General features: G+C 41.5%; 2 protein-coding genes across 2 annotated transcripts; both read right to left on the bottom strand.

Annotated features, from left to right (window-relative positions):
* Positions 1-37,422: 37,422 nt before the first annotated feature.
* Positions 37,423-53,554, bottom strand: LOC139367371 (scavenger receptor cysteine-rich type 1 protein M130). Its single transcript, XM_071105568.1, has 18 exons — positions 53,497-53,554; positions 50,021-50,332; positions 49,483-49,602; positions 48,694-48,900; positions 47,141-47,356; positions 46,546-46,860; positions 45,791-46,096; positions 45,301-45,594; positions 44,524-44,850; positions 44,090-44,404; positions 43,351-43,650; positions 42,442-42,717; positions 42,030-42,332; positions 41,602-41,736; positions 40,864-40,977; positions 39,023-39,187; positions 38,549-38,772; positions 37,423-38,304 (listed from the first exon to the last, which is right to left on the bottom strand). Exons 1-17 carry the CDS (start codon positions 53,552-53,554, stop codon positions 38,597-38,599), a joined length of 3,939 nt encoding a protein of 1,312 aa, XP_070961669.1. The 3' UTR covers positions 37,423-38,304; positions 38,549-38,596.
* A 9,024-nt stretch (positions 53,555-62,578) lies between these two features.
* Positions 62,579-133,212, bottom strand: LOC139367747 (A-type voltage-gated potassium channel KCND1-like). Its single transcript, XM_071106067.1, has 7 exons — positions 133,029-133,212; positions 127,886-129,796; positions 74,395-74,557; positions 74,029-74,112; positions 64,520-64,615; positions 64,054-64,301; positions 62,579-63,426 (listed from the first exon to the last, which is right to left on the bottom strand). Exons 2-7 carry the CDS (start codon positions 128,998-129,000, stop codon positions 63,225-63,227), a joined length of 1,908 nt encoding a protein of 635 aa, XP_070962168.1. The 5' UTR covers positions 129,001-129,796; positions 133,029-133,212; the 3' UTR covers positions 62,579-63,224.
* Between the last annotated feature and the right edge of the window lie 10,967 nt (positions 133,213-144,179).

Below are 144,179 nucleotides of genomic sequence, written 5' to 3'. Positions count from 1 at the left end.
TCCTTGGGGTCTCCTGTTGGGTCCATGTTGGAACAGGTAGGCCTGGAGGGATGAGAGCTGATCTCTGTCCCCTTGGGATCTCCTGTTGGGTCCATGTTGGAACAGGTAGGCCTGGAGGGACGAGAGCTGATCTCTGTCCCCTTGGGGTCTCCTGTTGGGTCCATGTTGGAACAGGTAGGCCTGGAGGGATGAGAGCTGATCTCTGTCCCCTTGGGGTCTCCTGTGGGGTCCATGTTGGAACAGGTAGGCCTGGAGGGATGAGAGCTGATCTCTGTCCCCTTGGGGTCTCCTGTTGGGTCCATGTTGGAACAGATTTGGAAAGGCACACACCTGTCTATATAAGGTCCCACAGTTGACAGTGTATGTCAGAGCAAAAACCAAGCCATGAAGTCAAAGGAATTGCCCGTAGAGCTCAGAGACAGGATTGTGTCGAGGCAGAGATCTGGGGAAGGGTACGAAAACATTTCTGCAGCATTGAAGGTCCCCAAGAACACAGCGGCCTCCATCATTCTTAAATGGAAGGAGTTTGGAACCACCAAGACTCTTCCTAGAGCTGGCCGCCCGGCAATAGGGGGAGAAGGGCCTTGGTTAGGGAGGTGACCAAGAACCCGATGGTCACTCTTGTAGAGCTCTAAAGTTCCTCTGTTGAGATGGGAGAACCTTCCAGAAGGACAACCATCTCTGCAGCGCTCCACCAATCAGGCCTTTATGGTAGAGTGGCCAGACAGAAGCCACTCTTCAGTAAAAGGCACATGACAGCCTACCTGGAGCTCGCAAAAAGGACATTGAAGACTTTCAGACCATGAGAAACAATATTCTCTGGTCTGATGAAACCAATATTGAACTCTTTGGCCTGAATGCCAAGTGTCACATCTGGAGGACACTTGGGACTGGGAGACTAGTCAGGAACGAGGGAAAGATCATTGATGGAACCTGCTCCAGAGCGCTCAGGACCTCAGATTGGGGAGAAGGTTCGCTTTCCAACAGAACAATGACCCTAAGCACACAGCGAAGACAATGCAAGAGTGGCTTCGGGACAAGTCTCTGAAAGTCCTTGAGTGGCTCAGCCAGAGGCCGGACTTGAACCCGATCGAACATCTCTGGAGAGACCTGAAAATAGCTGTGCAGCAACGCTCCTCATTCGACCTGACAGAGCTTGAGAGGATTTGCAGAGAAGAATGGGAGAAACTCCCCAAATAAATCAAATAAAATGTATTTATATAGCCCTTCTTACATCAGCTGATATCTCAAAGTGCTGTACAGAAACCTAGCCTAAAACCCCAAACAGCAAGCAATGCAGGTGTAGAAGCACTGTGGCTAGGAAAAACTCCCTAGAAAGGCCAAAACCTAGGAAGAAACCTAGAGAGGAACCAGGCTATGAGGGGTGGCCAGTCCTCTTCTGGTTGTGCTGTGTGGAGATTATAACTGAACATGGCCAAGATGATCAAATGTTCATAAATGACCAGCATGGTTAAATAATAATAATCACAGTAGTTGTCGAGGGTGCAACAAGTCAGCACCTCAGGAGTAAATGTCAGTTGGCTTTTCATAGCCGATCATTAAGAGTATCTCTACCACTCCTGCTGTCTCTAGAGAGTTGAAAAGAGTAGGTCTGGGACAGGTAGCACGTCCGGTGAACAGGTCAGGGTTCCAAAACCTCAGGCAGAACAATTTAAACTGGAGCAGCAGCACGGCCAGGTGGACTGGGAACAGGAAGGAGTCATCATGCCAGGTAGTCCCGAGGAATGGTCCTAGGGCTCAGGTCCTCCGAGTGAGAAAGAAAGAAAGAAAGAAAGAAAGAAAGAAAGAAAGAAAGAAAGAAAGAAAGAGAGAAAGAGGGAGCATACTTAAATTCACACAGGACACAGGATAAGACAGGATAAGTACTCCAGATATAACAGACTGGCCCCCCGACACATAAACTACTGCAGCATAAATACTGGAGGCTGAGACAGGAGGGGTCAGGAGAAACTGTGACCCCATCCAATGATACCCCCGGAAGGGCCAAACAGGCAGGATATAACCCCACCCACTTTGCCAAAGCACAGCCCCCACACCACTAGAGGGATATCTTCAACCACCGACTTACCATCCTGAGACAAGGCCGAGTATAGCCCACAAAGATCTCCGCCATGGCACAACCCAATCACGTCAGTGACTCAACCCACTCAAGTGACGCACCCCTCCTAGGGACGGCATGGAAGAGCACCAGTAAGCCAGTGACTCAGCCCCTGTAATAGGGTTAGAGGCAGAGAATCCTAGTGGAGAGAGGGGAACCGGCCAGGCGGAGACAGCAAGTGTGGTTCGTTGCTCCAGAGCCTTTCCGTTCACCTTCACACTCCGGGGCCAGACTACACTCAATCATATGACCTACTGAAGAGATGAGCCTTCAGTAAGACTTAAAGGTTGAGACCGAGTCTGCGTCTCTCACATGGGTAGGCAGACCATTCCATAAAAATGGAGCTCTATAGGAGAAAGCCCTGCCTCCAGCTGTTTGCTTAGAAATTCTAGGGACAATTAGGAGGCCTGCGTCTTGTGACCGTAGCGTACGTGTAGGTATGTTCGACAGGACCAACTCGGAAAGATAGGTAGGAGCAAGCCCATGTAATGCTTTGTAGGTTAGCAATACAACCTTGAAATCAGCCCTTGCCTTAACAGGAAGCCAGTGTAGGGAAGCTAGCACAGGAGTAATATGATCAAATATTTTGGTTCTAGTCAGGATTCTAGCAGCGGTATTTAGCACTAACTGAAGTTTATATAGTGCTTCATCCGGGTAGCTGGAAAGTATAGCATTGCAGTAGTCTAACCTAGAATAACAAAAGCATGGATTCATTTTTCTACATCATTTTTGGACAGAAAGTTTCTGATTTTTGCAATGTTACGTAGATGGAAAAAAACTGTCCTTGAAACAGTCTTGATATGTTTATCAAAAGAGAGATCAGGATCCAGAGTAACGCCAAGGCCCTTCACAGTTTTATTTGAGACGACTGTACCACCATTAAGATTAATTGTCAGATTCAACAGAAGATCTCTTTGTTTCTTGGGACCTAGAACAAGCATCTCTGTTTTGTCCGAAAAGTAGAACATTTGCAGCCATCCACTTCCTTATGTCTGAAACACAGGCTTCTATCGAGGGCAATTTTGGGGCTTCACCATGTTTCATTGAAATGTACAGCTGTGTGTCATCCGCATAGCAGTGAAAGTTAACATTATGTTTTCGAATGACATCCCCAAGAGGTAAAATATATAGTGAAAACAATAGTGGTCCCAAAACGGAACCTTGAGGAACACCGAAATTTACAGTTGATTTGTCAGAGGACAAACCATTCACAGAGACAAACTAAAATCTTTCCGACAGATAAGAGCTAAACCAGGCCAGAACTTGTCCGTGTAGACCAATTTGGGTTTCCAATCTCTCCAAAAGAATGTGGTGATCGATGGTATCAAAAGCAGCACTAAGGTCTAGGAGCACGAGGACAGATGCAGAGCCTCGGTCTGATGCCATTAAAAGGCTATTTACCACCTTCACAAGTGCAGTCTCAGTGCTACGATGGGGTCTAAAACCAGACTGAAGCATTTCGTATACATTGTTTGTCTTCAGGAAGGCAGTGAGTTGCTGCGCAACAGCTTTTTCTAAGATTATCGAGAGGAATGGAAGATTTTATATAGGCCGATAGTTTTTGGTGTGATTCCAATTTTCTGGAAGCTGGCTTCAGAGCTCGGGTATTTTCTGTATACCAGGGAGCGAGTTTCTTATGACAAATGTTTTTAGTTTTTAGGGGTGCAACTGCATCTAGGGTATTGCACAAGGTTAAATTGAGTTCCTCAGTTAGGTGGTTAACTGATTTTTGTCCTCTGATGTCCTTGGGTAGGCAGAGGGAGTCTGGAAGGGCATCAAGAAATCTTTGGCGTGTCTGAAAATTTATAGCACGACTTTTGATGTTCCTTGTTTGGGGTCTGAGCAGCAGGTGGTCCGATAGTCCAGGATTATGAGTAAAAACATTCAGATCCACAACATTTATTCCATGGGACAAAACTAGGTCCAGAGTATGACAGTGACCGTGAGTAGGTCCAGAGACATGTTGGACAAAACTCACTGAGTCAATGATGGCTTCGAAAGCCTTTTGGAGTGGGTCTGTGGACTTTTCCATGTGACTATTAAAATCACCAAAAATTTGAATATTATCTGCTATGACTACAAGGTCCGATAGGAATTCAGGTAACTCATTGAGGAATGCTGTGTATGGCCCAGGAGGTCTGTAAACAGTAGCTATAAAAAGTGATTGAGTAGGCTGCATAGATTTCATGACTAGAAGCTCAAAAGATGAAAACGTTGTTTTTTTTTTTGTAAATTGAAATTTGCTATCGTAAATGTTAGCAACACCTCTGCTCCGCCTTTGCGGGATGCATGGGGGATATGGTCACTAGTGTAACCAGGAGGTGAGGCCTCATTTAACACAGTAAATTCATCAGGCTTAAGCCATGTTTCAGTCAGGCCAATCACATTAAGATTATGATCAGTGATTAGTTCATTGACTATAACTGCCTTTGAAGTGAGGGATCTAACATTAAGTAGCCCTATTTTGAGATGTGAGGTATCACGATCTCTTTCAATAATGGCAGGAATGGAGGAGGTCTTTATTCTAGTGAGATTGCTAAGGCGAAAACTGCCATGTTTAGTTTTGCCCAACCTAGGTCGAGGCACAGACACGGTCTCAATGGGGATATCTGAGCTGACTACACTGACTGTGCTAGTGGCAGACGTCACTAAGCTGGCAGGCTGGCTAACAGCCTGCTGCCTGGCCTGCACCCTATTTCATTGTGGAGCTAGAGGAGTTAGAGCCCTGTCTATGTTCGTAGAAAAGATGAGAGCACCCCTCCAGCTAGGATGGAGTCCGTCACTCCTCAACAGGCCAGGCTTGGTCCTGTTTGTGGATGAGTCCCAGAAAGAGGGCCAATTATCTACAAATTCTATCTTTTGGGATGGGCAGAAAACAGTTTTGAACCAGCGATTGAGTTGGGAGACTGCTGTAGAGCTCATCACTCCCCCTAACTGGGAGGGGGCCAGAGACAATTACTCGATGCCGACATATTTTTCTAGCTGATTTACAGGCTGAAGCTATGTTGCGCTTGGTGACCTCTGACTGTTTCATTCTAACATCTTTGGTGCCGACGTGGATAACAATATCTCTATTCTCTCTACACTCGCCAGTTTTAGCTTTAGCCAGCACCATCTTCAGATTAGCCTTAACGTCGGTATCCCTGTCCCCTGGTAAACAGTGTATGATCGCTGGATGATTCGTTTTAAGTCTAATACTGAGGGTAATGGAGTCGCCAATGACTAGGGTTTTCAATTTGTCAGAGCTAAATGTGGGAAGCTTCGGCTTCTCAGACCCCGTAATGGGAGGAGTAGAGACCAGAGAAGGCTCGGCCTCAGACTCAGAGCGACACCATTGATGTCCGGCTGCGGGGACCGTGTGAGGGGATTTGTACTAACGTTACTATCTGTACTTACTGGTGGCACAGACGCTGTTTCATCCTTTCCTACACTGAAATTACCCTTGCCTAACGATTGCGTCTGAAGCTGGGCTTGTAGCACAGCTATCCTCACCGTAAGGCGATCGTTCTCCTGTATATTATGAGTACAGTGACTGCAATTAGAAGGCATCATGTTAATGTTACTACTTAGCTTCGGCTATTGGAGGTCCTGACGAACCATGTCCAGATAAAGCGTCCGGAGTGAAAAAGTTGAATGAAAAAAAGTTAAGTGAGGGAAAAACTAAGAATATAAACGGTAATTAAAAACTAAACGAAACACATAGCAACACGTAAACAAGTCTGCAAGGGCCAATTATCTACATATTCTATCTTTTGGGAGGGGCAGAAAACAGTTTTCAACCAGCGATTGAGTTGTGAGATTCTGCTGTAGAGCTCATCACTCCCCCTAACTGGTATGCTAAGCTTGTAGCATCATATCCAAGAAGACTCAAGGCTGTGCTTCAACAGAGTATCTTGTAAAGAGTCTGAATCCTTATGTTAATAAGGCAGTTCTGTTTAAAAAAATTATGAATTTGCAAAAACGTAACAAAATGTGGAAAAAGTCAAGCGGTCTGAATACTTTCTGAATGCACTGTACATAAATGCTATTGGTCAATCTGTTAAAAATGGTCAATTTCATCTATATGCAGATGATACTATTATGTACATAATTACCCAGACTGCTGCTGACCTGGCTGTGACAAGGCTACATGTACGTATCTACCCAGACTGAATTACCCAGACTGCTGCTGACCTGGCTGTGACAAGGCTACATGTACGTAATTACCCAGACTGCTGCTGACCTGGCTGTGACAAGGCTACATGTACGTATCTACCCAGACTGAATTACCCAGACTGCTGCTGACCTGGCTGTGACAAGGCTACATGTACGTAATTACCCAGACTGCTGCTGACCTGGCTGTGACAAGGCTACATGTACGTAATTACCCAGACTGAATTACCCAGACTGCTGCTGACCTGGCTGTGACAAGGCTACATGTATGTAATTACCCAGACTGCTTCTGACCTGGCTGAGACAAGGCTACATGTATGTAATTACCCAGACTGAATTACCCAGACTGCTGCTGACCTGGCTGTGACAAGGCTACATGTACGTAATTACCCAGACCGCTGCTGACCTGGCTGTGGCAAGGCTACATGTACGTATCAACCCAGACTGCTGCTGACCTGGCTGTGACAAGGCTACATGTTCTTTAATTACCCAGACCGCTGCTGGCCTGGCTGTGACAAGGCTACATGTATGTATCAACCCAGACTGCTGCTGACCTGGCTGTGACAAGGCTACATGTACATATCAACCCAGACTGCTGCTGACCTGGCTGTGACAAGGCTACATGTTCCTTAATTACCCAGACCGCTGCTGGCCTGGCTGTGACAAGGCTACATGTATGTATCAACCCAGACTGCTGCTGACCTGGCTGTGACAAGGCTACATGTACGTATCAACCCAGACTGCTGCTGACCTGGCTGTGACAAGGCTACATGTTCCTTAATTACCCAGACTGCTGCTGACCTGGCTGAGACAAGGCTACATGTATGTAATTACCCAGACTGCTGCTGACCTGGCTGTGACAAGGCTACATGTTCCTTAATTACCCAGACCGCTGCTGACCTGGCTGTGACAAGGCTACATGTACGTATCAACCCAGACTGCTGCTGACCTGGCTGTGACAAGGCTACATGTTTCTTAATTACCCAGACTGCTGCTGACCTGGCTGTGACAAGGCTACATGTTCCTTAATTACCCAGACTGCTGCTGACCTGGCTGTGACAAGGCTACATGTACGTAATTACCCAGACTGCTGCTGACCTGGCTGTGACAAGGCTATAGTCTCGGTTGTGCAGGAAACCCTTACTGAGGGTTTCAACAGATTATATTAAGAACATAACCTACCCAACCCTGCACATCCTACAGCCTTTCTCATATTGTCCTCATATGTCCCTAAAAAAATGCTTTACATGTCTTCAAGCACCACCTTCACATGTTTAGTGTTAAATGAGCGTACGCACAGACAGTGAGTCTCATCTGACACATGGTACAGGACAGGCCTCTTCAAGGACCTCTTTGTTTGGCTTCCCCCACCTCCACAGCCCCCAGGGTGACCAGCAAACATAGACATGTAATGGTTCTATGTAGATGAGGCACGAGACAACGTGCATTTTTCAATAAAACGAGTGTAATAAAACATCTACAGATCATTATCTCTGTACCATTTACCCATCCCTAACATTCTTAATAATAACAGATCATTATCTCTGTACCATTTACCCATCCCTAACATTCCTAATAATAACAGATCATTATCTCTGTACCATTTACCCATCCCTAACATTCCTAATAATAACAGATTATTATCTCTGTACCATTTACCCATCCCTAACATTCCTAATAATAACAGATTTTTATCTCTGTACCATTTACCCATCCCTAACATTCCTAATAATAACAGATCATTATCTCTGTACCATTTACCCATCCCTAACATTCCTAATAATAACAGATCTTTATCTCTGTACCATTTACCCATCCCTAACATTCTTAATAATAACAGATCATTATCTCTGTACCATTTACCCATCCCTAACATTCCTAATAATAACAGATCTTTATCTCTGTACCATTTACCCATCCCTAACATTCCTAATAATAACAGATTATTATCTCTGTACCATTTACCCATCCCTAACATTCCTAATAATAACAGATCTTTATCTCTGTACCATTTACCCATCCCTAACATTCCTAATAATAACAGATTATTATCTCTGTACCATTTACCCATCCCTAACATTCCTAATAATAACAGATTATTATCTCTGTACCATTTACCCATCCCTAACATTCCTAATAATAACAGATTATTATCTCTGTACCATTTACCCATCCCTAACATTCCTAATAATAACAGATCTTTATCTCTGTACCATTTACCCATCCCTAACATGAATAATAATAACAATGACAACAGATATATAGGTATGGATAGGCTAGTCTTCTCCACAGTGAATTTAATTCAAAAGGACTTGAAAACTCCTCCCTCTCCTTGCCCTTATCCCTCCATTACCCCATCCCCCTCCCACTGGAGTGAACCCCCTGCACCCTGTTCATTACCCCTCCCCCCCCCTCCCCCTCCCCCCCACCCCCAGCCTCATTACCGCATGAGGATTACAACTGCAGGACCACAAGATGGAGGAAGACTGAAGATTGGAGACTGGAAGCCTTTCACAGGCTAACGCAATTATAATTTGCAGCAGTGTGCCACTCAGACAAACACATACAACGTGTGTATATGCTTTACACACGGTAGCACACACATTATTTCATAAGACATAGACTTATTCATTCATACCAAATTTCTTAATTAGCTATTAAATGAAGAAACAAATGAGGCAGCTACAAACGCTGATAAGAAACATCTTATACTTTATCACAGGAGATAAGCAAATGGGATATACTGTATTGCTCTGTGGGAAGAATTCATGTGTTACTTATTCTGATAAATGTCTGATATTATTCCTAACATACCGGGTATACATTTTTTGTGTACTGTAAAATCATGAAAATGATGTATAATTTCATAACTTATATATTGTAAATTACAGTATGTAAGCATGATTCCTTATGGGATAAACATAACCTACCCTGGTCTGTAATTTCACAATATCTCTTTTTCACAACATACATGTACAAGAAGGGTAATTACTACTAAACAGAACCCAGTATCTTACTGACAGGCATAACTCATGTTGAATAACGTCTACAGACAGGGCACCTCAGGAGAAACCCACCTCCCTTCTCTCTCATCTTCACATCAACCTTTGAGGTTGTCGCTTTCACCGTCATTGAGAGCAGCCCATTGTCCGGGAGACCAGTCCCTGACAAACGTCCACTATAGGGTGATTAATGTCACAGAGAATGGTGCCACAGGGGGCTGTCCGTGGGTTAAACACTTCACATACACATTGTTACTACTTCATGTGACTAGTTAAGTGATCTGTGATCCCATCCTCATTCTCTACAATCTGTGACCATGTGTGTGTGTGTGTGTGTGTGTGTGGGGGGGGGGGGGGGTTCAAAGGGTTCATCCTCTGCTTGAAGCAGTGAGTTTTCTAGGCATCAGATAATCATTTAGAATGTAGGCAGTTGATGTGTAGTCATGGTGGTCTGAGGATCCAATCCCACTAGCTGCTTGATCAGACTCTTTTCAAGAAACCAATTGAAATCATCACCACGTTAAATATTTAAATTGACTACGTACAGTGACAGTTCTACAGTGAACCAGTTCATTTGAATTTCCATCCAAAAGCTCATCTTCACCATCTCCAGAGCAACCAGACATCCAATAAAGTCTCATTAGGTCAGCAATGTTGTTTCAACAACCAGTTAGCATTGTCGTAAAAATGTTCATTTGCACCGAACTCCGTTTTCTATTAGAGTTTCCCAGACTTTCACACAGCGAGCACCTGACCCACTTTGAGAGAATGAAGCCCCCCCCCCCTACAGCTCAGCTCTCTGTGAACACATCCGACCCAGAATCTACAATCCAAAATAAACCCATTCACTGTGCAACAGTCCCCCCACAACCCCCCTTCAGAGCCAGCCATTGAGACCCACTGGCCGTGAAACAAGATTGGGGAGTGAAGTGGCGGGAATCCTGTAGGAAGAGAGAGAGAGCTATGAGAACCATCCACCCTCCCGCCACGAGGCCCCTCCCCCAGCTCTCCCAGTCCCTGGGGAGTGGGGACTGGGGAGTGCTGAGAGGCAGGCGCGCCGTGCCACGGCCCACTCAACCTCCCAGGGGCAGCGTGGAGGAAAGGTCATCCCTGTTGGTTCTGTTATCCTCATTGCACTCTCTGGGTTGCCGGTGTCTCAGCATGCCCTCAGCCTTTCCTCAACACAACAAAGATCAGGTTTATCAGCTCCACTGTACCCAGAGGGCTCCTCTCTCTCTCTCTCTCTCTCTTCTTCTTCTCTCTTCTTCCCCAAGGTCACAGCCCCAACCCAGCCCCATGAGGGCAGACTGTTAGAACCTCTCATGTGATTGATTAGGACATTAATGGAGAACAGAGGAATGCGGGAGGAAATGCTTCCCCATCTCAGCACCATTCATTAGCAACAAGTGAACACACATTAAACACTCTAAAAGCAATATCAGGGTTTATGTAAGGCTCTTGTTGCTTGAGTTGTGTACAACAAAGTGTGAGAGAGAAAGGCTCCCCCATTTCCAGTCTAACGGAGGAGATTCAATAAGAGAATAAGAGAATAAGAGAATAAGAGAGACGATAATTCAAACTCTCTCTTACTATTTCCAGAGGGTCTCTTGTTGGATGAAAAATAAATGGAGCCTTAGTCAATGTGATGTGTATTTATTTTTTTTCAGGACTGAAACTGTAGTTAAAGGGAAATGTATTTATTTATTTTTCATGTAACTGTATAGCTCAGTGAGTTGGAAAACATGGTGAATAGATCCATATCCACTGAACTGTAGGAGGGTTGGATTACACATGAACTCATGTGCATCAGCCTCTTACCTGAGATGAACAATTATAACATACTGGAACAGTACTACTGCACATTCTTTCGAGACATCTTTGTTGCGTTTAAAATGTCTAAAAGAATGTCTGGAATGATTTCTAAAGTAGAGGTGTGGAACAAAAGCCATTTCTGCATCTTTTGAATTCCCTGCTGCATGTGTGAATCGCGGTGGTAATCCAAAAGCTGGAATTGCCTTTGAAAAAAACCTGTCCAGCCCACTTTTCCCTCCCTTTTTCCAAGGTCTTTGTGTCTCTGTGAACTTGCTGGCCTTGGATCTAATACAAAGCCTGCTGAGAAGAATGGTCCAAGATATCTTCTGCAGCCACTGCTGCCACACACCACTCCTTTCAGAGAGTTAGAACCACCAATCTTCAATCTCAGCAGGCCTTCCTTTGTAACATAGCCTACACTCCATTAATAAATATCCAGATTTTAATTTATTGGTCGTGAAATTAACATCATAGTTGTTTTGTTACTAAAGTACTGTTTATTGTTACTGACATAAGCTCTGTGTCACTATTATATATATATATATATATATATATATATATATATATATATAAAATGTATATATATTTTTTATTGTATCAACATTTAATTCTCATGATAGCAGTAATAATTTGGATTTATAGAAGAGTGAATTATTTTGGTGGTAGTATAGCTAAAGATCCAATATTCAAAGATAACAAACATATAAGGGCCCTGTGTATTTTCTGTTAATGAGCTTTCAAATGACTGTCACAGACTTTGTTTGCCGAAATGAATGCACAGTTGCAGACGAGGGCCACTTTGAGTGGTTTAAAGAGGTCGTAAATAGAAGCTTCTTGTGAAAACTTCCCAGTTCACTTCCTTGGCTGTGACCCTGTTGAATCCCACCCACAATGCCTTGTTGGAATGCCTGATGGGTGGGCGGAACTATGCTGCCGGCAGCATTCCATGGTTGAGATTCCGGCAGACAGGCAGGCAGCTCTGAGAGATGAAAGGTGGAGGGGGAGTTGCTTCTGGGCTGGGTTACACACATCTTCCCATGGTCTCTCTGGACACGGGACCACACCAGGCCCCACACGCACACACATTTGGGAGAATACGGTCACTACCCATTACTGGTGATGTGGGGTTCCCATAAAACTAGACAAGAGGATGAAATTGGGGTCATAGTGAATTTAGAAGCATGTGGTGAAGGCTATGAGGTTATGGAGTATCTTGTAGTGCACAGGACTACTGGGGATCTTTGTCCGTCTGTCTATTGGAATGGCACTTTGAATCAAACAAAACCTTGCACTGTAGCATACTAATCCGCTTGACAACATTAAGTTTGGGAAGAAGCTTTTTGAGAAGGAGCTTTTAGAAAAAGGCTCTTGTACATAGCTTTCATGAAGCTCAGCAGATTCCATTTTTTTTTTTACATTTACATTTTTTTTTCATTTAGCTGACGCTCTTATTCAGAGCGACTTACAGTTCGATTAAGTTCAGTTGGTGTCCTAAAATACAAAATGACATCAGAATCTGAAAGCTGTTATTTTTTTAAACCCTCAGAGAACAAGCAGAGGAGAAACATGTTGGGTTTGTGGGGGAGGGGGCTCCTGCACGTGGGGCGACCATGTGGCTCCTCCCCTCTACAGAGCATGGCTGCAGACACGAGGAGACTTTCAGAAGCTCAGGGACAAAGACAACCTCTTGTCTCTTGCCTCTCAGGCCTCACAAAAGGGTCATTTTTACATTCAGACAGAATAGAAAATCATCCTTAACATTACACATTTTTAGGATTGTTGTTTTTATAATCATGATAGATTAGTAGAAGGGTGTCTTGTGATTTGCTGTGTACTGGCTAACTTGGAGACAGTCTCATAAACTACAGTGTGTGGACCATTCATCCTCAGTGGACTTTCCCTGCTATTGTCTTCACTCACAAGGTGAAAAAAGTTTTGTGAAACTGAATATGATACCAGCTGAAGTTGATATACATTCATGGCCATCGATGCCTTAATTTACACCTCCTAATTGATGTTTATAGTCAAAACCCTGTACTATTCCATGTAAATAAACATTTGTTCTTAACTGACTTGCCTAGTTAAATAAAGGTAAAAAATATATATAAAAAGTATTTAGTCAGCCACCAATTGTGCAAGTTCTCCCACTTAAAAAGATGAGAGAGGCCTGTCATTTTCATCATTAGGTACACAACTATGACAGACAGAATGAGAAATAAAAATCCAGAAAATCACATTGTAGGATTTTTTATGAATTTATTTGCAAATTATGGTGGAAAATAAGTATTTGGTCCCCTACAAACAAGCAAGATTTCTGGCTCTCACAGACCTGTAACTTCTTCTTTAAGGGGCTCCTCTGTCCTCCACTCGTTACCTGTATTAACAGCACCTGTTTGAACTTGTTATCAGTATAAAAGACACCTGTCCACAACCTCAAACAGTCACACTCCAAACTCCACTATGGCCAAGACCAAAGAGCTGTCAAAGGACACCAGAAACAAAATTGTAGACCTGCACCAGGCTGGGAAGACTGAATCTGCAATAGGTAAGCAGCTTGGTTTGAAGAAATCAACTGTGGGAGCAATTATTAGGAAATGGAAGACATACAAGATCACTGATAATCTCCCTCGATCTGGGGCTCCACGCAAGATCTCACCCCGTGGGGTCAAAATTATCACAAGAACGGTGAGCAAAAATCCCAGAACCACACGGGGGGACCTAGTGAATGACCTGCAGAGAGCTGGGACCAAAGTAATAAAGCCTACCATCAGTAGCACACTACGCCGCCAGGGACTCAAATCCTGCAGTGCCAGACGTGTTCCCCTGCTTAAGCCAGTACATGTCCAGGCCCGTCTGAAGTTTGCTAGAGAGCATTTGGATGATCTAGAAGAAGATTGGGAGAATATCATATGGTCAGATGAAACCAAAATATAACTTTTTGGTAAAAACTCAACTCGTCGTGTTTGGAGGACAAAGAATACTGAGTTGCATCCAAAGAACACCATACCTACTGTGAAGCAGGGGGGTGGAAACATCATGCTTTGGGGCTGTTTTTCTGCAAAGGGACCAGGACGACTGATCCGTGTAAAGGAAAGAATGAATGGGGCCATGTATTGTGAGATTTTGAGTGAAAACCTCCTTCCATCAGCAAGGGCATTGAAGATGAAACGTGGCTGGGTCTTTCAGCATGACAATGATCCCAAACACACCGCCCGGGCAACAAAGGAGTGGCTTCGTAAGAAGCATTTCAAGGTCCTGGAGTGGCCTAGCCAGTCTCCAGATCTCAACCCCATAGAAAATCTTTGTAGGGAGTTGAAAGTCCGTGTTGCCCAGCAACAGCCCCAAAACATCACTGCTCTAGAGGAGATCTGCATGGAGGAATGGGCCAAAATACCAGCAACAGTGTGTGAAGACTTACAGAAAACGTTTGCCCTCTGTCATTGCCAACAAAGGGTATATAACAAAGTATTGAGATAAACTTTAGTTATTGACCAAATACTTATTTTCCACCATAATTTGCAGCACTGGGTTAACCTGGTGCCAACGTAGAATTATTATACAATCAAAAATGTTAAAAAGGTATCTTCTCTTCATTGTGAATGTTTAGTTAATTGAACACCCTTGTGCATTTCTGTTATGGGTTCTGTACGTATGCACAAGGGTGTTCAATTAACTAAACAATCACAATGAAGAGAAGATACATTCTTAACATTTTTGATTGTATAATAATTCTACGTTGGCACCAGGTTAACCCAGTACTGTAGGCTACATTTAAAAAAAACAACGTTTGGGATGTCCATATTCCAGATGAAATGAATGATGCTAGTCTGACGTCAGACACAGGAACCCACACTACCCCATGGCATGCTGACTCCAGCTCTGACATCACAAAGCACGCACGCACGCACACACTCCCACCCAACCCCACCTTCATTGTCACATGTATTATGATGACTTACTATACAGACCAGAGATTTCACCACTATCATTGTGTGTCCACTACATTATTTTATATCATTATATAAGGTCTAATGTCGGGGGCACACAAGATGAGAAGAATGCTCAACGTAATGTGTGTGTATGTGTGTGTGGGTGTGTGTCTGTGTGTGTGTGTATGAATGCGTGCATGTGTGTGTGTGTGTATGTATTACGTTGAAGTAGAGTGTGTGTGTGGATATATTTAGGATGGTTCCTATGCAGTGGCACTCTGCACTGCAGGGTCTGGCTTCAAGCCCAAACTCCTCTGTTACCTTGGAAACGTGCTGCAGCCTGGCATCAGAGGGGAGCAACCTAATTTAAGCATTTTTGGCCTCGCCCTTGTGACTGAGTCTGGCTCTCCAAAACACGTCACAGAAAACTGCCTTTTCAAGCACGTTACTACACAGCAAATCCTACTGGTACTGCTCTGGTTTGCTTACAACTCAAAATATATTGCATTATTTCATTGTAGTGGATCAATTCAACAAACCAATTATTTGATCATTTCCTTCTATTTCAATCATTTTCCACCCCCTAACCCCTTGTACCTAAAATGGAATTTGTTATTTTATCATTACATTTTAGTCATTTAGCCCATGGGGGTACATTGGAAAAGAGTTGCCAGAGTATTGCATGGTGGAACAGACTTCTATCTAAAGAGACCACTGACTTAGAGAAGACCACATTTAACATTGTATTTTATAGCGGAGAAGGAACTTCTGTCTCCACCAAAACACCCCAGTTCTCAGTGCAGAACAAGATGGAAGCCTAGTGGTTAAGAGCAGTTAAGAGTGTTGGGCCAGTAACTGAAAGGTTGCTGGTTTGAATCCCTGTGCCAGCAAGGTGGAAAGATCTGCTGTTCTGTCCTTCAGCAAGGCAGTTAGCCCACAACAACAGCTCCAAGGAGCTGTGGATGTGGATTAAGGCAACCCCCCGCACCTCTCTGATTCAGAGGAGTTGGGTTGAATGCAGAGACACATTTCAGTTGAACGGATTCAGTTGTACAACTGACTAGGTATCCCCTTCCATTATCAGTGTTAAAGATACTGAGTTTACAAACGTTCATAGTTCATAGTTCAATTAAGCCCCATGGCAAAATGTATAGTCAGCATGAGTTCCTAGAAAGGAATGTGATCTGTTCTATTGCTAGATAGGAAGCACATTGCTGACCTTTAAAACAACAGTCACTGCTGTAGCCACTGAATGAGTGATAAGAAGCGTTTCATAAGGCCCCTGGTGTTTTCCCAATAGCCACTTCCCCTCTCCACACCAAGACAAAGAAAGAGTGGATCGAATCATATCATATTCTCAATAAGTCTGCTATTAAAATGTTTTTTTAAATTAAAATTAGAACAATTATGTTACGTTAATGGGTTGTATTTTGTAAAGGGGTGGCGACAAATTAGACCTGACTACAGGCTCTACTCTGGTGTCTCTAGGTTGTTGGATGATCTGTTAGTTCCCCCTACTGGCTACATTATACATTCCACAGAACCACACACTTTCACAAACCATTTGTGCAAATACTTTTTTTCTTGTTCTCACAAATGTTTGACAGAGGAAACACTACTGAAATGTATGCTGGTCTTTGGTTTGATGAATAGACTATGAATAACAAAATAGCCACACAAAATAAGAGACTATGAGAAAACAGGCGGACCCTTTAGTAACTGACTCCAGGACTTCCTCTTGTTAAGACAACCCCTCATATTTCACTTTCAAATGAGCATCCCCCTTCCTGTTTTTTCAATGTCTCTCTCTCACACACAGGCACGCACACACACACACACACATGCACTCACGCACGCACACACACACAGACACACACACACACACACACACACACACACACACACACACACACACACAAAGGAATGTCAGTACAGGTCCCGTCCACTATAAGAAATGAGTGTTGCGAGGGGAAATTGTCCAGATCTGAGCCTCCCATAAAGCTGTCACTTCACAATCCTTGTGTCAGCTAACTGAATGACTATCTTTGTCAGGGAGGTGGGACACAGAGCTTCAGTCTGTACCTTTTATCCTCATGTCAGAGGACACATTTAGGGACTCAGTCTTTACCTTTTAATCAATCTAAAAGGTTCTTTGTAGGTCATTTTGAAGAACCACACACTAACAATTAGGGAATCAACAAGGGTTCTTCTAAGATCCTCACAGTTCTTTGAAGAACCTTAGGGTTCTTGATGATGAAAATGGCACCCAAAAAGGTTCTTCCAAGAACCCCATAGGAGGTGGGGTTCATCGAGGAACCTCCTTAGTTGGTGAGGGTTCTTGCAGGAACCTAACTGCCCATCTGAAACATTTGGATTTGAAAGGACAGCAGGTGCAGGCACTTAACTGAAAAATGTAAAGATCTCAACTTAAGGTTTGTCCCTATTATGATCTAAATGGATTTCTGATGACACCATCTATCTATTCATATTTGTGTAAATCTTTCTAAAACAGAAAATGGACACAGCTCAATGGAAATCATTCAACAAAGAGGTAAGACTATGTACTGGAGGCTATAATAATATGTTAAAGGCTAGCTGAACTGCACACTTTTTTGTCTGTCTGCAGGTATACAGACAAGGAGGTATACAAAGTTATGTCAATTGGTATTGGTATGTTATGGAGATCACATGAACCATCCTCCTCCCTTACCTCTTCAATGAAAATCCAACAGGCCTTTACACTTTGGACAAGGTATGTCCATAATACAGTTTTTTTCATTCATATTTACCACAAAAACCAAGGTATGAATATTGTCTATCTAAGGCGTGAACGGGGAAGGGCACAGCCACGGGAACAATGGGGATCCCTAAACTATGGGCTAATGCTCTATCAATAAAATTCTGTTGCCTCGATCCCCAGAGGAACCAACCCGGCACCGACTGGCAGTGACCTCTGCGGCCACAGATTGTGCACGAGCTGGAACCCCCTCCGGTCTCCCTGAGCACTGCCCCTCCCAGCTCCATGGGTATTGGAGAGGGGGTGCGGGAGGGAACAACCAGACCCCGATCTCTCACTCACAGTTACACAAGAAGAGCTGTGAGCAAACCACGGCCCAAAACACTCAACTACATTTTAATTATCACCAAAAGAGCAGAGAAATTTTTTTTTCCTGAAATGTAAAGAACCATTGACGAGCTCAAAGGGTTCTTTGAGTCATTATGGATCCACATAGAACCATCACCCTTCCCAAAGAACCCTTCAGGATCCCTCATTTTTTTGAGTATGCCTATAACAAAAAATAATAAACACATAAGCCTACTGCAGGGGTGTAAAGTATTGAAATATCCTACTCGAGTAGAAGGACATTCACTTTAATGACATTTAAAATGACTACTATTAAAACTACTGACATTGATAATTAGCTAATTTCCCTAAGGTTACCAGAACGTTGTTAAACATGATCTTTTCCATGCATTACATTTTTTTAAAGAAGAGAGAAATGAATGTACAGTACGAACTAAGTTCACTTATATAATGTTGCAACAAGGCACGTCTGTATGTAAACAAATATATATTTTGTTGTAAAAAAATATACTGTTAACATTTGAAAATAAATTGAACATTCAAAGCAATTAAAACATATTGATTCATTAAAAAGCAATACAAAATAAAGTGCATAAACAATAAAGCTGCCAGAATTCAATATACTATACTTCTGACTCCAGAAATAAACATCTTTCTTAGCCTTCATTTATCCCTCTTTTACTTGTCCATAGGACTGGTTAGTGGTTAGAGCGTTGGGCCTGGAACTGAAAGGTTGCTGGATCAAATCCCAGGGTAAAAAAATATGTCGTTCTGCCCTTGAGAAAGGCAGTTAACCCATGATTCCCCGGGCACTGAAGACGTAGATGTGGATTAAGGCAACCCCCCTCCCCGCACCTCTCTAATTCAGAGGGGTTGGATTAAATGCAGAAGACACATTTCAGTTGAAGGCATTCAGTTGTATAACTGACTAGGTAACTCTGTTTCTTATTCACACTCTTTCCCTTACTTTGACACTCATTCCCTCACAAACTCCATCACCAGGAACGGAAAAAGTACTGAAATATCCAACTCAAGTAGAAGTGAAAATGACTAACTGAAAAAAAAAAAAATGCTTATGGCTAAATCGATTCAGGGCATGGAATCTTGACATAAGCAGGTAAGCAAATAGTTGACAGATAGTGGAAAGGATGCTCAATGCCTAATCATCTAATTTGATCAAAGGTAAGTAGTCTAGCTGTTTTATCCAACGCATGTCAATTGATTCATTAACCAAAACTGAGAAGGTTTGAACCACTCTATGATGAATTTGAACTTGGACAATGATCCCTATGATACGCTAGTAGGCTTATCCAACTGTGTTGATGGGTCAGAGAATGGATCTACAACCATAAAGAAAATGAGAACTAGACAAGTCAAAAGCTGCATACAGGAGCTTGTAAAACGTCACTTTATTCTCAAGAGAAGCAACCCCCATCCCAGTCAGTTCACGTGACAGATAGGAATTTATATTGTTGGCACAGGTCAGACATAGGTCATCAGCTCCAATTTCCACTCAAAATGCAAATAATCAGAAAGTCCTGTATTGATAAATCAACTTGAATTCAGAGGTTGATGTAAAATACGCTAGTAAATGTACATTTGTGTACCTCCATTTAACATGATATGTTATGTTCTCCAATTCAAATGATATGTTACGAATTGGAACGGCCAGGTTGGGTAAATAGCCTGCCCACACACCTGTCATGTGAAATGGGTTTGTTAAGTGGAAAAATGTACCTGTGAACAATCTTATGATCAAGTTATGTTTACCCTTTTTCACAGGGCCAGGTGATAATCCCTTTAAAAGTGTCCATACCATCACAGATCTTATGCGTGGTTCTGCGTGGACTTATTAAAGGCCTACAGCAGATGAAGCATCTTGTTTGCTGTATCAAATTTCTATTGTTATTCGGGGCGGCAGGGTAGCCTAGTAGTTAGAGCATTGGACTAGTAACCGGAAGGTTGCAAGTTCAAACCCCCGACCTGACAAGGTACAAATCTGTCGTTCTGCCCCTGAACAGGCAGTTAACCCAGGCAGTTCCTAGGCTGTCATTGAAAATGAGAATTTGTTCTTAACTGACTTGCCTGGTTAAATAAAGGTTAAATAAAATGCAGTATTCAACACATTAGTCAATGTAAGAAAAGCACGCCAACGGCTCCCATGGGAATCATATCACTGCATACTTCAAGTCAGGAACAGGTTCAAATCAAGGGCCTTGAAAAGAAGTTTAACATGGTTATCCAACTATTGAATTATATTCATCAAGTCCTTCATTGAGAACATTTAACATTCTGGATATGATCCCATAGTTAGCATAAGTTTACAACTGTCAGAGGCTTTTCCATTCATATGTTTTGCTTCAAAATACAGTAATATGTCTTCAGTTGCTGCTGTGGAGATTAACAATTCAGAGAAAGGTTAGTTTCACTAGATGGCAGCATTTTACCTCCAATCTGACGCCGCCTGTCTGACATTCCAGTGAAGGGAAGTCTTAACACTACAGCATGCAATGACATTCTAGACGTTTCTGTGTTTCCAACTTTGTGGTAACAGTTTGGGGAAGGCCATTTCCTGTTTCAGAATGACAATGCCCGTGTGCACAAAGCGAGGTCCATACAGAAATGGTTTGTCGAGATCAGTGTGGAAGAACTTGACTGGCCTGCACAGAGCCCTGATCTCAACCCCATCAAACATCTTTGGGACAAATTGGAAGTCCGACTGCGAGCCAGGCCTGATCACCCAAAGTCAACGCCTGACCTCACTAATATACTTGTGGCTAAATGGAAGCAAGGCCCCGCAGAAATGTTCCAACATCTAGTGGAAAGCCTTCCCAGACGAGTGGAGGCTATTACAGCAGCAAAGGGGGGACCAACTCCCTATTAACACTACAGCATGCCCATTGTTGGGGCCTTGGTAGTGGTGAGGGTTGGGGCCTTGGGGGGGGTTGGGGCCTTAATACATATTTTCTCCCATCAGCAGGTGTCCTGGAAAGGGTGTGAGTGTGTGGTTTGAGATGAATTATTTCATTCTCTGAATAGAGAGACACCCAATTACCCTAAGACCTGTTACCCAGTACATTAGTCTATATTCTCCTCTGAAGAATCATGTTCTGTATAGGTAAACTCAATAGGAATGTTAAACTATATCTTTCTATAAGACTAATGTCCAGAACAGCTGGGAGATATAAACCTTTAGTGAAATGCCTGATTCCAGCAGCGTTGACCTAAATGTCTTTCTATATCACTCCATAATTCCATTTCTTACAGACTTTTGGGACGGTCCCTTGAGGGACACCGGCGGCCAGGAACTCTGTCCTACCATTTTAAAGATCGAAAACATGACAGCCTTGGTTCACCTTGACACCCAAATGTGATAAGCTGTTAGACACTCCACAATGTACCTAAATCACATAGGTTTCAAACCACTTTGTCATGGCCTACAAGGCGCTATTATGGATACTGCTGATAAAATAACAATACAGTTCAATTCTATTTAAATTACTGTATATAACAATTGTGAAGACAAATAAAATTCAGTACTTGATTAGGTAAATACACTGAGAAGAAAACCTACAATCAGGAAGTCACACTGAAATACACATACCGTTAAACACAGCTCAACACAACTCAACCCAAAACAACTCAATCTAACCCATCACAACTCAACACAACCCAACACAGCTCAACACAACTCAACACAACTCAATCTAACCCATCACAACTCAACACGACCCAACACAGCTCAACACAACTCAACCCAAAACAACTCAATCTAACCCATCACAACTCAACACAACCCAACACAGCTCAACACAACTCAACACAGCTCAACACAACTCAACACAACCCAACACAACCCAAAACAACTCAATCTAACCCAAAACAACTCAATCTAACCCATCACAACTCAACACAACCCAACACAACCCAACACAACTGAACATCCCAACACATCTCAGCCCAACACAGGTTGACCCATTGCAAACCGTTCTAAAAAACAGTTTTTGTTTAGTCATTATGACAATATTATGACATATTGTGTGTAGATTGATGAGGAAACATTTTTTTTAAAGTTAATTTTAGAATTAGGATATAACGTAACAAAATGTGGAAAAAAGGGGAAGGGGTCTGAATACTTTACGAATACACTGTACATACTGCTTGAGTACATTCATGGCTGGCACTTTGGGCTCTGCAGATAAGCCCCGTATTACACTGGACCTGGACCCATCTCAGCCAGGACAACCAGCGGTGACCCCAGCTGGCCAAAAGCCAACAGAAAGCTGGTTGCAACAGACTGGATCTGTCACCAGTAGATATATGGTTTAACACATTAGAGGTTTTGGATCTGCTTTATATCCTGCAATAAGATAAAGGATTCCGTGCTGAGTTATTATCAGTTTCCTTCATGTCAGCAGTGACAGCTAAACCACACTGCGGGTGGTAAGGTAATCTAGTCAGAACATCAGTTCAAGCACATGTGGTCTGTTCAATGAGTACATTCTCAGAGTGCTTACGTCGGCTTGCTTACAGAGCAATGAGAACCTAAATACATGTGGTTGAAAGTGTGTGTGTGTGTGGGGGGGGGGGTTGCGGCGTCAACTGTAAAATGGAAAAGGGGCCCACCCTACACACCTGTTTTGCTCTCAAATCATTTATACAAATAAATATTTTCTTATTGAAAGAAATATCAGGCAACAACTTTTTATCCTATAACATTTGTGACTGGCGAGTGCTGATACAGGGCTAATACAGTATAGTCTCTTCACTGTGTGACTGAGACTGATACAGGGATAATACAGTATACTCTCTTCACTGTGTGTGACTGAGACACACACAGTGTGAGGGCTACAGCTACTACAGATCCACAGCCCCGCTGCAGTAGGGTGAGGGAAGAACGGAGGGGCACTCAGCCAGCCACACGGCTCTCTGATCCACAGCCCCGCTGCAGTAGGGTGAGGGAAGAACGGAGGGGCACTCAGCCAGCCACGCGGCTCTCTGATCCACAGCACCGCTGCAGTAGGGTGAGGGAAGAACGGAGGGGCACTCAGCCAGCCACGCGGCTGGCTCTCTGATCCACAGCCCCGCTGCAGTAGGGTGAGGGAAGAACGGAGGGGCACTCAGCCAGCCACGCGGCTCTCTGATCCACAGCACCGCTGCAGTAGGGTGAGGGAAGAACGGAGGGGCACTCAGCCAGCCACACGGCTCTCTGATCCACAGCACCGCTGCAGTAGGGTGAGGGAAGAACGAAGGGACACTCAGCCAGCCACGCGGCTCTCTGATTAACAGCACCGCTGCAGTAGGGTGAGGGAAGAACGGAGGGACACTCAGCCAGCCACGCGGCTGGCTCTCTGATCCACAGCACCGCTGCAGTAAGGTGAGGGAAGAACGGAGGGGCAGTGACTCAACCTGAGCTACGCTACTACACTAATTTGTACATGCATGTCACATGCCGGTTGTGTGTATGGGTGTTTGTGTCTGTGTGTTTGTGTGTCTGTGTGTTTGTGTGTCTGTGTGTTTGTGTCTGTATGTTTGATGCAACGTGTGTGCATGTTGGTTGTTCAAGGCCAATGGGATCCTCTACTAAAAAGGTAAGACAGGTAACCATGAATCCTCAATGAATCCGTTTTCTAAACAGTATTTTGGTTGATGTCATTTTTAATGCTTGAGTATGTAGTGCAAAATGCAATGAAAAAATAGCAGATTTGTGAAACCATAGTTTTTGTTCTGCATATCATATAGGATTGAGATTTTATATGTACTTAGACACCAATTATATATCTACGCCTACAAAATGTGCATTAATACGTCTTGCAGGCATGGCTTGGGTATTGCAAAACAAGATCATTTTTTATGATAATGCATGATATGATGACAGAAACACTAAAAGTAGTCTACATTTATAAGTAGAACTTTTCAATATTGAATGTGAAAAACGATCAATTGTGATTGTGAAACACACATTGCTTCCTTTTGTTAAATACTTTAAAGATTGGAAATAAATATAAAAAATAGTGTTCCTACAAAATCAGATCTAATGTTATTTATTTTTTGTTCAAACATTAAATTAAATCTATGACATAACCTGAATGAATAACATTGGAACTGATTTTGTAGGAGCACCATTTTTTAAATTATTTTTTATTGACAATTGTGAAATAAACTCTACATACAGTATGCATCCGTTTCAGAACATTTTATTATACAATAATTCAAAATGGGGTAACTTTTGTGGTAACTAATTTTAAGTCCAACAGAATTGGATATTTGTACTGTAATAGTTTACATGATTTACATAGGCAATTATAATAAATTGTTGTTGAATTAATTGAATGTATCTTTATTGTCTACATTTTAATTAGAGATTTACAGTATACTGCTACAATTACAGCGACGTATTCTTTCACCACACAGTTCCGTATGATGGGGATAATAATTTCCTGATTAGGTTTGTTATGAACCACTGTTGCTGAGTTTTCAGCAGTCAGTGTGATTATTTGCTCATTTATTTTACCTCAGCCTTCACAAAACATACAAATCTTTGAGAAGTATTTAGGCTGTCACGTATAAGATAACCAGGCCATACAGAAATACATGTTCGGAGTAATCCAAGTAATCCACCCTGTCATTAAAAATACTCCACTGATAATTCTGAACACCTGCAACAAGTCTACATAAAATTTCATCTAGAGGTCGACCGATTAATCGGACTGGCCAATTAATTAGGGCCTTTTCATAACAATTGGAAATCGGTATTTTTGGGCGCTGATTTGCAGATTTTTTTGGTGTGTTTTTTTTACACCTTTATTTAATCTTTATTTAACTAGGCAAGTCAGTTAAGAACACATTCTTATTTTCAATGACGGCCTAGGAACAGTGGGTTAACTGCCTTGTTCAGGGGCAGAACGACAGATTTTCAACTTGTCAGCTCGGGGATCCAATCTTGCAACCTTAACTAGTCCAACGCAATAACGACCTGCCTCTCTCTCGTTGCACTCCACAAGGAGACTGACTGCCTGTTATGCGAATGCAGTAAGCCAAGGTAAATTGCTAGCTAGCATTAAACTTATCTTATAAAAAACAATCAGTCATAATTGTGTGACTGATGAATACCTGGTTCAATAAAGGTAAAATAAAAAAATTAAAAATAATCACTAGTTAACTACACATGGTTGATGATTATTACTAGATATTATCTAGCGTGTCCTGCGTTGCATACAATCTGACTGAGCATACAAGTATCTGACAGCGGTGGTAAGCAGAAGCAAGCAGCTTTCTTACATGGCACATATTTTACATGGAACATATTGCACTTTTACTTTCTTCTCCAACACTTTGTTTTTGCATTATTTAAACCAAATTGAACATGTTTCATTATTTACTTGAGGCTAAATTGATTTTATTGATGTATTATATTACGTTAAAATAAGTGATCATTCAGTATGGTTGTAATTGTCATTATTACAAATAAATAAAAATCGGCCGATTAATCGGTATCGGCTTTTATGGTCCTCCAATAATCGGTATCGGTATCAGCGTTGAAAAATCATAATCGGTTGACCTCTAATTTCATCTAATCCCATAATTGTTCTTCACACCATGTGATACTGTAAAATGGTAGGTTTTGTATTAGTGTGCATGAGTGCGCGTTGTACAGAGACTGGGTGGTCGGTTCCGGTCAGCTGAAAGGTGTCACAGAGGTAGAGGGACATACAGTTACAGTAGTAAGACTGACTGTGGATTCCTCACTTTTCTAGAGATTGTCATTGTGGTTCACCCCCTATTGACTGTCAATCAATTATTAGGATTGGCTTGATAAATACATTTGTAAAAAAAATTTTAATTACCTCAAAATTGAGCTCTGTTGTCTTGGTATAAACTGGGAATATCTACAGATGTAGAATCTTATCACCCTGATGCAGGAGAACTTTCCTACAATGCAGGAAATGTCAAATTTGAAGTGTATTTGAGGTTTAAAAAGGCTTATAAAGTTTGTAATTTCCAATTAGAAATTTCAGACATGATTTTCCCTTACGAAAAAAGGTATCAACCCCTACAAAAACATTGATTAATTATAATACAATAATTTACATTTCCTGTTACTGCAGTATTATTTTCCTGCTGAAGCAAACCAGCTCAAATTAGAATCCTACATCTGTAGTGTGTTTACATCAATAGTAGTTTGTTGTGAATTGTACAGAGGCATTGATTGGACCATAGCAATCATTAACCCATGGCTCTCTGATTGTCAGATTTGAGAGACAGAAAGAGAGAGTTGATTGAGCTGGGCCTTGATGAGCTGATGGAGCTGACGGCGCAGAGCCTGAGCCACCTAGAGATTAAAGAGCACATCAACATCATCAAGGAAATCGGCTGGGGGGAGTATGACAAGGTGCTGCTGGTCACCCATCACTGCAGGGGTAAGTAGCCTACTCATAGTTTAATAGGTTGAAATACTATTAGCTTTTCTTTGGTTCAATGACACAATGAAAGATTAATTTATTTCAAGTAACTTGAAAGTGGTTAAAAGTTTTCATATCAAAGTATCCTTAGAATTGGCTTCCTAGTGTAGACTACTGCCAATTCTGGCAAAAAAATCTGCTAATATAATTTATACCGTCTGCTATATCTACAGTGGTTTCTACAGTTGTCTACAGTGGTCAAAACATTGCCTATGGTCATAACATTTTGCCAAGTTGATACAAAAAATACAAACTGTCCTGATAAACCTTTATAGACACGAAATCAATGTATTCTGTCTTCTAACAGTGTTTTCTGGTTAAAAACCTCATATGGTCAGTGGTCACATTTGGAAAGTTGTTATGAAAATGTAAATAGAAACTGTGGATGATTTGCAGGAACACCGATGGCCTCCACCAAGCTCCGGGGATTCCTATGGGAGTATTGCATCTTCTTGCACCTGTCCTGCCACTCCTGCATTGTGGGTCTCTTCGGAATCGCCTTCCAATGCAATGAGCGCTACGGCTTTGCCCAGGAGCTTGTTATTGGGAGGGAAAGTAAAAGAGTAAAGTTAACTCATTGTTTCATTTTGATGTAGTAAATCTGTGACCTATAAAGTGTTTAAGAAAACAATTAAAATGTGCATATTATCAACGTTATTCCTTTAAGTATCCATAAAGCTCAATGTGTTGTCAAAAAAAATCCATATGGACTGTACAGTCTTCTAATTCACATGTTAGACAGGTACAATGACCCCAGAACAAATGGTGTAGCCATGTTGCAAGGCACACTATCCATAATCACTGCGTGGGTGCGCATTGCATTATGGGTAGTGTAGGCTTTATGTTATTAACACAAACAACACACCACTCCTCTGCTCCCAGGTAGGTATCCCAGAGTGTGCTGTGAAGCGCTGTGTCCTTCAGATCACCAGTGCCCTGGAGTTCATCCACGAGCACCTTCTGGTCCACCGCGACATCAAGCCTGGGAACATCCTGCTGCTGGGTCAGTGCATTTGGAAAGTATACAGACCCCTTCTCCTTTCCCACATTTTGTAACAGCCTTATTCTGAAAAATATATATATATATTTTTAAAGGTTTTTAGATATGTTTGCAAATGTAAAACTGAAATATCCCAATTACATAAGTATTCAGACCCTTTGCTCAGTACTTTGTTGAAATAAATTCCAGGTGACTACCTCATGAAGCTGGTTGAGAGAATGCCAAGAGTATGCATGGCTGTCATCAAGGCGAAAGGTGACTACTTTGAAGAATCTCAAATATACAATATGTTTTGATTTGTTTAACACTTTTTTTGGACTACAAATCATATCAAAGTTTATTTGTCACGTGCGCCGAATACAACAGGTCACCCACCACCTTACAGTGAAATGCTTACTTACAGGCTCTAACGAATAGTGCTATTTCATGTGTTATTTCATAGTTTTGATGTCTTCACTATTATTCTACAATGTCAAACATTTTAAAAATAAAGAGAAACTCTGGAATGAGTAGGTGTGTCCAAACTTTTGACTGTGGTTCTATGATGATACTAGCCTGGCACACCTGTATTTGGGGAGTTTCTCCCATTCTTCTCTGCAGATCCTCTCAAGCTCTGTCAGGTTGCATGGGGAGCGTTGCTGCACAGCTATTTTCAGGTCTCTCCAGAGATGTTCGATCGGGTTCAAGTCCGGGCTTTGGCTGGGCCACTCAAGGACATTCAGAGACTTGACCTGAAGCCACTCCTGCATTGTCTTGGCTGTGTGCTTAGGGTCGTTGTCCTGTTGGAAGGGGAACCTTCGCCCCAGTCTGAGGTCCTGAGAGCTCCCGAGCAGGTTTTCATCAAGGATCTCTCTGTACTTTGCTCCGTTCATTTTTGCCTCGATGCTGACTCGTTTCCCAGTCCCTGCCACTGAAAAACATCCCCCCAGCATGATGCTGCCCCCACCATGCTTCATCTTAGGGATGGTGCCAGGTTTCCTCCATAAGTGACACTTGGCATTCAGGCTAAAGAGTTCAAACTTGGTTTCATCAGACCAGAGAATCTTGTTTCTTATGGTCTGAGAGGCTGTAGGTCCCTTTTGGAAAACTCTGTGTGGGCTGTCATGTGCCTTTTACTGAGGAGTGGCTTCCGTCTGGCCTCTCTACCATAAAGGCCTGATTGGTGGAGTGTTGCAAAGATGGTTGCACTTCTGAAAGGTTCTCCCATCTCCACAGAGGAAATCTAGAGCTCTGTCAGAGTGACCATCACCTCCCTGACTAAGGCCCTTCTCCCCCGATTGCTCAGTTTTGGCTGCCAGCCAGCTCTAGGAAGAGTCTTGGTGGTTCCAAACTTCTTCCATTTAAGAATGATGGAGGCCACTGTGTTCTTGGTGACCTTCAATTCTGCAGAAATGTTTTCGTATCCTTCCCCAGATCTGTGCCACAACAAAATCCTGTCTCAGAGTTCTACGGACAATTCCTTCCACCTCATGGCTTGGTTTTTGCTCTGACATTCACTGTTAACTGTGGGACCTTATATAGACAGGTGTGTGACTTTTCAAATCATGTCCAGTCAATTGAATTTACCCCAGATGGACTCCATTGAAGTTGTCGAAACATCTCAAGGAGGATCAATGGAAACAGGATGCACCTGAGCTCAATTTCAAGTATCATAGCAAACGGGCTGAATAGTTATGTAAATAAGGTATTCTGTTCTTTTATTTGTAATAAATTAGCTAAAATGTCTAAAAACCTGTTTTTTCGCTTTGTCATTATGGAGCATTGTGTGTAGATTGCTGAGGATTTTTATATATTTTTATCCATTTTATAATTATGCTGTAACGTAACAAAATGGGGGAAAAGTCAAGGGGTCTGAATACTTTCCAAAGGCACCGTAATATATACACACACACACATGCACATAGTTTCAAATGTATGTGGACACCCCTTAAAATGTGTGGTTTTGGATATTTCAGCCACACCCATTGCTGACAGGTGTATAAAACCGAGCACAGAGCCACACAATCTCCATAGACAAACATTGGCAGTAGAATGGCCTTACTGGAGAGCTCATTAACTTTCAACGTGGCACTGTCATAGCATGCCATGCTAGAGCTGCCCCGGTCAACTGTAAGTGCTGTTATTTGAAGTGGAAACGTCTAGGAGCCACAGCGGCTCAGCCGCAAAATGGCAGGTCACACAAGCTCACGTAATGGGACCGCCGAGTGTTGAAGTAGCGTGTAAAAATCCTCTATCCTCGGTTGCAACACTCACTACTGAGTTCCAAACTGTCTCTAGAAGTAACGTCAGCACAAGAACTGTTCGTCATGAAATGGGTTTCCATGGCCGAGCAGCCGCCGCATGCAAACCTAAGATCCCCATGCGCAATGCCAAGCGTCGGCTGGAGTGGTGTAAAGATTGCAGCTGTTGGACTGGAGCGGTGGAAACGCGTTCTCGGGAGTGATGAATTATCATTGATGGTCAATATGTCAACTACAGTATATATATAAGTGGATTCTAATGTTAGAATGTTTTGCAAAAATGGAACGCCTGTTAAACCAGTATTTTCCTAGTATTTTCCATTAGTCATCCTAACACGACATAACAGTGCACACGATTTGGTCATCTAATACTTTGGCAGATTCCTAAATTACAACATTTACCACATTCCTGTACAGCATGCCATTGATGCGGTGGACTGTTTGCACATCATTGATTTCACCAAGCAGAAGCACAACCAATTAATGCATCTCTTCTGTTATGGAAAATCAACCAAACTGGGCCTTTGTCACATCCCAGCCTGGTCTCATAGACTAGACATTGCATGGATAAAAGTCAATCAGAGACAGTGAAATTAGTATGATATGCTACGTTTGGTATGGTTACATAAGAATGATGGTTACTTAACCTTTTCACATGTGAGTTCCAAATATCATTAATGGCCGCCCCAGCGCGAGTTTTTTTTTTATGTGTGTGATGTCAGAATGTTCTCTGACTTCCAGATCCAGATGCCTTACTCCACGGAGTTCGGGGCTCCGGGTCCGGCGCAAGAAAGCCAGCTGGACGCTCTCTCCGCATGCATGGGGAAGAGGAGAGCATCAGGGCCGAAGAAGGAGCGGAGAATGACGGAGAGCATCAACACCGCGTTCACCGAACTGAGAGAATGTATACCAAATGTACCGGTAGATACGAAACTGTCCAAAACTGTCCAAAATTAAAACGTTACGAATAGCAACAAGTTACATTTCCCACCTAATGGACGTGCCAAGAATTGTTACGCAACATGGACAGTTATTAACCCGCGCTACCCTCAAACCAAGGCACGCTGCCTGCTAATTATCTAAAGGCTATGTTTCAATCTCTAATTATTTTCTAACATCAGTTTGAATTGAGATATGTTCCGCCTCCTCATTAATTCGCATAAGAAGTTGCCCATTTCACTGTTGCGAACAATTTATGTTTGAGGCTTTACTCAACTGGACAAACACGAGATCCCAAGCACTTCCCCAGATCAAGTATGCAGACATTTTTGCATCTCTAGTCAGAACCCTTTTAACTAACCATTCCCATAACACAAACTTTTTCCTCCTGACAAAGTTTCTGTCTGGCACCTGTGGCGGAAGAATCAGAATTAGCTGTGTAACATAGATCATTAAGATGTCTTATCTGCATAGTATACTTATGTGATATTCTTGTTATTAGAATGTATCCCTTCGGACTCTGGTATTGGCAGTTGCACTTCTTCCCTCAACTGGGGCTCAGTCACCTGGGGCTCAGTCACCTGGGGCCCAGAGAGGGGAGAGGTCAGGCTTGTCTTTCACATGTCCCTGGTGCTATGCAGAATATCAGAAAGGGAAGAGGACAGGAGGGAACATTGTCTTCATACAGTGAGGGAAAAAAGTATTTGACCCCTCTGCAAAACATGACTTAGTACTTGGTGGCAAAACCCTTGTTGGCAATCACAGCGGTCAGACGTTCCTTGTTGTTGGCCACCAGGTTTGCACACATCTCAGGAGGGATTTTGTCACACTCCTCTTTGCAGATCTTCTCCAAGTCATTAAGGTTTTGAGGTTGATGTTTGGCAACTCGAACCTTCAGCTCCCTCCACAGATTTTCTAGTTGAGTTGAGTTGATGCCAAAGAGCTCCATTTTGGTCTCATCTGTCCACAACACTTTCACCCAGTTGTCCTCTGAATCATTCAGATGTTCATTGGCAAACTTCAGACGGGCATTTATATGTGCTTTCTTGAGCAGGGAGACCTTGCGGGCGCTGCAGGATTTCAGTCCTTCACGACATAGTGTTTTACCAATTGTTTTCTTGGTGACTATGGTCCCAGCTGCCTTGAGATTATTGAGAAGATCCTCCTGTGTAGTTCTGGGCTGATTCCTCACCGTTCGCATGATCATTGCAACTCCACAAGGTGAGATCTTGCATGGAGCCCCAGGCCGAGGGAGATTGACAGTTCTTTTGTGTTTCTTCCATTTGCGAATAATCACACCAACTGTTGTCACCTTCTCACCAAGCTGCTTGGCGATGGTCTTGTAGCCCATTCCAGCCTTGTGTAGGTCTACAATCTTGTCCCTGACATCCTTGGAGAGCTCTTTGGTCTTGGCCATGGTGGAGAGTTTGGAATCTGATTGATTGATTGCTTCTGTGGACAGGTGTCTTTTATACAGGTAATAAACTGAGATTAAGAGCACTCCCTTTAAGAGTGTGCTCCTAATCTCAGCTCGTTACCTGTATAAAAGACACATGGGAGCCAGAAATCTTTCTGATTGAGAGGGGGTCAAATACTTATTTCCCTCATTAAAATGCAAATCAATTTATAACATTTTTTGACATGCGTTTTTCTGGATTTTTCTGTTGTTATTCTGTCTCTCACTGTTCAAATAAACCTACCATTAAAATTATAGACGGATAATTTCTTTGTCAGTGGGCAAACGTACAAAATCAGCAGGGGATCAAATGCTTTTTTCCCTCACTGTATGTGAATGTGTCTTTACCTATTCTTTAACCATGTGAAGGGATGGCATGATTATTAATGGGGAACCAATTACTTGTCTCCACAATGTCTATGCGCCAGTCACTTCCTCCTTTGGCATTGGGGGATGTGTGTGGTAGTGTCTGGAACCATTGTATGTAATCTCTGATGTTGCACTTAACCTGGAATAGTGTATGACCTAGAGACTCACTCCCCTCAGTGAACTTGTCCAGGAGTGTGGTCAATAAGGGGTTTTACTTGAGATGGGAGTATCTGGAGTTGACAATTGATTTATGTCATTGGTCAAGTTGGTGTTTTTGTGCTATGAAGTACCAGGAAAAAGATCAGAACCTCGTCTTAGGGGCCAAACTGAACGTTAATATATAGCGAATGCTATCTGGCTACGGGATATTCCTTTCTCATTTAAAAAGTCTCACCTTGGGACCCGTTCCAAACATCTGTGGTTTGTTATGTAGACTATGGGGTGGATCTTTGCTATAAAAGATCTCAGTAGCCTTTGTGTTGGCGCTCTCAACGGATCATCAGAGAAGGTGATTCGTTGACCAGCCATCGCTATTGCAAAGCTCTCACTATTAAAGATTTAGTTTAAGTATAACTCTGACTTGTGTGATAAGTTTGTCTCTCCTCATTTGATGGTAAAGAAATGAACCACCACACACCCACATTACCTTCATTGTTGTTTTCCTTACAAATAATAACCTTGGACATGTGTGCGTAAATCATGTTGTCATTTCTACTGTAGCGCACTGAATGTATGAATGTATGACGCATCATGCATTTTCTGCTTTATTCACGTTTTTCAAGTACTGGTGGCACGTCATGAATTCAAATTCTTGCGTAGTGTAACGGTTGTCTTCCTCCTCCGAGGAGTAGTAGGAAGGATCGGAGGACCAATGCGCAGCGTGGTAAGTGTCCATAATATTTCATAAGAATCATGACCACTGAACAAAACAATAAACTACACGTGAAATAACTAACCAAAACAGTTCCGTGTGGAACACACAGACACAGAAAATAAACACCCACGAAACACAAGTGGGAAAAGGCTACTTAAGTATGATTCTCAATCAGAGACAACTAACGACACCTGCCTCTGATTGAGAACCATACCAGGCCAAACGCAAACACAACATTGAAAACGGAACATAGACAAACCCACCCAACCCACGCCCTGACCATACTAAAACAAAGACATAATAAAAGAACTAAGGTCAGAACGTGACACGTAGATTGTAATGGACACATATGATGTGTGTAAAATACTTTTTTAACGTTTATGGTGCTTTGAAGGCAGCTGGGAACTCGGAAAAACACATGGTCAAATCATGATGTCAGTGATCTTCAGGTCGGATAGTCGGAGCTCTAGAAAGAGGCCCGAGTTCCCAAGTTGGAATTCCCGAGTTGGATGACAGTTCAAAAATATGTTTTTTCAGAGTTCCCAGTTGTCTTGAATGCACTAAAGTCAGAAGTCTGAGATTTCCAAGATCCCAGCTAACCAGTTCTGAGTGGTTTTGAACACACTAAAGTCAGAAGTCTGAGACTTCCGAGTTCCCAGCTCCGAGTTTACAGTTGTTTAAAACACGGCATCAGATTGTAACTATGGTATGTCAGGGTTACTAGCTCAGACCCCCCCCCCCCCCCCCCCCCCCCCCGTCCTGGGGTTTTATTTGAATATATTTGTTATTTTATTTAGCTTATAAACTTCTCCTTTGCTTGCCTCCCATATATTGATAAATCCCCCACCATAGTAATATTTGCCCCCCACTAATTAAATTAACCCTGCCACCAACCTCCCTAAAGTGGTTTCATCCATATCTGACAATCCTGTTTAGCTTCCACACTACAGTTAGGCTAGGCAGTAGGCTTGCATTTGGGGTGATGATCTGTGAGGTGATAACATTTTATTTGCTTTGTGATTTGGCAAAAACTGTAAACAACTTGTCAAGTCATTTGCTTTGGTTCTTGTATTCACTGTAACAAGTACATCGAAGATTTGTAATATGCTGAAAAGTGGCCAAACTAAGTTAATATTTTTCATGCAATGGGAGCTGCCATCTTTAACTTTGACTTTGTTTATTTGCATCTTATAGTGAATGGCGTTCTGGGATTAGGAAGTTCTCGCTTGTCAAACATAAACAAACATGGCTGCCACCATAAAAAGATGTAGCTGCTGTTAGCTTAGCTGACACGCATCTCTTTTCTAAACAATATTACATTTCTTCCTTGTGCTCACCAGAGATGTGGTACATATTAAACAAGTCTAGCTGTCAGGTCGCTAACTTATGTTTTATGTCAGCGGAACCTATTATTTAGACTGATTTATGGAATGAGTTTGGCTGTGGATGTTTGGATTTTTATTTATTTTACCTTTATTTAACTAGGCAAGTCAGTTAAGAACAAATTCTTATTTTCAATGACGGCCTAGTGGGTTGCCTGTTCAGGGGCAGAACGACAGATTTGTACCCAGTCAGCTCGGGGGTTTGAGCTTGCAACCTTCTGGTTCCTAGTCTTCTGGTTCCAACACTCAACACTAGGCTACCCGGCTACCCTGCTCTAACCACTAGGCTACCCTGGTTAGAGCAGATGATGAAGTTCACATTTATCTGTTACAATAAAAAATGAAATTGAGGAATAAAGTTGTGAAGACCTTTATTTCCCATCAGTACCAAACATTATTTAGATTATTTTCAGACAACAATGCTGAATAGACGCATTTGTTGCATCATATTTTCTGTTGCTACTGTTCCAATCACATATTTGCGATGGTACGCCCTTTTAGCTAACCCTAACCTAAACCCTTTAACCTAACTCCTAAACTTAACCACTAACCCCTAGCCTAGCTAATATTAGCCACCTAGCTAGATGCATGATTCTCGTAACATATTGTACGTTTTTTAAATTTGTAACATATAATACGAATTGTAATTCGTAACATATCATACAAAATGGGTGCTGGACATCCGCAAATGAATACATACCATACGAAAAGTAACATATACTAAATGGAGTGTCTCGATTTGCGTATAGAATAATACGAAATGCTCTGACACCAGGTTGCACAGCCACTGGCCTCCCCATTACACCAATCAAAAGGCACCTGTGATGAGATAAAGAAACATTTCACAGCAGTTTGCTCCACCTACTTTGTCCAAGGCCAACAAAGCTGTCTATGAAAATTACAGCAACTGGCCACGGCAGGCTAGTGATGTCAGAGCTGTTGTTTTGAATATCTAGTGGAAGAGGTTAGCTGGTTGACATTTCAGCAGTTAGTTCCACAAACTGCAGGGTCTTAGTTAATTGCATTTTAATTTATATATTAATTGGAGTGTTATTAAATGCAATAAAATGAATAGTTTTAACATTGTTTTATCCATAAGTTTAAATATTCAATTAACTTCAGTAACTCGTATTATTTAATTTCAGATTCTAAATTGTAAGACACACTGTTGCTGTTCAAGCCCTCAGAAGATCTATTTACTATGAACGAGGTAGTGATAAAACATGAACCATTTTGTCATGACTGCAGCCTCAGTGCTGTTAGACAAACCACATAACGTAACGCCATACACTGTCAATATCTTTAAGAGCATGTTTTATGCAATCAAAAAAGCTAAGTCAAATTGAAATCCGTGCCAAAATACAGAGGCTGCAGAGATTGCTGTAAAATTAATTCCAAGTGTGCACTATGGATGCTCTGAAGTGACAAAAAGCAAGCCCAGAATGAAAATGTTATCCCCTCGTTTAGATATTGGTATGTACTCTGTTCTATTTCTGTTTATATGCAACCTCCCCCCCCCCCTTTTCGTGATATCCAAATTATAGTTACAGTCTTGTTCCATCGCTACAATTCCCATACGGACTCGGGAGAGGCGAAGGTAGAGAGCAGTTCGTCCTCGGAAACACAACCTCGCCAAGCTGCACTGCTTCTTGATTTTACTTGGAAGCCAGCCGCATCAATGTGTCGAATGAAACACTACACACCCGACGACCGTGTCAGCGTGCATGCACCCGGCCCACCACAGGAGCCGCTAGAGCGCGATGACACAAGGACATCACGGCTGGCCTAACCCGGACGACACTGGGCCAATTGTACGCCGCCTCGTGGGTCTTCCGGTCGCTGCCGGCTGGGGCACAGCCTGGGATCGAACCAGGATCTATTTATTTTAATTTAATCATGCATCCCTACCTTTACAAGAGCCCCCTGCTAGAGTGGGAGGCTGTGTGTGATGTTTACATATAACACTAGAATCACCACTTAAAAATGAATCCCGCTGGGTATATCCTCAGTCCTGGGACCTCAATGGGTACGGAACAACTCCTGAACGGGTTACGGGATGCTGTTGTGCATGTCTCTGCCGTAAAGGGACAACATATATTAGTATTTTCATAAGAAACACCATAGCTGGTCATGGGAATCTTTTTTTGTAGGTGTAACAGGCTGTGTGTCACAGAAACATTTTTGTTTGCCTGAGAGAATGTGATGTGATGGTAAATGGCTTTTTATGCTGTGTATCAAACTATAGCTGTTCAAAAACATACAATTTAGTACACAACACCAAAGCAATCTCCTATGTCTTGAACACCTGATCCTGTTTCCAGTCAGTCCGTGTTTACGGTAGATAATATTACAGTCTAACTAAGATTCATTTATTGTCCTTTTTCACAGTATTGTCAACTCTTACCTACAGTATGTGCATGTCCCTTCACTGTTTTCACTTCTCTAAACTGTAATAGTTTTTGGAGCATTGTAAACCTTGAAAATATGTAGGAAAAACCATATACTATATAATTACCATCAATTGAATAATTTCATGTGAAATGTTGTATAAACACGACAGGATCAATAAAGCCAATAATTGGATCTCATTACAAAACAATACTGACATCACAGTATATGTTATTATAGCAGTGCATTTTCATCAAAAGTGAATTACATAATAAAAACAATCAGACACTTTAATCACATAATCAGGGCCAGTATTCTTAATTATATATTTTATCTCATCATCATCATCTCAAATGTCTTCATTTTTAAAGTTTAAGTCGACTGATTTGAACTTTACACTGGATATTCATTTTTTTCCACCTATTGATGCTATTCTTAAATTCCAGTCACCAAATCCAAAACATGATTTCATAGATAAAACAAACACTAAACAGACATGTTTTAAACAAAAGACAGACAAGCTCTTAGCTACTACAATCATACATTATAATCCTTAACATTAAACAACTTCCAAAGGAAGAAAAATATTATTATTGATGTAAGATCATAAAAATTAAGTTGAAGATCAGAATACAAACATATTTTTTTTTGCACAATGCTACTACAATTACAAATACAAAATGTTTAAAATGTTACATTTATAAATGGTAAAAGTAGTAATTTTTAAAAAGTACAATAAAAAAGATTGAAAAACAGCTGTTGGCTATGAGCTTTGATGCATTCACTAAAAGCAGTTAATTTGGCAGGTCTTCATGGAAGGAAACATTTCAAGATCCTGTTTCATGAATGCATGTGTTGTGGTGAGACAGACACTATTGATTCCGTGTCAATCAGTTCTGTTTTACAGGCCATGGCACAACAAACTAATCAAAACAGATTTTTTTTTTGAAGCAATATCAAATGTTAGACAAAAAAAAAACTCAAGAAATTTGAATAATTGTATCTTTAAATATAAAAAAGAAATACCAATATTATATGAAGGAATGTGAGTTTTTTTTTTAACGCAGGCAGCTTTAACCCTCCAACTTTGGGATCCTGTAGACAAATGAGACAATCCAAATGAGAGACACACTGGGTTATTTAATACCCTCCAGATGACATTTGATGTGGTAATGTGTGTTTTTTCTATTTTGTCAAATTCAATCAACCAAACAGTAATAATTTTACATGACATGATTAAAATGAATACATAAAGTAGAAACAATTATATATATATATATATATCTCATTCAATGATGCAGTGTCAATATAAACCATATCATCAAAACACCATAATCACCTCTCATGGTTCTGTTAGACAACAGATCACGTCAAGCCTCCACGTTGCTCACTTCTGACCATCAGGCTCCAGGTAATCCTCGTCATCACGGATCGCCAGGCATTTGGGCTTGGGTCTCTCGTGGACCTCTGCAATCTCCTCTCTGGTCTCAGCTGGCGTGATCATTGACACCACATCATCGTAGCTCTCCTGTTGATCTTCCTCCACCTCGTAGGTTGCATGTTCTGTAAAAAAATGTGGTACAGAGCAACACATAAAGAATAGTATAATTTAAGCTATTTAGCAGCCACTTTGTATCCAAAGCGACTTGTAGTCATGCATGCATAAATTTTTCATATGTGTGACCTCAGTGGGAAACAATCCCAAGACCCTCAGTGTTGTAAGCACCATTCTCTACCGACGGAGCCACACAGGACCAAAGACACAACACATTCATGTATGCATGTATGTAACTGAGCTGGACCTTTATATTACCGTGGGTAGCAGAAGGTCCAGCACCTGGGCCTGGGCTACTGGTTCCATCTTCTCCACTGGATGCTGGTTGAGCTGGGACATTCTCCTCCTCAGCAATGTCATCATAAGACAGGGAAGACGCAGTACTTCGCCGGCCATTCTCTTTGTCTCCGCCACTCTCTGATTCTGTAGGAACGGAGATACAGAGAGGGATGTGATGGTACAGCAACGCAGCACTTCATTTGACTTGGACAGCTACAGTGATCCATTCTCCACCCCTTATCATTACAGTAGTTATCCCTTCTGTCATATACAGTGCATTCGGAAAGTATTCAGACCCCTTGACTTTTTCCACATTTTTGTTAGATTACAGCCTTATTTTTAAAATAATTTAATTGTTTTTTCCTCATCAATCTACACACAATACCCCACAATGACAAGGCAAAAACAGGTTTTAATTTTTTTTGCAAATGTATTACAAATAAAAAACTGAAATATCACATTGACATAAGTATTCAGACCCTTTACTCAGTACTTTGTTGAAGTACCTTTGGCAGTGATTGAGTCATTGAGTCTTCTTGGGTATGACGCTACAAGCTTGGCACACCTGTATTTGGGGAGTTTCTCCCATTCTTCTCTGCAGATCCTCTCAAGTTATTTCAGGGTGGATGGGGAGAGTCGCTGCACAGCTATATTCAGGTCTCTACAGAGATGTTCAATCGGGTTAAAGTCCAGGCTCTGGCTGGCTACTCAAGGACCTTCAGAGACTTGTCCCGAATCCACTCCTACGTTGTCTTGGATGTGTGCTTAGGGTCGTTGTCCTGTTGGAAGGTGAACCTTCGCCCCAGTCTGAGGTCCTGAGTGCTCTGTAGCAGGTTTTCATCAAGGATCTCTCTGTACTTTGGTGCCAGGTTTCTTTGGCAGACGAGATAATGTTGTTTCTCATGGTCTGAGAGTCTTTAGGTGCCTTTTGGCAAACTCCAAGCGGGCTGTCATGTGACTTTTATTGAGGAGTGGCTTCACTCTGGCCACTCTACCAAAGAGGCCTGATTGGTGGAGTGCTGCAGAGATGGTTGTCCTTCTGGAAGGTTCTCTCATCTCCACAGATAAACTATAGAGCTCTGTCAGAGTCACCATCAGGTTCTTGTTCAATTCCCTGACCAAGGCCCTTCTCCCCGATTGCTCAGTTTGGCCGGGCGGCCAGCTCTAGGAAGAGTCTTGGTGGTTCTAAACGTATTCCATTTAAGAATAATGAAGGCCACAGTGTTCTTGGGGACCTTCAATGCTGCAGAAATGTTTTGGTACCCTTCCCCAGATCTGTGCCTCAACACAATCCTGTCTCAGAGCTCTACAGACAATTCCATCGACCTCATGGTTTGGTTTTTGCTCTGACATGCACTGTCAACTGTGGCCCTTATATATACATACGGGTGTGTCTTTCCAAATCATGTCCAATCAATTGGATTTACCACAGGTTGTAGAAACACCTCAAGGATGATCAGTGGAAACAGGATGCACCTGAGCTCAATTTTGTGTCTCATAGCAAAGTGTCTGAATACTTATGTAAATAAAGGTATTTCTGTTTTTTAAGTTTTACATTTTGCAAACATTTCTAAAAACCTGTTTTCGCTTTGTCATTATGTGTTATTGTGTGTAGATGAGGATTTGAGGATTTTTTTAGAATAAGGCTGTAACGTAACAAAATGTGAAGAAGTCAAGAAGTCTGAATACTTTCCGAAGGCTCTGTATATCTGTCAATCGACAAGGTTCTCTCTCTGCTACACTAAGCACGGAATTTATATACTATATAATGTTTTGTTGATATTATATATATATATATATATATATATATATGGACTCACCGTTGCTTTTCAAATCTCTCATTTCCATTGGTCCAAATAGTTCACTTCCGTTGGTTTCCACGTCCTCATAGTCTCCACTCTCAAAAGCAGACACTTTTCTGGTTGAGAATCTCGCTGGATCCAGAATATTACACTAATTAAAACATTTTCAGTCTCTCCAAAGCATACATATTAAGAACATATATTTAAATGCATTCAAGCTGTTGTTTTCACATATTCCATAACATTTGATTCAATGTGTTGTTGTTTCTAGTTTAGACCATGTTGTCAAAGTGCTCACTGAATGCCCTCTAGTGGTGCCTCAATTGTACAAATGCATTTGAAATGTGTTTAGGACATAGAGATAGATAGAGGACTCATCAAGAATATAACCTATTTTAGCATGGACATTGCCGTTGAGGGCTTCCACCATTTTAAAGTAGTCAACTGGGTGGGGATTCCTATAAATTGGGAGCAATCAGCCAATGAAGAAGAAGACAATTGAATACTTTAAAATTGAGATAGCCTCAATGGCGCTGCCCATGCCGCCACAGACGCTATAATGGCAAAGATACAACGATGAGTCTTATATCTATGGTTAGGATCTATACCACTTTGGGATAATTTCCTAATTGTGACAGAACTACACAGATACACAAATTATTACAAAGGTGTCCTTCAATTTGGCTATTTTACTGTAAGTGGCTTTAGTTGGTAAATCGCTACAGTATTATTATCAGCCGTTGAAATTGCACTTACACTTGAACCTGGTTACAAATCGTCTTCGCATGAAGAGACAGAGGGCAACGACCATGACCAGAGACAACAGTCCGAGGGAAAGACCAACATACCAGTTGATGGGGATCGGGGGAATGGGCACTTTGATTGGATAACCTGAAATCATATTACGTGATTGGGGAGAAATATTATAATTTAAGACATAGACTGTACACATTTTGTCCATCGAAGATTTTAGAGAAAGAGTGTTTTGAGTTTTACTAAGATGGCAAAAGCAATTCTGAAAAATGAGAGAAATATTTTGCCATTCTATAGCTAGATAGAGCCCCACAGTCAGCAATATATCTGAAAACAAGGTTACCTCCTACATCGCGCTATAGCTACTTACAACCTGAAACATTGGAAATTAGCACTTTGAACAACTAATGGTGGTGTGGTCATTGCAGTACCTTCACAGTAGATTACACCAGGTGTTTTACATTCATTCTTCTTGATGACGCAGTGCTGTAAATTGCGATTCTCATTGGAACATTTGAGAGATGTCTCTGGTATTATTTTTCCTTCTTTTCCCTCTTCTGACTGTTCAATCTGATCCGGTCGGAGACGTTGAGGAATGCCACATCCTAGCTCTTTGCAAAGTAATCGACCTTCTTGTGAGAACATATTCGGTAGACATACCGACTCCCAGGTGCCTCGATAAAATACCTTAATGTTCCCTCCACATTTCTGAGTTGAATTGAATTTCACACCACCTGAAAAATACATGATAAAGCTACACAATTTACTGCACTGCTAACCTCCTGACACCATTAGTTATCGCTTGTCATCTACACGTCTTCAAAGTTAATATTGAACTCTTACCTGCACAGGACACAGAAACCAATCCTCTACCACACCTTCCTCTTGTTGTTTTGCACTGTCCGAGATAGGACTCCGAGCCAATGCAGCTGACGAAATGTGCATCACTTCGACTTCCTTTGTCGATTTCTTCGAATGAGATGCTGTTGCTACACTGCTGCTCTTGACACACTATTTTTGAGTGACTCTCACTCCAGTTATCATAACACACTGGCAAGTTATTTAACATCACCTTCCCAGAGCAGTTACCTGTTTCTCCCAGGCTTGCTGTGAGACCATCTATGGGGAAACATAGGTGTAAGAACATATAGGCGCCTCAGTCCTTCAGCAGTAACTGAATGCTGATTGGCTGACAGCCGTGGTATATCAGACCATACTATGACAAAATATGTATTTTTGCTGCTCTAATTAAGTTGGTAACCAGTTTATAATAGCAATAAGGCCCCTCAGGAGTTTGTGTTATATGGCCAGTATACCACGGCTAAGGGTTTTGTACAGGCACTCCTCGATGCGTCGTGCCTAAGAACAGCCCTTAGCTGTGGTATATTGGCCATATACCGCACCCCCTTCGGGCCTTATTGCTTAAATATACAGTACATTCAGGAATATATTAGGTACGTCCCAATAATATCTCCCTACTTCATGTTGGAAGTTTCATTATTTTCCTTTCAAATCAGTGAAGGGGAGTGAACAAGTGCACACTTTGGAATGAAGGGGAGATATTTGGGACATCGCCCCTGTGTTCATAGACATAGGATGTCACGTGGGGCCTAAGGCTCATTGTGTATATGTTTCTACAGTGACTAATGTTGTCATTTTGGAATAAAGATATGCAGAGGCAAAAATCACACCATTATCAGTGAGAGTATTTAGAATTATTTGTCTTGTACAATTATTTGATCAGTATCTTACCTTTGCACTGTAAGTAGATCGACTGGTTTAGAGAGGGCCTGTCGTTTAGTTCACAGTCCCAGATGCTGTTTGTCTCCCCTTTACAGCTGTACTTCTTCCCCCACAAGAGATCATGATCATCTGCCTTTTCCTTAGCAGTATGTTTTATGTAGGCTCCACAGCCCAAGTCTTTGCACAAAACCTTGCTCTCTGTCTCAGTCCAACCATCGCTGCTGACAGCCCGACTCTCTGCTTCACTGTACACAAACACGTACCCTTCACAAGTCCCGCTCCCTAGCTTCAACATCATTCTCCTCCATTCTGTGAAATAACACAAGGCACAGTGAAGGTTGGGCCAAGTTAAACACAGCAAAGCATGTGCAGCAGGTAGCCTAGCAGTTAAGAGCATTGGACCAGTAACCGAAAGGTTGCTGGTTCAAATCCTAGAGCTGACTAGTTGAAAAATCTGTGGATTTGCCCTTGAGCAAGATACTTGATCCAAATTGCTCTGCATAAGTGTATCTGCTAAATGACTAAACCGCAAAGATAAGTGAGGAAACCCTCAGGCAAATACAGTTTTAAGAATGCAAGGGCCCCAAACTATACTTTTTACAAAAGACAAACTAGTTATTGTGTACATAATTACTTTCATATGGAGATTGTGAATAGTAAAAAAAAGTATAGCTATTATTGTAAACTTTCTACAATATATTCTCTTATTTTGACTCCGGTGTTGAAAACATAGAAACAAACAAAATACCAGAGCATTGGAGACCACCGAGGGCACATTGTTGGTTGTTGGTCTTAGTAACTGTAACTGTGCACTCTGCCGAAGAATTGCTGTTTGCACTACAGGTGAGGCCTGACACAACAGCTCCACTGTTTGCAGATGAAGGGCCAAAGAATGAGAGAGGTTTGACACCATGTCCACAACCCTGCTCTCGGCAGATAGTGTTTTGGACATCTTTGTTGTTTAGGGCAGTCTTACAGACAGGGCTCCAATTTCCTTGGTAGAACACCTGTACGTTACCCGAGCATCTCTCTGTATGCTCCATTAGCCTGGCCTTGACACTTCCTGCATTGGAATAATGACATCACATTTTTAAAAACAATCTTGCATTAGCAAAATACTGTGAGAATAAAATGACAAAAATATGGATTTAATGGAAAACAGGGACTGTTACATGATATTACCTGAGCAAACAACATAGGCTGGCTTGTCCTTACAGTAAGACTGGTCAACGTTTTTGACCATGTTGCACTGACTGATGTTAGTTGTCTGCTGGGTTCTGTGCACACTGCTGATGGTGATTTTGTCTAAAGCTGATTGTGATTTTCTCAGGAAGGACAGAGGATAGATGGCTGATCCACAATCCAAGTCTTTACACAACATGTCGGACTTCTTATCCGTCCAGGCATCCTCACAAACACCTCCACACGCTCCGTCGAGGCACACCTCCACCTTTCCCCAGCATTCTCCCTTGTCTTTAGTGTCAACTTTCAGGCGTACTGTTTTACTACCTTTCAGGGCAAAGCCCGAGATAAGGAGGAACACCATGAAGACCTACTATTAGTATTATTATCAAATTATTACCATCACCTTTTATCATCATATGCAGTTATTCTCCTTCGAAAAATAAAAGAATCAACCATTATAAATAAAGAGAGAGAGAGAGAGAGAGAGGAATGGGATGGAATGGGATGGGATGGAATGGAATGGGATGGAATGGAATGGAATGGAATGGGATGGGATGGGATGGAATGGGATGGGATGGAATGGAATGGGATGGAATGGGATGGGATGGGATGGAATGGGATGGAATGGGATGGGATGGGATGGGATGGGATGGGATGGGATGGAATGGGATGGAATGGGATGGAATGGGATGGGATGGAATGGAATGGAATGGAATGGGATGGAATGGGATGGAATGGGATGTCAAATGTTTTTGTCAATAGAATGCTGTGTACCTGAGCAGACGACAGAGACTATACTGTGGTTTGACAGATGCTCACTCCGCTCGCAGTCAAAAAGGGATTTTTTCCTTTCCAGGCAGCTGTAAGAGTATTTCCACAAATCAGTGGTTCCACTAGTGGATTCAAAGGTAAATGAGGTAGCATCCCCACAGTCCATCTGTTGACACACCACCATGGCAGTTTGACGATCAAAAGTGGCGTTAGACCCAGACAGCCAGTAAGTCTTCCCAGCTTGCTCTATGCCCACCTTGCCAGAGCAGTCCCCCGTCAGAAACACCACCGCATGCTCTAAACAATCAGAAGAGAGGCAGGGGAAAAGTTCCACCAATCAGTAAAACACATGTAATCCTAAACAAACCATATTCAACTGCAGCATCAAAGCAGAAAATAGTTATATTTGGGTAAAAGTGTACTTATGATTAAAACAAACTTGCCATAATAAACTGTAAAGTTTAATATGCACAAAAAGGAAAAAAACAGATACCTTGGCAGATTAACATCTTGTTTGTATCCTGTTGTTGTGGCTGTTTCTTGGTTGACTTGATACAGTTAGAGATAGATTTAGAGTTACTAGTACAGATCACCTCATTGTTCAATACTTGACTTGTTCCTTGAATGAAGGAATCAGTATTAGCCAAAGCATCACCACAAATCATTTGATTGCAAATCACTTTGGAGTTTTCCTCCTTCCAGTTGCTTTCACGGACGCTCTTCCACACCCCTTCATGCTGAATCTCTACTCTTCCAGCACACCTCCCAGGGCCATCTGACAAACGCACTTTCACACTACCTGGAGAACAATGTCAGGGGAAAAGAGTATGAAAAACGGTTGATATTATTCCAAGTATTAATAAACCTACAATTTAGCACATTACAAAATGCGAAAAGAAGATAAAGGCGGCACACTGCTCTTGCTAGTATCACTGCTCCTAGAGGGCCTTGAGGCCGATACGTTAAGCTGAATAAAGAGCAGTGATACTAGCAAGAGCAGTGTGCGTCCTTCTTCTTTCCTCATCTTATTCGGCTGTTACCATGCACCTGCTACTAAGATAGCTCAGATGTGCAATTGCCTTTTGAAGATCAGAAACCAAAATTCTACTTCTTTAGATATAGCATTTGAAATTAACAAAATAGTGGTAATAGTTTTCCACATATTTTTCATGTTGTTGTAATTCTATAAACAATGCTGAAAACAATCCTACTGCTCTCACGTTTTCTGTGTTGTGTAATGCATAGTACCTGAGCAGATGACACTGGCTTTCCTGCATGAGGTTGGGTTCTTATAGTGCATGGCCAGACAGTGCCACAGTGAAGCCTCAGAGTCTTTGCAATCTACTAGGTCATGCTTTCCATCTTTCTGGAGTTTACTCCCAGAGCCAACTAACACAACCTCTCCACAACCCAACTCTCGGCACACGACTCGTCCATCCTTCTCATCCCAGTTAGTAGAACACACAGCCTCCAGGGTGCCAGAGTGGTTGAAGTGTACTGACCCAAAACAATGATTGACATTCTGGCTTTGGTCATCTTTCAACAGGGATATGTTGACTTTGTCTGAAACACATCGAACAATAATTCTCAAAAACTTCTAGAAAGATATTACTTTCTTTTCCCCCCCATGCACAACAAACAGAAACATGCAGCATTTGGACATCAAATAAATGAAATACATACACTAAATAAGTTTTATTCTGATAGCTTTTTCCCTTTTTAAGATGGCCTTTTTAAAGCTTTGCTCGGGATTCCAAACTCTAGAACATTTGTGATTTTTGCCTCCAGAACACTGTAGCGCTGTCTCAAAGAATGAACATTTGACCCCTTTAGAGAGCTTTACCTGTACAATCCAGGGAGATGTTTTTGGAACTGTCACAGACCATGTTTTCCTGACGGTGACTTTTGCCACACCGCATGTGTGAGCACAGATCATCACTTGATTTGTTCAGCTTGTATTGGCTTTGGCATACAGGTTTCCAAACACCGTCATCCTCTTCCACTTCCAACTGTCCAGAACAGACATTGCTTCCACCTTGTAAACGAAAGTTGTGATGATCTGTTGGACATAAATCATACATTTTTTTTGTTGTAATTACACTTACAAAGGTAACAGTAAACGTTCCACTTTTATAAAATTAGTTGACATAGACAGTATATGTTGTTAAATTTGTCTTATCAGAAGGTGATCATAGTGCACAGGCAGATATCAGAACTTTGATATATTGACATTTGACTCATAGCAGATGCTCTTATCCAGAGTGACTTACAATCAGTTAGTGCATTCATCTTCAGATATCTAGGTGGGACAACCACATATCACTGTCACAGTATAATAATATTTTGAAGATAATTGCGCAATGCGGCGGACGAGAGGACTGGGATTAACGATCAATAGGAGTTGGTTTTCAGTTCAACATCTGTTTAGAATCTGTGTGCTGTCAGTCCTGAGAGCCACGTGTGCTACATTCTGTACATTGAGTCTGTACATTGAGTCTGGGGCAGGATACTTGGTATTTGGCCATTGGCCAATTGTCCTGCAAGGACATCTCATTGGTCAACCCCAGACTAGGGTGGAGGGTTATAAATGGCATCCTGTTCCTTTGTTGGGTGGAGAAAATCTGAGGACAGGGGAGACTGAACATCTACCTCCCAGCATAACATCTTGATTTGTCCTTCTCAAATAAACCTATTTTTCTGCCCCTCATTTGTTTTGGAGTTTGTGTTATTGAAGAATAAATTGCCAACAACAGTAAGTACACTTTTCCTCAATAAAGTAGTTATCAGAGTCAAAGCTAGAAATTAGGGGGGTGGAGGGGAATCAAGTGCAAGTGTTGGTTCAGGACACCAGAGGTGGCAAAACGAAGTGCTAGGGTTGGGGTGTAAGATTGGAGCATAGCCTAAAGGTAGGGGGCAGTTCCCCTTGCTGCTTTGTAGGCAAGCACCATGGTCTTGTAGTTGATGTGAGCTTCGACTGGACGTTAGCCACCTGGCTACAATTCGTAACATATCATGCGTTTGAAAAATGCGTACCATATAATACAAATTGTAATTCGTAACATATCATACGAACATACCGTACGAAACGTAAAATATCAGACTAAACGGAGTGTCACGGATTTTACGTACAGAATAATACGAAATGCTGTGAGACCAGGTTGTTCCACTAAGACCTCCACTAACTTTAACTACTCAGTGGGCATAGAACTGCAAAAACTTATGAATGTAACCCCAAAAGTGAATGGTGAAATCTGCAAACAGTTAGACACTAAAGAACCTTGATGCATCACACATACAGTGTAAGAATTATATGAAACAATTGAGATTAGAAGATAGTGGTTGTAAGATCAATGACTGTTAGCAGTGAATGTGGTGAGGTGAATATGAAATACTTGCCTGAGCAAATCACGGAGACAGGTTCTGTACATACCACTTTAGGATTGGTTATACATTGCCAGATATGTTTCTGATGCTCTGTGTTGCTGCAATGTGTAGGTTTGAGGACCACATGATTCTCAATTTGTGAAAACATTTCGGCTGATGGGAGACCTTTAGATTGGCCACATTTGAGATGTTCACACACAACATCAGCCTGCTTTTTATCTGAACCAGAGGTAAAGAACAGACATGTGTTACGACCCAAGGGTGAAATTGTGCTGTAGATATTGGGGAAGATGAACAGTAGATGAGGGTCCTGGGTATCTCCCCGGAATTGGTTTTGACAATTTAAAACACATTTTCTGCAATTATGCAAATGCACCTAACTCCCCAAAAATAAAATACAATTTTGCCTATTGTTTTCACTGCTCACACAGTCTAGCCATACTTCTTGAAATACATTTTTATAAATGAAACATCCTGGATAATTGACACATTTGTAGTTTTGCTATTCACTACCTAAAACAAAATGTGGATAGTGATTGCTTGCACAACCTAATTAAGCACATAAAGTAAGTTCTAATGAAAGTTAATTGTTATCAAATGATATAAAGTATAATTAGATTGTATATTAACAAAAAATTGTCATGGGTCCCAAATTTTAAAGTAATTTATAATAACACAAAATCAAATCAGCCTAAAAACGATGAATGAATATTTCACCCATGCGAATGGTAAAACTAAAACTAAAAAGTATAGTATGTATTGCTACCATCAGAAATGAAGTTAACAAGACGTAGTTCTTACCCCATTTCGGATTACAAAAGTAGCCCGTTTCTTTGACCTTCCCCATTAACATTTTTTTGTACCTGAGAGTTCCAGCACATCTAAACCCAGGCAAATTCTCAAGCTCAAGCTGAATCTTATCTGGTGATAAAAAAATGACTTGTGAGGCTCAAAATGTAATTCAAATGCATAATTTTGTGTTTAACTTATGGAATTAAATAATGCAAATACAACACAAAATAAAATCTATATTTTCAATATTCGAGTTGACAATCAGATGATGTAAAAAGTCATTTTGCTAAATATCAAAGTTAGTAGCACAACTTTTTTAATATCTGTATTTGGTATACCATATAGGCATCGGCCTTGTGACACAGAAAATATTGAGGTGTCAGTATTAGCCAACAATTAACATAAGTAAATTACCAACCAGCCGAAGAACAAGAAAATAGGTGGAGGAAATGGGAAGAAAGAATGTCTGTCAATGTAGTAAAATATCCAACCTGATAGAGTTACCAATACACAACAGAATATGTAAATAACTTAAACGAACACTTACCCGAACATGTGATTTTTTTGACTGTATCCTTGGTATTAGAACTTCTGTTCCACCCTGGAAACATGCAGTCCCATAGATACTCCTCGTTTCCATTGCATTCCACCTCGTTCATCCATGTGGTAGACCTAACCTTCTTCAGCAGAATGTCTTTAGAGCTTATGGATGTCCCACAGCCGATGCTCTTGCAGATGACCTTCTCATTATTCAGCTGCCATTTCTGGTCACCAACAATACCCCATTTCCCATCATGGAAGACTTCAACATAGCCCTCACATGGACCATCCCCACCCTGCAGGATCAACCTGTCTTCCACTGCACAGTAAAATAGATATTATACTAACAACCAGACCTATGGTTTCAATACATGTGTAGATGATCTTTTATTTAAATACTCATTTTCTGTGTATTTGAGTATGTTTTAATAATGAGGCCCAAATCAACTACTTCTATTGGAAGTATTTGAAGATATTTTGCAATAATATTTGAAAGTGTTTTCAAATACTTCTTTCAAATACTATTTTCAAAAACCGAGGTTAAATGGTTAAGAATGTATTTGAGTCAGTGTCTTTGTATGCCAATGTTTTCCAAGTCTATTTCCAAAGTTAATTCCAATATTCAACTACTTGTCTCTTAGAATAAATATCTGAATACTTACTTTGAAATGTATTTTAAAGTAATTTAGATATTTGAACCCAGGTCTGCTATTAGGTTACTGTAAATGGGAAATCTTAATTTACTAGCTATTTAACCAAAAAATGTTAGCCCCAATTTCTGAATGTGGTAGAAATATGGTACAATGTTCATAATCTGATATGATAGAGGAATATACTCTGTTTGGCTCTGCAGTAGGTATTTGGTATTATTATTCTTCAAAAGACAAAATTGCTTGTTTGATTGCTTGTTAAAAGCATCCAGAACAGGTTAAGATTAGACAACAACAAAAAAATAAGCTTTTAAACCAAAATCCAGGACAATAATTGTATAATTATTAATAACATACATTTAAAAATCATACAAAATAATTGATTTACTCATTTAGAACAAGGCCTAATGCAGACACATCTGTATGATCTATAATTAACAAATACATTGTAGGCCTATGAAGGGATATTGTATGTATTGTTGGACAATTTACTTCCAGTGTTAACATCTTATAGAAATAATTCAGCTATGGCTAAATATATTGTCACCCTTGCACTTTTCTTAAATAATTAAATTAATTTTTCTAAAATAAGTTGACATTGTGTCAAGAACAGCAACGCTGCTGGGTTTTTCCCTCTGTGTGTGTCAAGAATGTCCCACCACCCACACAACATCCAGCCAACTTGATACAACTGTGGAAAGCAATGGAGTCAACGTGGGCCAGCATCCCTGTGGAACGCTTTTGACACCTTGTAGCGCCCCATGCCCCGACGAATTGCGGCTGTTCTGAGGGCAAAAAGGGGTGCAACTCAAAATTAGGAAGGTGTTCCTAATATTTTGTACACTCACTGTATGTAGAACCTAGTGGTGTGCTGGAGATATTGAAAATGAGGTTGAAAAGCGGTGAAAATGACCCTAGAGAGATATTACCACCTAAGGCTGCAAATAGGCTATTGAGGAGTCTTATTATGTTTAACCAATAATAATGCACTAAATCACAGACTAGGCACATCATGAAACACATGTTGTCGCACATCATGAAACACATTGAGGTGAAACATTTCAGACAGTAGCCTAGTCGCAAAATATAACTCAATTGATTGAACATTACATGTATTTCAATATGATTGAACTAGCCTATATAGGCTCATATAGCCTACGTATCTTTTCATGCCGTCATCTCGATTTTTCATTTGAAGCATCATTTTATTCTTCACTTATTTGTAACAATTGCAAATACTTTGTCAACTTTGTAATTGTAGTCAACTTTGTAATTGTAGTCAACTTTGTTCTGAAATGATCGGCAGTCACAGTCACACAGACAGCATAAACATCTGGATTCTATGTTTAGCGGAGGTCTTCTGTAAATAAAGTGATGCAGAAGGGCAAAAAAAGCATCTAACGATGCCCCCTGGCCACCTCTACGAATGGTCTGGAGCACTAGTAGATGTGTAAAGGTTTTTAAGAAAAATGTTACTACCGAAGGCTTTGGGAAACACCTCGGCTACTAAAAAATACATCATAAGAAGATTCTAACGATGATCTTATTAACTCTACGAATGCTCTGGGAAACGAGGCCCTGAACTTAACACATTGGCCACTCCAGAACAGTCCAGCGTTTCTTCTTGAACCGTTTCTTCTTGAACCCTTCCTGGGTGCGTTTTGATGTGTGTTTGGTGTCATTGTCCTGCTGGAAGACCCACAGCCTTGTACGGAGACCCAGTTTTTGGACACTGTGATGAACATTTGATTTCAAAACACCTTGATAGTCTGTAGATTTCATGAGGTCTTGCACACATTTAAGGTCCCCGGTACCAGAGGCAGCAAAGCAGCCCCACAGCCTCATCGAACCTCCTCCATGTTTGCTTGTCGGGAGGGTGTTCTTTTCTTCGAATTCTTCATTTGGTCGTCAGTAAACATAGAGCTGATTTGTATTGCCAAAGAGCTCTGATTTTGTTTCATCTGTCCACATAAAATGAAGGCTTGTTATTGTGAAGTCAGTTGGGGTTTCTTGTGTCTCTTTCAGAATTGGGGTATTTCTATGTAAACCAACTTAATGGAGCATTCCAAGAAAATAACACCCTCCCTACAATCAAACATGGAGGAGGTTTGATAATGCTGTGTGGTTGCTTTGCTTCTTCTGGTACCGGGGGCAAGGCATCATGAAATCAGCAGATTATCAAGGTGTTTTGGAGTCCAATGTTTAACACAGTGTCCAAAAACTGGGTCTCCGTCAAAGGTTGTGGGTCTTCCAGCAGGACAATGACCCCAAGCACACATCATAAAGCACCCAAGAATGGTTTAAAAAATAAACGCTGTTCTAGACTGGCCAACATTGAGTCCAGATCTGAATCCCTGTTCTGAAAAGAGCAGTTGGTGGAATGCACCCCTCAAATATTGCAGAATTGGAGCAGTTTGCAGCTGAAGAGTGGGCCAAAGTTCCAGCAGATCGGTGCAGCAAGTTCATTGATGGCTACAAGTAGTGTTTGTCAGTAGTTATCATGGCCATACAACCAAGTATTATTTTTCTCAATTAATAAAAAATAAAAAAATTAGTTTAAAAAAAACTAAAATTGTTCTGCAATGTTGAACATTCAGCAACAATGTGTGGAGACCAAACGTTTTTTTCAATTTCAACTGAATTTAGAGGAAATAGGAAATTGTTTAAGAAAGGTGCAAGGGTACCAATATATTTGTCCGGAACTGTAAATGCATGGAGGGAAATTGTTTCAGTTATATTATCTATAACGCACTCCAAGAAGGCTACATATCCCTTAAATAAAGTACATTTTCTATCCTATTGACTTCCATTATTAATCAAAGTTTCTACTTGCCTTCAGTGGAGGACAGGTGTGGGGATGATGCATACCAGAGCAGTAGGAAGAACCACATAGTCACAACAGAACAGAAAAAATGAGGCAGAGAAAACTACCTTGGTTTATAAGGAAGGGTTGCATTTCCTTAAACTATAAATACAGGTCATCTTTGTCACCACACCTAGAAAACGCCATACAATGCAGCTCCAATAATCCCACTATTTATTACATTACTGTATTGTGAGTTCAAGAAATTACACACTTTGATACAGCTATATTATATTTTACAGAATAATTTTTAATTGTCAAATAAAGTTACATTTTACTGTAGGTGTCCATTGTAAATGAAGAGGCCTTGCATATTGACAAAAAGTAGTCATCCACACTTAGATAAACCATAGTTTTCTTGTGGTCATATGAATCAGTATTTCATGATAGTAAGATGTAGTTTAGTAGGGTTGATGTATTTACAGTAAAGGAACATGCATTAGTGCTTACAACTGTAAAAATAACTACAAGAGTAGAGGTTATTATCAAGTTTCATATGTCTTAAGAAATAAAAAGACGTGAAAACCCGACATGAACACCAAATGCAACTAATATTAGCCTAAATTACGGTAAACACACACTTCTTGTAACCAATAGAGCGGCAGGAAGCCTGACTGTTAGAGAATTGGGCCAGTAACTGACATTTGCTGCGTTTGAATACCCGAGCCGACAAAAGTGTAAAAACTGTTTAATGTGCCTTTGAGCCAGAAACGTAACCATCATTTTCTCCAGAGGCGCTGGACTACTACGGCTGAACCTGTAAAACAACACATTTCACTGCACCTATTTGGTGTATGTGACAATAAAACATTATTATTATTATTATTATTATTTACATGTAAGGTATCATGTGCCATATTTCAACATAAATGAGTTTAACTTGAACAACTATGTTTTTCATGAGCAAAACAAAATCATCTGAGACCCTCAGCTAGATGTCATCATGTTAGGCTGTGGCTGTGGCTGAGATAAGAGAAATGCCAGCTAAATGGAAAGGTTGAGTGATCTGTGGTTTTGTGGTCTGTCTGCTTACTGAGGGAGATGCAGTTATCTCCTACCATCTCAGAAGAGGAAAAGCTAGGGACACTTTTATTAAGCTCATCATCTTTAGCAGAGGCATTTTCATTCGTACACACAGTTCTTCTACATGTGCAGAAGGGGAAATTCTCCATCTCCAAAGAGGACACCTCATCAGACTATGAGTAGGCCTATCAGTCATCCAAGTGTACCTTTTTTTTGTGACAAATATTTAAACATGTTTTGTCATTTTTTTGTTGGGGGTTGGGGGTGGGCGGGGGGGTTAATGTTACAATATTTAAATGAACCTCAATCCATATTCTGTTCATATATTTTCAATTCATTATTTCCCACAGAACATAATGAATACAATACAGACTGATACCTAGTCAGTTGCAAAACTGAATGCGTCTTCTGCATTTAACCCAACCTGAATCAGAGAGGTGCGGGGAGCTGCCTTAATCGACGTCCGCTGCACCCTGGGAGCAGTTGTTGTTGGTGTTAACTGCCTTGCTCAAGGGCAGAACGGCATATTTTTCCACCTTGCCGTCTCAGGGATTCAAACCTACAACCTTCCGGTTACTGGACTAACCCTCTGAACCGCTAGGCTACCTGCTGTACATAACTAAAATGTATTGATCATTTTGATCATATTATAAAGTTGAAGTAATAACACATTTAAAAAAAGAAGGTGCCTCCACCACCAACCTCCCATCCCATTCACCAAACCCCACCCAGCCAACATGCCTCTACCCCCAACCTCCCATCCCATTCACACAACTCCATCCAGCCAACACGCCACTACCCCCAACATCCCACCCCATTCACCAAACCCCACCCAGCCAACACGCCACCACCCCCAACATCCCACCCCATTCACCAAACCCCACCCAGCCAACACGTCACCACCCCCAACCTCCCAGTCCATTCACCCAGCCCCACCCAGCCAACACGCCACCACCCCCAACCTCCCAGTCCATTCACCCAACCCCACCCAGCCAACATGCCACCACCCCCAACCTCCCATCCCATTCACCCAACCCCACCCAGCCAACAATCAATCCCAGAACAACACCAAAGGACCCTGTGAAGATGCAGGAGGAAACAGGTACAAAAGTATTTATATCCACAGTAAAATGAGTCCTATTTCAACATAACCTGAAAGACCACTCAGCAAGGAAGAAGCCACTGGTCCAAAACTGCCATAAAAAAGTCAGACTACGGTTTGCAACTGCACATGGGGACAAAGATCGTACTTTTTGGAGAAATGTCCTCTGGTCTGATGAAACAAAAATGTAACTGTTTGGCCATAATGACCATCGTTATGTTTGGAGGAAAAAAGGGGAGGCTTGCAAGCGGGGCGGCAGGGTAGCCTAGTGGTTAGAGCGTTGGACTAGTAACTGGAAGGTTGGAAGTTCAAACCCCCGAGCTGACAAGGTACAAATCTGTCGTTCTGCCCCTGAACAGGCAGTTAACCTAGGCCGTCATTGAAAATAAGAATTTGTTCTTAACTGACTTGCCTAGTTAAATAAAGGTAAAAAAATACATTAAAATAAGAACAGCGGGGGCAGCATCATTTTGTGTGGGTGCTTTGCTGCAGGAGGGACTGGTGCACTTCACAAAATAGATGGCCTCATGAGAAAGGAAAAATATGTGGATATATTGAAGCAACAAGACATCAGTCAGAAAGTTAAAGCAAATGGGTCTCCCAAACAGACTTCCAAAGTTGTGGCAAAATTGCTTAAGGACAACAAAGTCAAGATATTGGAGTGGCCATCACAAAGCCCTGACCTCAATCCTATAGAAAATATGTGGGCAGAACTGAAAAAGCGTATGCAAGCAAGGAGGCCTTGTTGTGGGAAGCTGGTGGAAGGCTACCTGAAAGATTTGACCCAAGTTAAACAATTTAAAGGCAATGCTACCAAATACTAATTGAGTGTATGTCAACTTCTGACCCAGTGGGAATGTCATGAAAGAAATAAAAGCTGAAATAAATCACATACTATTATTCTGACATTTCACATTCTTAAAATGAAGTGGTGATCCTAACTGACCTAAAACAGGGAATTTTTTACAATAATTAAATATCAGAAATTGTGAAAAACTGAGTTCAAATGTCTTTGGCTAAGGTATATGAAAACTTCCGACTTCAACTGTATGTGTTGGCCTTTAGCTGAGATTATTCTTTACAGAGTCAAGTATATTTGTCCAGGGCTTAATTGTGAGGTGATTGCCATCTAAGAGCCAACATTTTTTTTTGTGGCAGGGCTGCCTGCCAGGGTACTTTTAAAGAAGCACTTAGTTAAGCACAGATAAAATGCACTCTGAAACTTCCCCCTGTTGCAATATGACTGAGGATAATCATTGTATGCATTATGTTTATGTTAATTAATTATTTGCTTGGATGTAACTTAGTAGCCAACATACAGTGCCTTGCGAAAGTATTCGGCCCCCTTGAACTTTGCGACCTTTTGCCACATTTCAGGCTTCAAACATAAAGATATAAAACTGTATTTTTTTTGTGAAGAATCAACAACAAGTGGGACACAATCATGAAGTGGAACGGCATTTATTGGATATTTCAAACTTTTTTAACAAATCAAAAACTGAAAAATTGGGCGTGCAAAATTATTCAGCCCCTTTACTTTCAGTGCAGCAAACTCTCTCCAGAAGTTCAGTGAGGATCTCTGAATGAACCAATGTTGACCTAAATGACTAATGATGATAAATACAATCCACCTGTGTGTAATCAAGTCTCCGTATAAATGCACCTGCACTGTGATAGTCTCAGAGGTCCGTTAAAAGCGCAGAGAGCATCATGAAGAACAAAGAAACACACCAGGCAGGTCCGAGATACTGTTGTGAAGAAGTTTAAAGCCGGATTTGGATACAAAAATATTTCCCAAGCTTTAAACATCCCAAGGAGCACTGTGCAAGCGATAATATTGAAATGGAAGGAGTATCAGACCACTGCAAATCTACCAAGACCTGGCCGTCCCTCTAAACTTTCAGCTCATACAAGGAGAAGACTGATCAGAGATGCAGCCAAGAGGCCCATGATTACTCTGGATGAACTGCAGAGATCTACAGCTGAGGTGGGAGACTCTGTCCATAGGACAACAATCAGTCGTATATTGCACAAATCTGGCCTTTATGGAAGAGTGGCAAGAAGAAAGGCATTTCTTAAAGATATCCATCAAAAGGTGTTGTTTAAAGTTTGCCACAAGCCACCTGGGAGACACACCAAACATGTGGAAGAAGGTGCTCTGGTCAGATGAAACCAAAATTGAACTTTTTGGCAACAATGCAAAACGTTATGTTTGGCGTAAAAGCTACACAGCTCATCAACCTGAACACACCATCCCCACTGTCAAACATGGTGGTGGCAGCATCATGGTTTGGGCCTGCTTTTCTTCAGCAGGGACAGGGAAGATGGTTAAAATTGATGGGAAGATGGATGGAGCCAAATACAGGACCATTCTGGAAGAAAACCTGATGGAGTCTGCAAAAGACCTGAGACAGGGATGGAGATTTGTCTTCCAACAAGACAATGATCCAAAACATAAAGCGAAATCTACAATGGAATGGTTCAAAAATAAACATATCCAGGTGTTAGAATGGCCAAGTCAAAGTCCAGACCTGAATCCAATCGAGAATCTGTGGAAAGAACTGAAAACTGCTGTTCACAAATGCTCTCCATCCAACCTCACTGAGCTCGAGCTGTTTTGCAAGGAGGAATGGGAAAAAATGTCAGTCTCTCGATGTGCAAAACTGATAGAGACATACCCCAAGCGAATTACAGCTGTAATCGCAGCAAAAGGTGGCGCTACAAAGTATTAACTTAAGGGGGCTGAATAATTTTGCACGCCCAATTTTTCAGTTTTTGATTTGTTAAAAAAGTTTGAAATATCCAATAAATGTCGTTCCACTTCATGATTGTGTCCCACTTGTTGTTGATTCTTCACAAAAAATACAGTTTTATATCTCTATGTTTGAAGCCTGAAATGTGGCAAAAGGTTGCAAAGTTCAAGGGGGCCGAATACTTTCGCAAGGCACTGTATGTTAAAGAAATGCTTGGATGTCTATCATAAAACTACTGTACTTGCAATGCTTGCTTTCATTTAACGAGAAAAACACATACCACAGAGACATCTCTGCTAACAGAAACCACATCTTCCATCGTAGTGAGCCGATGCATTGACTGTTTTTTTTCACATACTGTAGGTATTACATGTCCTTAAATTGAACTTGCAATTTAGATGAATTCTTAAATTATACTATTTCTCCATCTCTTTCTTTGTTTGTTTAGGTGTAATACAAAGTATGTGGGTTTCTAAAACGGGCTATTGCATAAGACACCCCACCCCAGTAACCGTGGTGACAGTGAGGCCTAATGGTCTATTGTGATGCAATAGGAGTAAAGCCGTGAATACCATTCAGTCATTCTCTAGCTAGCTCTGGCAGCCAATGCCACAAATCATGTTAGTGAAACAGGTTTAGTGGCACTTCAAAGGTCAGTGACAATGTCAGGAAGATTAAGTCAGACTGACAGAAAGAGATGGACAGCATCACCGAATACAGGTCATATTATGGTTAGATCATCCAGTGGTCTTAAACTAATCATACAGTACTTGAGATTTTAACTGCAAGGTATTTATTCTGCATTATTTATGAAAACAGACTGTTGGTAATTGTAATAAATGAAAAAAAAAATAATTATGTCAGCCTTTGTCTACTCGCAGTGTTTCTTTATCCTGGTTCTGGGGACACAAAGGAGAGACATTTAGTTTTTTGCACAAGCACTACACACCTGATTCAAATAATCAAAGCTTGATGTTGAGTTGATAATTTGAATCAACTGTGTAGTGCTAGGACAAAAAAACAAAATGTTTGTCCCTTTAGGTCCCCAGGACCAGGATTAAGAAACACGACTCTACCGTCATTTGAGCGTAAGGTGAAAGGTGAAGATTTTATATCACACACTGTAGCGCCCCCTACTGGCGACTTATCAAATTTCACCATGAAGGGCATTATAGGTAAAAAATAAAAATATATGTAAAATAAAAATTTAAACATATCACCATCATTCAGGGGGAGAAACACTAGAACAAACAAACAACTTAATAGCAAAACCATTTTCTAAATTCTTCTTGCTTTATTTGTGGAATATAGAATACACACCTCTGTGCCTCTGGTCTCTTTCAGCCATCATCCTCCAGGGCCCTCAAACTCAACTCTGGACCTCCAAGTTAGTTTCACTGCATTTTTTCATTGTTCTCCTCTAATCAGGGACTCCTTTAGAGCTGGGACACCAGCTGTGTACAGTTAATTATCAGGTAGAACAGAAATCCAGCAGTCGTCTCCAGACCTTGCAGGCTAAGAGTTCAATACCCCTGCTCTAGGGAATCAGTGTATCTCTATTGCCGGCATGAGTACTGGTGCCACCTCTGCTGAACCTGCACATCCGCTCACTTGTCATTGGATCAGGTTTATGAGGAGCAGTATGGATAAGGTTCTCATGGCTACTACACAACCTCCCACTCACTTGTCATTGGATCAGGTTTATGAGGAGCAGTATGGATAAGGTTCTCATGGCTACTACACAACCTCCCACTCACTTGTCATTGGATCAGGTTTATGAGGAGCAGTATGGATAAGGTTCTCATAGCTACTACACAACCTCCCACTCACTTGTCATTGGATCAGGTTTATGAGGAGCAGTATGGATAAGGTTCTCATGGCTACTACACAACCTCCCACTCAAACACTTATTTTATTCATACACCATCCATCCATCCATATATATATATATATATATATATATATAGCATATGACACAACTTTACCCAGCTGTTATCACTTCCATTAGTGTAAATAATGTGATTCATATAGCTATGTATGTTTGGAAATGAATGTTGGCAAATATGTGTGAGATGTCCATAACATAGCTGCAGATTGTACACCAGATAATGAGATGAGAAATCACCAAAGATTTGTGTCATCCATTGCTGCACGTTACAGGTTGGCCTACACAAAACGCTGCCATCGCTTCTTCACCTGACCTGGTATTGGCGATACTCTCTTCGTTCTCGATTCTGGAAAACAGTTGTATTATAAATGACATTTACTGTATAAGGCAACTGTTTTCCAGATTTGAAAAGGAAGAGAGTATCGCCAATACCAGGTTAGTATTTTATTTGTATTTAACCTTTATTTAACTAGGCAAGTCAGTTAAGAACAAATTCTTATTTACAATGCCGGCCTACCCCATCCAAACCCTAACGACGCTGGGCCAATCGTGCGCCGCCCTATGAGAATCCCAATCATGGCCGGTTGTGATACAGCCTGGAATCAAACCAGGGTCTGTAGTGACACCTCTAGCACTGAGATACAGTGCCTTAGACTGCTGCGCCACTCGGGAGCCTCAAGTTGTTGAAGAATCTATGGCATTGTTTTGTATAGGCAAACCTGTAGCGTCCAGCAATGGATGCCAGAAATCTTTGGTTATATCTCATTGTCTGGTGTACAATCTGTAGTTATCCATAACAGTGCTCATTACTCTAGTCCTATCTGCACTATATAACCCAAAATAAAGCTACGAATAAATACTAAAGTAACTTTAAAACAGCTGTAGTGCACAGTTTCAGATTTTTCATTGCAATATTATGCAAACAATAATAATTGTAGGAGGGGGAAAAAAAAGTAGGATTGTAAACACCAGATCTTATAGTCCAATCAAGTACAGTAACAGCACCGACATGTTAGCATGTTGAAGAGAAAAGTATTTTGTGTATTACACAGCCGTCAACAGGCTGCATATACACTTAAACCTGTAACACAATATTACAAGAGCGTCTGAACTGAAAAACACTGTTGGTGATAATGGATGTCAATGATAGGATACTGTGAACTCAAAGATGGATAGATACTTTTTTTCTCACTGGTAACCTCTTCTCCCTTATTTATGACTCATTGACAGTGGATGTTGCTCAATCCCTCCTCTACATTTGATTTCCCAAGGGGGGGGAACGTAGAATACCTAAAACGGTATCCATGCATATCTGTGATGAATTAACACACGTCCTCCCAACCTACTACACACAGACCATACAATCGGACCCACTTTGCATTCTGGCGAGGAACATGCCTGAATGTTTTTTATTTTGTTCATTTTTTTTAACCTAATGTACACTTTTGGTGCAGACATCATTATTACGTTACAATGTTGTTGTCAGGGAAAAATAAATCAAACAAACTGTTCTGAGAGAAAGAAAATAAGATACCATGCAAAACGCCAGATGAGCTAGTCATATCTGACACCACTAATATCAGTAGCTTCTCTTCTCCACCGTCTACTGAACAGGACTAATATCAGTAGCTTCTCTTCTCCACCGTCTACTGAACAGGACTAATATCAGTAGCTTCTCTTCTCCACCGTCTACTGAACAGGACTAATATCAGTAGCTTCTCTTCTCCACCGTCTACTGAACAGGACTAATATCAGTAGCTTCTCTTCTCCACCGTCTACTGAACAGGACTAATATCAGTAGCTTCTCTTCTCCACCGTCTACTGAACAGGACTAATATCAGTAGCTTCTCTTCTCCACCGTCTACTGAACAGGACTAATATCAGTAGCTTCTCTTCTCCACCGTCTACTGAACAGGACTAATATCAGTAGCTTCTCTTCTCCACCGTCTACTGAACAGGACTAATATCAGTAGCTTCTCTTCTCCACCGTCTACTGAACAGGACTAATATCAGTAGCTTCTCTTCTCCACCGTCTACTGAACAGGACTAATATCAGTAGCTTCTCTTCTCCACCGTCTACTGAACAGGACTAATATCAGTAGCTTCTCTTCTCCACCGTCTACTGAACAGGACTAATATCAGTAGCTTCTTTTCTCCACCGTCTACTGAACAGGACTAATATCAGTAGCTTCTCTTCTCCACTGAACAGGAACATGCATTGCTGTATTAAGCTAGAAGATGCATGTGATTTAGAGACGTATGATAGAAAATATGTTACATATGTAGTACCATCTAACGATCACTCCTTTTATTTTCAAATTCATTTGTGTAAAGATAACTATTGCAGAATACAGTATTCATATTTCTATCCGTAAAGATGTATTTAAATATCAATATAATTGTGCAATGATTCATAATCTTTATAATCTCTCCCTGCCATTTCTTTACACACATTACGTATATTAGTTTTTCCTGCTTGTTCTAACGTTGCATATCTTTGAAAAGTTAAAGGCTTTCGATGCCACGGTGGGTATATTATTGTTGAAAAGCACTCTTAGTAACCACACCATCCATCTGTGTCCAAGAGTCCAAGAGGCATTGTCACCTGTTCCTGGTCAGCTCAGATTGTGTCTGTGGTACTGCTTCGAACCCCCCCCCCCCTCCCCCCCCGTATCTCTCTGGGCCAAAAGGTCAACCTCACAGTAACTGTTCCAGCACATCAAATAGTGTGTTACAATAGATAGTTACAATTCATTTACTTTCTTTTTCTCACGCTGCCCCTACCTTGACTATTCAGTAGACATTACGTTGGTATCGGAGTGAAGCATTTGCAAAGAGTGTGGACGTTATTATCCTTCTTTCCCATGTTCTTCTCTGACGGACCCATTCCTCTTGTTTTGTGCAATGGGTCAAGCTCCTGTGCTTCAGAGGGTTATAAAGAGGAGATCTTGACAGTTTCCTGGGTGTTATAGATACTGGAGCGAGAGTTGCGTAGGATGCCAGGGATGACGGGTGAGTTAGGTAGGCTCTCATCAGGACTGTTGGCTGGGGGAGTGGGGATACTGATGATGGCTGCTGTGTAGTCAGTACAGTTCAGCTTCAGGTCTTCAGCTCTGGCGTTTAGACTGGAGCGACTGCTCACACACACACACACACACACACACACACACACACACACACACACACACACACACACACACACACACACACACAGATATAAAGTCAGACACTGCACGTATCTGTCACCATTACCCCAAAATAGTCACGTGTTTATGTTGAGAGGACTTGTATGTGTCCTCATTGTAAGTGTATTCAAGACAAGTAGTTTGTTCTTCCACTGTCTGTATAGTGATACATCCATCATAGCAACTATGTATAAAAATGCAAGCACTCAATAAAACAAACAAACTCACCATTATCAACTGTTTCCCTTAAAAATAAACAATGTCACGCTACAGTAAAAAATTAAATACATTTTCCCATTGTTTTCAACTACATTTCTCATTAAACCCAATGGAGGTTGTTTTGACAAAACATCGACAGCATCAACATAGTTAGAGCCAGCAGAGTTTGAACAACTTAGAAACTGTTCGAACTCAGCTTGTAATTCAAGATCAGCAGAATGTTCTTTTTAATGAATGGGCCAGAGCTAAATGTAGTAAAACACCAACAGCCTCTACAGGTGATTGAGTGGTGAGGCAAAGATAGAAAGGGAGGAGTGGGCTCCTTGGATCAGGTGGACAGTGTGTGCTGTACAGTACCTATGTGGGTACTGAGTACCAACAGGTGTCTTGGTGACGTGCAGCGTGTCCAGCTCCTGCACACTTCCCCGGCTGACAGATACGGTGGAGTTGGCAAGGCGAATGGCCCTCCTCTTGGCCCGCCGGGAGCAGCAGGTGGTGGTGGCCCCCTGCTGGCTGGACAAGGAAGTGCTGCGGCTGGTGCGGAAGCCCATTGAGTCCATCATACACACCTCGCTGTAGGTGACTTCATCGGTGAACTCGTGATTCTGTCGACACATAAAATAAAGAAAGACGTCTATCCTGGCCTCTGAACGGCCATCTTTAAACTAGCTGCAGGTGGCTGTATACTATATGATAACTTCTCATAACTGCTGAAAGTGTGAAACAGTGTGAAACACTGCCGAGTATATATACAGTACATCAAAATGAGCAATAAACGTATCAGACAATATTATCTATGAGATAAAAAAAAAGCAGCACTCACGGTGGTTTTCTCCAAGCACTGCAATAGATGATGATGTTGATGCTCGAAGGCGGACCTGTTCTTCACACAAAAAGCTGTGCTGTCACTATCGCCACCCTGAGGGACACAGCAAGACAGCAACTCACTTAGCCCAACATAGCCACACATGAAAATACCTTATCAGTGTAACTCGATCACATCAATAGTAGTTAGTAGTTGGCAAAGTATTGCTGTGGGAAGCAAACTTCAGATTATAAACACAAATGGGAGGTGATTTTGTCCAACAAACATTGTAGAATGAGTTATTCTTTAGGCAATAATACAGTATGTTGATGAGTAGAGCATATACTGATGAGTAGACATTATACTGAAGAGTAGGCATTATACTGAAGAGTAGACAGTATACTGATGAGTAGACAGTATACTGATGAGTAGGCATTATACTGATGAGTAGACATTATACTGAAGAGTAGACAGTATACTGATGAGTAGACAGTATACTGATGAGTAGGCAGTATACTGATGAGTAGACATTATACTGAAGATTAGGCAGTATACTGATGAGTTGACAGTATACTGATGAGTAAACAGTATACTGATGAGTAGGCATTATACTGATGAGTAGACAGTATACTGATGAGTTGACAGTATACTGATGAGTAGACAGTATACTGATGAGTAGGCATTATACTGATGAGTAGGCAGTATACTGATGAGTAGGCAGTATACTGATGAGTTGACAGTATACTGATGAGTAGACAGTATACTGGCTGAGTTGACAGTATACTGATGAGTAGGCAGTATATTGATGAGTTGACAGTATACTGATGAGTTGACAGTATACTGATGAGTAGACAGTATACCTCCACAGCTTATTACTGAGTGACTGCCCTTGACTGTCTGTACAGTAAGTCTTCTCCCTCTCTAGTGATGTTAACCCGGAAACAAAGAACTGTCTCCAGTATACCCACGACTACGTGGTCTCACACAGTTCCAACTACATCATCAAGTTTGCAGACGACAATTTTATGCCTGACTACCAACAACGACGAGACGGCCTACAGAGAAGAGGTAGGTACTCTGACGTCGTGGTGCTAGGTAAGCAACCTCTCCCTCAACGTCAGCAAAACAAAATAGCTGATTGTGGACTTCAGGAAGAACCAGGCTGGGCACGCCCCCATTATCATCAACGGAGCCGCCGTGGAGACGAGAGGTCGACCGATTATGATTTTTCAACGCCGATACCGATTATTGGAGGACCAAAAAAGCCGATACCGATTAATCGGACGATTTTGAATTTTTTAAAATTTGTAATAATGACAATTACAACAATACTGAATGAACACTTATTTTAACTTAATATAATACATCAATAAATTCAATTTAGCCTCAAATAAATAATGAAACATGGTCAATTTGGTTTAAATAATGTAAAAACAAAGTGTTGGAGTGTAACGGTTGTCTTGGGTGGAAGAAGGAGAGGACCAAAGCGCAGCGTGGTTAGTGTTCATCTTTTTAATGGAAAACTGAACACTTCAAAAACACAAAACAACAAAGTGACAACCGAAACAGTTCTATCTGGTGCAGACACACAAAGACTGAAAATAACCACCCACAAACCCCAACAGAAAACAGGCTACCTAAATATGGTTCTCAATCAGGGACAACGATTGACAGCTGCCTCTGATTGAGAACCAATATCAGGCCAAACACAGATATAGAAAATCATAGAAAAACTAACATAGACAATCCACCCAACTCACGCCCTGACCATACTAAAACAAAAGACAAAACAAAGGAAATAAGGTCAGAACGTGACATGGAGAAGAAAGTAAAAGTGCAATATGTGCAAGAAATATGTAAGAAAGCTAACGTTTGAGTTCCTTGCTCAGAACATGAGAACATATGAAAGCTGGTGGTTCCTTTTAACATGAGTTTTCAATAATCCCAGGTAAGAAGTTTTAGGTTGTTGTTATTATAGGAATTATAGGACTATTTCCCTCTATACCATTTGTATTTCATTAACCTTTGACTATTGGATGTTCTTGTAGGCACTTTAGTATTGCCAGTGTGACAGTATAGCTTCCGTCCCTCTCCTCGCTCCTCCCTGGGCTCGAACCAGCAACACAACGACAACAGCCACCCTCGAAGCAGCGTTACCCATGCAGAGCAAGGGGAACAACTACTAGAAGGCTCAGAGCGAGTGACGTTTGAAACGCTATTAGCACGCTAACTAGCCAGCCATTTCACTTCGGTTACACCAGCCTCATCTCGGGAGTTGATAGGCTTGAAGCCATTAACAACGCAATGCTTTACGCACAACGAAGAGCTGCTGGCAAAACGCACGAAAGTGCTGTTTGAATAATTGTTTATGCGCCTGGTTCTGCCTACCACCGCTCAGTCAGATACTTAGATACTTGTATGCTTGTATGCTCAGTCAGATTATATGCAACACAGGACACGCTAGATAATATCTAGTAATATCATCAACCATGTGTAGTTAACTAGTGATTATGATTGATTGATTGTTTTTTATAAGATAAGTTTAATGCTAGCTAGCAACTTACCTTGACTTACTGCATTCGCGTAACAGGTAGTCAGTCTCCTTGTGGAGTGCAACGAGAGAGAGGCAGGTCGTTATTGCGTTGGACTAGTTACCTTTAAGATTAGATCCCCCGAGCTGACAAGGTGAAAATCTTTCGTTCTGCCGTCATTGAAAATAAGAATGTGTTCTTAACTGACTTGCCTAGTTAAATAAAAAAATACCGATTTCCGATTGTTATGAAAACTTGAAATCGGCCCTAATTAATCGGCCATTCCGATTAATCGGTCGACCTCTAGTGGAGACAGTCAAAAAAGTCAAGTCCCTCGTAAAGTCCCACATCTTCAAGGAGCTGAAATGGTCAAACAACACGGACACCGTAGTGAAGAAGGCACGACAGCAACTCTTCAACCTCAAGAGGCTGAAGAAATGCGGCCTGTCCCTGAGAGCCCTCACAGTGTCCTACAGGATCATCATCGAGAGCATTCTGTCAGGCTGCATCACAGCCTGGTACAGCAACTCCACCACTGCTGTCCACAAGGTACTACAGAGGGTTGTACACTCAGTCGAACGCACCACTGGCTGCACACTGCCTGTCCTCCACGACAACTACAACACCAGGTGTCACAGGAAGGCAAAGAAGATCATCAGGGGACCCAGCCTGTTCTCCCCGCTTTCACGGGCTGTTCTCCCCCAAAACATGCATTTATCCACTGGCCCCTGCACACCCTCACCCCTCAATGAACAGTTATACTTGTCAGTCACTGGTCACAATCTTTGTTTACACACTTCGCCACTTTTAACTGCAGCAACTGTATAGAATGTTTAACTAATTGTAAATATATATATGTAGACAAGACAAGGTTCTGTCTATATTCTATTATTTTACTTGGTATTATTACTAGTATTATTGCTATTATTAGTACTATTATCAGTACTTTTATTACCAGTAGTATTACTAGTATTATTGCTATTACCATTATTACTAGTGTTATTACTATTACTCGTAGTATTATTATTACTGTTATTACTAGTATCATTATTAGCATTATTACCAGTGCCATTACTATTATTGGTACAAGCATTATTACCATTACTATTATTACCGGTATTATTCCTATTACTATTATTACTAGTGTCATTACTGGTGTGATTACTAGTATTATTACTAGTATCATTACTATTATTAGTACTATTATTAGAGCTGTTGCTATTATTGCTAGTATTATCACTATTATTAGTACCATCGCTACTATTACCAGTGGTATTACTAATATTATTACTATTGCTATTATTACTAGTATTATTACTGGTATTATTACTGTTGCTATTACTAGTATTATTATTGTTGCTATTATTACTGGTATAATTACTAGTATTATTGTTACTGTTAGTGCTAGTATAATTACTAGTATTATTACTGGTATAATTACTATTATTGGTGCTATTATTGTTACAATTACTATTACTGGCATTATTACTAGTAGTATTACTATTATTACTAGTATTATTACTAGTATTATTACTCGTATTAGTACTTTTATTATTACTTTGGTTATCAGTATTACTATTATTAATAGCATCATTACTATTACGATTATTAGTACTATTATTATTACTTTTACCACTATTACTGGTAGTATTACTATTATTACTGGTATTATTACTGGTATTATCACTATTATCGGTACTATTAGTATTACTATTACTATTTTTTCTAATATTAGTACTATTATTATTATTGCTGTTTTTATTACTGTTACTATTATTACTAGTATTATTACTATTATTAGTACTATTATTATTACTGTTACTATTATTACTATTATTAGAACTATTATTATTGCGGTTGCTATTATTACTTGTATTATTACTAATAGTCTTACCTTTATTACTATTGTTAGTACTATCATTATTACTATTACTATTGTCACTTGTATTATTACTAGTATCATTACTAGTAGTATTACTTGTATTATTGTAAGCACTATTATTACAAGTATTATTACTAGTATTATTACTGGAAACCAATACTATTATTATTTCTGGCATTAGTATTATTACTATTGCTATTTGTGTTATCACTAGTATTATTACAAGTGTTATTACTAGTGTTAGTACTATTATTATTGCCTGTGTTAGTACTATTATTAGTACTAACTTATATTATTACTTGTATTATTACTAGCGTTATTACTAGTATTACTATTATTACTATTATTACTATTATTACTGTTATTACGTGTATTATTACTATTATTACTGTTATTACTTGTATTATTACTATTACTGTGTGTATTATTACTTGTATTATTACCAGCATTATTACAATTATTACTATTATTACTGCAATTACTTGTATTATTACTGTTTTTATTACTATCACTTGTATTATTACTAGTATTATTACTATTTGTATTATTATTACTAGTATATTACTATTTTTATTATTACCAGTATTATTACTATTTCTATTATTACCAGTATTATTACTATTTGTATTATTATTACTAGTATTATTACTATTTTTTTATTATTACCAGTATTATTACTATTTTTACTAGTATTACGATCATTACTTGTATTGTTACTGGTGTTATTACTATTGTCACTATTATTACTTGTATTATTACCAGTATTATTACTATTATTACTTGTATTGTTACAAGTATTGTTACTGGTATTATTGCTGGCGTTATTACTGGTATTATTACTTGTGTTGGTGCTATTATTATTACTTGTATTGTTACTAGTATTATTACTGGTGTTATTACCAGTGTTATTACTAGTGTTAGTACTATTATTATTACTTGTATTATTATTTGCATTATTACTATTATTACTATTATTACTGGTGTTATTACTATTATTACTGGTGTTATTACCAGTAGTATTACTGGCGTTATTACTAGTATTATTACTTGTGTTAGTGCTATTATTATTGCTTGTATTATTATAGCTATTTATTACTACTATTACTTGTAGTATTGCTGGCATTATTACTATTATTATTGCCTGTATTAGTATTATTATTGGTATTATTACTATTTTTTACTTATATTATTACTAGCATTATTACTATTATTAGTACTTACATTATTATTATTACTATTATTACGTATATTATTACTAGCAGTATTACTATTATTAGTGCTTGTATTAGTATTATTACTCATGTTATTTTTAGCATTATTACTATTATTGCCTGTATTAGTACTATTATTAGCGGTAGTATTGGTAGTATCACTATTATTACTTGTATTATTACTGGCATTATTGATATTATTAGTACTGTTACTATTATTACTTGTATTATTACTAGCATTATTACTATTGTTAGTACTGTTGCTAGTATTACTTGTATTATTACTGGTGTTATTTCCTGTATTGGTACTATTATTAGTACTATTATTAGTACTATTATTAGTACTATTACTATTATTACTTGTATTATTACTGGTATTATTACTATTGTTTCACTCACTTATCTTTGACCTGCATTGATGGAGCTTGGAGCTTAAGAATTTCATTGTACCCTTCAATTACTGTACATCTGTGACTAATAAACTCTGATTTGATTTGAACACAGAATCCCAGAGGACCAGTGCCACCTCAGATGCTTCCTAAAAATCTAGCTAAGATTTCCAGGTCAAGGTGGTTAATCACCATCATAACTGTTATAGACAGTGAACAGCCTGTCGAAATCCTTACCATACAGATGATCTACTCTGTTAGACTGAGAGACATGAGTGTGCCAGGCTGGGAGGGATGGAGCAGGGAAACAGCTCTGTTAGTCACAAAGCCAGTCTGGAGACCTGCTGGAATCACTACAGACATGTCTGATAACATCGTCCCACGAACTGATATAGAGACTATACTGCAGCCAAAACCAAGAAAAGACCTGGGAGAGAAAACAACCCTTCTAGGTTTATAAATAACTCTGCAGTCCTGTAAGTAATGGGTTTATAGATCCCTGATCTCACTCTGGGATTGTAAATATTGGATTATAGTGACTTCAACTGCTGAGAAGAAACAGAATCAAGACTACTCAGGACTCAACCTGGTACATTAGTAAAGATGGGAATTCAATCTCTCTCTATCTCTGCCTCCTCCTCTATCACCTCTAGTCCTTAAATCAGCAGAATACCTTCTCATATTCTTCTGTCCTCCACTGGTGTGAAGAGAGATTAGGATACTGAAATATGTCTGCCAGGAAGATGGAACACTTCTTCACCTCCTTCCCCTGGCTACGGCTATTAAGGAAAGTTACAGGAGATATTTACAGTTGAATTGTTTTCAATCATATGTGGCATCATAGAGTGTACGCTCTTAGAAAGTTTGTCCCCATAGGAGAACCCTTTTTGGTTTCAGGTAGTCAAACCCTTTGGTGGTGAGGCAGGTAATACTTTTTAGTGATGAACATTTTAGTGGTGAAAGGGTTCCATGTATATGGATATGGCTCCCGAGTGGCGCAGCGGTCTAAGGCACAGCATCTCAGTGCAAGAGGTGTCACTACAGACACCCTGGTTTGAATCCAGGCTGTGTCACAACCGGCTGTGATTGGGGAGTCCCAGAGGGCGGCGCACAATTGGCCCAGTGTCGTCCGGGTTCGGCCGGTGTAGGCCGTCATTGTAAATAAGAATTTGTTCTTACCTGACTTGCCAAGTTAAATAAAGGTAAATATAACACTTAGAACCTGGTATTTGTGAAAGGGTTCCACTTGGAACCAAAACAAGAGTACTTTCAGAGGTTTCTCAAATAAGGACAATGGAAGAATACTTTATGGTTCTAGGTAGCACCTTCTGTTCTAAGAATGGATTCAACACACAGTTACTAAATAGACTAGTCACACATACACATCGTACTGTATGTCGGTAGGTACAGCTGCAGGCCGACAGTAAACCTTCAGCCTTTTATTTTTTTCCAAAGCTTTACCCACAGGCTATTCTCTCCTCTTACGGTAGAATGCAGAATTTCTTTAAAATCAAAAAACACAAATAATACAACTAAGGATTACCAACCGCCGTCGGCATAGCAACCCCATGAACTGCAATGGTTACGTGGGGTAAAATCCATGTGAGGAGGGGTCATCCTGGAGGGGTTATGTGTTATGTGCAATGATAACATTAGAATAGTTACCCAATGCCTATATTCCATATAGGGCATTTCAAAAGAGGATATGGCCAATATACTATATGACATGATTTTATACTATATGACATGATTTTATACTATATGACATGATTTTATACTATATGATGTGATTTTATACTATATGATGTGATTCTATACTATATGACATGATTTTATACTATATGACATGATTTTATACTATATGACATGATTTTATACTATATGACATGATTTTATACTATATGATGTGATTTTATACTATATGACATGATTATATACTATATGACATGATTTTATACTATATGATGTGATTTTATACTATATGATGTGATTTTATACTATATGACATGATTTTATACTATATGATGTGATTTTATACTATATGATGTGATTTTATACTATATGATGTGATTTTATACTATATGATGTGATTTTATACTATATGATGTGATTTTATACTATATAATGTGATTTTATACTATATGATGTGATTTTATACTATATGACATGATTTTATACTATATGATGTGATTTTATACTATATAATGTGATTTTATACTATATGATGTGATTTTATACTATATGACATGATTTTATACTATATGACATGATTATATACTATATGACATGATTTTATACTATATGATGTGATTTTATACTATATGGCGTGATTTTATACTATATGATGTGATTTTTCCTCAGGGGGGCAATAACTAGGGAAATCCAAGTGATAACAAGCTAGATACTGTATGTTAGAATGTTTCATTTAGGTGAGGTTCTGGGTATTGGTAATACAACTGAGGTGAAAACAGCTAGGAGTGGAGGGTGACTCTTGAGAGAAGTGAATTGCAGCTCATCCTCTAGTAACTCTCTTTATCTGTTCTGGTCCCCTGCTGCTAACATCATTATCTCTGTGTGTCCATAACCCACCTGTCCACAACATCTGCTTTCTGTCCTCTGACTCGATGACCTCACAATAGGATTCCACATCACACACACACCTCTCAAGAATGCCTCATATAGGCATGACCTTATGTCATTGGTTAACACAGTGTCAATGAGACTTGGTCTCATTCTGGGGGGGGGGGGGGGGGGGGGACTGCAGGACTGCCTCCGGTGGATAGATTTAATCAAGGGGAAGTTTGGGATGAAATATTAATGACTGTCAATGTGACATTTGGTTATTTTAAACACCTTTGAAACTGAAGATGACTGATCCCCACAATGTGCTTTATTCATCCGTTTTGTGTTGTTGTCAGCGACATGAAATTCTTATGCAGATTTAGTGGAACTGCAGCAGAACGTGCTGGTGAAGTGAAGGTGTTCCAGAATGGAGAGAGAGCGTTAGAGATAGAAATAGAGAGAGAGAAAGCGAGACAGAGAGAACAGTAATCTGTCTAATTCTGAAGTAAATACAGTCATTACTGGCCAAGAACAAGCTCCAATAAGTTACAAGCTCCAGTTAGTTACAAGCTAAAGTCAGTTACAAGCTCCAGTTAGTTACAAGCTACAGTTAGTTACAAGCTACAGTTAGTTACAAGCTATAGTAAATGATACCATGGCAACAAAACTGTCTCCTGAACAGAAAAAGCTTCAGATTAAAAGCTTTAGTGTTATCACAAGGCTGAACAAGTGCTTGATCTTATCAGTCCATCCCAGCACTTTGCAGCCTCTGCTAAAAGCATTAATGTAGGTATATTTAACCGTTTTCTATTCACTCTTCACTAGTGTGTTGAACATACTTTAGATTAAATATTGTATTCTGTACATTTGAAATCCAAACGTGAACACGTGAAACATCCTTGATTGTCTGTATGTGACCATAAGGTAACATTTGTTCATGTGAATTCCTCACCTGCAATCCCCCATCCTCTTTGTGCTGCAAGAATGCATTGGTGGCCCCTTTTTTAGCCATTCGAATCCTTGCCTGACGCACTTTCTGGAGAATGGAAAAGAATTGGACAGAAATGCCTGTGTCAGCACTTGTTCCACACACAACCCAGTGAGCAATATCTGGGGAATAAAAACAAAACTCCCATTTCACAAGACAGTGTGTTTCCTCGTAGCTTTACAATAGGCCTTTTGCCTGACAAGAGCACCTTGTTATTTGGAGGCAGATTGCTCCGACTTATTTATCACACATATATCGCGCCATACAGCAAAATAACAACAATGTGACACACACATGATAAGAATGACATCGTGCCTCTCTCTCATTTACCTGCTGTGCCCTCATCTTATCTGCCCTTTGGTTCTGGTGGTAGATCCTTGCGAAGTTGGAGACTATGACAGGCACAGGTAGAGCAATCACCAGCACGCCACTGAGGGAGCAAATGGAGCCAAATATCTTGCCCGCTATGGAGTCTGGAACCATGTCTCCATATCTGCGAACAGCAACAACAAGCCAGCGGGGGGTTAATGTGAGCAACGCTCCTCTCAGGTCATTACGGGGACTCGTACGACGGAACAGCTGTATCTCAACATCACACTATAGACAGACAGACAGAAAGAGGTACAAACGAACGGCTGTGAGTGTAAGCACGTCAATCGTCCTGCCTTGAATTTCAAACAGTTTACTTTAGAATTGCTCTAAAAAAATATTTAAAAAAACAAATGTGGCAGAAATAGATGACAATTACAGCACTCTACCACCAGTGAGAAAACACATTCAAATGAGAAACTCATAGGGTGAGAAGAGAATGAAATCAACCGAAGCATGTTCTTACATGTGTACATGTAACATGTGTACATGTGTATGTGTAGTGAGACGTCAATACGGTATGTCCATTGTGACAAGTCTTCACTGTGCATGTATGAACATGTTATTTATAGTACATTACTTGTCAAAATTCAGAAACGTATCTTTGTAATTGAACAGCTCATTAAAGAAAGGCTGATTAGGGAGTGTACGTTGTTATGATAAGGTTTACCTGTAGAAAATCACACCTCTCTGAAATGAGAATGGATGGAAACGTGGTCCTGTAAGCATTACAATGCATTCATTTTGCACAACTAGAAGATTGTGGACCACAGTACACAAAAGTAGGGATGGAAATATATTTTTTATAATAAAAAGAATTGCATGAATCTATCATCGTATTTGCAGGTCTGAGATTTTTGTTGTTGCCTTTTATAAAACTTTCATGCAATTTGATGTCATTTCACATGACTAGAAACATTAGCAGAATACCACACAAATTACCAAAAATTCTAGCTAAGAATGGACAGAGAGAGAGAGAGGCCGATAAGTTCATCTTATCATATTCCTCCAATGCCAAGTAAACATGTCTTGTTTGCAATGAAACTGTCCCTGTGTGCAAATAATTAAATCTGAGATGTCATTATGCATGGTATTTTTAAAAGTTTTTTTATTTTATTTAACCAGGTAAGTTGATTAAGAACAAATTCTTATTTACAATGACGACCTACCAGGGAACAGTGGGTTAACTGCCTTGTTCGGGGGCAGAACCACAGACTTGTAACTTTTTAGCTCTGGGATTCAATCCAGCAACCTTTCGATTACTGGCCCAACAATCTAACCACTAGGCTACCTGCTCTGTCTGTGGTGGAAAGGTAGACAGAGTAGGCCTAATGGCGCAGAAAAATGTAGGCTTTCACTGCTGGCTACTCTTCTTCTGTGGTTTAACCCAACGAGAGAAGGTCACAAGTGTTTCCCTAAAAGCTGTATTTGTTTAAACATCTATTTTTTACAGAAAGTTAATAGCTCAATCAATTGATAGCGACAGAATTAGATTACTTTCCAAGCAAAGTAAATTTTTGTTTCCTCGGCTATAAAAGGTTGTAGCTCAGCCAATGAACGTCATAGAAACGTAACAAAGGTTGTAGCTCAGCCAATGAACGTCATAGAAACGTAACAAAGGTATGCCCATATGTATTTGGTCACCTCTTTCCTGTTTATTTTACAGCTTGTTTCTAGCATAAAGCATCACGGACCAAATCGCTGTTATCGATCAAGTTATATAACTGGATCTGTTTAATTTCAGCACCACAATGTAATTTTCTCAATCTGTCTTGCTGTGAGTTCAATAACTCTGATAAATACATTATGGGAAAGAAACATATTGTTTTTATAAAAATATATATTATAGTAGTAGCAAGCTATCAAAGTTGACCCCCGGTCCTCCTTCTCATCTTTACACGATCCCTCTCAAACTGAACAGAACATAGGCTAGTCTTCGCACACGATATAGAACTTTCTGGACTAATGTATATTTGTTTAGGAAGAAGCCTTTGACTCTACTCCTGAACTGCCACTATAGGACTACATAGCACAGCCATTGGTTAGGTAGCACAACAAAAAAAGTTTTGATCAGGAAGAGCAGAGCGGGGCACAGGGTTAGAAAATCTGCACTCTAAAAATTAGGGGTTCAACCAGGGCTCTTCTAAGATCCTCAAGGTTCTTTGAAGAACCTTGGGGTAATTGATGATGAAAATTGCCCCCAAAAAGGTTCTTCCAAGAACCCCATAGGAGGTGGGGTTCATCGAGGAACCTCCTTAGTTGGTGAGGGTTCTTGCAGGAACCTAACTGCCCATCTGAAACATTTGGATTTGAAAGAACAGCAGGCACTTAACTGAAAAATGTAAAGATCTCAATTTAAGGTTTGTCCCTAGTATGATCTAAATTGATATTGTTTTCTGATGATATCTTTACATATTTGCTCAAAACAGAAAATGGACACAATTCAATGGATATCAATCAACAAAGAGGTACAAATATGAAGGCTATAGGAATATGTTGAAGGGTAGCTGTAATGGGTGCAGATGACTGAACTGCTCACTTTTGTGTCTGTAGGTATACGAGGAGGCATAACCAAGGTATGTCAACTGGCAATGTTACGCAGATCACATGAACCATCCTCCTCCCTTACCTCTTCAATGAAAAGCCAACAGGCCTTTACACTTTGGACAAGGTATGTCCATAATACCGTTTTTTTTCATTCATATTTACCACAAAAACCAAGGTATGAATATTGTTGAGTGCATGTTTTTTTGATCAACTGTATAATTAAACATTTTCGTATTCACAGACTTCACCCTCCCTACACCTGTTCGAAACCTGTTCGATCACCATGCACTGTAAAATCATTCTGGCTGTGGATACGGAGAACATCAACACATTAACATCAACAGGCCAGAGGATATACCCATTGACACTTGGGGCTCTGCTGGGAGTTTACCTCATATTGGGATTTTTTTATACTGCTTTGCCACTAAAATCGTAATAAACACTGAGAACTAAAATGTTGTGTTATTGTTGTTATTGTTATGCATATTATTATTAGTAATAATAAGGGAGGGGGGGTAGTTAAAACATTTACCCCAAAAGGTTCTACAAAAGGTTATTTGAGGATAAATTAAAAGGGATTCTTTGTAGGTGTTCCCCCACAGGTTTAATTTGATACTCCAGGAACCTTTTCTTTTCAGAGCGCATTGCAGTGTGTAATGCAGTCTAGTTTTATTTACACCATCCCAGCAGCATCTCCGAGCATGCGCTTCATATAGCCTAGCCTACAGCCCATAGGCTACGGATCATTTGACAGAGACCACACTAAATAGCCTATAGGCTGTGGATCATTTGATAGAGACCACACTAAATAGCCTATAGGCTATGGATAATTTGATAGAGACCACACTAAATAGCCTATAGGCTGTGGATCATTTGATAGAGACCACACTAAATAGCCTATAGGCTGTGGATCATTTGATAGAGACCACACTAAATAGCCTATAGGCTATGGATCATTTGATAGAGACCACACTAAATAGCATATAGGCTATGGATCATTTGCTAGAGACCACACTAAATAGCATATAGGCTATGGATCATTTGATAGAGACCACACTAAATAGCATATGCTATGGATCATTTGCTAGAGACCACACTAAATAGCATATAGGCTATGGATCATTTGATAGAGACCACACTAAATAGCATATAGGCACACTTGATATTGTGTGCCCAGTGGAGAATCAGAGATGAGGGGCAGCATCGGGCACACATCGATATATAGCCTAACAAGCAACTCATTCTAAAACACAGAGAAATATTAACATTTTATCAATTACAAATGACATGAACCTCCCCAGGACTAGATCTTAACAATACTAAACCCCCCCTTGACTGAAATGGAAAAGGCATGACCCTCCCCCATTTTCCTCCATGTAACCATTCTGTACATTTCCATCCATCCCTTATCATGACTGAAAATGATCACGCCAGAGCAGCTAAGAAAAATATTTCTGTCTCTCTCCTCCACTCTCACTGAACACACACGCACACTTTTTTCCACTTCCTCTTAGCACATGCTATCAGGCACACAAGTTGCTGGTGGTTGCCTCATAAAGTACACCATCTGGCCTCTGATTGGCATAGTTCGTTCCATTGATCACTGGTGCTGAGTTGATTGGCGACTGTTGAAAATAAATAAAAGTGGAGGGGTGTCAGAAGCCTGTCAGGTGTGTAGGATGCATACGACCATAAAAGGTCAAAATAAAAATATATAGGAACACTGCCCCACAAACATATTTGATTTACTGCTGAAATTTTAAGCTACTGATGGACTCCTCAAGGCATACAGCCTTAGAAAAAAAGATGCTATCTAGAGCTTAAAGTGGCTTTCTTCGGCTGTCCCCGTAGGATAACCCTTTTAAGGAACCGTTTTGGTTCCAGGTCCCACCCTTTTGGTTCCAGGTAGAACTATTTTGGGTTCCATGTAGAATCCTTTCCAAAAAGGGTTCTACCTGGAACCAAAAAGGGTTCTCCTATGGGGACAGCAGAAGAACCCTTTTGGAACCCTTTCTTCTACAGTTTAAATCAGTGCTGGATAACTGCAGGGGGAAACAGAGTGCTGAGAAAGACTATTATTATTTTTTAATTTATTTTTTATTTTATCCCCTTTTTCTCCCCAATTTCGTGGTATCCAATTGTTAGTAGTTACTATCTTGTCTCATCACTACAACTCCCGTACGGGCTCGGGAGAGACAAAGGTCGAAAGCCATGCGTCCTCCGAAACACAACCCAAACCAAGCTGCACTGCTTCTTTAACACAGCGCGCATCCAACCCGGAAGCCAGCCGCACCAATGAAGGAAACACCGTGCACCTGGTGACCTGGTTAGCGTGCACTGCGCCCGGCCCGCCACAGGAGTCGCTGGTGCGCGACAAGACAAGGATATCCCTACCGGCCAAACCCTCCCCAACCCGGACGACGCTAGGCCAATTGTGCGTCACCCCACGGACCACCCGGTCGCGGCCGGCTGCGACAGAGCCTGAGAAAGATTACTCTACAATTGATAGGAAAGCTAATGGAGTTACGTGGGACTGGGGACATTTGTAAACCAACCAAGGCCTTTAGATTGGCACCGTTTGAAGCCTTTTTTTTGTGCCTCATACTGTAGTTATGGCAACACACCATAATCATGCTTAGGAGCTTCAGCCATTTACAACCATCTGAGTAGTTGTAATAGCACTGTAAAGGTAGAGCTTCAGCCATTTACAACCATCTGAGTAGTTGTAATAGCACTGTAAAGGTAGAGCTTCAGCCATTTACAACCACCTGAGTAGTTGTAATAGCACTGTAAAGGTAGAGCTTCAGCCATTTACAACCATCTGAGTAGTTGTAATAGCACTGTAAAGGTAGAGCTTCAGCCATTTACAACCATCTGAGTAGTTGTAATAGCACTGTAAAGGTAGAGCTTCAGCCATTTACAACCATCTGAGTAGTTGTAATAGCACTGTAAAGGTAGAGCTTTAGCCATTTACAACCATCTCAGTAGTTGTAATAGCACTGTAAAGGTAGAGCTTCAGCCATTTACAACCATCTCGGTAGTTGTAATAGCACTGTAAAGGTAGAGCTTCAGCCATTTACAACCATCTGAGTAGTTGTAATAGCACTGTAAAGGTAGAGCTTCAGCCATTTACAACCACCTGAGTAGTTGTAATAGCACTGTAAAGGTAGAGCTTCAGCCATTTACAACCATCTGAGTAGTTGTAATAGCACTGTAAAGGTAGAGCTTCAGCCATTTACAACTATCTGAGTAGTTTTAATAGCACTGTAAAGGTAGAGCTTCAGCCATTTACAACCATCTGAGTAGTTGTAATAGCACTGTAAAGGTAGAGCTTCAGCCATTTACAACCATCTGAGTAGTTTTAATAGCACTGTAAAGGTAGAGCTTCAGCCATTTACAACCATCTGAGTAGTTGTAATAGCACTGTAAAGGTAGAGCTTCAGCCATTTACAACCATCTGAGTAGTTGTAATAGCACTGTAAAGGTAGAGCTTCAGCCATTTACAACCACCTGAGTAGTTGTAATAGCACTGTAAAGGTAGAGCTTCAGCCATTTACAACCATCTGAGTAGTTGTAATAGCACTGTAAAGGTAGAGCTTCAGCCATTTACAACCACCTGAGTAGTTGTAATAGCACTGTAAAGGTAGAGCTTCAGCCATTTACAACCATCTGAGTAGTTGTAATAGCACTGTAAAGGTAGAGCTTCAGCCATTTACAACCATCTGAGTAGTTTTAATAGCACTGTAAAGGTAGAGCTTCAGCCATTTACAACTATCTGAGTAGTTGTAATAGCACTGTAAAGGTAGAACTGCAGCGGAGATGGTTGTTCAGTAATATTAGTAGAATTAGTACTGGCATTTGGTTTAGTATGCTGATACTGTACGTGAAAACTGTATATCTTCATTCAGGACAGAATTTACATGCTCCCAGCGAGACTCACACGTCTTATTAAACAAGTAATCTATCATAAGCAAATGGGACTTTATGAATAAGAAACAACAGCATATTTTTGTTTTACTGCAGAATCATTCAATTCCATCCTAGGTCTGATCCTAATAAATTCCACAACTAACTGTTTTCCCTTTGAAATAAAAAATAGATGAATGTGAGCAATGTTTTACCTGGTTGCAAGTTAGCGAGGAAACAAAGCGACCAGCCCATACTCGGAAGAATAATTCTCAGAAAGCCCATAACACAAAGTGTTTGCTGAAATCCTGCCTGCTGCCTGCTTCTAATGGGAAGAGGCTGCCTATTGTTGCATTCCCTGCTCCCCTTTCTTCAATAGCCCTTAAGGGGCTCTGCACTCCCTGGACCAATCTACATCAACCCCAGCCTCTAATCTTCGCACTGGAAAACATCAAAATGATCGAAAGGAATGATATCTGCAGATGACTCTGGGTTCAATGATATACATAGATCTGTAGAAAGATGGTCATTAACATAATTGTCTCTCTATGTGCTATGAATGTTAATGCTCATTGGTATCATGCTATGAAAGCTATACTGCATAATTGCAAACCATATCAATTTTAACAAGGGAATATTTACATTCGATTGAACACAGGCATTAATATTATTCAAATGTAAATTTGATATGAAAACCAGAAAACTACTGTACACAGGCAGGCGATCAGTATCAGCGTATCTGTGTTTTCATACACAACAACATCCATGTGTTTCTCATCAGTATTATGAGCTCTTTCATTTCTCCATAATATAATAATGTCTTAGTTGGATGCCTCCCCCCCTATGGGAAAGAGCGATAGAGAAAGAGAGAGAAAGAGAGAGAGAGAGAAAGAGAGAGAGAGAAAGAGAGAGAGAGAAAGAGAGAGAGAAAGAGAGAGAGAGAGAGAAAGAGAAATAGAAAGAAAGAAAGAAAGAAAGAGAGAGAGAGAAAGGGAAGAGAGAGAGAGAGAAAGAGGAGAGAGAGAAGAGAGAGAGATAAAGAGGAGAGAGAGAGAGAGAGAGAGAGAGAGAGAGAGAGAGAGAGAGAAAGAAAGAAAGACAGAGAAAGACAGAAAAAGAGGAGAGAGAGAGGCAGCCTGTCCTAGATGTGGGTCCAGAAAAGGGTCAAGTGATGGATATCAGTAGTTAACATGCAAGATTGAGTAGAGAAGAGTGAACCGAAAAATAAAAAAAGACTGTTAACTACTTTTTTTAAACAGCCCTACTGGTAAATGCTTCACAAAATTCATTTTGAACATGTATTTTAAGGTCAGCTATTATTTCTATGGCTACCCAAAATGCTTGGCAGCCATGTGAATGCAGTACAACAATGCAGTGTCTGTAGTGTTAATGGTGCTTCAGCTGAAAAGCATCAGCTGAAGCACCATTAATACTACAGACACTGCATGGCTTTATGTCTGTCTCTTTACAATCAAGGCATGATATTTGGCTGCTTGGAGGAGAGGTTTTGTCCATGATCCATGTATCCAGCCCAAAGGCTGTTTTCATGTCTAATAACAGTGCCATATGTTGCACGTCAGTGGAGGCTGCTAAAGGGGAGGACAGCTCATAATAATGGATGGAACAGAGTAACGAAATGACATGAACGGGAACCGTGTGTTTCATACCACTCCACTGATTCCACTCCAGCCATCCCCACTAGCCCGTCCTCCCCAATTAAGGTGCCACCAACCTCCTGTGTTGCACGGCAAGCCTGAGAAAACCCCCCAACTGTGACTAAGAGGTCTGATTGAAACGAGCCACATCCAGCGTTCTCATAGGATGATCCGAACCTAAAAGGTGAGAAGAAGAGTTCATGAAGTGATCACAAACAAGTCCATTGTGCTGGAGTCACCCAAGTTGAACCTACCGTCTGAGATCAGGAGTCTCACCTAATCAATACGGACTGTCACATAATATGTATGGAACTGTGAGTTGTGAGTTGTGAGTGGAATGGTGATTGTGTGCGGCAGCTGTGATTGGTTTAACACTGATCCACTGTACATGATAAACAGCTGCTCTGGAGAGGTTTCCAAACTCTTTTGGCCCGTGACCTCAATTTGATAGAAAAAAACGGCCAATGTTTACGTTTTCTTATTGGGGCTATGACAGTCTTTTACAAATTAGTCTGTCAGTACTTTTGACAGTGTTTCAATCTAAAGGAAGTATGGTCTTGAGAAGTTCAGAAGATCATCAGGCAATCATTTTGTATGATCTTCTGTGTAGAAAAGACTTTCATCATTGATTATGTTCTTTTTCCCCTCAGTCTAATTTAGTACCTGGTCTTGTCCACTCTGTTCTAATGAGTCCTGCTCGTGAGGATTGTAGACACATGTATGTTCATGTGAGTCTTATCTTTCAGTGATGGGGTCAGAATATTTTGTAGCTTAAACCATTCAAAAGGTAGAGCTCTGTTTACTGCAACCGCATCTTGCAGCTAACAAAGGTTAATGATGTCACCCCTGTTCATGAACGAAGCACAGAGTTTCTTTCGCGACCCCATTTTCACATCATTTGATTGGACAGGATTTGGAAAAGCACATAGCTGTCTAAATAAGTCAGAGCATAAAGCAAGCCATGAGGTCGAAGAAATTGTCCATAGAACTCAGAGACAGGATTGCGTCGAAACAGTGGACTGCATTATTCTTAAATGGAAGAAGTTTGGAACCACCAAGACTCTTCCTAGAGCTGGCCGCCCAGCCAAACTGAGTAATCAGGGGAGAAGGGCCTTTGTCAGGGAGGTGACCAAGAAGCTGATGGTCACTCTGACAGAGCTCCAGAGGTCCTCTGTGGAGATGAGAGAAACTCCTTGATGGACAGCCATCTCTGCAGTGCTCCACCAATCAGGTATTTATGCTTGAGTAGCCAGACGGATGCCACTCCTCAATAAAAGGCACATGACAGCCCCCTTGGAATTTACCAAAATGCACCTGAAGGACTCTCAGACCATGAGAAACAAGATTCTCTGGTCTGATGAAACGAACTTTGAACTCCAAGAGGACCTCAGACCGAGGCAAAGGTTCACCTTCAAACAGGACCACAACCCTAAGCACACAGCCAAGACAATGCAGGAGTGGCTTCGGGACAAGTCTCTGAATGTCCTTCAGTGGCCCAGCCAAGCCCGGAATCGAACATCTCTGGAGAGACCTGAAAAGAGCTGAGCAGCGACGCTCCCCATCCAACTTGACAGCTTGAGATGATCTACAGAGGAGAATTGGATAAACTCCCCAAATACAGGTGTGCCAAGCCTGTAGCGTCATACCCAAGAAGACTCTAGGCTGTAATCGCTGCCAATGGTGCTTCAACAAAGTACTGAGTAAAGGGTCTGAATACTTATGTACAGTGCCTTGCGAAAGTATTCGGCCCCCTTGAACTTTGCGACCTTTTGCCACATTTCAGGCTTCAAACATAAAGATATAAAACTGTATTTTTTGTGAAGAATCAACAACAAGTGGGACACAATCATGAAGTGGAACGACATTTATTGGATATTTCAAACTTTTTTAACAAATCAAAAACTGAAAAATTGGGCGTGCAAAATTATTCAGCCCCTTTACTTTCAGTGCAGCAAACTCTCTCCAGAAGTTCAGTGAGGATCTCTGAATGATCCAATGTTGACCTAAATGACTAATGATGATAAATACAATCCACCTGTGTGTAATCAAGTCTCTGTATAAATGCACCTGCACTGTGATAGTCTCAGAGGTCCGTTAAAAGCGCAGAGAGCATCATGAAGAACAAGGAACACACCAGGCAGGTTCCGAGATACTGTTGTGAAGAAGTTTAAAGCCGGATTTGGATACAAAAAGATTTCCCAAGCTTTAAACATCCCAATGAGCACTGTGCAAGCGATAATATTGAAATGGAAGGAGTATCAGACCACTGCAAATCTACCAAGACCTGGCCGTCCCTCTAAACTTTCAGCTCATACAAGGAGAAGACTGATCAGAGATGCAGCCAAGAGGCCCATGATCACTCTGGATGAACTGCAGAGATCTACAGCTGAGGTGGGAGACTCTGTCCATAGGACAACAATCAGTCGTATATTGCACAAATCTGGCCTTTATGGAAGAGTGGCAAGAAGAAAGCCATTTCTTAAAGATATCCATAAAAAGTGTCGTTTAAAGTTTGCCACAAGCCACCTGGGAGACACACCAAACATGTGGAAGAAGGTGCTCTGGTCAGATGAAACCAAAATTGGCTTTTTGGCAACAATGCAAAACGTTATGTTTGGCGTAAAAGCAACACAGCTCATCACACAGAACACACCATCCCCACTATCAAACATGGTGGTGGCAGCATCATGGTTTGGGCCTGCTTTTCTTCAGCAGGGACAGGGAAGATGGTTAAAATTGATGGGAAGATGGATGGAGCCAAATACAGGACCATTCTGGAAGAAAACCTGATGGAGTCTGCAAAAGACCTGAGACTGGGACAGAGATTTGTCTTCTAACAAGACAATGATCCAAAACATAAAGCAAAATCTACAATGGAATGGTTCAAAAATAAACATATCCAGGTGTTAGAATGGCCAAGTCAAAGTCCAGACCTGAATCCAATCGAGAATCTGTGGAAAGAACTGAAAACTGCTGTTCACAAATGCTCTCCATCCAACCTCACTGAGTTCGAGCTGTTTTGCAAGGAGGAATGGGAAAAAATGTCAGTCTCTCGATGTGCAAAACTGATAGAGACATACCCCAAGCGACTTACAGCTGTAATTGCAGCAAAAGGTGGCGCTACAAAGTATTAACTTAAGGGGGCTGAATAATTTTGCACGCCCAATTTTTCAGTTTTTGATTTGTTAAAAAAGTTTGAAATATCCAATAAATGTCGTTCCACTTCACGATTGTGTCCCACTTGTTGTTGATTCTTCTCAAAAAAATACAGTTTTATATCTTTATGTTTGAAGCCTGAAATGTGGCAAAAGGTCGCAAAGTTCAAGGGGGCCGAACACTTTCGCAAGGCACTGTAGGTGTAATATTTTTTATTGATCAATTTGAAAACATTTATAAAAACGTGTTTTTACTTTGTCCTCATGGGTTATTGTATGTAGATTGATGAGGGGAAAAACTACTTGATCAATTTTAGAATAAGGCTGTAAAGTAACAAAATGTGGAAAAAGTCAAAGGGTCTGAATACATTACAGGTCTTGATTCACTCATATCAATTAGAAAGCCTAAAGATAAATAATCTTCCTTAGGATACAATGGTTCTTTGAAAATCATCAGCCACAATATAGGTACCCTTCACTATACTCTGTAGACATGACGGGGGCAGGGAGTCTAGCGGGGTTAAGAGTTGGACCTGTAACCAAAGGTTTGAATCCTCGAGCCGACTAGGTCAACAATCTATTAATGTGCCCTTGAGCAAGGCATTTGCTCCTGTAAGTCGCTCTGGATGAGAGTGTCTGCTAAAATGACTGTAAGTGTAAACATGACAGGGTGGCTAACGTGGGAGCACAAGACATCAATGCAGAGTGATACTGTATGAGAATGTTGACTGTGTTGGGTCATTGCATCTCTGGACCAATATAAATGACTTTACATTATCCTCAGAAAACAGATTACATCCACTTCTGTACTGATGGAGATAAAGTGAAGAAAAAACTTTACGTTTTCTCAGTGAGAAAGTTGTGGATGAAGTTCTCCTTTGTGTTTGTTTGATTGTTTTACACTTCAGAGATAAGGAATCCAAATACCGAACTGCACCTTTAAGTGAGCTAACAAAACAGCCTGAAGGAAATTCATTCAAAACAAACTCTTCTCCTCTTTTTCACAGGTTTATCTAAATGGTTCCCTTGAGCAAATAGACACTTTTTCTTTTTTACATTCAATAAGGTGTTGAGGTCATTGAGGTGTTGACGCTACAAACTAGATCATTAGGTCAAAGGTCTTCATTAGCTGAGCACTATTTGCAGGATACTTGACTAAAAACAGTGAAGCTAGATCTCATTCAGGATACTTTACTAAAAACAGTGAAGCTAGATCTCATTCAGGATCCTTTATTAAAAACAGTGAAGCTAGATCTAATTTGAGGAAGAACATTCTGTATTGCCACTGCAGAATATACACAAATTCCACATAGTAGCACAGAGAGAATGTGTTATTCCACTCCTGGGATTCCACATAGTAGCACAGAGAGAATGTGTTATTCCACTCCTGTGATTCCACATAGTAGCACAGAGAGAATGTGTTATTCCACTCCTGGGATTCCACATAGTAGCACAGAGAGAATGTGTTATTCCACTCCTGGGATTCCACATAGTAGCACAGAGAGAATGTGTTATTCCACCCCAGAGGGATCAACTGAAGGCCTCTGAAATAAAGAGTTACCACATGTGACGAGGATGGAAAACTGTACACAACAACAGTGGTTGTAGTGTATGACCTCATAAAAAGACGTACCGTACAGTGTGTCATCATGTACAGTGTGTCATCATGTACAGTGTGTTATCATGTACAGTGTACAGTGTGTCATCATGTACAGTGTACAGTGTGTCATCATGTACAGTGTACAGTGTGTCATCATGTACAGTGTGTCATCATGTACAGTGTACAGTGTGTCACCATGTACAGTGTGTCATCATGTACAGTGTGTCATCATGTACAGTGTGTCATCATGTACAGTGTACAGTGTGTCATCATGTACAGTGTCATCATGTACAGTGTACAGTGTGCCATCATGTACAGTGTACAGTGTGTCATCATGTACAGTGTGTCATCATGTACAGTGTACAGTGTGTCATCATGTACAGTGGCATCATGTACAGTGTACAGTGTGCCATCATGTACAGTGTACAGTGTGTCATCATGTACAGTGTGGCATCATGTACAGTGTACAGTGTGTCATCATGTACAGTGTACAGTGTGTCATCATGTACAGTGTACAGTGTGTCATCATGTACAGTGTCATCATGTACAGTGTACAGTGTGCCATCATGTACAGTGTACAGTGTGTCATCATGTACAGTGTGTCATCATGTACAGTGTACAGTGCCATCATGTACAGTGTACAGTGTGTCATCATGTACAGTGTCATCATGTACAGTGTGTCATCATGTACAGTGTCATCATGTACAGTGTGTCATCATGTACAGTGTACAGTGTGTCATCATGTACAGTGTGTCATCATGTACAGTGTACAGTGTGTCATCATGTACAGTGTACAGTGTGTCATCATGTACAGTGTCATCATGTACAGTGTGTCATCATGTACAGTGTCATCATGTACAGTGTGTCATCATGTACAGTGTCATCATGTACAGTGTCATCATGTACAGTGTCATCATGTACAGTGTCATCATGTACAGTGTGTCATCATGTACAGTGTACAGTGTGTCATCATGTACAGTGTACAGTGTGCCATCATGTACAGTGTACAGTGTGTCATCATGTACAGTGTACAGTGTGTCATCATGTACAGTGTACAGTGTGTCATCATGTACAGTGTGTCATCATGTACAGTGTACAGTGTGTCATCATGTACAGTGGCATCATGTACAGTGTGCCATCATGTACAGTGTACAGTGTGTCATCATGTACAGTGTGTCATCATGTACAGTGTACAGTGTGTCATCATGTACAGTGTGTCATCATGTACAGTGTGTCATCATGTACAGTGTACAGTGTGTCATCATGTACAGTGTGCCATCATGTACAGTGTGCCATCATGTACAGTGTACAGTGTGTCATCATGTACAGTGTGTCATCATGTACAGTGTACAGTGTGTCATCATGTACAGTGTGTCATCATGTACAGTGTACAGTGCCATCATGTACAGTGTACAGTGTGTCATCATGTACAGTGTCATCATGTACAGTGTGTCATCATGTACAGTGTCATCATGTACAGTGTGTCATCATGTACAGTGTACAGTGTGTCATCATGTACAGTGTGTCATCATGTACAGTGTCATCATGTACAGTGTGTCATCATGTACAGTGTCATCATGTACAGTGTGTCATCATGTACAGTGTACAGTGTGTCATCATGTACAGTGTACAGTGTGTCATCATGTACAGTGTACAGTGTGTCATCATGTACAGTGTCATCATGTACAGTGTGTCATCATGTACAGTGTCATCATGTACAGTGTGTCATCATGTACAGTGTCATCATGTACAGTGTCATCATGTACAGTGTCATCATGTACAGTGTGTCATCATGTACAGTGTACAGTGTGTCATCATGTACAGTGTACAGTGTGTCATCATGTACAGTGTACAGTGTGTCATCATGTACAGTGTACAGTGTGCCATCATGTACAGTGTACAGTGTGTCATCATGTACAGTGTACAGTGTGCCATCATGTACAGTGTACAGTGTGTCATCATGTACAGTGTGTCATCATGTACAGTGTACAGTGTGTCATCATGTACAGTGTACAGTGTGTCATCATGTACAGTGTACAGTGTGTCATCATGTACAGTGTCATCATGTACAGTGTGTCATCATGTACAGTGTCATCATGTACAGTGTGTCATCATGTACAGTGTCATCATGTACAGTGTCATCATGTACAGTGTCATCATGTACAGTGTGTCATCATGTACAGTGTACAGTGTGTCATCATGTACAGTGTACAGTGTGCCATCATGTACAGTGTACAGTGTGTCATCATGTACAGTGTACAGTGTGTCATCATGTACAGTGTACAGTGTGTCATCATGTACAGTGTGTCATCATGTACAGTGTACAGTGTGTCATCATGTACAGTGGCATCATGTACAGTGTGCCATCATGTACAGTGTACAGTGTGTCATCATGTACAGTGTGCCATCATGTACAGTGTACAGTGTGTCATCATGTACAGTGTGTCATCATGTACAGTGTACAGTGTGTCATCATGTACAGTGTACAGTGTGTCATCATGTATGAAAAGGTCAATCAGTTTACTGATGACACACTGTACGTCTTTCTCATGCCGTCATTCACAACAACTACTGTCATGTCACCCACGAAGCATCGTTACCCATCGCTCCACAAAAGCCGCGGCCCTTGCAGAGCAAGGGGAACTACTACTTCAAGGTCTCAGAGCAAGTGACGTCACCGATTGAAACACTATTTAGCGCACACCACCGCTAACTAAGCTAGCCGTTTCACATCCGTTACACTGTACTGTATGTGTCCTTAACATAAACCTGAATCTTCCACCTGAAGCTCTGAAGCTTGGCGTCCTCAGCCACATAAAGCATGACTATGATGCGTGTCCCTCTACATTCCAATGTCTGCTGTATGCCAGGCCTTGGACGGGCACAACATTCCATTTGAGGTCATTCTTGAAGCACTCTCATTCCATTGTAAACGTCACTCTACAGGGAACACAAATGACGAACACTAATTACAAACAATAATAATACAAAAAAAAAAATAATCTCAAAACAGAACTGTTCCTCAATGGGTGTTTTCATTTTCTAACACAAGATTTCATAATCCCCCTTCCTCCTTCCTCTCCTCTTCCTCCATCTACTTAAACTTACAGACTTGGTTCATCATTTTGTTTCAGAGCTGTTTTGTCTCAAAATGGCATATTCATACCAGTTTTAGAAATCTGCTTGCCTGTTTATAAGGTATGCTTGTTCAGGTGTACACCAGTCTTAATAAACCTTTTCAACGCTAGAGGGGAATCCACAGCTAACATATCACCTGCACAGGGGCTTCATATCTGCATCTCAGTGGTTTTTAATATGTACTCACACCTCATTATGGCTGAAATGATTTCAGTGTGCAGAGCTCTCATGATAAATAATGGACAGACACAATGCAGGCAGTTGGACCATATGTGCTTTTAGTCTTGCCCTTCACGGTACCTCTGTTTAAAAAAGGGAAATGCAACCCAAGCCGACTGCGTCTATTGGCTTCAAGCCCAGGGCGAGGGACTGAGAGACTGCAGCATCGCTGTCAGACTAGACCGGGACCAACACGTTATTTCAGACCAAGGACAATCTACATATATTACTAAAAATATCCCCAAGATATGGATATACAATCAAGAAACTGAACATTATACAGACAAGTCACTGACAGTCTGGCTGTAACAGATAACATTTTAATGGAACTTTATTCAGATCATTTGAGGTTTTTGTTCTTTTACTTTTTAATATTTCATCTGGAATGTTCTACCGTCAAACCCAGAGCCTTTGGTCTGCATAGCCGAGCGCTAAAGCTGTTGACGTCAAAAGTTACAATATAATTAGGCTACTACCCTCAGCACAACCTAAGTTCATTGCTTTCATGATTTTGCTCTGTCTAAAGCAGGCTAACCCTTTTCAAAATGATTGTGGCTTTGACGTAAATATTGAGGAACTGGTAACAGATAGTCAACTGGAATCTAATGACAAAGAGAAAAGGCCTCCAGAAGAGTTTTGACGAAAGGGTATTGCAGATAACTACATTATTATGGTGTTTTCAAACCTGCTCCCTTACAGCCAATCTTTGTGAATTGTTTGTGCAGTGTGAACACGCCAAAGGAACTCAGATCCCTTAAAAGAGTCTCTAAAGCGATCCGAATTGAGAGCACCGTGAGAGGGCAATGTGCAGGGCCGGCTGTAGCTTTGTGGGGGCTCTAAGCAAGATTTGGTTGAGCAAACAGCTAGTTTCCTGCAATTTTACCCATTTGGCAATGGGGTAGAATCAAATCAAATTATATTCATCACTTGCTTTGTAAACAACAGGTGTGGACTAACTGAAATGCTTACTTACATTTTTTCAGTTTTAAAGCAAATTTCCAGCAATTCTACACATTTTGCCAATACTTATTCCATGTTAATGATATCTGAGTGAGATATCAAAATCAATGTGGGCCCCCTGGAGGTTGGTACCCCTGGGCACATGCCCTGCGTGACATGTCGGTATTTGGCCTTGATTACTACAAGTGTTAGATAGCTAGCTAGACTAATTTACCAATCTGAAAACTGGTATCTGACATGGCTAGTTGAGTGACTGTCAGTGATTGACATAGAAATATAAACATTTCTGATGCAGAATAAAACTTCAAACCTGCATCTTGTGTATTCTACAATTCTAACTCTCAACAGTAAGATACTTTTTTTTGGGAGGGGGGCAGGGGGGTTCAATTATGTGCAGGTTTTTGGATATTAAATATTCTATTTTACCTTTGTTTAACGAGGCAAGTCAGTTAAGAACAAATTGTTATTTACGATGACGGCCTACCCCAACAAAACCCTCCCCTAACCCGGGCGACGCTGGGCCAATTGTGCACCACCCTATGGGACTCCCGATCACGGCAGTTGTGATACAGCCCGGGATCGAACCAGGGTCTGTAGTGACACCTCTAGCACTGAGATGCCGTGCCTTAGACTGCTGCACCACTCAGGAGCTAGTGATTAGTGAATGTCAAGGATGCACAGAAATGCCAACATTTTTAGTTCAGATTATTTATTTGCAATATGTGATCTATATGCTAAGAGAGCTTCATAAGCTGTTTATTCCATTGTGGGGTTTGAATAGTGTGAGAAGACAACAACATATTTGGAGAGAATCACAACATAGGGTACAACATCTACTCTAGCTCTTAAAGGGCCAGTAGCCTACATTGGGAGTACAATGTTCAATTACAGCATCATATGAACTGCAGTTATTCTTCTGCTATTTATTCTCTTACCAATAATATTTACGTGTTAATAGCATCTTCTGATTACAATTATTATGTCTCATCTTTTTGACAAAATGTAAGTAGGTATATCTAGCTGTCCAATAACACGTTCTGATGGAAGGGCTTGTCCTGCACTTTGTGAAAACCCAGAGTGCATTGAGTGAATGTTAGAAAAAAGATCATGGTTCCTTTCCAAACATAGCAATGTGAATGCAAAGAGGACTCGACCCACAAAATAGGAGAAGTTAACTGGCAAAAGAGTTGAGTCCTCATTCAAAGGCAGTGGCAGTGTGAATACAAAGGGAAGGGAGTTATTTTAGTCTATCACAGTTCCATCCGTTTTGTCACCAAAGCCCCATACACTACCCACCACTGCGAACAGTATGCTCTCGTTGGCTGGCCCTCGCTTTATACTCGCCGCCAAACCCACTGGCTCCAGGTCATCTACAAGTCTCTGCTAGGTAAAGCCCCGCCTTATCTCAGCTCATTGGTCACCATAGCAGCACCCACCTGTAGCACGCACTCCAACAGGTATATCTCACTGGTCACCCCCAAAGCCAATTCTTCCTTTGGCCGCCTTTCCTTCCAGTTCTCTGCTGCCCATGACTGGAACGAACTGCAAAAATCACTGAAGCTGGAGACTCATATCTCCCTCACTAGCTTTAAGCACCAGCTGTCAGAGCAGCTCACAGATCACTGCACCTGTATATAGCCCATCTGTAAATAGCCCATCCAACTACCTCCTCCCCATACTGTATTTATTTATTTATCTTGCTCCTTTGCACCCCAGTATCTCTACTTGCACATTCATCTTCTGCACATCTACCATTCCAGTGTTTAATTGCTATATTGTAATTACTTCGCCACCATGGCCTATTTATTGCCTTACCTCCGTTATCCTACCTCATTTGTACACACTGTATATAGACTTTTTCTACTGTATTATTGACTGTATGTTTTGTTTATTCCATGTGTTGTTGTATGTGTCAAACTGCTTTGCTTTATCTTGGCCAGGTCACAATTGTAAATGAGAACTTGTTCTCAACTAGCCTACCTGGTTAAATAAAGGTGAAATAAAATGTTAGTTTTTTTGCTCTTTCACTTTAAAGAGGACTAAAAGTGAAAACCTTGGAAAAAGGGGTTCCAAAGGGATCCTCACCTGTCTCCATAGGAGAATCATTTTTGATTCCTGGTAGAACCATTTTTGGTATCAGGTATAAGTTAAATGTAGAACCCTCTGTAGAAAGTGTTCTCCATGGAACCCAAAAGGGTTCAACCTGGAATCAAATGGGTTCTACCTCCAACCAAAAATGGTTCTTTAAGGTTCTAGATAGAACCATTTTTTCTAAGATTGTATCCTTCTCTGTGTACCTGCCTGCCACCCTACCCTCCTCTCCAGACTGTGTACCTGCCTACCCCTCTACCCTCCTCTCCAGACTGTGTACCTGCCTACCCCTCTACCCTCCTCTCCAGACTGTGTACCTGCCTACCCCTCTACCCTCCTCTCCAGACCTCCTGTTCTCACTCAGCTCTTTTAGACATTGACGTTATTATCTGAGTGTGGTATCGAGACAGGAATCCATCCAATAGTCTAGGTAGGACAGCAGCGAGGGGCAGAGACAGAGAGGGGCAGGGTACAGAGAGAGCGAGAGCAACAGAGAAACAGAGAGACAAACAGAGAGAGAGAGAGAGCGAGAGAGAGAGAGAGACAAAGAGAGACAAAGAGAGACAAAGAGAGACAAAGAGAGACAAAGAGAGACAAAGAGAGACAGACAAAGAGACAGACAAAGAGAGACAGAGAGACAGACAGAGAGACACATAGACAGACACACAGAGAGACAGAGAGACTCCTATAGTCTAGGTAGGACAGCAGCGAGGGGCAGAGACAGAGAGGGGCAGGGTACAGAGAGAGTGAGAGCAACAGAGAGACAGAGAGACAAACACAGAGAGAGAGAGAGAGAGAGAGAGAGAGAGAGAGAGAGAGAGACAGAGAGAGAGAGAGAGAGAGACAGAGACAGAGACAGAGACAGAGACAGGGACAGAGAGGAGGAAGAGACAGACACAGACAGAGAGAGAGAGACAGACAAAGAGAGACAGACAGAGAGAGAGAGACAGAGAGAGACAGAGAGACAGACAGAGAGAGACATACAGAGAGACATACAGAGAGACAGACACAGAGACAGACACAGAGACAGACACAGAGAGACATACAGAGACAGACAGAGAGACATACAGAGAGACAGAGAGAGACATACAGAGAGACATACAGAGAGACAGAGAGAGACCGAGAGACATACAGAGAGACAGAGAGACAGAGAGAGAGGAGGAAGAGAGTAGTGAAGGTAAAAAGTTAAGAGCAGAGAAATGGACACCAGCTAAATGGAAAGGTGCAGTGATAATAAGGAAAGGAGGTGTGAGTGCCGGCTTGTCAGGACGCCAGAGGTGGATAAGTGGAAGAGGTGGGCCAAGGACAAATAAAAGGGTAAGGAAGAGGAAGTCCAGGAGAGGTCAAGGAAACAAAAGGAGCATGGGGGGGGGGGGGGGGGGGGGCAGTCTGATGATCAAGAGGACACCAGTGAAGATGCTGTTTGTGACCATGTCAAAGGGCTCAGGTGGAATGTTGTGGCTCTCTAAGCAGGAAGGGCATTCTAAATGCCCCCTATGCTCCAATGGATAAGGAGTCTGCTATTTAGAGGAGTCAGTCAGTGTGCCAGGGGATCTGAATGTCCTGGAAGAACACAATGTAGACAATGTGTACATTCTAGCGAATACTCTAACGCGGATTACAGAAAGTCATTAGGCAAGAATAATAATAACAATGACTTTAATCTTTACATGGCACTCAAAGCACTCTATATAAAACAGAAAACGAAGTAAATCTAAAATAAAAGATTGTCACCGTTTATTTACCTCTAACTAGATGTTGCTACCTTCCATTTTAATTTTGAGTTTGAGGTGACTATTGCCCTAAGGGATAACCGTACCAAAATATTAGATCAATCAAAGCAGACCCATTGAAGTTAAATGAAACCTGATGGACCTTACACTAAACAGAGGTTCAATAAGCTGTACTGTATAGACATCACAACTACAGGAAGAGAAAGTCTGTGGCCTAACCAAGATGATCAAATCCAAAAATCAAATCAAATTTTATTAGTCACATGCACCGAATACAACAGGTTGTAGACCTTACCGTGAAATGTTTAGTTACAAGCCCTTAACCAACAATGCAGTTCAAGAAATAGAGTTAAGAAAATATTTACTAAATAAACTGAAGTAAAAAGTCAAACGATAAAATAACAATAACGAGGCAATATACAGGTGGTACCGGTACTGAGTCGATGTGGAGGCTATATACAGGGGGTACCGGTACTGAGTCAATGTGGAGGCTATATACAGGGGGTACCGGTACAGAGTCAATGTGGAGGCTATATACAGGGGGTACCGGTACTGAGTCAATGTGGAGGCTATATACAAGGGGGTACCGGTACAGAGTCAATGTGGAGGCTATATACAGGTAGTACTGGTACAGAGTCAATGTGGAGGTTATATACAGGAGGTACCGGTACTGAGTCAATGTGGAGGCTATATACAGGAGGTACCGGTACTGAGTCAATGTGGAGGCTATATACAGGTAGTACTGGTACAGAGTCAATGTGGAGGCTATATACAGGAGGTACCGGTACTGAGTCGATGTGGAGGCTATATACAGGGGGTACCGGTACTGAGTCAATGTGGAGGCTATATACAGGGGGTACCGGTACAGAGTCAATGTGGAGGCTATATACAGGGGGTACCGGTACTGAGTCAATGTGGAGGCTATATACAAGGGGGTACCGGTACAGAGTCAATGTGGAGGCTATATACAGGTAGTACTGGTACAGAGTCAATGTGGAGGTTATATACAGGAGGTACCGGTACTGAGTCAATGTGGAGGCTATATACAGGAGGTACCGGTACTGAGTCAATGTGGAGGCTATATACAGGTAGTACTGGTACAGAGTCAATGTGGAGGCTATATACAGGAGGTACCGGTACTGAGTCAATGTGGAGGCTATATACAGGAGGTACCGGTACTGAGTCAATGTGGAGGCTATATACAGGGGGTACCGGTACTGAGTCAATGTGGAGGCTATATACAGGGTGTACTGGTACAGAGTCAATGTGGAGGCTATATACAGGTGGTACTGGTACAGAGTCAATGTGGAGGCTATATACAGGGGGTACCGGTACTGAGTAAATGTGGAGGCTATATACAGGTGGTACTGGTACAGAGTCAATGTGGAGGCTATATACAGGGGGTACCGGTACAGAGTCAATGTGGAGGTTATATACAGGGGGTACCGGTACAGAGTCAATGTGGAGGTTATATACAGGGGGTACCGGTACTGAGTCAATGTGGAGGCTATATACAGGGGGTACCAGTACAGAGTCAATGTGGAGGCTATATACAGGGGGTACCGGTACAGAGTCAATGTGGAGGCTATATACAGGGGGTACCGGTACAGAGTCAATGTGGAGGTTATATACAGGGGGTACCGGTACTGAGTCAATGTGGAGGCTATATACAGGAGGTACCGGTACAGTGTCAATGTGGAGACTATATACAGGGTGTACCGGTACAGAGTCAATGTGGAGGCTATATACAGGGGGTACCAGTACCTAGTCAGTGTGGAGACTATATACAGGGGGTACCGGTACAGAGTCAATGTGGAGGTTATATACAGGGGGTACCGGTACTGAGTCAATGTGGAGGCTATATACAGGGGGTACCGGTACAGAGTCAATGTGTGGGGGTACAGGTTAGTCGAGGTGATTGGTACATGTAGGTAGGGGTAAAGTGACTATGCACAAATAATAAACAGCCAGTAGCAGCAGTGTAAAAACAAAGGGTGGGGGAAGTCAGTGTAAATAGTCCAGGTAGCCATTTGATTAATTGTTCAGCATGTCAAAGAGAGCATCCTTAGCTGGTTGTGTCGAGCCAGATTGAGCAGAGGACACCATGTGTGATGACTAAGGCAGAGAGAGGCATTAGATCGCAATCAACAGTATATCAAACACAACCCACATCTAATCTGATTTAAGAAGGAGACCAGGAAGGGCAATTAAACGTAATGTTTACTGCAGCTACAAAAGAGATTATTGTGGACTTCAGGAAACAGCAGAGGAAGCACCCCCATATCCACATCGACGGGGCAGTAGTGGAGAAGGTGGAAAGTTCCTGGGCGTACACATTACAGACAAACTGAAATGGTCCACACACACAGACAGAGTTGTGAAGAAGGCGCAACAACGTCTCTTCAACCTGAGGAGGATGAAGAAATGTGGCTTGTCACCCAAAACCCTGACAAACTATTACAGATGCACAATCAAGAGCATCCTGTCGGGCTGTGTCACCGCTTGGTACAGCAACTGCACCGCCCACAACCGCAGGGCTCTCCAGAGGGTGGTGCGGTCTGCACAACGCATCACTGGGGGCAAACTACCTTCCCTCCATGACACCTACAGCACCCGATGTCACAGGAAGGCCAAAAAGATCCTCAAGGACAACAGCCACCCGAGCCACTGCCTGTTCACACCGCTATCATCCAGAAGGCGAGGTCAGTACAGGTGCATCAAAGCTGGGACCGAGAGATTGAGAAGCAGTATCTATCTCAAGGCCATCAGACTGCTAAACAGCAATCACTAACTCAGAGAGGCTGCAGCCTACATTGACACCTAATCACTGGATACTTTAATAAATGGATCACTAGTCACTTTAAACAATGCCACTTTCAAATCAAATCGTATTTGTCACATGCGCCGAATAGACCTTACAGTGAAATGTTTACTTACAAGCCCTTAGCCAACAACTTTATTTCCGTAAGAGATAAGAAGAAAAAAAAATTAAAGAGCAGCAGTAAATAACAATAGCGGGCCTATATACAGGGGGTACCGGTACAGAGTCATTGTGTCAATGTGCAGGGTCACCGGTGTCGGGGGAGGGGGTGCAAATAGTCTTGGTAGCCATTTGATTAGCTGTTCAGGAGTCTTATGACTTGGGGGTAGAAGCTGTTTAGAAGCCTCTTGGACCTAGACTTGGCGCTCCGGTACCACTTGCCCTGCAGTAGCAGAGAGAACAGTCTATGACTAGGGTGGCTGGAGTCTTTGCCCATTTTTAGGGCCTTCCTCTGACACCGCCTGGTATAGAGGTCCTGGATGGCAGGAAGCTTGGCCCCGGTGATGTACTGGGCCGTACGCACTGCCCTCTGTAGCGCCTTGCGGTCAGAAGCCGAGCAGTTGCCATACCAGGCAGTGATGCAACCAGTCAGGGTGCTCTCAATGGTGCAGCTGTAGAACCTTTTGAGGATCTGAAGACCCATGCCAAATCTTTTCAGTCTCCTGGGGGGGAATAGGTTTTGTCGTGCCCTCTTCATGACTGTCTTGGTATGCTTGGACCATGGTAGACTTTCTTTTTTTCTATTGTGTTATTGACTGTACGCTTGTTTATTACATGTGTAACTCTGTTGTTGTTTCTGCTTTGCTTTATCTTGGCCAGGTCGCAGTTGTAAATGAGAACTTGTTCTCAACTAGCCTACCTGGTTATATAAAGGTGAAATTAATAATAAATAAAAAATGGTAGTTTGTTGTTGATGTGGACGCCAAGGAACTTGAAGCTCTCAGAGTGCTCCACTACATCCCCGTCGAGGAGAATGGGGGTGTGCTCGGTCCTTTTTTCCTGAAGTCCTCAATCATCTCATTTGTCTTGATCACGTTGAGGGAGAAGTTGTTGTCCTTGCACCACATGGTCAGGTCTCTGACCTCCTCCCTATAGGTGTCACGCCCTGACCTTAGAGATCCTTTTTATGTCTCTATTTGGTTTGGTCAGGGTGTGATTTGGGGTGGGCATTCTGTGTTCTATTTCTATGTATTTCTATGTTTTGGCCTGGTAGGGTTCTCAATCAGGGACAGCTGTCTATCGTTGTCTCTGATTGAGGACCATACTTAGGTAGCCCTGTTTTCCACCTGTCTTTGTGGGAAGTTGACTTTGTTTATGGCACATAGCCTTTAGCATCACGGTTTGTTTGGTAGTGTTTATTGTTTTGTTCGGTGTCTTTTTCTAATAAAAAGAGAATGTACGCTAACCACGCTGCGCCTTGGTCCTCTTCTTTCAACGGCCGTGACAATAGGCTGTCTCATCGTTGTCTGTGATCAGGTCTACCACTGTTGTGTCATCAGCAAACTTAATGAGGGCATTGTAAGATAATGCCACTTTAATAATGTCTACATATCTTACATTACTCTTATCACATGTATATGTGGGGTGTCAGGTAGCCTAGTGGTTAGAGCGTTTGGGCAGTAACCGAAAGGTTGGTGGATCGAATCCCAGAGCTGACAAGGTAAAACTCCGTCATTCTACCCCTGAACAAGGCAGTTAACCTACTGTTCCTAGGCCGTCATTGTCAATAAGAATTTGTTCTTATCTGACTTGCCTAGTTAAATTTAAAAAATATACTGTCTTGAGACCGAATCACTGGACACTTTAATAAATAGTCATTTTAAATATTGTTTACATATCTTACATTACTTATATCACAAGTATAAACTGTATTTTATACCATCTACTGCACCTGCCTATGCTACTCGGCCATCACTCATCCATAAATTTATATGTACATATTCTCATTGACCCCCTTTAGATTTGTGTGTAGTAGGTAGTTGTTGGGAATTGTTACATTACTTGTTATATATTACTGCACTGTTGGAACTAGAAACACTAATTTTGCTGCAACTCGCATTAACATCTGCTAACCATGTGTATGTGACCAATACGATTTGATTTGATTTGATTGGACTTTGGTTTGGATGCCATGTGTGGTTGTTTGTTTCAAGTCTTTTTGCTAATGGTCGTTTCCTGGTTTACTACACTATTTCAGAATAGACTAATAATATTGTTTTGTCAATATTTGTCGACTAGCCTATATGCACATTTTTGCAAGTAGCTCATGAACTTTTCTCTAAGTTAATATTTGTTTATACTGTACACGCAATTAACAAGAAATGACGTAGGCAAAAGTCATTATTCTTAAGATGAACGATCACGATTGGCCATTTCAATTTACTTAGGCTCAGTTACTGGTGCATGAAAATCGAATTAGCATAACCCAAACAAAATACTGTGCAATCTCTCTCTTTTAAAAACCACTGCATTGAAATTCTATCTTCTGGGTGGCCAGTTGGTTATTCTCTGTGCCCCAGCTAAAACTTGAGGCGAAGTGATATGTATTTTTGAAAATATAAAATAATATGTTCAGTACGTTCGGCCTCTGGTTATTATGTATAAACTGTCTGACTGTAGTGCAGGACCTAGAAGGTTAATGGTATTGTGAGGTAAATATTACCCCAGAGAAGAGGTTTCTCTGCAGCATCTGGTTTCTCTTAAAGTGGAATATCAATTCTATACTACTAGAAGCTATAGTAAAATATATACCTCCCTACAGCTTGGGGCTTAGGGAGAAACAAAGAACGCAATTAAAAGCCTTACTCCACCAAGCTATCTAATCCATACTATGCCTATAACTTAACCCTCATGGAAATCGAATTAGCATAATACAAACATCCCCATACAAATCTGTCAGTTTAAGCTGTCCGTTTTTGCATTGGATGCATCTCAATCCCCTACATCCGTCTGTCGCACTTCCGCATCTGCTGGCAGAGCTGGAGCGGTGTTTGTCAGACCATGAGACATCCCGAAATCCGGTATTCTCACAAAATTTAACCCCATAGATGTCTTGGAACTTATCTGAAGTCGGGACAGCCGATCTGCCAACTTCTGTATGTAGCGTCCGAACAATTAGGGCTACACACTATGATGCCTCTGGGTAAAGGTGAGACTCTCACGAACACATGCATGTTTGTTGTTTTAATACGGGACTGCCACAGGCCTCACAAGACTCGTCTGAAGGTCCCCTGGTACCAGTTGAAAAAAAATGATGGAAGTATATATGGAAAAGGAAAAGGGGGGTACCTAGTCAGTTGTACAACTGAATGCATTCAACCGAAATATGTCTTCCGCATTTAACTCAACCCCTCTGAATCAGAGCGGTGCGGGGGGCTGCCATAATCCACATCAACTGTTTAGTTCCAAAGATAAGGTGTTAAATATGTATGATATATATTTTGTTTCCTGATCTTTCTGATGTCTCTCAGATATAGGCTTGACGCTTCAGAACAAACTTCCTTTTTTTGAAGGGACTATCTGTTGTTCCATGTTCCACTCTGTCACATTAACCTTTAACTCATGATCCTTGTATTTTCACCCAGAGATGATTTATGAGATATTCTGTCATTTATAAATGACATTAGGAATTATAACGTTATAATTAAGCAATAAGACCAGAGGGGAAGATGCACAACTACTTGTTTACTGTTCTAATTATGTTGGTAACCTGTTTGAGGTATATGGCCAATATACCACATCTACGGCTGTTCTTAGTCACAAAGCGAAGTGTCTGGATAGAGCCATTAGCCGTGGTATATTGGCCATATACCTCAAACAGGTTACCAACATAATTAGACAGTAAACAAGTAGTCGTGCATCTTACCCGTGGTATATTGGCCATATGAGACATATATGAGACAATATACCACGGCTTTCAGCCAATCAGCATCTAGGGCTTGAACGACGTGGTTTATAATGGCCTTCATAAAAGAGACATACATTCTCATATAGTCTACTTTTCAGTCATCACGTACAGTACTGTATTCTCTAAAGAAAGAATGACTCGGTCAAAGTAAGTCCTCATGAGCATTTAGAGAATCTTATTATAACCATTATACTGTCATTTTATGCATGACCAAACACCAACACAAAAATAACGTAATTCTATTTGGCCTACTACAGGTCTGGAATAAAACTGTATTTTATCATACTAACAGAATAACCGACTGTAGACTGTCATTGTCGACCATGGCAAGCTTTTATACTCAACGAATGTGACAAATACAATTTAATTAGATTTTCCATGAATATTAAAGACAATCATCTGTCAGGGAAATTACATTTAAATCAAGTCTCAATAATAGCAGATTGCTCAAGTGCAACGGAGAACTGTCATGTAGTTGTCGGAGAAACTGTCTTTTCATAGAAGGAACTAAAGGACCAACCTTACTGTGCCATTGAGATATTTTCGTATATATTACCGTAAAGTATGTTCATGAATAATGTAAATAGCACCATGCAATAATTATTTAACAAAAATTCACTCAATTCAAAAAGACCTTCAGTTTTAGTTTATAGAAACATATCACATTCACAGTGTAGCTTCTGTACATACAATTGATTGAAATGTAATTTAGCTAAGCGTCTATGTCCTTTTCAGTACCACATACAGTAGATGGCATGTGCAATGCAAGCATAGCTTCTCCCATTCCAACAGTTCATCAAAACAGTGTAATATTCAATTGAATATGATTTATTGATAAGACACGTATAAAAGTTACAGGAGGAAGGATTGGTATTTTGTGTTACTATGCTCTTTGCTCGTCCCTGATATTGAATTGTTTACAGCTCTTTCTTCAGTGATCCTGTGGTATGCAGCTGAAATGGAGCGACAGAACCACACACACACACCCTAGTTAGACACAAGAGCACTGTGCATTGACGTTGCTCGTAGATCGCTACTCAACACGTTCACTCCATCCTGCTTGACAGACCTGAAGAGATTATAATTGTTTTATTACAGTATCAACGTCAACTTTGTTCACACCTTTAATGGCATTGACGTGCTCGTCTCAGTGGTCTAAAACTGTCCCTTCAAAATGAAGGAGTAGTACAAGTAGTGTTGTGAAGCAGTACGATCATATGGAGGTATGAAACCTTTGGATTATGGGTAGTATGTGCATTCATTTATCAGAATCAAACTGTAAAAAATGAAGTGAGTGGCAACGGAGGCAGATTTTTATGCATGTCCTGGGGAATGTTATCTCTCGTCCTGGGGAACGTTATCTCATGTCCTGGGGAACGTTATCTCTCCTCCTGGGGAACGTTATCTCAATGGCAATGGCAATGGAGGCAGCTTTTTATGCATGTCCTGGGGAATGTTATCTCTTGTCCTGGGGAACGTTATCTCTCCTCCTGGGGAACGTTATCTCATGTCCTGGGGAATGTTATCTCTCGTCCTGAATGAGGCTGGTAGATACAGCCTGAATGAGGCTGGTAGATACAGCCTGAATGGGGCTGGTAGATACAGCCTGAATGGGGCTGGTAGATACAGCCTGAATGAGGCTGGTAGATACAGCCTGAATGGGGCTGGTAGATACAGCCTGAATGAGGCTGGTAGATACAGCCTGAATGGGGCTGGTAGATACAGCCTGAATGGGGTTGGTAGATACAGCCTGAATGGGGCTGGTAGATACAGCCTGAATGGGGCTGGTAGATACAGCCTGAATAGGGCTGGTAGATACAGCCTGAATGGGGCTACTACTGAAGATACAACTTTGGGGTATTGAGCAGTCAGTAGTCCCAGTCATGTTGTACAACTATTTCTCCCCTAGTCTATTAAATCCCAGATCTAGGGAAACAGCGCTATGGGAACATTGTTAACGTGGGAAGGAGACTATTTTCCCCCCTAAACACTGCCTCAGTGTAACCACTGCCCTGCCCAGTCCCGGTGAAACCACTGGCCTGCCCAGTCTCAGTGTAACCACTGCCCTGCCCAGTCCCGGTGAAACCACTGCCCTGCCCAGTCTCGGTGAAACCACTGGCCTGCCCAGTCCCGGTGAAACCACTGGCCTGCCCAGTCCCGGTGTAACCAGTGGCCTGCCCAGTCCCGGTGTAACTAGTGGCCTGCCCAGTCCCGGTGTAACCAGTGGCCTGCCCAGTCCCGGTGTAACCACTGGCCTGCCCAGTCCCGGTGTAACCACTGGCCTGCCCAGTCCCGGTGTAACCAGTGGCCTGCCCAGTCCCGGTGTAACCAGTGGCCTGCCCAGTCCCGGTGTAACCAGTGGCCTACCCAGTCCCGGTGAAACCACTGGCCTGCCCAGTCCCGGTGAAAGCCCTGCCCAGTCCCGGTGTAACCAGTGGCCTGCCCAGTCCCGGTGTAACCAGTGGCCTGCCCAGTCCCGGTGTAACCAGTGGCCTGCCCAGTCTCGTGTAACCAGTGGCCTGCCCAGTCTCGGTGTAACCAGTGGCCTGCCCAGTCCCGGTGTAACCAGTGGCCTGCCCAGTCCCAGTGCTGAGCCCAGCCCAGTCTGATAAGGCTGGCTGTAATGGCTGAAAGCAGAGGCGATGCAACCCAGCCATCTCCTGTGATTAATTTTAGAATTGACAGAGGACATAAATCCAGAACTGTGCATAAAAGGTGTTAAATTAGTGGCTGTGCTGAGAATGAATGTGAGGCATCACCACTCGCAACAGAGTCCTCTGAACACTGCAAATGACCTCATAACTTAAGGAGAAACATGACATTGAATTGCCATTTGGCCAATTTTTACAGGTTTTGTCACCTCAACTGTACATTAACGCGCTGATTGTTCATGTTCAATTACTCCGTTTCCAAACCTTAAACCACCCACTTTTAGGCCTACAGTAGGTGAAGTATGGGTCGAGGTTGTTTGTAGACCCGAAATAAAGATTTAGATCACCTGTTAATTGTCTCAACAAATATTGTAGTTACATGATTGGATGTACAAGACTACAAAAGGCAACTTAAACTACTGTACCTCAGGATTACAGCAACAAGGTGAGAAAATGTACACATATATAAATAAGGTTGTGATTATATTACAGTTGCAATGATTATTTCCATTTATGTAATTCTGATTAATGGCTGAGAGTTCATTAGCATACAGAGGAGTGGAATTTGCAGAAAACATTTCATGAAAATGAGAAAGCTCGCTTTAGAAATGTGTTCCTCTCTGTCTATTTTCAGAGAGAGATTGAGAGCTGCTGTCTCCTGGAGACGACACATCCCGAGGACGACACATCCCGAGAACGACACATCCCGAAGACGACACATCCCGAGGACTACACATCCCGAGGACGATACATGCCGAGGACAACACATCCCGAGGACGACACATCCCGAGGACGACACATCCCGAGGACGACACATCCCGAGAACGACACATCCCGAAGACGACACATCCCGAGGACGACACATCCCAAGGACGACACATCCCGAGAACGACACATCCCGAAGACGACACATCCCGAGAACGACACATCCCGAGGACGACACATCCAGAGGACGACACATCCCGAGGACGACACATCATGAGGACAATGAGATCCTGGGGCTCTACTGTATTAAAATACAGGTACTGTAGGCTAAAGCCATATATTTAGAGAGTTGGGCAAACTTGTCATTTTTTATATTGTTGTAATTCTAGACATACAGTTAGAATGGGTTATTTAAAGTAACTCTCCAGTGTTTCCAGAGGTTTTCTTTAAGTATTTTTATTGTGGCTTTGGCCACAAATACGAGTATAGGATGAATCAACAACATTATTTGGGTATGAGTTAACGGAATATGAACTTTTAAAAGTGAGGATTTCACTGGACAGTTACTTTAAATATTCCCCATGTAATGTTAATGTGTCATTAACATGGCTGCCATAGAATGTTGTAGTGTCATGTTAATGAGTCACTAACATGGCTGCCATAGAATGTTGTAGTGTCATGTTAATGAGTCACTAACATGGCTGCCATAGAATGTTGTAGTGTCATGTTAATGAGTCACTGACATGGCTGCCATAGAATGTTGTACTGTCATGTTAATGAGTCACTAACATGGCTGCCATAGAATGTTGTAGTGTCATGTTAATGGGTCACTAACATGGCTGCCATAGAATGTTGTAGTGTCATGTTAATATGTCACTAACATGGCTGCCATAGAATGTTGTAGTATCATGTTAACAGTTCACTAACATGGCTGCCATAGAATGTTGTAGTGTCATGTTAATATGTCACTAACATTGCTGCCATAGAATGTTGTAGTGTCATGTTAATGAGTCACTGACATGGCTGCCATAGAATGTTGCAGTGTCATGTTAATGAGTCACTAACATGGCTGCCATAGAATGTTGTAGTGTCATGTTAACGAGTCACTGACATGGCTGCCATAGAATGTTGTAGTGTCATGTTAATGAGTCACTGACATGGCTGCCATAGAATGTTGTAGTGTCATGTTAATGCATCATCATTTAGAATCCTCAATGTCCCATTACTCTAAATACATGGCTCTGCTGTATTTTACCTGTCGAGGCTGAAGAAACACAGGGAGTAATCAGCTCTCACATCCCGACTTAGACCTTTTCTGCACAAGACTGTTGTATGTAAGCAAGTGTGTTGCTGACTATGTCTACAGTAACTGTGTAGACAGTTTAAAAAAAGTGTTGCAGACAGTGTCTGTTTTGTTAAATCAACATTGTCCAATAGATGTAACATGGGTTGGCAGTATCAGGTATTGTTAGGAACAGCCAATGCCAGAACATTCTGTACAATGTAAACAGTGGTCCTAATTTAGTTAAGGTACAGCAGTCGACAAGCGAGATGACGATATGGTGGAGTGATTTTGGAAGAAGCATAACAACATAATCCAATGTGCAGATCTCAACCGCCAATTGAGTTACAACTTGACATATGCCACTGTACTGGTTGCTACACATCATCTTCAATGTCCAGTTATGGGCTTACTGTTGTAAATATAATTGTATAATTATATAATTGCTTTCTTGTACTCTTTGTAAGTGGATATGTGACTGAATAAGAGAGAATGCTGTGCGATGCAGAGCTGATCGATTTTCTTCCAAGGTATTTTAGGGAAGGCATCTTGTAGTTAATGTGTTCACTGACTCTGGAAAAAGCGGGGGCAGGACAGGGAGGGGAACTTGCTCAGACTATCAGGAACATGTTTTGGGGGCCAAATAAAATATGTATAATAGTGTTAGCTCTTCACTGTCATCATGAGGCATCTACATTTCATAAAAAACAATGACCATACCTTGTGGCATGACCGAAATTAGGGAAGTAGTTCATTTATAGTGGGCTATAGAAGAGCATTACAGCTTTAAAATTATATCGAAACAAAACATTGAATTCATAATGACGGAAATGACATCATTTCCTTTGAAAGATGTTTCTCAGCAGCGATACATTATAGTGTTTCATTATTAGGCTACATTACTGGATCCAGAACATCCATTAGTCTCCCTGATCCTTTCCACATCAGATAAAAAAAAACATCCAGTTTCACAAAACAAACACTATCCATGGTAGGCTTATTACATTATGGCTTGTGCTAAGATATTTCATGGCATATATTAATATAAATCGTAGTGGAATGCCTTGGGGACTCTTACAATATGTAGATTCATTATTTTTCTCCATGGAGAAATCCTATTTTTAAAAACTTTGGCTATTTGAAAGTTAATGGATTCCCTCCCTGATTTTCAAGAAAAATAAATATATAAGTTGGTGGTATTTTGTATTTTCATTGAGGACATTTATGTATTCTGAGAACTTGGATTAATATACAGTGCCTTGCGAAAGTATTCGGCCCCCTTGAACTTTGCGACCTTTTGCCACATTTCAGGCTTCAAACATAAAGATATAAAACTGTATTTTTTTGTGAGGAATCAACAACAAGTGGGACACAATCATGAAGTGGAACGACATTTATTGGATATTTCAAACTTTTTTAACAAATTAAAAACTGAAAAATTGGGCGTGCAAAATTATTCAGCCCCTTTACTTTCAGTGCAGCAAACTCTCTCCAGAAGTTCAGTGAGGATCTCTGAATGATCCAATGTTGACCTAAATGACTAATGATGATAAATACAATCCACCTGTGTGTAATCAAGTCTCCGTATAAATGCACCTGCACTGTGATAGTCCCAGAGGTCCGTCAAAAGCGCAGAGAGCATCATGAAGAACAAGGAACACACCAGGCAGGTCCGAGATACTGTTGTGAAGAAGTTTAAAGCCGGATTTGGATACAAAAATATTTCCCAAGCTTTAAACATCCCAAGGAGCACTGTGCAAGCGATAATATTGAAATGGAAGGAGTATCAGACCACTGCAAATCTACCAAGACCTGGCCGTCCCTCAACTTTCAGCTCATACAAGGAGAAGACTGATCAGAGATGCAGCCAAGAGGCCCATGATCACTCTGGATGAACTGCAGAGATCTACAGCTGAGGTGGGAGACTCTGTCCATAGGACAACAATCAGTCGTATATTGCACAAATCTGGCCTTTATGGAAGAGTGGCAAGAAGAAAGCCATTTTAAAAGCAAAACAGCTCATCACCCTGAACACACCATCCCCACTGTCAAACATGGTGGTGGCAGCATCATGGTTTGGGCCTGCTTTTCTTCAGCGGGGACAGGGAAGATGGTTAAAATTGATGGGAAGATGGATGGAGCCAAATACAGGACCATTCTGGAAGAAAACCTGATGGAGTCTGCAAAAGACCTGAGACTGGGACGGAGATTTGTTTTCCAACAAGACAATGATCCAAAACATGAAGCAAAATCTACAATGGAATGGTTCAAAAATAAACATATCCAGGTGTTAGAATGGCCAAGTCAAAGTCCAGACCTGAATCCAATCGAGAATCTGTGAAAAGAACTGAAAACTGCTGTTCACAAATGCTCTCCATCCAACCTCACTGAGCTCGCGCTACAAAGTATTAACTTAAGGGGGCTGAATAATTTTGCACGCCCAATTTTTCAGTTTTTGATTTGTTAAAAAAGTTTGAAATATCCAATAAATGTCGTTCCACTTCATGATTGTGTCCCACTTGTTGTTGATTCTTCACAAAAAAATACAGTTTTATATCTTTATGTTTGAAGCCGGAAATGTGGCAAAAGTTCGCAAAGTTCAAGGGGGCCGAATAATTTCGCAAGGCACTGTAATTGAAGAGTTTCATTCCAAAACGCAATATATAGATTTTCAGAGATGTTGGTAACTTGACATTAATTAAAAATACATCTGTGAAAGAGAGCTATACTTTTTTACATTTTTTATCTTACCATGACATGGGCTAGTGAAAAGACAGATGTGATTTAGTCTGAAATATAATTGCAAGGTGATTATTTTTTAGACAAATAGTCATGTATTGTGGCAAAATGTACTTCAAAGAACAGAACTCCAAGAACAAAAAATCCAAGATGGCGGAGCAGTCAGGCGTCTCTCTTCGTCTTGTTGTGTCCCGTGTATATATCTTTTAATATCTTTTTTCTTTGCATATATATTTCTTAACCTCAACTTCAACATGCTCTCCTGCAACCCGCCTCACCTAATGTGGTATGGATCTGCTATTTTCTTTACTTTAGAACCAGAACCCCCAACAGAAGTGAGCCAGCTAACTAGCTACTAATCAGCTAGCCACTGCAAGCAGTCATCAGCTAACCTTTAGCCCGGACAACTTCTGCCAGTCTGCACAGCGTGATTCAACCCAGAGCATATCGGACTTCTTCTTCTCCAGATTCCTACCGCAAGCTCTGAACCTTTTCACCTGGATCATCGCAGCTAGCTGGCTGCTATCTGAGTGGCTACTCCTGGCTAACGTCTCTGTCCCAAAGCAAGTACCAATCAGCCTGGAGCTAGCATATGCTAGGCCCATCTCCCGGCTAGTTGAAGAGGTCCATCAGCCACTCTTTGGGCTACAATACCTATTTTGCCAATTGGCCTGGACCCCTTTTACTGCCGATACGGAGCCCCGCCAATTCATCACGACTGACCTACCGACGTAATCCGCCCGAGGGTTTTTTTCAACAAGCTCCATCGCAATATCCCCTGAATGCCCATCTGCTAGCCTGCTAGCCGCGGCCCGCTAGCTGTCTAGAGCATATCGGACTGTTAGCTGAAGAGGTCCATCAGCCAATTTCTTGGGCTACAATAACAATTTGCCAATTGGCCTGGACCCTTTTACGAAACAGAGCCTTGCTGATCCATCACGACTGGTCTGCCGACGTAACCGCACGATGGTGGCAACAGACTTTTTCTGCCGCGATGTCCCTCTAGGGCCCTTCTGCTAGCCTGCTAGCCCCGGACCGCTAGCTGTCTGAATCACCATGTCTCCAGCCCGCCTAGCTACTCACTGGACCTCTATGATCACTCGGCTATGCATGCCTCTCCCTAATGTCAATATGCCTTGTCCCTTGCTGTTTTGGTTAGTGAGTATTGTCTTCTTTCACTGTAGAGCCTCCAGCCCAATAAACCCTGAAATTTCCATCCCTATCTATAATATTTTCTGACAAGATAGAACTGCCAAAGGGGGCAGAGTTGCAGAGAGAGTCTGCAGAGTTCTGTCTTACTATCCAGGTCTGTGCGCAAACAATTTGAGCTTCTACTTTTAAAAATCCACCTTTCCAGAAACAAGTCTCTCACCGTTGCCGCTTACTATAGAAAACCTTCTGCAGCCAGCTGTGCCCTGGACACCATATTTGAATTGATTGCCCCCATCTATCTTCAGAGGTCGTGCTGTTAGGTGACCTAAACTGGGACATGGTTAACACCCCGGCCATCCGACAATCTAAGTTGGATGCCCTCATTCTCACACAAATTTTCAATGAACCTACCAGGTACAACCCCAAATCCGTAAACACGGGCACCCTCATTCTAACCAACCTGTCCTCCAAATACACCTCTGCTGTCTTCAACCAGGATCTCAGCAATTACTCCCTCATTGCCTACGTCTGTAATGGGTCTGCGGTCAAACGACCAACCCTCATCACTGTCAAATGCTCCCTAAAACACTTCAGCGAGCAGGCCTTTCTAATCGACCTCTGCAGCACTCCACCAATCAGGTGTTTATGGTAGTGGCCAGACTGAAGCCACTCCTCAGTAGACTGAACTCTGGCCTGAATGCCAAAAGTCACATCTGGAGCAAACCTGGCCTCCATCCCTTTGTTGAAGCATGGTGGTGGCAGCAGTCTCTGAATGTCCTTCAATGGCCCAGCCAGAGCCCAGACTTGAACCCGATCGAACATCTCTGAAGAGACCTGAAAATAGCTGTGCAGCAACGCACCCCATCCAACCTAAATGAGCTTGAGAGGATCTGCAGAGAAGAATGGGAGAAACTCCCCAAATACAGGTTTGCCAAGCTTGTAGCATCATATCCAAGAAGACTCAAGGCTATAATCGCTGCCAAAGGTGCTTCAACAAAATACTTGAGTAAAGGGTCTGAATACTTATGTAAAAGTGATATTTCAATTTAAACCCCTGTATTTTATTTGTCATTATGGGGTATTGTGTGTAGATTGATGAGGGGAAAAACTAAAACATTTCGAATAAGGCTGTAACGTAACAAAATGTGGAAAAAGTCAAGGGGTCTGAATACTTTCCGAATGCATATCACATATTGTATCGAGAGGGTGAGCAGCATATAAAATGTGTTTTCTTTGCAGACATTTAAGCAACTTTTACAAAAAAATTTACTGTTTTTTTTCGTTAGGATAAATCAAGGGCAGTTTTTATTGATTTATTAGGGAAGGATTTAAGGACTAGTAAGGACATTGAACGTCTGGTGGGTTCTTAGTGTCAGAGTGACACAGGCTGCTGTTTGCAGTCTCAGTATATGTTTGCAGTCTCAGTATATGTTTGCAGTCTGAGTATATGTTTGCAGTCTCAGTATATGTTTGCAGTCTCAGTATATGTTCGCAGTCTCAGTATATGTTCGCAGTCTCAGTATATGTTCGCAGTCTCAGTATATGTTCGCAGTCTCAGTATATGTTCGCAGTCTCAGTATATGTTCGCAGTCTCAGTATATGTTTGCAGTCTCAGTATATGTTCGCAGTCTCAGTATATGTTCGCAGTCTCAGTATATGTTTCCAGCCTCAGTATATGTTCGCAGTCTCAGTATATGTTCGCAGTCTCAGTATATGTTTGCAGTCTCAGTATATGTTCGCAGTCTCAGTATATGTTTGCAGCCTCAGTATATGTTTGCAGCCATATTACGGTTTCCCCTCACCTGAGCGGCGATGGATCTTGGCTCTCTCCTTCTTATGAGGTTGTTTAGCAAGTTTCCCCTTTGAGCCAACAGGAAGAGATATCTCGGGCTCCAATAAACTGCTGAAGGGATCCATAATCAAAAGGTCCGGGACACACAAGAGTTCAAAGCTAATGTAACACTAGGTAGACAGCTGAGAGTGACAGCTGTTAGCCTAAATTAATAAGATAAAGGTTCGGATTACGTTCCTCAGTGTGGAAAAAGTATTTTGAAAAACGTAACTTACGACCGAACAGAGAAATATGAAAACAATTTGCTAAATGACTCACTTTCACGCCATCGTAAAAAAAACATATGGACTGTTCCATCCATCTGGACAGTGGATATAGCCAGAGCCATGTATTTAGTTATGTAAATGCATCATAATGCAGGAACTTCATTGTCCCTACTCTGTAAACACATGGCTCGGTATATAGCGCGTTTTGGTATGAAACAAGTGTTTTGCAAAGAAAAACACATCTAAAGTAAATGTTTTAAAAGGATGAGAACAGCCGTTCATACACATACAGTGCCTTCAGAAAGTATTCATACCCTTTGACGTATTCCACATTTTGTTGTCTTACAGCCTGAATTCAGATTGGATTGAAAATACCCATCTGCACACAATTACCCATAACGACAAAGTGAAAACATGTTTTCAGAAATGTTGATAATTTATTGAAAATTAAATACAGAAATATCTTATTTACATAAGTATTCACACTGAGTCAATACATGTTAGAATCACCTTAGGCATCGATGTCACGATCGTCTAATTAAATAACGGACCAAGGCGTACGTAGAGTTCCACATGTTTAATCAAATGAAACAATAACAACAAAGAAGAATAAACGATACGTGAAGCTCAAGCAGTGCTCAACAGGCAACTACACAGAAACAAGATCCCACAAAGCACAATGGGGAAATGGCTGCCTAAATATGATCCCCAATCAGAGACAACAATAAACAGCTGCCTCTGATTAGGAACAATACCAGGCCAACATAGATATAAACACACTAGATCACCCACCCTAGTCACACCCCGACCTAACCAAAATAGAGAATAAAAAGGCTCTCTAAGGTGAGGGCGTGACAGTACCCCCCCCCAAAGGTGCGGACGCCGGCCGCAAAATCTGACTCTATAGGGGAGGGTCCTGGTGGGTGTCTAGCGTCGGTGGTGGCTCTGGTGCGGGTCTTTGGCCCCGCCCAGACCCCGGGTCCAGCAATGGAGCCGGGTAGAACGCCGTACCCGGACTGGGCACCGACGCAGAGGAAGGCTCCAGCCTTGGAGCGGGACTGGACGCCGTGCCTGGACATCGGCGCAGAAGAAGACTCTGGCTTTGGAGATGGGCTCTGACTCTGGCCGTGGACTGTCGCAGGAGGTTCCGGACCGTGGACCGTTGCAGGAGGTTCCGGACCGTGGACCATCTCAGGAGGTTCCGGACCGTGGACTGTCTCAGGAGGTTCCGGACTGTGGACCGTCTCAGGAGCTTCTGGACTGTGGACTGTCTCAGGGGGTTCCGGACTGTGGACCGTCTCAGGAGGTTCCGGACTGGGAATCGTCGCCAGAAGCTCTGGACTGGGGACCGTCGCCGGAAGCTCCTGAGACGGTCCACGGTCCGGAACCTCCTGAGACGGCCCACGGTCCGGAACCTCCAGCTCCATGGCCGGAGCCTTCCCCTGCGCCAATAACCAATCTGAGCACAGCGTCCAGTTTAGCTCCAAGGCCAGACTCTTCTTCTGCGTTGGTGCCCAGTCCAGGCACAGTGTCCAGTCCCGCTCCATGGCGGGAGCCTTCCCCTGCGCCGATATCCAGTCCAGACACGGCATCCAGTCCAGCTCCATGGCAGGAGCCCTCCTCTGCGCCGATGCCCAGTCCAGACACGGCATCCAGTCCCGCTCCAGGGCAGGAGTCTTCTTCTGCACCTAGGTCCAGTCCAGGCACAGTGTTCAGCCTGGGTCCATGGCTGGATCTGCGGGATGAGTGGGTTCTTAGTCCCGCACCAGAGCCTGCCCCGATGCTGGCGGATCCACGGGATGAGCGGGTTCTTCGTCCTGCACCAGAGCCGCCCCCAATGCTGGCGGATCCGCGGGATTAGCGGGTTTTTCGCCCCGCACCAGAGCCGCCACCAACACTAGACACCCCCCTAACCCTCCCTTTTTGTTTCAGGTTTTGCGGTCGGAGTCCACACCTTTGGGTGGGGGGGGGGGGTACTGTCACGTCCTGACCATAGAGAGCCGTTATTTTCTATGGTGGAGTAGGTCAGGGTGTGACTGGGGGATTAGTCTAGTTTATATTTTCTACGTGGGGTTCTAGTTTTGTTTTCTATGTTGGTGATTGGTATGATTCCCAATTAGAGGCAGCTGGTAATCGTTGTCTCTAATTGTGGATCATATTTAGGTAGCCTTTTTCCACCTGTGTGTTATGGGATATTGTTTTGAGTTAGTGCACGTAGCATCTCGTTAGTCACAGTTCATTGTTTGTTTCTTTATTTGTTTTGTTCTAAGTTTTTCACTTTAATAAATGATGTGGAAACCATATCGCGCTGCAGCTTGGTCCGACCATTATTACGACGAAAGTGACAAGCGATCACAGCGTCTTTCTGGGCAGTGGTGGGAAAAGTACCCAATTGTCATACTTGAGTAAAAGAAAAGATAGATGAATAGAAAATTACTCAAATAAAAGTGAAAGTCACCCAGTAAAATACTACTTGAGTAAAAGTCTAAAAGTATTTGGTTGTAAATATACTTAAGCATCAAAAGTAAATGTACTTGCTGAAATATACACTACCGTTCAAAAGTTTGGGGTCACTTAGAAATGTCCTTGTTTTTGAAAGAAAAGCACATTTTTGGGCCCATTAAAATAGCATCAAATTGATCAGAAATACAGTGTATTTACAATAGTTGTAAATGACTATTGTAACTGGAAACGGCAGATTTTTAGGAAATATGAAGAGTGGTACTCAGTGATGTGTTGTATATGCCACAAACATACAGTAAGGCTTTGTATTCAGGACATACAGTAAACATTTTAGCCATATTTTGGGGATTTTAATTAGGTGCTGTATTCTGTCATTTAGGTAAGTAATGTGGAGAAGCTACAATGTTGATGCAGCCTCAGTTTTCTCCCATCACAGCCATTAAAGGAAAAATCCACCCAAAACCACTCAGTCCTGTAATTTACAGTGTTGCATAACACTAATATGCGAGAACAATATTTTTTGTAAACAAATGTTTTATTTTGTGGTTATAATAAGGTTGGTAGCAACATGTTCAAATTGTTGTGGAAATCTGTTGCAGCTCAAGTTGCCCACAAAACCCACATTTCAATGGTCTCTCTATGGGCTGGCTGCAGAGCTAGCTAGCAAACGTAGCTACACACAATAATACCAAAGTCAATATCAGGATCTGAATTAGGTACTTAGCTGTAAAAACCTAAACAAACTGTACTATCAATTTAGGAGTCTACAATCTCACCATGTTCAACCTGCAGATCGATGTGCCTCACAGAGTGCACATGCACAAAATACGTTTTCGCAATCTAAAAGTCATATTCCTATTAACTTCCAGTGTAGTGAGAGAGACTTTATCACAATGTTGCTTCATACCGGCAGAATTTCTGCCTGCTTGAATGGCCATAGCTCAGATACACATAAAATATAACACAATATAACATTCAAATTGGGTGAATCTTTACTTTAAAATCTAACTATTTTAAAGTCACCATTGGCCTCATGGTAAAATGTCTGAGCGGTTTCCTTCCTCCCCGGAGTGTAAACCTACAGGACGGTAGCTCTCCAGGAACAGGGTTGGAGTGTAAACCTACAGGAGGGTAGCTATCCAGAATCAGGGTTGGAGTGTAAACCTACAGAACGGTAGCTCTCCAGGAACAGGATTGGAGTGTAAACCTACAGGACGGTAGCTCTCCAGGAACAGGATTGGAGTGTAAACCTACAGGACGGTAGCTCTCCAGGAACAGGGTTGGAGTGTAAACCTACAGGATGGTAGCTCTCCAGGAACAGGGTTGGAGTGTAAACCTACAGGACGGTAGCTCTCCAGGAACAGGGTTGGAGTGTAAACCTACAGGATGGTAGCTCTCCAGGAACAGGGTTGGAGTGTAAACCTACAGGATGGTAGTTCTCCAGGAACAGGGTTGGAGTGTAAACCTACAGGACGGTAGTTCTCCAGGAACAGGGTTGGAGTGTAAACCTACAAGATGATAGCTCTCCAGGAACAGGGTTGGAGTGTAAACCTACAGGAGGCTAGCTCTCCAGAATCAGGATTGGAGTGTAAACCTACAGGATGGTAGCTCTCCAGGAACAGGGTTGGAGTGTAAACCTACAGGATGGTAGCTCTCCAGAATCAGGATTGGAGTGTAAACCTACAGGATGGTAGCTCTCCAGAATCAGGGTTGGAGTGTAAACCTACAGGACGGTAGCTCTCCAGAATCAGGATTGGAGAGCCATGACTGAATCCCCTGTGTTCCCCACCACTCAAGACAAGAAACATCCTTTGCTCATTATAGCCATATAAATGAATGATGTTGAACCACAGAATGGGCACAATTACATGTATTTTTCCCCTATTGAGAGTGTTACATTGATCACCGCAACAAGAGCAATGGCATGTGTGTGCTTCTAACAAACCAAAGCTATCTACTGTAGCAATATGTGGGTCATATACAGTAGAGACAGAATATAAACACTGCACAGAAAACATTTTTTTGTACATTTTCTTGGAGAGAAGGAAACTGCAATAAGTACTGATGGAGTAAACTGTCCAGAAATTCATTTGCAGTAAAGACCCAGTTAGATGCAGTTAAATTGCTCATCTCAAGCATTGTATTGCCGTTTTAGCAAATTGTGTTATTGATTTGGTGCTATGCATAGAGCTAAGGAGCTCCCATTTTGAACAAATGAATATGGATCACTGTACAGTAAGTATGTCCTCAGAGGGTCATCTTTGTTATTTTCATCTTAATGTGGAGGTTGAGCCGAGTTATATTCCAATAATAACTCACAATCTCACATTTTGGCTAGGCTACATATACATATTCGTGCGTGCATGCAAGTGTTTTTATTATCAAGTAACACAAAACCATGGAAACAAAAGAATGATATAACCCAGCTTAGCCCAGTGAGGATTTCAGGCCCTTTAAATATACACTGTGACGCCGTTATAAGTACAAGGAAACTTAATGAAAATAATTGATGAGAGTAGAGTATTCGCTGGAGTTTTTTTTTCAGCGGCTGTGCTCTCTGCCTCAGTGAGAGAGATATTCAGAGACAGAGTCTAAGCGCCGCAGCTGTACAGTGTCTGCCCATTCCGGAGAGCTCCGCGGGGAGAGGTGTGGATACTACTGAGGCAGACGGGAACTTGGGAGGAAGATACGTCAGTGTTGTCATCGCTCCATGCAGCCTGTAAATAGGTCAGCCTGAGAAGGCAGAAGGGCCACAGCGAGAGCCTGCCCAAAACTGTGAGCACATCCAATTACTTAGAGAGGAAGCCAACACAAAGCTACATAGAGAACAGGAAGGGGAAAAAAAGGAATAGCAGACTAGGAAGTATTTTTTCTACTGAAACATGTAAGACTGGTGCTCTTAGTCATATGTTTTACTGACCTCGTTTAAGGTTTCATGCCAAGTACTTACTTACTTACCTACTACTTACTTACAACTAACATACTACTTACTTACTACTTACAACCAACTTCCTACTAACGTACTATTCACGTACTATTAACATACTATTAACATACTATTAACGTACTATTAACGTACTATTAACGTACTACTAACGTACTATTAATGTACTACTAACATACTACTAACGTACTATTAACATACTATTAACGTACTATTAAAGTACTATTAACGTACTATTAACGTACTACTAACGTACTACTAACGTACTATTAAAGTACTATTAACGTACTATTCACATACTATTAACGTACTACTAACGTACTATTAAAGTACTACTAACATACTACTAACGTACTACTAACGTACTATTAACGTACTATTAAAGTACTATTAAAGTACTATTAACGTACTATTAACGTACTATTAACGTACTACTAACGTACTACTAACGTACTATTAAAGTACTATTAACGTACTATTAACGTACTACTAATGTACTACTAACGTACTATTAAAGTACTATTAACGTACTATTAACGTACTACTAACGTACTACTGACGTACTATTAAAGTACTATTAACGTACTATTAACGTACTATTAACGTACTACTAAAGTCCTATTAACGTACTACTAACGTACTACTAACGTACTATTAACGTACTACTAACGTACTACTAACGTACTATTAAAGTACTATCAACGTACTACTAACGTACTACTAAAGTACTATTAACGTACTATTAACGTACTATTAACGTACTATTAACGTACTACTAACGTACTATTAACGTACTATTAACGTACTACTAACGTACTACTAACGTACTATTAACGTACTACTAACGTACTACTAACGTTCTACTAACGTACTATTCACATACTATTAACGTACTACTAACGTACTATTAACGTACTATTAACGTAATACTAACGTACTATTAACGTACTACTAACGTACTACTAACGTACTACTAACGTACTATTCACGTACTATTAACGTACTATTCACGTACTATTCACGTACTATTCACGTACTACTAACTTACAATTATACTTTTTTAATTGAACCATTTGTAGCGACGCGCACAGACAGCTGTGTGTTATGTGTTATGCTGTTCATTGGTTGTGTTGTACGTATCAGTACCCATTGTTTGCGAGGTCCAACATGCCAGTCAACCAGCTATCTGCCAATCACGGGAATGCCTGGAATGTTCTGGTGCCGGGCGGAGCGGGGTTTGGCAGCGGGGTGGAGAATCACAAGTTTAATATCATGTTTAGCCATTGTTCTCTCTCTCTTATGTCTGGTCTTAACAAGAGATGGTCACAGTTGTTTTATACGGCTATCCTTGATTTATTTGGCGTGGGCTACGGCCAAACAGTAGCCTGTGTTGAGTTGGGTTAATAAACAGGGAATTCGTAAACTAAATCCTCTGACTGGACAATTGTTCATTTATGATCAAGCCTGGTCATTAGTGTCAGAAGTAAAAAGGTAGATACAAGTTAGCCAGCTAGCTAGCTGACTACTGTGGCCAGCTAACGTTACGTGGGGAATGGGTGTTGAAAATGCTTCGAGGGAATCCGAGAGGGAAGGTGGTGGTAGGGTTAATAAAGAGAGAATTCGTAAACTCAATCCTTTGTCCGGACAATTGTTCATTTATGATCAAGCCTGGTCATTACACTTTATTTAACTAGGCAAGTCAGTTTAAGAACAAATTCTTATTTACTATGATGGCCTACACCGGCCAAACCCGGACGACAATGGGCCAATTGTGCGCCGCCCTATGGGACTCCCAATCACAGCAGGTTGTGATACAGCCTCCCTACCTACCTACTTACTATGTGTCATGCAATGTATGCAGAGTGACAATGCTATTTAACTTATAAGTTACATGGACAACAGAGATCAGCATCGTGATTGATTGTACAGTATACAGTACCATTAAATAAAATAAGACATCATGGTGCAGATCTACCTTTCCATTTGTTCAGTCTATGTTAAACTCCCTGACTGAAGTGCAGACCTATCCCACTTTATATTTCAGTCATTTAGTAGGTGCTATTATCCAGAGCGACTTACAGGAGCAATTAGGGCTAAGTGCCTTGCTCAAGTACACATCGAACATGTTTTTCACCTAGTCAACTCTAGGATTCGAGCCAGCGACCCTTCGGTTACTGGCTTAGCTCTCTTAGCCACCTGCTGCCCTACCGGCTGCAATTCATGACATCAATTAAGCCAAGGGCCATTACCTCAACCTGTTGTGTTTTGCTTATGTTTTCTTCTTTGGAATAGAATCCCCTACGGAGCCACCGCTCCTCACGTGTGCTTTATCCAGGAGGTTCATCAAAGTCCACAAAACAGATTTCAATTACTGTGACCTCAGAATGGTCCCTGAAAGAACTCAAATCAGCTTAGCATTTGCACAGTGCACACTGAATCTCTTCTACAATAACTGGGTTATAACAAGAGTTTTAACCTAATACCAATTATCTTTTCAATTTCCATTGACCGATTTGATTGAGAAAGAGAAAGTAGCATACTCTTCTGACTCCCAACTTCCAGGTCCTTGTCAGTGTGTGGTTTCACATGACACTAATCCGCGCAACGCACAGCCGATCTGTACACCTTAATGGGTCAACAAATCCAGTTATCTGTAGAAAATCCAGTTGTCTGCTTTTTCCAAAGATTATAGATAGCTTGTCATTGTCAAGCTGCAGAGTACTGTCAAAATGACAGCATAATTACACATGACAATCCATCTAATGGTATAGAAAAGAGCTTAGAAACGGCTCCATGAAAAATGAACCCTTGCCTGTCCTGACAAATAGTCAGTGTCTCAGAAAAGTAAAATACATAGTGAATGTTGGATCGCTGCTTTGGCACAGGCTGTTCTCCACCTCTCTCTGAGGAGTGTTGACTTCTGGGAACACTGTGTTCTGCCATCCAGTGGGCGAGAGCAGTTCGAGAACAAAAGGTCAGACCAGTATGAAACATCATACGATATATGGTACTTGGCTGACATGGTTAAAATGAGATTCTTCAACAAAAGGAAACAAAACTAATTTCAAGTCAACTAAAATCAGTTTCTCTTTATGGGTGTTCTCAACCTCCAGCAACAAAGTTAATAGCACCAGCAGGTAGGTAGAAAAGGTACAGTATTTGGAAAGTAGAAGGCAATTTCTAAGTATCACATGCATCAGAAATGAAGATTAAGGAACGTTACATCACAAGATATTACAATTTGTTCATAAATACTAAACCCAACCTCATGTCAGAACTACACGTTGAGATACAACAGTTTGTCACGGAAGATTATGTGCACTCAGTGATAAAACATTTTGGTGTCGGTGAGCCCAGTCAGTCAGCCTATTATTGTTCAAGGAGAGAGGCGCTCCCCCAAAAGGCACTTACATAAGACAGTAACAGATGGTGACTGATGTGTGTTGGGACTGAATTACTCAGGAGAGAGGAAAATGATGCAACGGAAGTAAAGAGGCTTGTCATTTAACCAAAATCAAGGATCAAAGTCAATGAGGTATTTCACCTCCTTTTGTAATGAATTTCACCGGTTCCTGGATGGGACTGGAGAGTTTCACTATGAACAAGGTATGCAATGATGTATAAACACTGTATACAATAATGATTATTTCTTAATAATATTTGTAATAAGAGTAAATAAATAATTGCTACATATAGGAAAAAGGGACTGTGATGACATTGTGGGAAGGTTTTCACGGCTAGTTATTTCGTACTACTATCTTGAATAATTCCTTTCCTTTTGAACTATTAGCCAGTGTGCTGGATGGGAATAGGCCAAGCTCAAACAGGGGAATGAAAAAAAGGTAGAGATGAAGTCCTATTAATGAGGAATCAAGTCAGTTGCCTTAGAGACATGGTCAAGTAATTACAAATAGAAAAATGCACTTATTGGAGCCTCCACAAGTCTCTCCCTCTGCTTTGATCAGCATAGCTACATTACATGCAATCTTTCTGCAAAGGAAGACTAGAGCATTATGTTTAATGAGCTATCATCAGTGAGCATATTACCTAGCTTCTAGCCTGAACAGATAGAGAATACATTACCCAGAGTCTAGCCTGAACAGATAGAGAATACATTACCCAGAGTCTAGCCTGAACAGAGAGAGAATACATTACCCAGAGTCTAGCCTGAACAGATCGAGAATACATTACCCAGAGTCTAGCCTGAACAGAGAGAGAATACATTACCCAGAGTCTAGCCTGAACAGAGAGAGAATACATTACCCAGAGTCTAGCCTGAACAGAGAGAGAATACATTACCCAGAGTCTAGCCTGAACAGAGAGAGAATACATTACCCAGAGTCTAGCCTGAACAGAGAGAGAATACATTACCCAGAGACTAGCCTGAACAGATAGAGAATATATTACCCAGAGTCTAGCCTGAATAGATAGAGAATGCATTACCCAGAGTCTAGCCTGAACAGAGAGAGAATACATTACCCAGAGTCTAGCCTGAACAGATCGAGAATACATTACCCAGAGTCTAGCCTGAATAGATAGAGAATGCATTACCCAGAGTCTAGCCTGAACAGATAGAGAATACATTACCCAGAGTCTAGCCTGAACAGATAGAGAGTACATTACAAGAAGATGTATAATCATACCAGTAGAAAAAAATGCTTAATTACCATTTAGAATGACTGTGACCCGCTCTATTCTGAGCAGTAGCAGTTCTTTACACTATTAGGGAACGGTTCCATCTGTCTGTAATTCTGCCCGGATCCACTCTCAAAAAGTCAAACCTTGGCAGGCTGATAATGTGTTTTGATTCCTCTTTGGTATGCACATTCTACTACAGCCCAATACTGTATGTACATGTTTAGACATTCACATTTATAGTCATTTAGCTGACACTCTTAGAGCAACTTACAGGAGAAATTAGGGTTAAGTGCCTTGCTCAAAGGGGCACATAGTCAGATTTTTCATCTAGTCGGCTCAGGGGAGTCAAACCAGCAAGCTTTTGGTTATTGACCCAACTCTCTTAACCACTAGGCTACCTACCTGCCGCCTATATCTAGACAAAATAAGGTCAGTTTCAAGGACATCAAGCTACTTCAAAGCAGTCTGCTCTGACAATATCAAAGATCTAAGATCATTATTGAAAATGAAAACATATCAAAGGAAAACATAAGTTCTGTAATAGTGTAACAGTTATCATGAGAATTTATGAGAATGAGATTTACAGTTTTCAAATCCCTTTTCCTCTTCAGATTAATTATGATAGCATTCCAAGAGGAAACGGCATGAATAAGGGGTTTTGGATAATTATGCATGTTTCAATTTTGGGAGGACGGTGTCATATATATAATCCGGACATGCTCCAAACCTGAGAGGATAAAGTAGGTGCTAACCTAACTTAGCAGGCGTAAACAAACACCTGAAACTAGGTCCCCTACATACTGATCTTGACGAGAAGAAAAAAACTGTTGGGTGAGGTTCTCTTCTGCACTGCTCAACCAATCCACTAAATGTGGAGGAGGAATTAAGATGGAATGGTTCTCTTCTGCACTGCTCAACCAATCCACTAAATGTGGAGGAGGAGTTAAGATGGAATGGTTCTCTTCTGCACTGTTCAACCAATCCACTAAATGTGGAGGAGGAGTTAAGATGTAATGGTTCTCTTCTGCACTGCTCAACCAATCCACTAAATGTGGAGGAGGAGTTAAGATGGAATGGTTCTCTTCTGCACTGCTCAACCAATCCACTAAATGTGGAGGAGGAGTTAAGATGGAATGGTTCTCTTCTGCACTGCTCGACCAATCCACTAAATGTGGAGGAGGAGTTAAGATGGAATGGTTCTCTTCTGCACTGCTCAACCAATCCACTAAATGTGGAGGAGGAGTTAAGATGGAATGGTTCTCTTCTGCACTGCTCAACCAATCCACTAAATGTGGAGGAGGAGTTAAGATGGAATGGTTCTCTTCTGCACTGCTCAACCAATCCACTAAATGTGGAGGAGGAGTTAAGATGGAATGGTTCTCTTCTGCACTGCTCAACCAATCCACTAAATGTGGAGGAGGAGTTAAGATGGAATGGTTCTCTTCTGCACTGCTCAACCAATCCACTAAATGTGGAGGAGGAGTTAAGATGGAATGGTTCTCTTCTGCACTGCTCAACCAATCCACTAAATGTGGAGGAGGAGTTAAGATGGAATGGTTCTCTTCTGCACTGCTCAACCAATCCACTAAATGTGGAGGAGGAGTTAAGATGGAATGGTTCTCTTCTGCACTGCTCAACCAATCCACTAAATGTGGAGGAGGAGTTAAGATGGAATGGTTCTCTTCTGCACTGCTCAACCAATCCACTAAATGTGGAGGAGGAGTTAAGATGGAGTGTCACCTTTTTAACGTCCAAAAGCTGACGTCACAGGCTGTCTTTCCATTTCCCCTGAAAACCGGAACATCCGGTTGTTGAGGACTATAGTATAATCCCAGAATGTATCTTTACTTTCTCTCTCTGTTGTATAACTACACAATAATAAACAGCTTACTGTATAACATAGAATAACCACAGTATAGTAATCTCCATCCCCATGTTCCTTCCCTCTGTCATGGTCATTTGCTTTTGAATGAGTAGGAAAAGCTTTTGATCTGAAATGGTGGTTAAAAGGTCCACGGCAGCCGTTTTTGTCTCATATATCAAATTATTTCTGGGCAACAAATAAGTAAGTACCTTACTGTGGTTGTTTTAAATTAAAATGTTTTTTTTTTTTTAAGTTTTAAAATAGCTTTCTTAACAGAGAGCAATTTTCTCACGCAAGAATTTAGCGAGGACCGTCTGGGAGCGGTCAGAGTGGGGAGGGGAAACAGAAAACTAGCTCTTTATGGCAGAGACGTTAGGAACTCTCTTTCTTAATGCTGATGTCGCCAGGCAGGACAAAACTTCATTCCACCAAAACAGGCAGTCATTTCATCGTGGTCTTTTCAAACAGCTCTTACACTAAAAGGGCTTTATCATTTTCAATTTCATAGTATTATTCCAACCTCAGTGTGTGAAAATACACAGAGTGGACTAAACATTAAGAACACCAGCACTCTACACACACGCTCCAAGACTAACCAGATTAATCCAGGTGAAAGCTATGATCCCTTATTGATGTCACTTGTTAAATCCACTTCAAACAGTGTAGATGAAGGGGAGAAGACGGGTTAAAGAAGGATTTTTAAGCCTTGAGACAATTGAGACATGGATTGTGTATGCCATTCAGAGGTTGAATGAGCAAGACAAAAGATTTAAGTGCCTTTGAACGGGGTATGGTAGTAGGTGCCTGGCGCACTGGTTTGAGTGTGTCAAGAACTACAACGCTGCTGGGTCTTTCACGCGCAACAGTTTCCCATGTGTATCAAGAATGGTCCACCACCCAGAGGACATCCAGCCAACTTGACACAACTGTGGGAATCATTGGAATCAACATTTGACACCTTGTAGGGTCCATGCCCAGACGAATTGAGGCTGTTATGAGGGCAAAAGGTGTTCCAAATGTTTTGTACACTCAGTGCAGTGTACACACCCAGTGCAGTGTACATTAAACACTGCACTGGGCCTTTAACACAGCCCTGCTATTGACTGCCATTGAACTGTTAATCAATCTTTGAAAAGCAGAAAAATGTCACAGCCGAGGAAAGCCCATGCATCTACATCGTTACATCATACTCTCAGGCAGCCTCCACACAATAGCAGAAACCCAGGTCAAAACAGGTCACCTGACATCACACATACATGTGTCACGCAGTGGAGGCTGGTGGGAGGAGCTATAGGAGGACGGGCTCACTGTAATGGCTGGAATGGAATAAATGGAATGGTATCAAACACAAACATGTAAACCACATATGTGACTGTTCCATTTACTCCATTCCAGCCATTACAGTGAGCCCGTCCTCCTATAGCTCCTCCCACCAGCCTCCACTGGCGTGAGGAAAACAATAGGCCAAGCTAGCTCTCCCTTCTCTGATCTCTTTGGCTCTGACCGTTTGCACGTTGACACTGAAACAGCCTCCAACCTCCATCAATCAAATGGAAAGATGCTGTTGTAGCGGTGATAGCCAGAAACCTGGAGCAGTCCGTCTGACAGAGCCCATTTCTCCGTTGATAGCATGGTTGCTACACTTCAGTAGAGGCTCATCAAGCATCTCTTGCTAGATCATTAGCTAAGGGTGAAGCTACAGTCGTAAGCCGGCGCTAGATAATGTCATTCGACATGTGGTAAGATGGACACAGATATATGTTACCACACTACAGGCACTACATGGGCTCCAGAGTGGCATAGCGGTCTAATGATCTGCATCTCAATGTAAGAGGTTTCACTACAGTCCCTGGTTTGAATCCAGGCTGTATCACATCTGGCCGTGATTGGGAGTCCCATACGGCGGCGCACAATTGGCCCAGTGTCGTCTGCGTTTGGCCGGGGTAGGCCGTCATTGTAAACAAGAATTTGTTCTTAACTGACTTGCCTAGTTAAATTACTTTTTTAATTAATTTTTTTTACATTAAAAAGGCCAAAACCACACATCCAGTTTCTAATCCATTCCAGGAAATTTGCAAACACAGATATTTTTCAACTGGATGACTTTGTAATTCTACAGAGGAAATCAAGGAGATTGCATGAAGTTTTATGGCGTCGCGGTACATTAAATGTCTCTACATATTAACACATTGATAGTCTCAGAGTCAAATTGGTTCGAAGCTGAAATCATAATGGAGGATGAAGTTTGTCAGGCAAAATGGAGACAGTGGTAAAAGCTTATGTGCTGCGTTAATTGAGCCCATTTAGTGCTTGGACACATACTGATTTGAGTTAAATGGCCTTGGGGGGATTGCCATAAAAAAAAGCCGGGTGAAAGGTTGAAAATGGGGCGTACTGAAGAAGCCTGGGTGAAGACAGGGCGAGGACCACGGCTCACCGGGGTACTGTCGTTGCTGTGGCCCAGCCACACTTGAAATAATCCAACAGATGAGTCCTCAATCACCAAAACAACATGTACTCTCTGCTGCAGTGGTAGTCTGATGAAGGACCGTTTGAAACAGCATGCAGCTCATCTGAGGTCCCTTAAATATCTATTTTCCTGCACATATTTCATTCCCCTCCACCACAGCATGATACTCATCCGCCAAACGCAGCTCTTATTTACAAAAATATTTTTTGTAGTATTTTAATATGGGGAACTGTAATACAACATTCAGTATCTTATCTACAGCCCAGAGTACTATTATTACATAATGATAAACCTTATGTCAAATAAAACATGCTAAATAATTTTTTTACTACTCAATCTCAAATGCAAACTACAATCATTATTGTTAAACCCTGGTCGTTTACATCAAGTGCCTGGAGTGGGCTGTCAATTCTTCTGAACCCCATTAATTTCCCATTCACAGCACACAACCCATTACGCCCCCATTCATAACACACCTGCAGGGAGAGTGTTTGAGAGTGTGACACCTGAGAGCAGCGTAGCACTGAGGTGACGACAAGGGATTGGCGCTATAAAATTACTAATTCACAGTCCAAGACATTTCTCGATTGATTCTATTGGGAATACTCCCACCCATTTCATATTCAGAGCAGCAAAGTAAAATATTCGGAGGCCTATGCAACAGTATGTGGGTGGTAGAAGTCGATATGGAACTGGTGATGATGCTCTTGCAGTATATAAAGGTTAAGTAGTATAACAACATCCAAACACTTACCCTAGTGTTGTCATGGTGACAATGGTGTACCAGAAGGAGGCGGGGATGCTGGAAAACGTGGTTCCCTTGGTGCCTTTCTCAGCATAGAACATGACGGTGGCGAAGATGATGACAGCCATGGTGAGGGAGAAGAGGAGGAAGCCCAGCTCCGAGGCGCAGGCCTGCAGAGTGCAGCCTAGGATGCGCAGGCCCTGAGAGTGGCGGGAGAACTTGAAGATTCGGAAAACCCGGAAGACTCGCAGGGTGACAAAGGCCCCGCTGACTTCTTCGTTCTCGGGCATGATAAGGCCGATGTAGAAGGGCAAGATGGCCACCACGTCAATCACGCTCATCACCGAACGTGCAAAATCACAGCGGCTGGGGGCAGCATACAGCCTCATGAGGTACTCGCAGGAGAAAATAAGCACACAGGCCGTGTCCAAACAAGAGAAGGCCACAGAAAACTTCTCACCACACGGCAGGTCCTTTATACTCCCTTTGAGTGGTCGGCAGGGAACCGTTTCCACAACGTTGGCAATAACAGACACGGCGATGAAGAAGCCGGTGACGTAGTAGAACACCAGGGCCATGGTGGAGGTGTGAGGGTTCTCGAAGGCCCTCCACAGCTTGTCACGTAACGTGGCGTCTGGGGGCAGGGGAGCGTCTCCGGCATTCTCTGCCTCTGTGTCCTCAGCCAAACGCTCCTGGTTCTCCTTCTTACGATCCCGGTACTCTTCCATACAGCAGTCACCTATGATCTCAGGTATTATGCCATAGAAAGCCAGCTCCTCCTCAAAGGCCTGAATGCATTCATGTCGGGGATAGTGTAGCTTGCCTGTTCTAAAAAAGTTGAGAATATGGCGAAACATCTCTGGATCCCTGTCAAAGAAATATTCCTGAGTTTCCTCATTGTAGAAAAACTCCTTTTCTGAGCTGCCTAGAAGGGTGTCCGGATAACGGTCCAATGTGTTCTTCCATGTCTGGAAGCGTAGTCCACTCACATTAACAAACAGGATCTCATCACTGCGACTTGTTTTGTCCACAGGAGGCTTGGGCATGGTCTGTTGGGCCAGTGGTAGCCAGCCCACGGCTGCTGCCCGAGCAAAGGGCATCCATGTTGCAACTCCAGCAGCCATTTTGTTTAGTAGCTTATGTTTCAGGAGTAAACGGGATGTTGAGTAATGGTACAGAGAGTCTCTAGGTACTTGATGGTTATTTCTGGGTCTTCTCTGATCAGAAGGAAAAGGATAGGTATATCCAATCTAATCATCCGTCTGAACTGAAGGCCTCAACAACCAGATTGGCTTGCCTCCATTCCCAGTCTGTCAATTTGTTTGTGCATCAGTTTCAACAGGAGAGGGAGAAGTGATGCCGGGAGAGAGATGATAGTGTTTTCATTGTCAAAGAAAAGGGTCACGGCAGTTGTGGACTGAACAAAGGTCAGGCCATTGGAATAGTTCAGGAAAACTTACTCTGATTCATAAAACATCAGACTATTGACCTCTCATATAAGTAATAGCACAGTGATATTGTAGAACAATACTGTATATGGCTTTTCAGTCGTGTTTAAACAGACTTCCAGAGAACTAGTGGTTGAAGTCTCTGGCCTTTGCTTGCTGCCTCGCCTCTCTCAGAAGACAGATTGGTTGCAGTGCTGTGGTTTTCAAATTCGTATTAAATTGTGATGATGTTCCCCGAAGATGCACGATAGACACATTTTTCTCTTGCTTTTTTTTCTCTCCCTTGCAGTGTTGCTCTCCAACTTTGATTATGGGATGGCTCTCTTTGTCCCTTAGTTTCTCTATCCCTCTCTCTCAAATGCACAACCAAACCTTAAGTGTCCTCGATTTCTCTGATGTCTGAGAGGCCTTCTGAATGGAAAAGTTAGTCTTAGGCGTTTCTATCCCTTGTATGGCGGTCCCTTTTTTATACCTGTCAAAACACACAACACACACAACTTAGATATTGAGCAGCACAGGCTGTAAAGGAACGGTATGCTACATCTATTTGTGTCACAGCTTGGGTGAACTGCTTAAAAGTCTGAGCTTCAAAATACAAAACAGAGAGGTTCCTCACAAAGGAAACGTTGAAGTTGACCACGTTCGAATGGTATTTAGAACCCAGACCAAACAGTTGTACCAATATAAATACAATCCTTATACTTAAATGTCAATTTTGCAATAATTGTCAATCTGTACAGAGCCTCAACCCAAATAAGCACTGTGCCCCATCTTTAAACTCATTGTGCATCAACCACACAACTGTACCTCTTCCGTATCAATCCACAAAGGGATTATGCTTTCAATGTGTCATAACATAAATAATGCTGAATTGAATTTCAATATAAAAAAGGTTACCATTAAATCCCGAGATTCAATTACTATATTTTGTTTTGAATTTAAATGTCACTCTTCTAAACAAGAGAGGTGTTAGGGTGTATCCATGAAACATCTAGTCTGCCTTGTGAGGGAGTTGGAGTGTACCCAGACCCGTCTCTAACCAACAGACCCGTCCCTCTAACCAACAGACCCGTCCCTCTAACCAACAGACCCGTCCCTCTAACCAACAGACCCGTCATTCTAACCAACAGACCCATCACTCTAACCAACAGACCCGTCCCTAACCAACAGACCCGTCATTCTAACCAGCAGACCCGTCACTCTAACCAACAGACCCGTCACTCTAACCAACAGACCCGTCATTCTAACCAACAGACCCGTCCCTAACCAACAGACCCATCATTCTAACCAACAGACCCGTCCCTAACCAACAGACCCGTCATTCTAACCAACAGACCCGTCATTCTAACCAACAGACCCGTCCCTCTAACCAACAGACCCGTCACTCTAACCAACAGACCCATCACTCTAACCAACAGACCCGTCCCTCTAACCAACAGACCCGTCATTCTAACCAACAGACCCGTCCCTCTAACCAACAGTCCCGTCATTCTAACCAACAGACCCGTCATTCTAACCAACAGACCCATCACTCTAACCAACAGACCCGTCCCTAACCAACAGACCCGTCCCTCTAACCAACAGACCCGTCCCTCTAACTAACAGACCCGTCCCTCTAACCAACAGACCCGTCATTCTAACCAACAGACCCGTCATTCTAACCAACAGACCCATCACTCTAACCAACAGACCCGTCCCTAACCAACAGACCCGTCATTCTAACCAACAGACCCGTCACTCTAACCAACAGACCCGTCCCTAACCAACAGACCCGTCATTCTAACCAACAGACCTGTCACTCTAACCAACAGACCCGTCCCTAACCAACAGACCCGTCATTCTAACCAACAGACCCGTCCCTAACCAACAGACCCGTCATTCTAACCAACAGACCCGTCCCTAACCAACAGACCCGTCATTCTAACCAACAGACCCGTCACTCTAACCAACAGACCCGTCCCTAACCAACAGACCCGTCACTCTAACCAACAGACCCGTCATTCTAACCAACAGACCCGTCATTCTAACCAACAGACCCGTCCCTCTAACCAACAGACCCGTCCCTAACCAACAGACCCGTCCCTCTAACCAACAGACTCGTCCCTAACCAACAGACCCGTCACTCTAACCAACAGACCCATCACTCTAACCAACAGACCCGTCCCTCTAACCAACAGACCCGTCCCTAACCAACAGACCCGTCACTCTAACCAACAGACCCGTCCTTCTAACCAACAGACCCGTCCCTAACCAACAGACCCGTCACTCTAACCAACAGACCCGTCATTCTAACCAACAGACCCGTCATTCTAACCAACAGACCTGTCTCTAACCAACAGACCCGTCCCTCTAACCAACAGACCCGTCACTCTAACCAACAGACACGTCCCTCTAACCAACAGACCCGTCCCTAACCAACAGACCCGTCCCTCTAACCAACAGACCCGTCCCTCTAACCAACAGACCCGTCCCTCTAACCAACAGACCCGTCCCTAACCAACAGACCCGTCACTCTAACCAACAGACCCGTCCCTCTAATCAACAGACCCGTCACTCTAACCAACAGACCCGTCCCTAACCAACAGACCCGTCATTCTAACCAACAGACCCGTCACTCTAACCAACAGACCTGTCCCTAACCAACAGACCCATTTCTAACCAACAGACAGGTGACCCAACCCAGAAGCATAACTGTGCACAAGATGTTCCCCCAATCAAAAATCAATAAGACACCATAAGACAGCATTCCTGCTGCAGTGGACAGGAATTAGATCCAAAACAGCTACTACAGTAAACAAAAACAGAGCAATCTCACATATCAGTCGAGTACTAATGGTTAGTCTACAAGTTAAATGAGGCTTTCTCGCTGTGTTCACTTAGCCTTCTATGTAAAGTGTTACTTGAATGTGCTCCTCATGTTACTGTGCTCCTCATGTTACTGTGCTCCTCATGTTACTGTGCTCCTCATGTTAATGTGCTCCTCATGTTACTGTGCTCCTCATGTTACTGTGCTCCTCATGTTACTGTGCTCCTCATGTTAATGTGCTCCTCATGTTACTGTGCTCCTCATGTTACTGTGCTCCTCATGTTACTGTGCTCCTCATGTTGATGTGCTCCTCATGTTACTGTGCTCCTCATGTTACTGTGCTCCTCATGTTGATGTGCTCCTCATGTTGATGTGCTCCTCATGTCACTGTGCTCCTCATGTTACTGTGCTCCTCATGTTACTGTGCTCCTCATGTTGATGTGCTTCTCATGTTACTGTGCTCCTCATGTTAATGTGCTCCTCATGTTACTGTGCTTCTCATGTTGATGTGCTACTCATGTCACTGTGCTCCTCATGTCACTGTGCTCCTCATGTTACTGTGCTCCTCATGTTGATGTGCTCATCATGTTAATGTGCTCCTCATGTTAATGTGCTCCTCATGTTGTTGCTTACAACAACATGGCCACTCAGTCAAATGAAAATTAAATATGAAATATCCCTAAGGAAAAGGCATAATTTCAACTAAAGTATCTTTAGACTAGCACTTAAATTCAGGTAAGGATGATTTTTTTTAAAATGATTTATTGTAGAGTATGTTATGTGCATCTGAATAACATTCATCTGAATGACTCCTGAAGTTATGTGTCTGTTCCATTACTATTAAGGCTTTTAAATGTCTAATGATGTATCTGGAGAAATGAAGATGATAGCTACTTACCATGCATTACAGCTGAAGACAATGTAGGATGAAGGGTCCAATGTATCAGAAAAGAGAAAGCAAAGGCAAAAGGAGATTTAAAACCAGGCATGAACAAGCCCCTCTCCTGGAATGGAACCATATCGCACACCGGATAGTGGGGGAGTGATTCTCATGCTTTGCCTTAGCTCCACTCTCTCCTCTCACTCAGCACTGTGACTCCGCTTGCTCTCACTCTCTCCAACTCTACCTCTCATTTGCTTGCTCAACCCTCCCTATTGTGCTCTCCCTCTCTCCGATCACACATACTCACCTCCATAACCAATGAAAAACACAGAACATAATACATTTACAATTGAGTCATTTAGCAGACACTCCTTATCCAGAGCGACTTACAGGAGCAATTAGGGTAAGTGCCTTGTTCGAGGGCACATCGACAGATTTTGTCACCTCGTCAGCTCAGGGATTCAAACCAGCAACCTTTCATTTACTGGCCTAACACCCTTGACCACTAGACTACCTAGACTGCCATTAGGCTGATAGGAAACAAAGGTAATGTTATTTGATATACCAAAAGCCTACAGACTGTTCAGAGTGTTTTTGAATGCACCATAGCTAATGAAGTTTGACTCAGCAGTTTTACTGGGGGAATACAACTCATATTCTATACTCAGTCTCAACCCATTCCTAAAGATTTTGTTTTCCTACAGTATTTATAGGGCAGCTTGATTAGAAAGCAAATAGGAGTGGAATTTCAGGCCGTGTTTAAGCTTTAATACCTAGCCAGAGAAGAAGAAGACAAGACAGGGCGGCTCCGTAAGGTTGGGAATAGTAGTGATCTTAATCATTATCGCCCCATTTCAAGGCTTTCTTGTCTAGCTAAGATTCTTGAATCCTTAGTTGATGTGTCTGAGAAATTCATTTTGAATGTAAACCAATCAGGAATTTGGCCTGGGCACAGCTACCACTTTAGTTGTTAATAATCTTAGACACTCAAAGGAAATGTGCTGCTTTGTTTGTGGACTTGTCAAAAGCTTTTTATACTGTTGATCATGTATTTTATTGAACAAGTTGTCCTTGATAGGCCTGAGGTCTGACTCCTGTTCATGGTTTAATGATTATCTTAGTGACAGAACTCAGGCCATCATGATTGATGGGGTTACGTCTGAATTTCTTGATGTACTTAAAGGTGTACCACAGGGCCCTACTTCAAAACTACACTCAGATTTTATAGCTATGCAGGAATTCCTTGCTGATTTAAAACTTTGCCCGCTTTATTGGCAAAACGGTATACATGATGTTTTTAAACTCTCGTAAGAATGTTTCAGATGAACTACATGTTCACTCATTAGATGGTTCTCCAATTGAAAGTGTTCCTGCATATAAATACTTAGGCATTTGGATTGATGTGGATTTGACGTTTAAAAAACATTTAGATAAGCTGGTTAAGAAGCTAAGATTTAAAACGAGCTTTTTTCTACAAAAACAAATTGTGCCTCTCTCTAAGCAGTAGAAAGCAGGTTATTCAGTCAACCTTTTTTATCTGTTCTTGATTATGGTGATATTATTTATCAACGAGAATCTGCTACTACTCTTAAACTTTGTATGACATCTACCATAGTGCCCTTTGTTTTTTATTTACAGGTGACAGTTTTGAAATTCACCACAGCAATTCTATATCAAAAGGTTGGCTGGACTTCGCTAAAGACCCACAGATCTCTACATTACTCCCTTTTTGCTTACACGGCCCTACTTCATAAACTTCCCTCTTATCTAACTTTTCTGTTGAAGTATAGACACCTGATTGTCTAACACATTCACAGGGTTGAGGATCCTAGGGTCTCCACCGAGCTAGGTAAATCTGCTTTTAGTTTTAATGCACCGTATTGATGGAATAAAATTGTAAAAAAACATTTAATCTTGATGTTCTGGTCGGCCAGCTCTAGGAAAAGTCTTGCTGGTTCCAAACTTCTTCCATTTAAGAATTATGGAGGCCACTGTGTTCTTGGGGACCTTCAATGCAGCAGACATTGGCTCAATTTCGAGTCTCATAGCAAAGGATCACCAGTCTCAACGTCAACAGTGAAGAGGCAACTCCGGGATGCTGGCCTTCTAGTCCAGAGTTGCAAAGGAAAAGCCATATCTCAGACTGGCCAATAAAAATAAAAGATTAAGATGGGCAAAAGAACACAGAAACTGGACAGAGGAACTCTGCCTAGAAGGCCAGCATCCCGTAGTCGTCTCTTCACTTGACGTTGAGACTGGTGTTTTGCAGGTACTATTTAATGAAGCTACCAGTTTAGGACTTGTGAGGCGTCTGTTTCTCAAACTAGACACTCTAATACACTTGTCCTCTTGCTCAGTTGTGCACCGGGGCCTCCCACTCCTCTTTCTATTCTGGTTAGAGACAGTTTGCGCTGTTCTGTGAAGGGAGTAGTACACAGCCTTGTACGAGATCTTCAGTTTCTTGGCAATTTTTTGCATGGAATAACCAGAACAATAATAATTCCCAGAACAATAATAGACTGACGATTTTCAGAAGAAAGTTCTTTGCTTCTGGCCATCTTGAGCCTGTAATCGAACCCACAAATGCTGATGCTCCAGATACTCAACTAGTCTAAAGAAGGCCAGTTTTTTTGCTTATTTAATCAGAACAACAGTTTTCAACTGTGCTAACATCATTGCAAAGGGGTTTTAAAATGATCAATTAGCCTTTTAAAATTATAAACTTGGATTAGCTAACACAACGTGCCATTGTAACACAGGAGTGATGGTTGCTGATAATGGGCCTCTGTACACCTTTGTAGATATTCCATAAAAAAATCTGCCGTTTCCAGCTACAATAGTAATTTACAACATTAACAGTATATATATATTATTATATAATGTGTATATTTATGTCTTATCATACAGGGCACATTTGAAAACGAGACCAATTTCTCAATGTCTTCACTGTTAAAATAAAGTTATGTGGTGTCATGTTTGCCCTACCACTTACAAATACAACATTTATGTTCAAATAGCTCAAACTATGTCCTACGTGGATACTGTGCTTGGACAACATTTTTAAATAGACAAATGAATGGCTGAAGAGAAAAGGTTACGACGATCACAGACACAGCCTGAAGAGAAACATATAGGATCAACAGCATCCTAATAAGAACATGAAGAAACAGTAATACAAACACAAGCTGTGGCCATTCTATTCCCTCACTTGAATTATTAATGTGGGCAAAAGCTGCATTCAGCACTCTGACATTCATTCAACCTACCATTTACAACTAGCCAATGACCATTGACCGAAACAAACATACAGCACAATGCCACGTGTGTGATTGGGATCACCATTTAATGCAACTGTACTGAAATATTGGTTAATTCTGCAACAATAATGAGACTTGATTCTGTTAACATCAATAAAATGTAAATAAAATATATATACTGGATATATATAATGCACATCGTACAAAAAGTCACATTGTACGACGTTCTCAGAATATGAGAAGAGTACATACGTAATGATCGGTCATGTGTACCTGCAGGAAGCTTGTGAGGTATTGAACTGCACAGCAATCAGATATGGATCTGTTTGCCTTTGAAACCGTCACTGGAAAGAATCTGGAGCTGATGAACTATTTTGTGGATTCTCTGGTTCTATTTTTATGCCCACTTGTTTATTTTCAATGGTAGCACAGCCATTACAGAGTACATGCGACTCTCCTGGTCTAATTAAATGGTGGAAATGTGTTCTTTGGGGCATGAGGACCAAAACGGATGTAAATTGTATACTTCTTTGTGATTATCCTCAATGAGTATTAATCAAGTGTGTCATTTGTATGTGTATCTTGTTTTAAATGATCAAATAAACTAAACTAAACTAGGTAATTGTGACTGAAATACTATAAGAATGGCCCCAAGACACCAACATGGATTCTTCACTGCGTTAGGTATTGATTTATAGGGGGTCGATATCCCTGCCTTCAATAGTGAATAAAAACACAACAGATACATTTAACTACAGAGAGAGGGAAAGCACGGCAGTGGCACTTCGTCGAAGGAAGATGGCTGAATTGCATTGAGGTGAATGACTTGATAGTGATTGAGGCTGCATAAAGACTCACTGCTCAAACTAATATTAATGGCAATCATGGCAGTTAGTTAAAGGAAGAGTTTCTCTATTCCAATCAGTGAGGTAGTGATACAATAATCAAAGGGAGGGCTTTTCATTGAAGTCAAATTTCATTGGCTGCTTCTGCAGTCTGTATTATCTTATTAATATTTCAGCAATCTCAGTGCAGTCCTGTGCAGAGTGGAAACAATGGGATGGAGAAAACTGTTGAAGTGAATAAAAAAAAAGTGGATAAGGAATGATGATGGGGAAAAGAGGAGCTCATTGGCTAGTCTCTACCTGTCCCTGTAGCTGTCTGATGGCTAGTCTCTACCTGTCCCTGTAGCTGTCTGATGGCTAGTCTCTACCTGTCCCTGTAGATATATGATGGCTATTATCTCCCTGCCTCTGTAGCTGTCTGATGGCTATTATCTCCCTGCCTCTGTAGCCATGTGATGGCTAGTCTCTACCTGCCCCTGTAGCCATGTGATGGCTAGTCTCTACCTGCCCCTGTAGCCATGTGATGGCTAGTCTCTACCTGCCCCTGCAGCCATGTGATGGCTAGTCTCTACCTGCCCCTGTAGCCATGTGATGGCTAGTCTCTACCTGCCCCTGTAGCCATGTGATGGCTAGTCTCTACCTGCCCCTGTAGCCATGTGATGGCTAGTCTCTACCTGTAGCTGCCTGATGTCTGTGTTGGTGTTCCTCTGTAACAGTTACTGTATGACCTCTTAATTTATTCCATTGCTTGGTCTGGTTGGGTCTGGCTTGGTTTGGTCTGGCTTGGTCTGGCTGGGTTTGGCTGGGTCTGGCTGGCTTTACATTCTTGTTAACTCAGCTAAGAGGCCTCAGCTCCCATCACATCCACCAACACATTCCTCCCTCCTTTCCTTTACTGTAATGTTTAGTAACCTGGTTAGAAATGGGCCCTTTGACACTTTTTCATTTTCCATTCAGTGATGTTATGTGAAAATCTTAGAGCAGTACTACGCAGCCTAATGACCCTATTCTTCATACAGTACATTAAGAGTCATTATACTTGCCATCCGAGCACCATGCATGTTGGCCTGTAGCTGAGAGCAGTGTATGTTTCATGTTTAATTTATCGGTACCTTTCTATGAATGATTTACAGAGAGGTTTAAAAAGCCCTCCTGTGCATACAGCACTTCATTCCATCACTTCAAACGCTCACTCAGCTTCGTCTAACAACAGGCTATACGGCTTTACTTGGGATTCTTCCTCGTATTCATACTAACCTCTACATTACACTTCCTGGCCCGCTATCCAGGAAAGAAACCGTGCTGAAATATATGCACACTTGCTTTTTGACCACGCAGTTACATTTCCTTCACTTATTAATCATAGCATTTTCCAATGTTCATAAACATGTAGTACACTATGGTTTACTGTGAAATTTGTTTGGCATATGCCCTTTTTACGCCCGTCTCTATTTCATACTAGTTCAAATCACCCGGAAGACACAAGGACTAAAATTGAATTAGCCACCCATAATACTAAAACAATGACAGTATGTGTGATGGATGCAATAGAAAGACACGGCCTTTATATAACTCTGTTTCCCAGAACATGTTAGTCTGGTGAAATAGGGACCAAGTGTATATCATTTAAGATTCATGAATGAAATATGAGGAGCTCACATAGACTGGGTAGAATTCAGACACAAAGTTATGAGTTTGAAGCTATGAAATGGAAATGTGTCTGAAATTGCATTTGAAAGCACTCTCAAAATTCTGAGTGCCACCTCAAAAATCTGCTCATCCTCTGGGAGGACAGCCAGTGGAACAAAAACAAAATCACTATTCATAGCGACTGACTATTTTTTTTTTTTACCTCAGCACAGATCATGTTTATAGTGTACATACTGTGGATTCATGTACATTCTTCGCCTGTGATTTATGTTTTTCATCTACCCAGCCAACGCTGCTGTCCCATGTATAAAGAGACATTATAAACAAGGTGATTCGAGCCCTGAATGCTGATTGGCTGACAGCCGTGGTATATCAGAACGTATACCAGGGTATGACAAAACATTTATTTTTACTGTTCTAATTACGTTGGTAACCCGTTTAAAATAGCAATGAGGCACCTCAGGGGTTTGTGGTATCTGGCCAATATACCTAAGTGCTGTATCCAGGCACTACACGTTGCGTCGTACAAAAGAACAGCCCGTAGCCAGGCCAAGGATTGGGCGGCAGGTAGCCTAGTGGTCAAAGTGTTGGGCCAGTAACCGATCGGTTGCTAGATCGAATCCTTTAGCTGACAAGGTACAAATCTGTCGATCTGCCCCTGAACAAAGCAGTTAACTCACTGTTCCTAGGTTTTCATTGTAAATAAGAATTTGTTCTTAACTGATTTGCCTGGTGAAATAAAAATAACTAAAAATGACCACCGTGCCTTATTGCTTAATTCAACACTGGACACTTTCTGTTTCTTTTAACACCGTTTTCACAGTGTGTATTTACATACTGCATTCTTCACATCCTGTATCTCATTCTAATATACACTGAGTGTACAAAACATTAAGAACACCTGCTCTTTCTGTGACATAGCTTTCACCTGGATTCACCTGGTCAGTCGATGATCCCATGTCTTTTGTTAAATCCACTTCAATCAGTGTAGATGAAGGGGGAGGAGACAGGTTAAAGAAGGATTTTTAAGCCTGGAGACAACTGAGAAATGGATTGTGTATGTTTGCCATTCAGACGGTGAATGGGCAAGACAAAACATGTAAGTGCCTTTGAACGGGGTATGGTGGTAGTGCCAGGCAGAGGGCTGTTGCGGTGACCGTATTACTGACACACCGGCAGTCATGAGTCAGAACCACAGTAAAATTCCATATGACTGTTGAGTCACGGTAATCTCCTTTAATGTACTCTGGACATGTTTTGGTAGTACCTTACTTGCTAATGACCATCAGGTCACTAATGACCTGGTACTCAGAGCTCTACTGTCCCTCGAACCACTCTGACGTCAATGAAAATACAATCTAAAAATCACACCAAACACTCATCATCAAAACATTTAAAACTCACCCCACTATGATAATCAATGAGTGTGGACTGTATTATTATGCATACTGGACAGTTTACATACGTTATGCTACGCTTCAAAATGAAACATGTCTATCCGCGAGTCTGGAAGAGAACCTATAGCCCTAGGCCATGCTGTTGGTTCATTGATTGTGCAGGGTGGCTCACAGTTAGCCTATAATTATAGTGCATTTGTATAGCCTAGTAACAAGGCATTTTTAAAATGTTCATAACTAATAGGCTGAGACATTACATTTAGCTACATAGAATATCTCACCACCGTGCGTTTCCATCTCCTCCTCTCTCTCCTTTATTCCTTTCTCGACAGCGTACACGGGCTGTCAACAGCTTAGTGAAATTCTGTATGTTTTGTTGCAAAAACATGTTACTATCAATGTTCCCAAACAGATTTTTACTTGGTTTCCTAAATTAAGCACTGGGTAGCTGCAGGAACAGGGTTGGAGAGCCCATGGCATACAGAGTTTGGGCAGAATCACCTGTCGCGCAGCGAGAGCATGCTCCTCAAACTGTCACACCCTGATTTGTTTCACCTGTCTTTGTGTTTGTCTCCACCCCCCTCCAGGTGTTGCCCATCTTCCCCATTATCCCAGTGTTCCCATTCCCATTATCCCAGTGTTCCCATTCCCATTATCCCAGTTCGTTTTGTTTTGTCGAGCCTACCAGCGGTTTTCCCCTTACTCCTGTCTTTTCTCTAGTTCCTGTTTTCTAGTTTTCTTGGTTTTTACCATTCTGCGTGCCCTGACTCCGAGCCTGCCTGCCGTTCTGTACCTTTCTGACTCTGCTCTGGACCACTGACCTCTGCCTGTCCTGTCATTTTCCTGCCCCCCTGTTTTTGTAATAAACCTTTGTTACTTCGAAACTGTCTGCATCTGGGTCTCCTCCTGAGTCGTCATACAAACAGTGGTTAACGCGAGAAGTGAAATAAGTGTTCTTTGTATTTATTTCTCAGCTGCTCATATTAAGCACATGCTCCACTATAAAACCAAAGTAGCCTACCCGGCATCATTGCAAAACTGACCGTTGGGCCTCCATTCACTGACCGAGTGCATACAGATCCCTGTTCCTGCCCATTGGATAATGGGCCATTCGAAAGCTAAACTAATTCTACATATTAGTAAAGACAAGATTAAATTGAGAATAATCTGATGGGTGTAAATATGATGATCACTTGATGAGGGAACAGCTGTGCAGCTTGAGGCAAGGAAAAGAGCTTAAGCTTTTTTTGCGAATTTCTCAAATCATCAATAGCCTGTAGTCGCATTATGCAACCCATGTATGTTTTAATTTCTAAGACATTCTGAGGTTTGTATCAGTCACAAATAAAGTTGCCAAATAACTCTAAATCTAGCATATACAGTTGAAGTCGGAAGTTTACGTACACTTAGGTTGGAGTCATTAAAACTTGTTTTTCAACCACTCCACAAATTTCCTGTTAACAAACTAGTTTTGGCAAGTCGGTTAGGACATCTACTTTGTGCCTGACACAAGTCATTTTTCCAACAATTGTTTACAGACAGATTATTTCACCTATAATTCACTGTTTCACAATTCCAGTGGGTCAGAAGTTTACATACACTAAGTTGACTGTGCCTTTAAACAGCTTGGAAAATTCCAGAAAATTATGTCATCGCTAATTGACATCATTTGAGTCAATTGGAGGTGTACCTGTGGATGTATTTCAAGGCCTACCTTCAAACTCAGTGCCTCTTTGCTTGACATCATGGGAAAATCAAAAGAAATCAGCCAAGACCTCAGAAAACTTGAAAGGCCGCTCAGCAAGGAAGAAGACACTGCTCCAAAACCACCATAAAAAAAGCCAGACTGCGGTTTGCAACTGCACATGGGTACAAAGATCATACTTTTTGGAGAAATGTCCTCTGGTCTGATGAAACAAAAATAGAACTGTTTGGCCATAATGACCATCGTTATGTTTGGAGAAAAAAGGGGGATGCTTGCAAGCCAAAGAACACCATCCCAACCTTGAAGCACGGGGGTGGCAGCATCATGTTGTGGGGGTCCTTTGCTGCAGGAGGACCCCAAGCATACTTCCAACGTAGTAGCAAAATGGCTTAAGGACAACAAAGTCAAGGTATTGGAGTGGCCATCACAAAGCCCTGACCTCAAACCTACAGAAAATTTGTGGGCAGAACTGAAAAAGTGTGTGCGAGCAAGGAGGCCTACAAACCTGACTCAGTTACACCAGCTCTGTCAGGAGGACTGGGCCAAAATTCACCCAACTTATTGTGGGAAGCTTGTGGAAGGCTACCCAAAATGTTTGACCCAAGTTAAACAATTTGAAGGCAATGCTACCAAATACTATTTGAGTGTATGAAAACGTCTGAGCCACTGGGAATGTGATGAAAGAAATAAAAGCTGAAATAAGTCATTCTCTCTACTATTATTCTGACATTTCACACTCTTAAAATAAAGTGGTGATCCTCAAATACCTAAGGCAGGGAATTTTTTGTAGGATTAAATGTCAGGAATTGTGAAAAACTGAGTTTAAATGTATTTGGCTAAGGTGTATGTTTTGAAGGTTTGAAGGTAGGCCTTGAAATACATCCGCAGGTACACCTCCAATTGACTAAGTGTATGTTAACTTCCGACTTCAACTGCATTGTTGGTGTTGGCATAGACTGAATTTGGATTAATTACTGATAGTGTTATTTATGTTGTTAACTAGATTAGTCCTGACATTTGTGATTGTTTTTCGTTTTTGATTATTTGTGTACTTGTCTGACATTTTTACCTCACTGTTAGGAGCTAGTAACACAAGCATTTCGCTGCACCTGCTATAAGATCTGCTAAACTGTGTATGCGACCAAACTTTGATTTGATTTATATTCTGTCTTCTGCAGCAGCACCATTTCACCAAATCAAGTTCTGGGTACATTATATGTAAATGTATTGCCGAATAAAGGTGATTCTGATACTGATTCTGATCATACCTTACAATACAGTAGCATACAATACAATAACACTATTTTAATTTTGCCACAGGATTGGTAGTTAGTATTGAATAAATGAGTAAAAGTACCACAGCGCTAAAGAAACCAGAGTAGATGGTGGTTTGATCATCAAGATAAGCTGGTAGTACAGTGGCTTCTCCATTAAGCCTAATATCTCACTCTGATTGGACCAAATCAAATCAAAAGGAAGATAAACTAAACTGCCTCCAGAGAATAAAAGCATCGTAACCACTGTGTACAGTATTATGTGCTCCTTCCAAATGAAAAAAAGTATTTTAATGGAATACTGTAGTATTCTTTCATCACAAATGTTTTTTGTTTAGCCAAACTGGACAGAATCCTTCAATAATGTGTACCCAACAGGTGGCTGAATGCTGTGCTACACCATAATTGATTTGATCTTTAAATAGTAAGCAGCTAATTACAGTTGCAATTTAGGCCAGTTGCTCTGGCTGAGATACCCAATGGAAACTGAGGGTTTCTCAGAGAAATGGAGCTCTACATCAAAACTATTGCCTGGAAAAGGAGTCAGATTTCGATGGTATTGTACAGCTGGGACCTGTTTGAGTCCACATCTGCCATATCTGCATGTATGGTTTGTAGGGTGTACCCATACATTTAATTACATGGACATTAATACAGAACATTATCCGACATTTTGGATATCCTTGGACATCTCAGGGAGACGGTTAGGATATCTTAATCATTACTCCTCTATGGCTTGCTCAAATAACTGTGGAAGCTCAGAGACATGACGTGAACGAAATGCAACACTGACAAACTGTGGGATATTCTTAGGAGAGGAGTATCCTTGCAGAGAGATGAGAGAGAGAGATTTTTTTGAGCATGTCTAATTCCTACCTCCCCAGAGAGGTTTTCCATCAGGAAGGTCACTGTCTCCATTAGTGGCAACATAACAGTCAGGAGGAACACTCACTCCATACTGGACACTTTTATACACTCTGATATCGTTGCTACACACACTCGCTCCTTAATTAAAATACTTCCTTAGTTCCAACTCCA

Source organism: Oncorhynchus clarkii, chromosome 16, assembly GCF_045791955.1.
Source record: "Oncorhynchus clarkii lewisi isolate Uvic-CL-2024 chromosome 16, UVic_Ocla_1.0, whole genome shotgun sequence".
Taxonomy (NCBI): Eukaryota; Metazoa; Chordata; class Actinopteri; order Salmoniformes; family Salmonidae; genus Oncorhynchus; species Oncorhynchus clarkii.
Note: the sequence above shows the minus strand (reverse complement) of the source record. Positions and strands in the feature narration are given on the sequence as shown.

What these genes read in the sequence shown, in the direction of transcription:
- LOC139367371 (XM_071105568.1), bottom strand. Translation starts at nt 53,554, where the DNA reads ATGTGGTTCTTCCTACTGCTCTGGTATGCATCATCCCCACACCTGTCC. An exon ending in ACACCTGTCCTCCACTGAAG is followed by an intron (nt 50,333 to 53,496) that starts GCAAGTAGAAAC and finishes TTTACTGTGCAG; the next exon opens with TGGAAGACAGGTTGATCCTG. An exon ending in GGTTTCTGTGTCCTGTGCAG is followed by an intron (nt 42,333 to 42,441) that starts GTAAGAGTTCAA and finishes TGTATTTTTCAG; the next exon opens with GTGGTGTGAAATTCAATTCA.
- LOC139367747 (XM_071106067.1), bottom strand. Translation starts at nt 129,000, where the DNA reads ATGGCTGCTGGAGTTGCAACATGGATGCCCTTTGCTCGGGCAGCAGCC. An exon ending in GTCACCATGACAACACTAGG is followed by an intron (nt 74,558 to 127,885) that starts GTAAGTGTTTGG and finishes TGCTGTTCGCAG; the next exon opens with ATATGGAGACATGGTTCCAG. An exon ending in ATAAGATGAGGGCACAGCAG is followed by an intron (nt 74,113 to 74,394) that starts GTAAATGAGAGA and finishes TCCATTCTCCAG; the next exon opens with AAAGTGCGTCAGGCAAGGAT.